General features: G+C 33.9%; 6 protein-coding genes across 9 annotated transcripts; 4 read left to right on the top strand and 2 right to left on the bottom strand.

Annotated features, from left to right (window-relative positions):
• The first annotated feature begins 39,108 nt into the window (after nt 1-39,108).
• LOC133313533 (anaphase-promoting complex subunit 2) lies at nt 39,109-57,855 on the top strand. Its single transcript, XM_061514922.1, has 17 exons — nt 39,109-39,346; nt 39,415-39,507; nt 39,617-39,839; nt 40,207-40,499; nt 40,654-40,725; nt 45,920-46,164; nt 46,493-46,909; nt 47,015-47,216; nt 47,557-47,671; nt 47,775-47,857; nt 52,674-52,793; nt 52,943-53,031; nt 53,104-53,185; nt 53,717-53,911; nt 54,393-54,461; nt 54,597-54,771; nt 57,683-57,855. Exons 1-16 carry the CDS (start codon nt 39,110-39,112, stop codon nt 54,717-54,719), a joined length of 2,658 nt encoding a protein of 885 aa, XP_061370906.1. The 5' UTR covers nt 39,109; the 3' UTR covers nt 54,720-54,771; nt 57,683-57,855.
• A 2,618-nt stretch (nt 57,856-60,473) lies between these two features.
• Nucleotides 60,474-62,087, top strand: LOC133313515 (methyltransferase FGSG_00040). The gene has a single exon (XM_061514897.1). It carries the CDS (start codon nt 60,474-60,476, stop codon nt 62,085-62,087), a length of 1,614 nt encoding a protein of 537 aa, XP_061370881.1.
• Nucleotides 62,088-69,249: 7,162 nt separating this feature from the next.
• On the top strand, nt 69,250-70,703 carry LOC133313504 (NAC domain-containing protein 2-like). The gene is made up of 3 exons (XM_061514888.1): nt 69,250-69,528; nt 69,634-69,914; nt 70,032-70,703. The coding sequence occupies exons 1-3, from the start codon at nt 69,363-69,365 to the stop codon at nt 70,464-70,466; spliced, it is 882 nt and encodes a 293-aa protein (XP_061370872.1). The 5' UTR covers nt 69,250-69,362; the 3' UTR covers nt 70,467-70,703.
• A 5,284-nt stretch (nt 70,704-75,987) lies between these two features.
• On the bottom strand, nt 75,988-77,583 carry LOC133313514 (CASP-like protein 2). The gene is made up of 3 exons (XM_061514896.1): nt 77,567-77,583; nt 76,920-77,028; nt 75,988-76,182 (listed from the first exon to the last, which is right to left on the bottom strand). The coding sequence occupies exons 1-3, from the start codon at nt 77,581-77,583 to the stop codon at nt 75,988-75,990; spliced, it is 321 nt and encodes a 106-aa protein (XP_061370880.1).
• A 32,772-nt stretch (nt 77,584-110,355) lies between these two features.
• LOC133313520 (expansin-A10-like) lies at nt 110,356-111,966 on the top strand. 2 transcript variants are annotated; one of them, XM_061514907.1, is made up of 4 exons: nt 110,356-110,384; nt 110,524-110,654; nt 110,800-111,112; nt 111,271-111,962. In XM_061514907.1, the coding sequence occupies exons 2-4, from the start codon at nt 110,528-110,530 to the stop codon at nt 111,575-111,577; spliced, it is 747 nt and encodes a 248-aa protein (XP_061370891.1). In that variant the 5' UTR covers nt 110,356-110,384; nt 110,524-110,527; the 3' UTR covers nt 111,578-111,962. The 2 variants fall into 2 exon arrangements, with proteins under 2 accessions (XP_061370891.1, XP_061370890.1); XM_061514906.1 differs by lacking the exon at nt 110,356-110,384 and having other exon boundaries at nt 110,527-110,633; nt 111,271-111,966.
• Nucleotides 111,967-113,266: 1,300 nt separating this feature from the next.
• On the bottom strand, nt 113,267-118,263 carry LOC133313529 (agamous-like MADS-box protein AGL30). 3 transcript variants are annotated; one of them, XM_061514919.1, is made up of 12 exons: nt 118,216-118,263; nt 117,318-117,503; nt 116,297-116,356; nt 116,189-116,207; nt 115,990-116,054; nt 115,854-115,869; nt 115,710-115,771; nt 115,493-115,589; nt 115,207-115,254; nt 114,985-115,109; nt 114,299-114,662; nt 113,267-113,641 (listed from the first exon to the last, which is right to left on the bottom strand). In XM_061514919.1, the coding sequence occupies exons 2-12, from the start codon at nt 117,500-117,502 to the stop codon at nt 113,630-113,632; spliced, it is 1,053 nt and encodes a 350-aa protein (XP_061370903.1). In that variant the 5' UTR covers nt 117,503; nt 118,216-118,263; the 3' UTR covers nt 113,267-113,629. The 3 variants fall into 3 exon arrangements, with proteins under 3 accessions (XP_061370903.1, XP_061370901.1, XP_061370902.1); XM_061514917.1 differs by lacking the exon at nt 113,267-113,641 and having other exon boundaries at nt 114,263-114,662; XM_061514918.1 differs by lacking the exons at nt 113,267-113,641; nt 118,216-118,263 and adding an exon at nt 118,079-118,181 and having other exon boundaries at nt 114,263-114,662.
• Between the last annotated feature and the right edge of the window lie 17,769 nt (nt 118,264-136,032).

The raw sequence follows: 136,032 nt of genomic DNA, 5'->3' as shown, positions 1-136,032 counted from the left end.
ATTACCAATTACACCCGTAATACCAACCGTCATGGCCGACATTTAATTGTGCAAAGCTTGAGGATAGATCATTGTCTGCAATCTGCATTACACAAACCTTTCACAGGATCCGAAAAGGAATATTTGATTTCTTCTAATAACTAATAAGTATGTAATGCCTAAGTCCAACTGCGGTTCACGGCAGTATAAAAATTTTGCCCAAAAAAAAGAGATTCTAATGCTAAAATTTAAAGGAAGGTTATACTTATTATTTTTTTTTATTATCAAATTTTAATTGTTAATTTTTATTAATTTAATGGTTATAATTTATTAGATCACATTTATTAATTAATTTTTAATTTTAAAAAATTATAATCGTTAGATTGACGGAAATCAACGATTAAAATTTAATAATAAGAAGTAATAAAAGAAATATAATAAGTATAACCTCTCCTAAAATTCTAATTATAAAGTTGAGATCAATAGATGTAAAATGTTTAGTATTAACATTTAATGTAGTCTAACAAGTATAAAATTTATACTTTTTATTACTATAGCAGCATGATATTTTTTCATAAATTTATAATTTGTAATATAAATACTAAAAAAGGATATTGAAGTTTTTTTAGTAATTAAAAATTATATCATTTATGAATCTGAGATTCACGGTGGTGGAAAATTTAGAAAAAAAAGAGAAATTTTAGTTATAAAATATGTATTAAAATGGTGATTAAAATTGAGATCAAATTACGTAAAGTGTGTTAGTATAAACATTCCATGCAGGATAAAAAAGTATAAACTTCATTTATTTTTTAGAGCGAGAGATACAACTTATATAATTTTATATCTTTAAATATGAAATTGTAATTTCTTTATGAGTATGAATTTTTTCATAAAAGGCTTATAAATTTTTTTTACAAAGTTAATTAAAAAATTACATACTGATAAAAAAATTGTAAACTTTATATTAAAAAGTACAAACTCATAAATAGTACTATATCGCCATATTACCAAAGTGGCTTTTTTAATTGGGAAAAGTTTAAATATTCCCTGTGGTTTATCTTTGAATCATTTATCTTTTTATATTTTTATTTATTTATTCCGCTGTGTTTTTTTTTTAATTCAAGTCCTTCCTTAATAATGTTAGAGTTTATAATTAATATTTTACGCTTCTTATGAAAATATACTTCAGCTATCTTGTGTCATTTTCTTTTCCAAGCTTTGCAAAGACATTTTACCACACAAAATTTCTGCAGTTTCAAATTAAATTTGTGAAGTTCCCATAATAAGGTAATGAGAACCAAAAACAAACAAATCATTAAAAGTTAAACCTATATAGTTGAGCCAGTATAAGACGTAGTTGAGCTATTATTTTTTGGCATAAAATTCTGCTTTAATAGCTTTCATTAATTGATAATTTTTAAATTCATTGACTGATAGTTTTACTAAGATATAGTACATATTTAAATTTTTACCATTCCTCCTTATCTGATGATTAAAGATATTTTTTTTCACTTTTTTTTATTGCACATATTCCCTTTTTTCGTAAAAAAAATCTTTAGAATTTTTTTCTTTTTATTGAATCTTTTACAAGCTATATTGAATAAAATCAAGCTCATCAATCTTTATATTGAGTCATTATAGGTGTAGTTGTGCCATTATTTTTTGGCACAAAATTCTGCTTTTAATAGCTTGAAATTTTATGCATAAAATATTTGCAGCTAAAGAAAAAACTTATTATGGGAACTTCACAAATTTTGTCTGAAATTGGAAAAAAAAAATTATATATATAGAATTGGAGAAAATTTATATGGTAAAACACTCTTGTAAAGTTAATTTGCGAAAGAAGATGACATAAGGTAGATGTAGTATATCTTTGTAAGAAAGGTAGAATAGTCATATTAATTAAGAACTCTAACATTTTTAAGGAAGTACTTATATAGAAAAAAAAGGACAGAAGGTAATAATAATAATTATAATAATAATAAGTAATTCAAAAACAAATCACATGAAGGTATTTGAATTTTTCCCTTTTTAATTTACAATTGTGTTAATAAAAAACATTGTAGAAAAATTAAGCTTAATAATCAGGGTGCCATAAATAGGCTCAGTTGTCAGGGTTTAATATATGTAACAGATCTCTAGTAATGATTATTAAATACAATCTGAAAACGCAAAACTTAGGTGCGGAACCATTATCTACAACCCCCGGTCATATATAGAACCAGAGTCCACAGGCAATCACGTGGATCACAATATACAGTGTTAACTGCGTAACAATTGTATTGAACTAATACAGTTAAGCAATTATATGCAACATTAATGTACTTGAAGTCGTATTTAATTACATAGATACATACATTAACAAAAAGTAGATGTGAATTTCACTGCCATGCATACTGCAGTTAATTAAAGGAAACAACCTCCAACGACTATGATGTTCTGACTTTTCTTCATTTACTTTTCATGTTTTCTCTTTGTAAGGTCACATTTCGTTATGTTAGAATATTTTCTTTGTAGAGTTCTTATTTAATCACTATGTAATTAAATGGGGACTGTATATAATTGGGTCGGCGGTAATGTAATTAAATAAATAATGCATACATTAAATTCTAAAAAAAAAACAATGAATATAAGTAAATAAAGTAAAATTGATAGAGCTATATCCTGATTGACATGCACGTTGACATTAACTACATTTCGATGTAGTATCTATTATTCATGATGTAAATTGTAAACTACAATTTCTTCTACTACTATTTTCATGTGGCATTTTTAATTTTTTTTTAATTCTTATTCTACCTTTTTTATTTTTCACTTCTTATTTCATTCATTTATACTTTTCTTGACTTTCTATCTTTCTAATCTTTTAATTTTCTTTAATTAGTAATCAAAATGTATTCATTTTTGATAAATTAAAAAAGGAAAAAGTTCAAATACTTCATGTGATTTGTCTTTGAATCACTTACTCCCTTATACTTTTTATTTATCATTTACTCCCATGTGCATTTTTTCATATAAATCCCAGCTTAATAGTATTAAAATTTCTAATTAATATGACTATTTTACCCTTCTTACAAAGATACACTTCAACTATATTGTATCATCTTCTTCCTCAAATTTTGCAATGGTGTCTTACCACACAAAATTTCTCTAGATTTCGACAAAATTTGTGAAATTGCTGTAATAAGGTAATAAATTTTCCTTTCTCGTTTGCTGCAAATATTTTATGCATAAAATTACAAGCTATTAAAGCAGAATTTTGTGCCAAAAAATAATGCTCAACTGCACACCTATAATGGATCAAGGTAAAGATTGAAGCTTTCAGATTGACAAGTTTGATTTTATTTATTAGAGCTTGTAAAAGATTTTGCCAAAAGTAAAATCTGCGAAATATTTTTTCCTTTATGAGAAAGGGGAAGATACGCGGGAAAAAAATAAAAATTGAAAAGAAATATAGTTAATCATCAGATAAGGAGGAACAGAGAAATGTAAATATGTACTGCATCTTAAAAAAATTTAAAAATTTATAGTTGCATCATCCAAAAAAAATGAAAATTATAGTTATATGTTGTAGAGTGCATGAGTTATACAGTTACCTGTATCTTTATGTGATTGGTTAGTATTTTATGGAGTAAACTAATGAATTTATAAACTATCAATCAATGAAAGTTATTAAAGCATAATTTTGTACCAAAATATAATGGCTCAATTACACCTATAATGGCTCAACTATATAGGTTTAACTTTTATTGGTTTGTTTGGATTTTTGTTCTTATTACCCAGCTACATAAACTTCATAAATTTTGTATGAAATTAGAAAAAATTTGTATGGTAAAACACCCTTGCAAAGTTTGGGAAAGAAGATGATACAATGTAGTTGAAGTTTATCTTTATAAGAAGGGTAAAATAATCATATTAATTAGAAACTCTAACACTGTTAAGGAGATACTTGGATGAAAAAAAGCATAGAGGGTAAATTAAAAAACAAAAGCATAGGGCGTAAGTGATTCAAAGGCAAACCACAAGGGGTATTTCAAGGTTTCCCTTAAAAGAATACAATAAAAACATGCATTAGTAAAATGTTTAAGTCTATTCTTTTATATTTATAAATTTTATATTCCTTTGATCTTAATTTTACAAGTTCTTGTGTAAGATATTTGAAAAGTTACAATGAGATAATTAAGTTGGTGATTTGTAAGCATGCAATAAATTATTTACTAAAATAATAAAAAATAAATTAAGTGGCTGGAGAAGGGCTTGGTCGTCTTCAATTGGTTGCCAGATGCTCCCATGTCGAACACTCTTCCCTTTTTATTAAACTTTTCACCTGCTTTCAAGAAGAGTTCATTATTGTTGACTTGAGAGGTGGGGGTGCCACCATTTGTCAGTGTCTGCGACTGGCTCTTCTCCCGAAGCCTATCATATGCATCCTATTGGATTATATTTAGAAAAAATAAAACAAATTATAAATAACGATAAGGTGAAATAAACACTAATAAATCAATCGAAAACATTGTAATCAATAACTCAGAGCTAATTCCCTGGCCGTGTTGTTAATCCAATCCCGAGACCCAGTTCCTGACTCCTGGGTGCGAGTCCTCTGAAAAGCAGCTAAAGAAAGCTGCTCTTCGGGCACCTCAAAATCTTGTTGCAAATTAAAATTAACATCATTAATTACTTGAAAGTGCATTATATAGGATACCGAAATAAAAGAGAATGTATACTTACAAGTATTTTCTTGTGCTCTAATATCGAGATGCAAGCTCCAGTATAAAAGGCTTCTGGTGCCTGTGCCCTATTTCGCTTGTTCCGCTCTTGTGCCTCCCTAAATTTGTCATCCGCCTCCCATTGTTCTATCAATTTTTGTTTAGTTTCAGCAATAATTCAAAAACCGCTGCCCAAGCCATTTCTCAAGCGGTGCATTCTATCGCTAAACCACTTGGAAGCCTTCTGTTTGAAAACTTTTTTCAAACTTGCCTCAAGCTCAGGTAACCAGTTAAATTCCTCTTGCAAATTTCCCAAAATACGAGTGATTAGTGCATAGTATTGCATATTACATTATTTTAAAACGCATGTTGAAAAGGATGGTTTAGTAACTCAAATATGGGCAAACTTACCAAGAATTGCTTACACCAACCCTTCCTGGTGTCGTCGAGAACATCTTTCCACCAGCCATATGGCTGGTTGAAATTGCGAAAAATCATATCTGTAATGAAATCATGGGTATCCTTCTGTGGGTCGAACCTGATAACAAGAATAAATCAAAATAGTATCAAACAAACACTAGTGTAAAAAATAAAAGAAATTATTACTTGATGGTGTAAGAAAAGAACTTACTCGGTTGTCCCCATCGGACAAATCTAGACATGGCTTGTGACCGGATCAACTGATCCCCACACTGGCCTCTAGTGAGAAGATCTATCTCCTACATCAGAGGACGGGGAGATCCTGCACAAGGCAAACATGTTATCCATTGAAAATCTTAGTAACGATATTTATAAACAAAATATTAATATTTATCTAATTCAAATTGGAGTTAGCTTTAAGCTGCTCTGGCACGCCTTAAAGTATAGACGAAATGGGAGATAGACCACCAGGACTAGTAACGAAGTCATTGGTAGCAGGGGAATATGACATAGATAGAGGAGGCAAGTCAGGAGAAACCCTATTGCATCATCTACTAGTGGGAATAGTCGTCGACGTCCCTCCTCGGCCGTTTCGACCACCCCCTCTGCTATAACAATCAACATCATTGCGATCCGGGGGATCTATATGAAAACCTTTACGAAAATAGTAAGCAAAAATATGCATAAAGAAATATGCAATGTCCAACCATAAAGTAGTCACTAATGTGTTTGGGAGCAAATATAAAATAAATGAAATGCAATGAATGAAATAATTATACCAATATAGTTTACAAGTCAAAGCAAATATTTCAATGTCTCTAGTACAACATTATGCAATAAAGAAAGAATATGAAGTGATCAGCGGAATAAAATAATGTTCTTCTACTGCTTCCTGCACACCTTCCTTTGGAGTCTCATATTCGTCCAATTTAGGTTCACTACTTGAATATGACTCTTGTTCCTCTTCATCTGATTCTTCATTCTCCACATGAATAGGAATTATGTCTAACTCCTCTCCAAAAACAAACAAATTGTTGGGCACATCATCCTCTTCAACACTTACGGGTAGTATATGTTCCACTTTAACCTGGAATGGTTCAGGTATTTCTTTTGATTGTGACTCTATGGACTTCGGGATAATATTTCGGGCTTTAATTTTGATAACTGTTATCCACCCTATTCGGGATATAAGGCATGATGTATAATAAACTTGTTCGGCCTACTGAGCAAGTATAAATTGATCATATTCCACTGCTTATCTCCTTACCTGATGAACCTAAACATTGCCATATTTATCCAATTTTGTCCTGCGTGGGGTGTTATCAAAATAGTCACACTTAAATAGAGTTACCGTCTTTTACCACCTGTAATCTAGTTGTATTATGTAAACTAATTTGCCGTAGTAGTCGCGTTCGACATCGTCGACCTGGCCACCTCGAACACATACACCATAATCGCAGCATGATGTATTTGCATTCGCTTCTACGGTTGCAAGCTTATACCCGTTGATGATATATTTTCTAAACCGCGTGACAAATCTTGCAGCTCCATCAGATAAACTCCAAACAACATCATGTGGAGCTGACGTGTTTACAACGAAGTGATCTCTAAGCCATTACGAAAACCAAGAGAAAATGAATAGATGAAGTTTAGAATCTGGCCATAAAGAATAATTGGATCTGGCCCATTTGGAGAACTATCTGTAACAAAAGATAAATTTGATCAGAACGTTGAACAACCCTTGAACCATACACATTCGTAACATTTGAAATCCTACTAGCAACAAATAAAACCTCACTCAATTACGGAGCAGCCTCTGATCAGTTATTTAGAATGTACCATTCTGCTACTTGTTTATCCCTTCCTTCAAGAATTGAGCTACTTTGTCTTCCCACGACTCAGCCTGGATAATTAAATATTGAAATCTAACCACTCGTATGACCGTCACCATCATTTCGAGGGTCTCGTCTCCATCTTGATATGTATTAGAGGGGATAATAGTACGATGCAAATTTCCTTGCCTCTTCGAGCAGATACTTTTCAGCGATAAAGCCTTTAACACGATTCATGTTGCCGATCTTATCCTTTAGTGTTTTTAAAAACCTACGAGCACAAGATTGGCTACCGTTGTAACCTAGAGCATTATGTTCCTCAATTAATAGTATGAAAAATATCCTTACCTCTCGAACGGATACATCCATTTATATTGTTGTGGACCTCCAACCCTTGCGTCTTAATAACTGATCTTTCCAATACGGTAGATCCCAAAAGATGTTGTGTTTGTTCCAATGGTGACATACGCCATACCCCTCTGGGACACTCAAACTGGGCCCCTCTTCAACACTTTGAATGTGCTTCACCTTCTCCCATATTTTATGGCCACTTAAAGGATGGATTACACCTGAGCTCTCGAATCTCCCTATCCTGTAGTCATTTCTATTTTTTCCTATAAAGATGATTGCATGGCAGAAATCACTGATGAGTGTCAAACCAAGATACCTTGCGACTGTTTCGCAAGCTAAAACTGACATTCCATTCCAAGCAAACCAGACATGTAAGCTTCCCTGATATCCCCCATCCGCTTAACATCTCATACACAGGAAAATCATTTATTGTCCACGTTAAGGCGACTCGCATAGTGAAATTCTGCCTCAATGATACATCATACGTCAAAATTCCTTCATTCCACAACATCTTCAACTCGTCTATCAGAGGCCTGAGGTATACATCTATCTTCTTCTTTGGGTTGAAAGGTCCAGGGATTAATGCAGTACAAAATAAAAACTCTCTTCGCATGCATATGGAAGGTGGGAGATTGTACGGAGTCACAATCATAGACCAACAAGAATAATTCCTACTCATTTGCTTGAAAGAATCAAACCCATCCGAACATAAACCAAGACGGACATTACGAGGGCCCGCTGCAAACAAAGGATTTATCTTGTTGAAATGAATCCAAGCTTCGACGTCGAATGGATGCTCACAAATTTGTCATCCTTATGATGCTCCCGGTGCCATTTCATGTGACCAGCTGTTTGTTTCGAAGAATACCACATCTTGTTAAACACTTGACAGGTGGTTTTCTTTTCGTTCCTTAGAACTTTGTACCTGTCATGTTCACAAAGCTTATAGTTGGTGCGATCAACATTTTCCTTGTAATATCCTTTTGGACACCAATGAATCTTTTCACATCCAAGCCCGAACCCTTTAACCTTTTTTTTTTGCTTGGTAAAAATCCTTTGCCAATTTATTGTTGTTGGGAACAACTCGACTCATGAACTGCATCCATCCATTGTAAGCAGACTCAGACATTCGATGATCACTCTTCAAGCTGATTGTTTCTAGGGTAGCAGATAACGTTGTGTGTTTGCTTGCTTCATAGTGTTCGCAACTACCCCATAACGAACATTGCGCATCTTGAAGCATTTTGTAGAACCTTACCGCTTCAGGATTAGGGTCCTCAGCCATCTGAGGAGCTTCAACATGAGTATCGGGATCAAAATGTTGCCTAATTGACGGTCCCACTGCATCCATAACCAATTATTGATATTCATTGAGGTTGTTCATTGACTATTTTTCCCATAATAATAACCATTTGGTGTCTGTTGAATCTCTCCATGGTAATGCCGACATTCATAACCCTTTATAAAGCCCTTCCTACACAGATGCACCCTCACGTGGTCCGTAGTTTGAAATTTCATACACTTACACTTCACACATGGACAACTAATTTTCGTAATTTTTGGTACTCTTCGCTCCCAAGCGAACTGGATAAACCTTTCCAAACCCTCAAGGAAGACTCGAGTTAATTATCCTCTATCATTTTTATGATTGTACATCTAATTCCTACCATTACTGCCTTCCATACTTCTGAGGTTGTTAAAAATTAACATACATAATGTATATCCTTAACAAAGACGTTATGCCACAAATATAAGCGACCAATGCAATTCTAGCATATAGGTAGGACAAAGAAAAAGGGGGATTGGGGTATGTCCCCATGGCATAAATATGGGGACAACCAATGTATTTGAAGATATTGGTTGAACGTCCCAACCAGTGCTTGGGATCCCAACATTGATCAGACTTTCCAAACTCTTTGTTGAGTGGTCGAGTTTGTTTCAATCTTATCAGCCCTTGGAACGTAAGCATTGATTAAGATGTTGCATCCCAATATATACTATGGGCACATACCTAGGCCACATTTTCTTTAGTGTGATGCTTTCAATTCATAAAGACATTAATCAAACAAACATCAAGCAATTGCCACTTAATCAAGTAAGTGGCAAACAAACACATGCATTCAATATGGTTCAATTCCAGCAAGCAACCAGATAATTAGGATAGTACACAAGAAGATGGGGACATGTATTTAGAGGGAACAACAAAAGAATGGGAAAGTACACAAGAGGATGGGGACATGCATTCAGAGGGAACAACCAAAGAATGGAAAAGTACAGAAGAATATGGGGACATATTATGGAACATGGGGATAACATATATAATATTATATCATAGTAATGCAAGCATGCAATTACATCAATACATAAGTAATTTGTTACCTGAAACGATACATAAAGATATGAAAGCAACACAGGGCTGAATCATACACGATATAATATGGCTCAAAAAATATCCAACTGGGTAAAATGATCCAATCATTAGCATTCATACTGATGTACCAACTTAAAAAACAAACTTGCAACTAGAGCTAAGGTTTGTGTTAGGGTTAGGCATTAGGGTTCTAATTTAGGGTTAATGTTTGTGTTGATGTTGGGTTTTGTGTAAGGGTTTATATTTTGTGTAAGGGTTTAGGGTTTATGTAAGGGATTAGTGTTTGTGTAAGGTTTAGGGTTAGAGTTAGGTAGAAGAATATGTAATTTTTATTTGTGCTTATATCCTGTTATGCCCCTAAACCAAATAGCCCTTTCGATTTCTTGTTTTGGTATAAGCTAAACAAGTTACCATCCTTTTGTCCTGAATTAAGAAGTTGAATTTGTTTGTTTTTAATACTAAGTTTATTTGTTATTCGCAAAAAGTTTTATACTCACAATTTCATCCTCTTCTCAATTTTGGAAAATGCCTTGATGGTTTCTATTTTGTGTTCTTGTTCTTATTATAGTATCAACAAGAGAACTAGGTAGTTTAAATAGATTGCAGCCCATTCAGTTAAATCAATGTGAATGTTTTATGCATTTTTTAATCTGTCTTTGGAAGTTAATCATTTTCAAATTTAAATACTATATAGTAATATGTCATTAATTGTAAATGTTCATACACAGATTCATGTAAATGGATGTCTGTTCAATGTTGTCCAAACTAGCTTTTGGAAGTGAAACCATATGGTGATTATGAAGGCCATTAAAAGTTGTTGTGCTTACATATATATATATATATATATATATATATATATATATATATATATATATATATTATTTGACATTGAAGACTTTTAATATATATATATATATATATATATACATATTAGTAGAAACCTTGCAGTATCAATAGCAAAACAACAGTACAATCTGAATATTTTATGGTCGATTTGGCCATCATATAACTCAAGCATCTGAGAGGAAAGGTTTACATCACACTTAGGCCTTATGCAGCCATGCACCAATTGTCATGGTTCAATGCAACCCCCTAGTGTAGGCATTTTATCTAGTTTAAATTAATTAAGCCAACAATTATGGAAGAAACAAACCCAGATATATCAAGCGATTTTTTTTTTTGTACATACTAGAGCCAGCAACAATACCCAGATATAAAAAAAGAGAATTTGAAGCAGTGCACTAGTTACCTTAGAAAAGTTGCAGAAGGTGAGGAAGAGATTGAGTGGGGTGTTCTTCCTGCCTTCACCGCAGCTGAATGCAAGGATGCGAAAAAAATTGAGACTTTGTCTCTGAAAAAAATCGAACAAGAAAACACCCAATAAAAAGGTACCTGATTTACCCGGTCACTAAAATAAAGTCGGTGAGGGAGTTGACACAGATGGAGAGGTCGCCGGCAGTACATATGAATTTCTTGACCGATGAGGTCAGTGATTATGGACGGAGATGGAGGTTTTCGGTGGTGGCTACTATTAGAGTTGGGTTGTCGACGATTATAAGGTTAATGGCATCCGATTTCTCGCGGGGAAGAGAGAGAAGACGTTGGGATGATTTTGGTGGTTTGGTTATTCGATGGCTTGGCTGGCGGTTTTCGGCGATGATGGGTGCTTCGATTAGCTGGAAAGGGTGGATAGCCGAGGGTGAGGGTTGTTAGTGGTGAGGGTTTTGTTTGCCAAAAATGGTCACTGGAGAGAAAGACATCAGTGGGTTTGGTGAGGGAGACAGAGAGGGATTCAGAAAGAGACGATGGGGGAGACGAAGAGACAGCTTAGTAACTTAGATTTTTTTTTAACTAAAATTGCATATTTGCGACGGTAACGTGTTGATGGGCGCTTCATTTCTAGCCAGAATACTACCACAACAACCGACACAAATTGCGAAGAATAAATATATCGTAGCAAAATAGTGATTAATAACCATAAATTTTACTAACCACTTTGATAACAGTTGTGTCGTTTAATATTACCGTCGCAATCGGCGACAACTTATTTTGTCGTCGTAAAAGTATTTTGGATTTTGAATTTTTGAATCAACCGCTATATTTTTTAACTTTTCAACGAAAAATGCCATCGCAAATTGTCGGTGAACATTTTCCTGCCAACGTAAATTACAATAGAGATTTCTTGCCATAGCAATTTACAAATTTTCATCGCAACTTCTGTCACAATCAGCGACAATATATTGTAACCTATCGCAAAAGTATAAACTTAATCCACTCTTAGAAGTGTTTCCCAAGGTACATAGGATCCAAGAAATACAATAATTCATGAGAATGTTATTCTTATCATGAAATCCTTGAAAAAGTTTCACTAAGAATCTGGATTTAGGTACAGATAACCCATTAAGTACGAAATTGATCCTGATGTTGATAATGAATATGTTATCAAATGTTTAGTCTTCGCAATATCATGACTTATCGAGGGCATTAGATGAAAGTTACACATCACGGTATCAACCATAATTATACTGGACCAACTTCAACCTCATATAAAACTCTATATCATGGATGTCATCACTTATATAGCATAATATCTGCACGTTCACTTAATATTTAGAATTCTAGATCATGAAAGCTTGATGTCTTCAAGTTATTTGTTGAAATAAAATCAACGACTATGCCATACTATGTACTACTACTACTGCACAGTTTCTTAAACTCCCTATGCCTTTTGCATTTTTAAGCCGACCAACACCTACGCTTCTACACATGAATTATCATAACCAAGGAAGTTGTCAGTTGTTTATATGTCTCATTTATATAAGATACATGTAAGATAATTATTTACAAACGATAATTTCATTTGTTGCCACTTCATTCTACTTTGATCAGTACAATTTACGCGAAAAATTGCATATGATCGATCATCTACTCTATGCAATTACTTTCATCCATTTTTTAATTGTATGTCATATTATGTTAGGGATCGACACTGGCACTTTGTGTATAAGAAAATGGATGTAGTTATATATCAATTTTTGCGACAAAGTTTTAGTACCGTCGCAAATTACAAAATTACACCGTTGCAAAGTCCCTCACAAAGCTTAACCACATATATCGTCACAACAAGCACTGCCAATTGCGATGGATAAAATTTAACAACCTCGCAAAATATACTCCCTAATTTTGCGAGGAATGTGCTCATCGTAAATCAATCAATCGCAAATAATCATCCCAAAATTTCCATTTTTGCAACGAGTTATATATTCGTCGCAATTTACGATGATTTTGTGACGGAATGTGCATCCGTTTTTTTGCGTCGAAAATATGGGCCCACTTCCGTGGCAAAACCAACTCCGACTCAAATTCTATCACACTGTGCGTGTAGTTTTTTTTGTCCCAAATATGCCATCATTATTTGCCTATTTTCTAGTAGTGTCACATATAATATTTGTGGCATAACCCATATTCAATATGCTCTCACAATGAAACAAAGGTTTGAGAATTAAATCATCCTTTTTGTTTTTTTTTTCTTTTACGTTGCAAGCTCTCTCCGGTGATAATTTTCACAGGAAGCCAGTTTAATAAATGATTTCTAACTTCTACGCAAGAGTACAATGATGTTCTCTAACTTAAGGCACAATTGAAATTTATTAGATAGAAAAGGGTGTGGGATCTTTTGATTTATCTATGGGATTAATGTTTCTCATTTCTTAGGAGATAATTTTATCTCCTACACACACATACAAGTGTGTGGCTCTATGTGGGGCCACGTGAATAGAAGAGAGAGAAAAATAAAATATGAGTCCGCATACTTTTATGTATGTGTAGGAGATAAAATTATCTCCTAATTTTATCTCCTACAATATGAGAAACATTAATCCCTTAATATATTTAGTTTAATTAAATTTTGAGTTACTTTAAACCCTTGATTTGAATTTGAATTTAATCTAATAGTGAAATAAATGTAGTAAGAAAAAAATGGTAGGCAATATAATCGACCTATATATATATACATGTGAGGGAGGATATATCTATAATCTCTTTTCGCTTACATCCTCTTAATTACAACCAAATCTCAACCGTTAATTTCTTCAATCTAACGATTATAATTTATTGAGTCACACTTATTAATTAATTATTAATTTTTAATAATTATAAATTTCATATTGGCGAAACGGTTAAGATTTGGTTATAAACGAAAAGAGATTATAAATATAACATTCTTATATATGTATATGAGAAAAAAGTATCTAATGTTACTTCAGGAAATTTTGTCTAATGTTTACTGAAATGACGTCATTTTGGGGTTAAAAAATTAAAAAATTATAATTATAAAGACTATTATAACCCTAAAATAAATTAAAATTACAAATACGTACCATGATTTCTGCCCCAAAACGACATCATTTCGATGAAAATTCGACAAAGTTGTCTAAAGTAGCTTTAGAAAAAATAAATCCTATATATATATATATATATATATATATATATATATATGGTACATGATATTCTTATATCGTTGTAAGAATAATAAGTCTTACACCAAATATTAATCGTTGATTTTCGTATATCTAATAGTTATGATTTATCATAAATTAATAATTAATTACTGTAACTCAATCACAACTGTTAGATTTACGAAGATCAATAGTTAAAATTTGGTGTAAGACTTATTATTCTTCCATCAGTATAAGTTGATCTGATTATATATATTATCGTGAAGGACGGGTTATCTAATTACCATTTTTGGATCACCCAAGATCTCCGCTATTTTCCCTCCCCTCCCCTGGTATTAGTCCTTTGTTTTAAGCTGATTATTCTGCTATTAGCAGAACACGTATTACGTTAGCTGTGTAATTTGTTTTCTTTGGGGCTTAGCCCCGCCACTAAAAAAAATATAACAAGCTAAATTGATTAAAAAAAAGTATATTGCGGAGGCTCTAGTGATCTAGATACGATTAAAGAATAGTTGGCAAGAGTTAGTTTAATATGATCTCTTTAAATTAATAGTTAAAAATTTAAGATTAATTTATCATACAAATTTCTGAATAAAATTAGTGAAAGTGGACTGCCCAACATTATGCTGTGTATTTGATGATTCAATTCCTATATTCCTCTATGCGCTTTGATATTACGAAAATCTAAAAGGGTCACCTATTTTAAGGAACGGTTATAGGTTGGATCGGGTTACGTCGAAGTTTTTTTTTTTTTTTGACATTACAAGGAATCGAACCGCACACCTAATACACCCTAAACACACCCAACACCACTAGGCTATCCCTAGTGGTGCTGTTACGTCAAAGTTAAGTTTAGAGTTAAACTTTTTTTTTTTTTAGTTAAACTTTTTTGTTTAACATATTTATTTTTTTAAAAAAATATTATATTGGTGGTTTTTTATCTTCTATCTTCTTCATAATATTCTCTCTTTGGAAGAGAGAGAATATAAAAAATTGATGGATGTACCTAAGGTGAACGTTTAGGATTCACTTGCATCCAATTATTTAATTCCTATTTCTTTATAATTCAGTGGCTATGTGAATAGCTTTACCAACTTTTGTAGTAATTAATGGTCATGAATTACCAATAATCTATTCCCCAATCAAATCCCTTATTTGGTCTATTGAGGAAGTTTGAAGGGACTAATTGACTAATTCATTTTGTGGAAAAGAAACAAATTTTGATGTGTATCGATTTTAAACACATATATTTCATAGATTTGCTAATTAATTGTGGATGATCAGCTATTAATCAATTAATTAACTCGCATCAATAGTGATCAAATCTTAGCATATAATTGATACAATAAAACAAACCAAATAAAGATAACCTCAAATCCTAACCATCAAAATGTAAGTGGTAGAGAGAAGCAAAACCTTTTACAAGTGGATGACACCTTTAATCTTCCACAGTCTTTTTCTCTCTTGTCATGAAATTCCAATGTAGTAATTTCATCTGAGAAGAGGTCCTACCCTTTTATAATAGAAACATGGGAAAAAGATATTTCTATTGTTCTAGCTAAGAGACACACAACTGGAAATCGCGCACAATATATAAATCGAAAAATGAAAAAGAGAAAGGGAACAAGAAAATTGATACATTGATTTATCCTAGTTCACTTAATGTAGGCTACGTTCTGCTTATCTATACTATATTCACTTCATCGCCACTCAGTTTACAAGGGAATATAAATAGGATTTAGAAAACTCTAACACCAATTATTCATGGGCCCAAGTCCAAATTACTAAAAAAATTTATAATAAATCAGAGACACACAACAATATCAAACTTCTATGATATACTGACTCCGCCAACAAAAATTCTTATCAATTTACAAAATATGAGGCAATCAATTTTTCACAATTCTAAGGGGACACAGTTATATCTCTTTTAGGCATGCATGGTCATGTATCCAAGTAAGTGGTCATTATCCAGTTAGATGTGTGATCATGTCCAAGTCCCGAGGAGTTCTTTTTAAGGTTAAGGCTTACGATTAGAGGTGTGCAAAAAAATTGGTTCACTTGTCCTGTTCTTAATCTGACTTTGACCTGATTCATAAATATCTTTTTTTTTTGAACTGGTTTAAATACTGACCCACTTTTATTTGGGTCAGTTTTATACCTGATTTGTTTTAACATTGACCCAAAACTTAACCCATACTCATTATGTGAAAAAAAAGAAAATCACAATTACATTAAAAGAAAAGTTTTAACGTAAAATAATTACGTCAAATTTTTTTAAGAAAAATATTTCCATAAAAAAATTTCGCAAAAATTTTTGACGAAAAATATTTTTATCAAAATTTGTGACTAAAAACATTTCTGTAAAAATGTTTGACGGAAAAAAAAAGTTTGTCAAATTTTTTTACGGAATCTAAATTTTGTCAAAATATTTCACAAAAAAAATTCATCAAAAATTTTGACGAAACACATTTCCATTGAAATTTTTTTACAGAAAAAAATTTCATCAAAAATCTTTACAGATTTCAAATTTCGGCGAAAATATTTTCGTTAAAATTTTTGACAAAAAAAAATTTCGTCGAAATTTTTAGCGAAACACATCATCGAAAATTTTCGACCAAATATTTTCGTCAAATTTTTTGATAAAAAATATTTACATCAAAATTTTCAACGGAACACATTTCTGTAAAAAAAATTCGTAAAAATTTTTGACAAAAAATATTTAGATAAAAAAATTTGACAAAAAAAATATTCTGTCAAAATTCTTTAGAGAATCTAAATTTCGTTAAAAGTTTCGGATGAAACATTTCCCTCAAAACAATTTCTGTCGAAATTTTCGTCAGAACACATTCCCATCAAAATTTTGAAGAAAAAAAAACATTCCGTCAAAATTTTTGATGGAATTCTTTTTTCGTTTAAAACATTTTATGGAGGAAATCATTTTCGTCAAAACTTTTGACGGAAAATAAATTTCGATAGAAAATTTATTTTTGTAAAAAATTTCATTAGAAAAAAGTTTCGTCTCTTTTCGACAAAAAGTATTCCGACAAAAAAATAATTTTGTGATGAAATTTTCGTCATTTGCAACGTAGAAATTTCGACGAAATTTTGTGACGAAACCAAGTCAAAAACAGGTCAGGTCAGATTTGAGCCACTTCAGAAACCAAGTCAGACCCCAACTCACAACCTCCTCCTCTTCGAAGTATGACTCATAGCTTCTCATTAGAATAGATGGTGCATTAAACCATTGTTATTGAAGAAGGAAAAATGGTTTCCCACTTGCCTTCAGAAAATTCCAAAAATTTATTTTAGCCAAAATTTAAATACCTAACCAAAACAAACTCTTGCGTACTCAGTTAACAAGTGAGCTACCATTGGAGTTAAATATCATCATTATTAATAATTCTTGTCGGCTGCAAATCTGGAATCAATTGTGTTCTCTTATTTTTATTTTTATTTTGGTACATATTGTGTCTCTTATTTTAATAAAAACAAGTTAGGTTGTGATCCACATAAACGTGCATTTTATATATAAGCTCGCTTAATTAATTGGTTTTTTTTTTAGGTTTTAATATTTATAACATTAATTAGTGCGGGCCGCAATATACTTAACCAATAAACGAGTCATGGGAAGGGAACTGACGTAAATATCTTTTTGTCCGGTCCCCTTTATTGTTTATCCTATACAGGAGAATATCTTTGGTGGTACTACGTATATGCACCGAAAATCATTACATTTTTTATTTATATTGTGATAGGTGTCTTACTTTATATTAAATTACTCACTCTTTCTTTTAATTTTAAAATAAATTATTTATTATTAATTTGACAATAATAATATACGTGTCACAATATGAATAAAAAATATACCAAATTTACGATACATGAGTAACACCAAAAAAAATTTCCCTATGGAGAGCTAAGAATAGGAAGTGGTATGTTCAAAATTTTCAGATCAAACACGACAATTCCTCGTGGTCACATAAATATCCATTGCCAATACACGCAAAAGGACTGCCCCTGACCAAGAGCAATCATTCAACGACGTCAAGGATTCATTGTTAATAATAAAAAGATTCCATGCCTTTATGCTATTAACATAGATATTGTAATGTTTTACAACATACAACTGCTATTTTAGTGGGATCAAATTGGATTCCATGAGCCTATCACGGTTAGTAACAGTGATTAAAATATTACTGTTTATTAATTTTTTTACCTAAATGTCACGTGAATAGTGTTATTTTTCAATCTATCACGGAAGCAAATTTGTTACCCGATGTAGCGAACTCGGTTTGCTGACGTGTCACTTTTCTAGTGGACACCAACTTAATTTTAACCAAGTTCGCCTCCATGGTAGGCGACCTTCATTTTTTTTATTATTATTTTTTTAAAAATTGATATTTATTATCTATTAAAAATGTGACACGTCACCAAACCGAGTTTGCTACACAGGGTAGCGAACTTGCCCCCGTGACATATTGAAAAATAACATTGTTGCATAGCATTTAGATAAAAAAGTTGATGAACAGTGACATTTTGGTCAGTGTTCCTCGCGGTGTCACCCATATGCGATAATTGTAAGTTGTAACCGTGACTCTGGATGCTAATCAAAAACAGCCATCAATCCATCTCGACTTTATGTCTTAAAACTTTCATTAATTCAAAAAAAAAAAAAGAGTTTAAAAAAATTGGTCTAGTAATAAAGGTTTGAATAGATTGTATTAAATTACGTGTTCAAGTTTTATTATTATATAAAAAAAAATAGATTTGCGCCAGGTATAGCCTGCATGCGCATGCATGCATGTGTCAGCCTCATAGCTGCGGTGAAGGATAGTTCAACGACTATGTCGTATTTTGAATAGCGTGGCACACAGAATAGAAATAAGAACGACAGCCTCCACAATGAAAATTTAAATGTTGCGGTACTTATATTAGTTAAAAACTCGTTTTAAAATTGCGCATTTGTATTTTTATGTTTTTTTTTATCAATATTCTAAATACTTTTTTTTATGATTTTTTTCATTACAATCTTACTTTTTACAATTTTTTGTCCCTTTTTATTTTTAGATAAAATCTCAATTTTAACTCTCTTAATGGTAGGGGTGTAAATCTATCATGCATCGACACCGACACAGGCCACGACACGACACGCCGACACGTTAATTCTAAAAATTATCATATTTTGACACGTTGGGACACGTTTTGATATTAAATAAAATTTGTAATATATATAATATAATTTATATTTAATACATATAACAGTCCATAATAAATCATATAACCAATCAAATATTCAAATTTCATAACATAAATATAAAAAAATATAATTTTTCGTACTTTGTTAATTTTTCATGTCAAATTTTATAACAGAAAAAAATTAATGTATAAATTATTTTTTATATTTAGTTAATAAAATAAAATTAAGACTAAAAAAAATACGTGTCGGAACGTTAACCGCGTGTCTGAAAAAATTGACTGCGTGTCGGAGAGTTGATCGCGTGTCGGAACGTGTCGGAGCGTGTCAGTGTCCGACACGCAAATTTTTTAAACAATCGCGTGTCCGTGCTTCTGAGGTGTAAATAGGCTAGCTAGGCTTTGACTTAAATAGGTTGTAAAAAATATTGGATATGGCATGGCCTATTAGCTTGTCTAGGCCCAAATTACAAGTCTAGTCTGACCTATATTTAAAAAATAAAAGCTTTGACCTAGACCTATTAACCTGTTTAAGCCTATTAAACATTCAACAATTAAAAGAATAACTAAAATAATATTATTTAATTATTCAAAATTATTAAGATAATAATTTTATTTATTATATTTTAAATAAATAATATGATATAGGTCGGCCTGTAAAATTATAGGCTCGACATGTATAAAAAGTCAATGACCTATTTTCTAAATAGATTTTTTTTTAAAAATCTAAATATGTTCTATTTTACTATTTATAATAGACTAAATCTGACCTAATATAAATTAGTACATAAATTTTTATAGATCGATCTAATTCATTTACGCCCCATTTTAATGGTACCAAATGAACGCACGCATCGAAATTATGATATAATATAACAAAGTATTTATGTACTACTAGTGGAGTGGCTGCCTCTGCTTCAAAGGTACACCCTAATTCATCAGTGTCAGTAACTTTTTTTCCCACAACTTAAATGTTTGTCAAATACTGGTAACAATGTCTGGCTCTATATAACAAGTACAGGTAAAAGCAATTCATCCATGTCAGTCACTTTTTCCTCTCTCTTTTTTTTGGTGACAGTCACTTTTTCCTCTTTATTTATGATAATCCTCTTTTTTATTTATCGAATCTAGTAAAAAATTCATGGACAACGAAAAAGTACTGATATCAACTAATTAGGATAACGGCTAAACGGCATGTTAGTATTTGCTGCGAAGCCTCAAAACAATACAATTTTGTTCAAAACAAAATTATGTCTGCTTTTTTTTAATTAATCGTGATTTATTCTCAGTAATAACTAGAAATAAGAAATATATATAAGTCTTCAATTGAGTTAAGAATTTTACATTATATTTTATTAGACATTCATACAAAACTTTAATCATAACTGGCTGCAGTACTTCAAGTTAACTTTTAATTAAATTAATTTTATAAAATTAAAATAATTTAAAATTAAATTTATAAACCTTCAAGATTCCATATTAAAAAAAAAAAAACAATCTACCAAGAAATGCAATGGCAGATGAGTAAAAGACTAATAAGAAAAATGAAGTATAAGAACTCAACACTTTCAAAATAGAGAGCAACCTTACTTAAACCTCTCATTCGTAAAACAATTTAATAAAGAACTTCCTACATCTATTTCACATAATTAGTTATCAAATCAAATGAGATTGATGTAATTTCAAAAGGCACATATAAAGTGAAACCGGCCTTGACTTCATAAATTTACTTTCAAAAACTTGAATAAAAAAAACAAAAAACAAATTGAAGTCTTATATATTAAGATTGAAAACTTGGCCAACTAACTTGTAGTTCAATTGATGCCGACCCAAGTCTTTAAATAAGATTTAAGTATAATGTTAATGTTAGAGGTTCAATCCTCCACTAAGCTATACTTTTTTTCTTTCTAAAAATGTTTGCATATTTTATTTTTGTAAACAAAGAGGGGCAAAAACCCCATAAAACACGAAAAATTAAGAAATAGTGGCCAAAGTCTTAAAGTTGGAAGAATCCTTTAAAAAGATATCCCTAAGATGAGGAGGGGGATAAGAAAAAAAAAAGAAATTCCTATCTCCTTCACGAAGATTAGTGGCAATCCAATGAGCACAAACATTATTCTCCCTGCTTGTATGCTTGCATCTGACAATCCAATCTTAGAGTAGTCATCTCTTTATGCGCTCAACAACCTGAGAATCTCTAGGATTTGGATCCAGATTTTGGATACAATTGATAGCTTCCGTTGAATCACACTCGATTGCTATTCTCCTAGCTCCTGCTCCCCAAGCCAATTCCAAACCTTCGATGATTTCCCACAACTCAGCATCTAGAGGGTTCATGTAGCCAAGCTAGAGTTTAAAACGAGGGTTCATATGTTTGCATATTTCTTATATTATAATAATAATATTAATAATAATAATAATAATAATAATAATAACTATTGAGTTAATACAAGGCTAGATCAACCCAAAAAGAACACACAAGAGAAAAATCAACATCCAAGAACTTTAGAAAAGACTATAATCGCACAAATTCTTAAAAAAAACCTGAATTAGTTAACCTATATATTGTAGGTAATTATGCTCTTATAATAATTAATATATTTCTAGAATACCATATTTACTTAAAAAGCAATACGTATTAAGGTTTTCTCTTTAGGAGCTATGTAAAGGAGCTTGCTCAATTGGGACGAGGAGGTTATAGGAGCTGGCAAAATTGGTTCGGTTCGGCGGCCAACCCGTCCCTCCCGCTAAATGGGGTGGGACGGGTTGAGTTTTTCAACTCATCTTAAAAGCGGGGCGGGGTGGCCTTATTTTATGGCGGGTTGATGGCCGGCATAAGCGGGTCGAGAAGATCAGTGTAAAATAGGTTCGGACTGACGGATCAACCCGTCCAATTCTCCAAACAGGATCGAGTGGACTGAGTTTTTTAACTTAATTTCAAAAGTGAAGCAGGGCAAGATGAACTAGCTCATTTTTTAACAAGTTAATGATGAGGTAAGACAGAACAAGACGGGCCGACCACTTTTGTCAAGTGTAGTTTTCATTATTATGGGGACAATACAATATTTAGTAACCTCTATTTTCTTTGGTAAGCATCTACTGACCTCTTGATACAATGAGCATTAAAGAATCCCTCTGGCTGCGGCACCGATTAAGGACTCGACAGCTTTATTGATGCTCAACTTATGATGCTTGGTGATGTTACGGCAACATTGCATTAAAATCCAAAATGAATAAGTTGGGCACAGTTCGGATTTACATTCATTTTGAAAATAAAAAAGTTTGGTAGTTCACTTATGATATGTGATGTTACAAGTTACAACATACACGGCCTCTTTGTTTTTGGGATGAATTAAAGAAGTAAGGACAACATTGTCATTTGTCAATATAGTATATGTAGATATGAAGAAAAGAAAAGAGAGAGAGAAAAAAAAAAAACTTAAGTGACACCAGTTAATAGCCCTGTTTGTTTTAGGCGTTTGAAACTTTTAAAATTAATTCCGTTGTAATTAAATTGTTTGGTTAAGTTTTTTTAGAAGTAATTCTTATTAGAAGAATCTACTCTATTATTAAGGGGATTCCCAGTTTTGGTTTCTACTTTTTATTTTTAAATTATCATCATTAATTACTCATTTAATGATTTAGAGATAAATATCTAAAAGATGAAGGTTAAATATGTAATTACTCTTTTAAATATTTTAACAATTAATACGATAAAATCATTTAAATATTTCTTAATTTTTAATTACAATTATATTTAAACATTTTTCTTTATATTTGAAAAACAATTATAAAGAAAATGGCACAGGAGTTACTTTCAGAAAAGAAAAATGATTTTGAGGCGGGCACGATTTTTCATAAAAATCCCAACAAAAGAGGTTGATTCACCCTTTGTCCTTGTTCTATAAAAAAACTTATCACTTTCTCAATCTTTTCAAACTTATCACTGTGTCCTGTTTAACAATATTGACCACAAGTTATTCCGTTAATTCAGGCATGGGTAACTCAAATTTGTATCCGTAATTTTTTTTATTCAAATCAAGTTGTAATATAAGGTATATATATAAATAGATTTGGGATTGATATTCACGAGTTCAAAATAATTGAGTACAATCTCTGTCGGAGCTCTTTATATTTGAAAATTGTGTAAATTTTGAAAGGGCATAACTTTTAACTCGATTATTAGTCAAAATTGAGTATTATTTTTGTTTTACGTAACTTTTCAATATCTATGCAATGACAAATTTGGTTATTTGTTTTTATCAATTTATATTTATTATTATATCATGCACACATATATTTGGACTTCGTATATGAGTTTAAGGGTTCAAAACAATTTCATCCAACCTTGTCGCACCCTAAACTAAATTTACTAAACTAAGTTTTATGCACATATTTATGTTTATGTTACATTGCTTTTAAAAATGTATGCCCATTTATTTTGTTATTCCCAAAACACATGAAGGAAGCATTTTTTTGAAGAAAAAAAATTGACCTGGGATTTGCCATCGTATAAATCTCCAAAAGTTACGCAAAATAAAAAAAAAAAACCCTATTCAGACAACCAAGTCAAAAGTTATGTCATCCCAAAGTTTACATAATTTTTGGATATAAAGAGCTAGGATGGAGATTGTCCTCGATTATTTTAGACTCGCAAACACTCATCCCAAGTCTATTTATATATGTACAAGACATTAGAACTTGATTTGGATAAAAAATATTCATATATCCAAATTTGAGTTGCACACCTACCTAAGTTACTCGAGTAACTGGACTAGTTACTCGAGTATGTCATTTACTCGAGTTCTAGTTACTCAAGTAACTTGTGGTCAATCTACTCAAATAAGGGTTAATTGATATATAATTTTGATAAAAAATTAAAATTAATATTTAAAAAAGAGGGCGAAGTGATAAATTTTTTAAATATAAGAGCACAATAGTCAGTCACCCCAACAAAAGATACTATAAAATTATTTTTAAAAGTGGAGTCCTTTTTGAAATATCCTTACAATTATGGCTATTTGACCCTTTTGCCCCTCATTAATTAATTAATAACCATTTTGTCCCTGATTCGAAACTATCTATCAATCTGCCCCTCTTTAATCGACTACTTTGCATGTTTAATCGACTAAATGGTTGTTGGAAGATTTAATCGACTAAATCTCCCTACTTAATCGATTAAAATCATACTGGCTACTTTTTTGTCAAATATGGAGATTTAGTCGACTAAATAGGGAGATTTAGTCGACTAAATCTCCCAACGGTCATTTTTTGTCTGTTTTGGCCATTTAGTCGATTAAAAATGCAATGTAGTCGATTAAAGAGGGGCAGATTGATAAATAGTTTCGAATCAGGGGCAAAATGGTTATTAATTAATTAATAAGGGGTAAAAGGGTGAAAAAGCCTTACAATTATACTTTAATAGTAAATTACACTTCATAACAAACAAATTCAAATTTTATAATTTTAATACTAATTCTTTTATTTCAAAGTTTCTTACCATATAATCGAAGCGGATATTAGTATTTAACAATTTGGTTGGTGTGAGTGGAAGTTAAATGTGATTCTATGCAAAATGGCTATGTGTAACGGGCTGCTCTACTACAAGGCCCAAAAGTTCCATCATTGGGCCTAAAATCATGAAAGAGTATAGGATCCGTTATACCAAGGCTCGTGAAACATAACATACAGGATCACATTGAATCAACCTTACTCATGTGCAGGACTTAAATTCAATTAGGGTTATTGTTGTGGATTCAGAAAATTTTCCTTATTATGTTATTTAGTTATTTTTCCTTATCTTATTATTGAACTGCAACACCTTCGTTTACTTTTATTTTTATTTTAGGTCGATACACCTTCGTTTATTTAAGGTTGTATCTAATGAATGAATAAAGTAGATGAATATTGTCAATTATCTTCCTCTCATCTTCTCTTTTATCTATCCCTTCTTCTTCCATCTATTAGCACCCTACTCTAAGGGTTTGAACCCTAGAATCGTCACTATGAAAAAAAACTATCTAATTATTACTTTCGACGCCAGAGATTAGTCTCATAATATAAATATGTTGTAAGGATATAACCCTGGTAAAAAATATATATGAAAGTATTATATGTAAGGAACAAAAGAAAAAAAAAAGTTGAAGGGATGTGTGGGTTTTAAGAAGTTTCACATTGGACAACTAATAAGATGTGAGAGAGTTTATAAGCTCTCACCTCACACTCCTAAATTGGCCTTTGGGGCACTACACTTTTGTGGAGGTGAGAAGAGCTAGGTGGCCTCTGGTCCACCACACACACGTATCGCAGTCTGACCGGCGTGTGAAATAAAAATAATTATTTTATTAATTTTTTGTCCAAATACTCCTGTCCCTATCCGTTGCTTTCTTCCAGATTCTTCAACCCAAATGTTTCTTCCTGTTTTGAACCGAACCGGTTCTTACCTTTCGGTTCAAACCTACACGTTATTTCATAATTGGACCGAACCGGTCACCGGTTGTATCCGTTCGCGGCCGTCAGTCACGGCAGATCATCGTGATCGGTCAGTGTCTATATATAGACCTTGACTCCTTCAGAAATTTCATTCGATTTTCTGCATTAACATTCTGCTGGATTTTTTCCTTCATCCGATTTTTGCATTCTCCTTTCATAATTCCGGTGTAATTCCTCTGACATCTTGTTGTATTCATCAGGCTGTTGACTGTAGTGCCATCACTCTTCAGACGTAATCCGATCTATCTTGGGAGACAAGTGTCCATCAGCCTTTGACATTAGTGAGGGGGCAAATTGTCTTAAGGAGACACTTTCTATAGGCTCAGATTTATTTCATTATTCTGCATACTGTGTCCATTCATTTTCTCCAATATCGTGAGTCTATTTTTAATTTTACTATTGCACTGTGTTTTGTGATTATTAATCTCATTTATTTTTCACACGGGTTCAAACCTCTTAGTGATTTCTAATATCACCCACTGTCTATTAAACAACATTATAATTTATTCAATATTAAAAATATATGTAAAGTAAGTGAAATGTAACACTCTAAATTCTAAAAATACTTTTGGATTTAAGTAAATATAATTTTACCTCAAAAAATATTTAAAATTAATTTAGAAATTTGTACATATTTCAATAAATTTGTATTGCATAATTTATCTGAAAATTAACTATAAGTTCTTATCATTTAGATAATAGTTATAAAATATTACATTAATATAAAATTGTAGTATACATAAAGTTCAATGTTATATAAATATTTTTTGGTAGGTAATGTTATATATATTTTAAAATATACAAAAATAAGAATTATCTAATTATATTCTTAATGTTGCTCATTTTTAATAAGATTTGACACAAAAAATCATGGAAATATATAGTTAAAACTCAACAGTTGGATTGATAAAAATCACATTCTATGTAAAAATGTTAAATGATGTAGGAATGTTAAGTCTTAGACCGATGCAAATCAATTCTTTATCATATACGAGGGATCCATTAAATCGGTGTAATTCACAATTGCTCGTACAACATTTAACAACTTTTCACAAGCAAATTATACCACAAAATCAACTGCTATATTGAAAGTTATTACCATGCAGATCATATTTATAAAGTGTTAAACTAATCCAAAATTATTTAATACTTTATTAATACAGGGCATATTATTCTTACATCAGTGTAAGAATAAGAAGTCTTACACCAAATCTTAGTCATTAATTTGCCTGCATCTAACTAGTCACATATTAAATAAATCAAAAATGTTAGATATAAATAGAATCAATTGTTACGATTGAGAATGTAACTTATACCGGTTTTACCGCTTTGTGTGCTGACCCGGGGCGAGGGATTAGTCTCATGGCTATCGGCTGTGAGGATACCCGGATGTAATCCAAAAAAATACTCCTAACCTTATTAATATACATAAGTTTAATGTAATATAAAAAAATTTGGTAAATACCAACCGATGTTTGCAACCTTAGTGGGCCTCATTAATCCAATTTTGGGATTGAACCTCACTATTTTTTTCCAGGAATTGCAACTCTCATGAATCGAAACTCATAACTCAGCTTTGGACAGATCAAATCATCAGGTCTAGCTTGAATTCCACTAGAGCAACAACTCTTAAATTAGTATAAATTTTTGAAATATACCAAAAAAAAAGAACCATTTAATTACATTCTTATTATTGTTCATATTTTACAAGATTCGATGCAAATAATTTCTTTCAATCGTTGGATGGATAAAAATCGTATTTTATTTAAAGTTATTAAATAATTTAAGATTGTTAAGCCATATGTAAGGATTATTGGGAAGCCAAATAAGTAGCTTCCAATGAAACTAATGTGTGGCTTTAAATGATATATCGGTCAATTACAGATTGAAGAAATGAAAAATTATTTACCATTATTATACAGAAATAAAGAAAGATCTTGCAGATATGACAAGTATATCGATTGTATAGGTAATAAAATGATAAGAAAGAGATTCAACCAAATAAAAAATGATAAGAAAGAGTGTTATTCTCAAGAGAATCAATATTTAATCACTAATTCATTATTTTGTTTAAGTTGAATGAATTTATATAATAAGAGTGTACGAATATTAATTAAAAGGAATTAAAGTAAAAAGCAAGAATTGATTCATTTAAAACAAAAATGCAAAGACTAAACCAAGAGTTATCGATAATGAATTATACGGTTTCGATTTCTCCCAATTTAGATTTCTCCCAATTTATATTTGTGAAACCTTATTTGATTTCGTAATGAAGGTTCCTTCTCTATATCTCTAATCAATTCAACTAAATTAGTTAAAACCCAATGTCTTGGCGCCTTAATCCTTTATTCAGAAATATCTACAGTACTACCGTAGTACCGAAGACTCGGTGCATCATCTACTCAATTTAAAAAATATAATATATATATATATTTTTACCATTTTATCCTTCTTTGTATGGTTATTTTCTCCAAAACCATCATCATTTTCTACTTTTAGTAAAGGAGTACATACTACAGTAGTACCAAAGATATGCTCCCTTTATTCCATTCCAAGATGTTAGGCAAGTGGCTTCTTCACAGGACGCTTACAGAACACCTAAAGGGCCTTATCTTGCCTTTTGCGCGTTTCTATATCTCTCTAGCTCTCTAGGAAATAATTTTGCAAGCCAAATCCTTTGTACCCTAGATAACAACATCTTATTTTGTAGGGATTTAGATATAAGATATACTTTGATGCTAACAAAGTGATATCAATAAAAAGAGAAAAGTTTTTATCAAAGGCAAAAACATCAACTATATATGGAGGTTGTAGATGCATGATAAAGGCAAGCAAGATGAGCTTTGACGACAATAAAGCAAGAACCACGAGATGAGATGATAAATGGAGAACAATAATAGGACAATGAAATGACAATAATAAAGATGAGCATTGAAGATAACAAATCAAGAGCAATAAATCAAGACATTAAGTTGACAATTCAAGAGCAACAAACATCAAACTTGGCCAATATTCAAGAAGAGATTTGAAAAGAAAAACCATAAAAAATAAGTCTATATTGAGGGACAACAAAATCATGGATAACTTACAAGCAGAATCTCACAATATAAGTCACAGTGAAATGAAAATCAAGTTCAAGCTTTTGTGTATGATAGTGCTTTTTTTTTTTGGAAATTACATATGATAGTGCTTTCAATCATGAGCTAAAGGTAGCAAATTGCTTTTTTCATCAAAGTTCAAAAGTCTCGGAAATTGAAAATTTTACATATTACATGTTTTTTTGTAAAGCTTAACATTTTTAAAGTACATGCTTCTCATATTATATATTTTTGTAACAAGAACTCTCAAACCTATTTTGAAAATGAATCAAATATGTCTTGAATGGTAAAAATTCTTTTCCAAGAGTTTAAAATATGTTTCTAAATGTTACAAATCAAGTTTAAGCGATAAAGTTTGAAAATGAGTGAAAGGGAATGCATTTTCAGGAAAATTTTTTATTTATTGTCATGATATATCTAGATATATGATCACATATATGTATATATGATGCAAATATTCGGATATATATCTGAATATGGCTTGAATATGTCTGGATATCTCTTGCTTATATACCTGTTACGATAATAAATGACCAGTTATAAATGGAAACTCTTTAAATACAATCCCAACAACACTAAACTTTTTTGGCATCATTTTTATGAATTCCAAGAGTAGAAAAAGATTCATAAACATTTTTTTGAGATTATATACACAAATCCATCAATCTTAAGATCATTCTTACAAATTCATCATACCAAATAAGAGTTTCAAATTGTATATTTGTTTTTTGAGAAAGTTATCATTCCTTCATCAATCTCTTACTGTAAAATCATATTTTAAACACTCATTAAGCATGGTGATAGAAAATTTTCTAAGCACCTGTGAAGCTTGTTGCGAAAACTTGTTGCGAAAAACTTGTTGCGAAATTGGCAATTATACCGTTCGTTTTAAGTAATAAAGTGACAAGTAAGATATCGTTCCCTCAAGGACTAATGCACCAAGTATTAATTCAACTATTCCCTTACGTTGGAAAAGGAAATTTGTTTGTGTTATGAAAGTAATTGATTTTGGAATTTCAAAACAGAATTTAAAAACAATTAAATTTAAAAATAGAAAATTTAAAAACAATTAAATTTGAATGCATGCAAGAGTATCAAGAACGTTAAGAAAATATTGGTGAAAATTTGTAAAAACAAAATTGTAGCCAGGATGCACTTCACCTCCGATCCTCCCTTATATTCCTATATTGTGTTTTATAATTAACTAATTGGTTTGTTCAGACAATTCATTATTTTCCTATAAAATAGTTAAACCCTAATGTCTTAGTGATTTTAACCCTTTAACCCAATTAGAATCCTAGTGTCCTAGTATTCTCTCTTGAATTAAGCATTAAGCAAATGAATTAAAAGTCTGCAATTTATGTAAGCCTATGTTTAGGTCATGCACAAATTGTTATTCTACCCTTGTCCAGACTAAAACTCAAATATGTCTATTGTGAGTCCTAACCCTCAAAGCCTTATAATTAGAGAGGCTAATTCTAATCAGGATATGGAAAAATTAACACAGTTAGAATAAAATAAACTAACTAATTAAATTATAAAAACAATATAGAAAATATAAAGGATTCACATCGGATCCGTGATCCTAACTACAAAAAGAAATTAGCCAGACATAGCTGGCTTAAACAAATTCAAATAATAAAAATTATTCATAAACGTAAAAGAAGAAGAAGAAGAAGAAGAAGAAAGAAGCTCAATGGTCTTCAGTCTTCAACTCCGGTGGAATCCTGATCTTCAGACCGAGTCTCCAAGAATTCTCTCAATTATCTGTTCTCACAATTCTCTCCAGCCAAAGATTCTTTGTCTCTGAGGTCTGAGTCTCTATTTATAGAGTTTATGCCTTGCTTAGAAATCTTGATCAAATCTTCATTGTGTATCTTGGATTCAATCTGCTTTGATACAGTTTGAATCAAGGTTTAAAAATCACCACGCACCTCCCGCACTACTAGTGCCAGTGTCGCGCTAATAGTGTGGGAGTATTGTTCTTGAATCAGTAGCTTGGCGCTACTAGCGTGAATCCCGCGCTACTAGCGCAGTTGGCAAAATTGGCTGGCGCTGATAGCGCCAGTTCCACGCTAGTAGCGTGGAGGTTTTGTCTTAAAAAGTTCTTCTGGCGCTAGTAGCGCCAGTGCCGCGCTAATAGCGCGGGGCTTCAGACTTGTACTTCAAATTTGGGCTTCTTTTTGTCCTGGTTTTTTACAAAATTAGAAGAAAATCAGTAACAAGATATCTGATTGAGATTTATCAATTCAATAACAATTATAGCCCTTTTTATCCAAGATTCTTTCTCTTTTTGGCTTTAAATCATATATATGCTGCAGGAATATCAATATATATCCAAATATGTCTGGATATCTCTTGCTTATATACCTGTTACGATAATAAATGACTAGTTATTAATGGAAACTCTTTAAATACAATCCCAACAACACTAAACTTTTTTGGCATCATTTTTATGAATTCTAAGAGTAGAAAAAGATTCATAAACATTTATTTGAGATTATATACACAAATCCATCAATCTTAAGATCATTCTTACAAATTCATCATACCAAATAAGAGTTTCAAATTGTATATTTGTTTTTTGAGAAAGTTATCATTTCTTCATCAATCTCTAACTGTAAAATCATATTTTAAACACTCATTAAGCAAGGTGATAGAAAAGTTTCTAAGCACCTGTGAAGCTTGGAGGTTGTAACGCTCCTAAGCACACATGAAACTTAGTGGATTGTAAGAATTATAAGAACCTATAAGCTTGGAGGTTCTAGTGGTTTATCAAGAACCCATTATGCTTGATAAATAATGGAATAAAGGTTTGAGTGCCTTGTAATTTAAATGTAAGTCCCAAGTAATGGTTGTTGAAACTTTATAAATAGGTTTATAATCTTCTTAACCCTTACTATTTATTTATAGCACCTTAAATTGCTTACTTGATATGTAATATGTGCTTATATATTGTATCATTGTGATATATTTTGTATTATTATTTGTTTGGATATATTGATAAGCCTTTTTAATTATCAAATCTGTAAGATAATGACAATAATTTTTTTTGGAGATATTCTAATCGGTTCATCGCTTTGAGACTAATCCGATTCGGGACGGGTCCCGGGATTAAGACTTTAAACCTATCCCAAAGACGATACTGGTAGGGACGTTCATCAACCGATCCAAACCGATTCAAACCGCGGTGATCGAAAATCAAAAACAAAAAAAAAACTGCATATTTTAATTGGATTGGATCAATTTCAGTTTGGTTGGTGAAAATCGATCCAATTCAAACTAATCGAATGCATTATGTATTTATTATTTTCGAAAGATAGTGACTTGAAATCTTGGATGTTATTGATAGCAAACTATCTTGTTTTAATTTTTTATTGTCTATTAATCTATTTTAACTCTTTAAGAGTTTTCAGACTTGTTTTGGTTTGAAGACTTAAATTTTCTAATGGTTTGTAGCTTTGAATGACTTTATTTTGATATAGCTAATGACTTGTATGACTGAAATTTTAGGTCTTTTGAAAAATCAAAAAATCCAAACCGAATAAAATTGGATTAGATTTTAGAAAAAATCGAAACCAAATGGATGATTAAATGATCAAACTGAAGGAATTGTATTAAATGATTTTTGCTTCAAAATTGATTCAATACAGACGGCAAACACTCCTAGATACGGGGAGGATCGAACACATGCTCTCATCCCACATGTTCAGTTTCTTGGCGCCAATTGAGTTACCATCATTTGATCGACAATAAGTTATTTTTGGTTTTTGAGAATCTGAAAAATTAATCTACAAATTAAAATAATAAGTCAAATAATAAAAATGAAACACTAAAAAAGAAGTTGACAAATGATGGAGGACTAGTTGGAGTTTACTTTCACTGAACCAATGTTACAACATCACTACCAGTGACGGACCCAATTTTTTTTTCATATTATTAAACTTTTCTATAATTGAATCTGTGCTAAAATTTAAAATAATTTCTTTTTCAATATATGTAATCAAAGAATCATCAAGAAATCGATATTCCATTCGATTTCGAACTCTGGTCTTGATTATCTTCATGGCAGAGAAAACTCTTTCAGTAGTTGTCATAGAAACTATGAGAGTGAGTACGAGTCTAATAGCTCTATCAATAAGAGGATAAATGATTGATCTTCCAGTTCTTACCAGGCCTTGACATAATTCAGATGTAGTTGATAAATTACTCAAATCTGGATGTTTAGGAATATCAAGCACAAAATGTTGTAACTGCATCTTCAAGTGCAATTTTTCCTGTTCTATGAAATCACTAGAATAAAATTTATCTACAAGCTTGCATATATCATCATTATTAAATGACTTGTACCCATTTATTAAATCTAAACTCATGCTCAAAGCAAGTAATTCAACAGTATTTTCATTGAATCTGTTATTCAATTCGTGCAATTGATAATCAATTGTAGCACAAAAGATATTCATCCTATGAAATAATTTTGTAAAAAAATCACCTTGTTCATTTTAAGCACAACCTCTCCTTCTTATATATTTTGTAGCCATATCTGGAATGTCAGTGTCATGTTTTATGCAAAACTCTCGAAATTGAACCAAGAAAACATCTCAACCCGTCTCTCTTAAGTTCTGAAGTAACTTTTTTTTGTAGTTGAAACCAAGTGTAAAGCATTTGAAATATCTTGGGACTCTCGCTGTAAAGCCTCACAAAGAACTTCAGTAATACTCATAATTTCCTTCATAAGGTGCATTATCATGACAAAATCAAAAGATGTCAGTGATAAGTATGCATTATCTGCACATCCACGTTGTGATGTTGTCTTTCCTTTATTAGAAATATTGTCAAGAACTTCACATGCGACTTTAAACATTTTAAATAAACTGCATATAGAATTGTAATGAGAACTCAACGAGTAGCTACAGCTCGATGCAAAGTACCAATCTGATTAAGATCAATTCCTGATTCGAGTTCATCAATAGCAATCATTCTTGCAACTTCACTTGTTTGGGAAGCCCTTAACTCATCATTACGCTTACAAGAAGAAGTAACAATATTAATTATGAAGTTTAATTTCTCGAAAAACTAATGAACATGTTTTACCTCATTAGATTCAGCAACCAAGGCAAGTTGAAGCCGATGAGCTAAACAATGAACATAATAAGCATATGGACACTTAGCGCAAATTAAAGCCTGCAATCCATTCCATTCACCTCGTATATTGCTAGCTTCATCATAGCCTTGTCCTCAGATATTTTGAATGTCAAGATTATGGTTACGTAGAATGTTGCATATTCCTTGTTTCAAAGTCTTAGCACTTGTATCTTCCACATGTACAAGACCAAAAAACCTTTCCCGTATAAAACCATCTTCATCTACGAATCTCAAAACAATAGCAATATGCTCTTATTTAGATACATCACTAGTTTTGTCAACAATAAGACAAAACTTAACATTGGTAATTTCTTCTCTTATTGTGACCTTTATCTTTTGAGAGAAAACATGAAGAATTGCCTTTTGAATTAGAGGGGAACTATATGAAGCATTTTGCGGAGCTTTTTCTAACACAACTGCTGCAACTTCTTGATTATAAGAAGCTAAAAACTCTATCATCTCTAGAAAATTGCTCTGATTAAGTGAATCTAAGTTTTCATCATGACCTCTAAAAGCACATCCTTGAAATGCAAGCCATCTTGTCACATCAACAGAAACTTGTACCCATAAACAATTAGTTGCAATCTGTTCAGAAGTAAGCCTTTCAACCAATGTCTCAATATGTTGATATTGGTTCATAAGATCACTACATGATCTCACAACATTTTTATGCACTGAGATAACATTTTTTCCAACATGACATAGAAAAGCACAATTTTCTCTATTATTAACCTTTTTCCAATTTTTGAAACCCTTAACAACAAATGTACTAAGTCCAAAACGTCCATTGCCACTTGGTTTGCAAAATAAATAACAAGGCAAAGAAAATGCAACATCTTTTGTTTGAGAATACTCTAGCCAAGATGAAAACAAATCAAACCAAGAAGAGCAAAAATGACGTTGATTCTTCTCTGGCCCAAAAAAAGGATAATTTCGAAGCTTGCACTAATATGGACCAAATTTAAGATAAGCACGACATATTTCATTTTGTTTATTGATAGGATATTTCCATATTGGAAGGCACAATTAGAGCCGGCAAAACGGGCTCGGCTCGGCTCGGCGGGCCAACCCGCTAAACGAGGTGGGGCAGACTCATTTTTTGGCAGGTTGATGGCGGGCCGAGGCGGGTCAGTGTAAAATAGGCTTGGACTGGAGGGCCAACCCGCCCAACCCGCCAAACGGGGTGGGGCGGGCTGAGTTTTTGAGCCCACTTTCAAAAGCGAGGCGGGGCGGGCTGACTCATTTTTTGGCAGGACGGGGCAGGCCGCCCACTTTGCAACCTCTAGGCACAATGCAGGATCTCTTCTTAATTACCTTTCTATTTTCAATTCTCAGAGACTTTGAAGGATGAATCTCAATATTTGACAACTTAACATTAAGAGTAGATGAGGACAAAAACTCAACATGTTTTTCTTAAAATAAGCATTAATTGTAGCGTTTTTCCCTGTAATAATAACTTACAAGGAGCAAGAATTATTTCATCTCTTCCCTATAATAATCACCTATATTATTTTAATATATAAAACGTTAAAATTAGCTGTAGGTTTTGAAATCTATATTTTCCTACAGCCTTATATTTTTTGTGGGAAGTGCACATATACATTATTTGAACTATAATGTAGAGATAAATTTTTCCTAAAATTTATCTCTTCAAACATTTTTTTTAAACCAAAGCATAAATTATAAAAACACGTTAACAACTAGCTATAAATTAAATAATAGAAAAAAATGGTTAAAATTTGTTTACCTTAACGCTAGTTGCCGCTACCAGAAAGAAATTGAAGCCATTAGTGATAAAAGAAATTCTTATCTATCAAAATTCCCTGTTGACCAGAATGCCATTACCAAAATCAAACCAAAGAAATTCATGTTAAGAGAGGGAAAAAAGAGAGAGGCTGCAATATGGTTAAAGTGATAAAAGACCCAATTCTCAAAATTTAAATACTAATTAAACTATTCTCTCTTAACCAATAATCTGCACCAAAGAATTTAACAATAAAAATGTTAATATAGATAAATGATTCTGCTCTACAAAAGAAAGCCTATGTTATATTGTACGACCCCTATGTATGTTTAATGAATGAGAGTCTCTCTCTCTTGTAGTCTTGTTAGAAAGTTCTTCTTCAAGAATCAAGCGTAGTTAAGGTCAAGAATGGGCTCTTTTCCTTTTCTTAATTTTTAGCTCAAAAAATTGGAATTCCTATTTGTGTTTTGTTGTTATCTTTTTTGACAATGATTTTGCCACCCTCTTGTTAATCAGTTGTGCTCGATTTCGAAATTTTTTCTTGGACCCTAAAAATTTGCTACTTCTTTTAGAAAAATGCGCAATTTCAATCTCTGAAGTTTTTGTGTTTGTTTGAGTTTTTTTGAAACTTTTAGCCTAATTATTTAATTTTTTTAGTCTAAATTTAAATTTTTTTAGCCAAAAATTGTGTATATATATATATATATATATATATATATATATATATTTATATAGTAAAAAAAAATCTAAAATCAGAGAGGGCGGTGGCCATCTCTTACCTCTCCCCTGGGTCCGCCTCATTCACTACGGGCATTGTATCACAGCAACAAATCCTTTACTCGGGCTACTATATTATAAGCCTAGATTCTTTCGGCAACTTAATTTAATTTCTTAGAATTCTCTTACACAGTCCGATGCAAGACCTAATTTTAAAAATTCATTATTAAAAAGATTAAACATTTCTGGAAATGGATCCTCTAATGTGTCAAAAAAACATGATATGGTCATGTGAGAAGATCATAATCATACAAAGATAAATTAACGGTTATGATTTCGTAACTACATATTTTATCATTTTTTTTCTCTTATCCTTTTTTACCATTGATCCACCTTTATATGGTTATGATTCCTCACATGACATGATCATGTGGATTTTCACATTAGAGATCCAGATCCAACATTTCTCCTATTACATATATTACATATTTATATTTCAAATAAGTACAATCCCCAAAAAAACATTATTTTAAAGTTTGTAAGAAAAAAATGGTTTTTAAAGAAAATATTATATTGCAAAATTCATAAAAAAAAGCACCATGTCCTGAATACGACATTAGTGGGAAACATCAAAGTCTAAGGGGGTGTTTGGTAGAATAATTTTTAAAAAAAATTCTTGGAAAGTGAGGTTGAGAATTTGATTTGCCTATGTTTGGTACGAGGATTGTAAATTTTTTCCAGAAAAAGTCGGATTCTCGGAATTCATGTTTATGAAGAAAAATTATATCTTAAAATACCACCAATTTAGTGGTATTTTGAGAATCTCATGTGATGAGAATATTTGATATTTTTTTGGGACATAATTAACCTCAATTCACATTTTCAATAATATTTTACAATCAACTAAACATAGCATCAAGAAAATTAACCTAACATTCCTGTGAATATTTTGGCCTATCAAACAATTTTTTGGCAACATTTCTGGAAAACTCACTTTTCTACCATATTTCTGGGATTCGTGATTCTCGGATAAAAAAAAACTTCCCATCTACCAAATGACCCCTTAGGGTGTGTATAACAACCTTCCCATAATTAGTTTTTTTTTTTAATTTTTGTTTCTGAGAACAGAAATAGATAGGAACAGTGTTTGACAAAATAATTTTTTTTTTTTCACGAGAATGAACCGACTCAATTTATGTGTTGGGGAACAAAAAAAAGAATCAATTTTTTTTTGTTTTTTTGTTCTCAGGCACAAAATGAGAAACACTTGTCTTTCTCAATCACTCTCCACCATTACCATCATCACCATCCCGACACGACCTTAGCCACCATCTTCGTCGTTGTCGTACCACCACTACCACCCACCACAATGCCACCGCCACCATCACTACCATCATGCCATCGCCACTACCACTACCACCACTACCACCCACCACAATGCCACTGCTACCACCGTCACCACCACTATTACCACCTCCACCGTCACCAATTACCACCACAATTGTCGCAGCCACTGCCCTAACCACCACCACCACTACCAACATCATGCCACCACCATCACCGCAGTCACTGTTGTCATCATCACTACTACTACCGCGACCACTACCACTATCATCACCACGTCATGGTCACCGCCACCGCCACTACCATCGCCGCAACCACTGCTGTCACCATCGCCCCCACTACCGCCGCCGCCGCCACCACCATCACACCATGCCACAACCACCACCACCACATCATATGAAAAGGAAAGTGAAGATCTGAAATCTTTTTATGCTTAATAAGAATGATTTTTGATTCTATTATTTGTTGTGTTATCAAATGCAATTCTCATTCTCGAAATAAAAATATATCATATTATGAAGGGATAAGTTATCTACCTACCATTTTTTCTGTCTACCTTTGCCTATCATCCTAAAACATCGTTAGATCAAAATCTCAAGAAGAGTGAGAAAGATAAATGTTAGTTATGATTCTGATCGAACGGTATTTTAGGGTGGTAGGCAAAAAAAATTATAGGTAGAATAACTTATCCCTATTATTAAGAAAACAGGGGAGGTTATACTTATTACCTCTTACTGCCAAATCTTAACTGGTGATTTTCGTCAATCTAATGATTATAATTTATTGGATCACATTTATTAATTAATTATTAAATTTCAATAAATTATAACCATTAGATTGACGGAAAGCAGTTAAGATTTGATAGTAGAGCCAACAAAATGGGTCAGTGTAAAATAGACTCGGGCTGGCGGGCCAACCCGCCAAACTGGGCAGGGCGGGCTGAGTTTTTCAGCCCACTTTCAAAAGCGGGGCGAGGCGGGTTGACTCATTTTTTGACGGATTGATGGCGAGGTGGGGCAGGACATGTCGGGCCACCCACTTTACCACCTCTAATTGATAGTAAGAGGTAATAAAAAAAATAGTAAATATAACTTTTCTCTATTAAATATATATTTTTTTCTCATAAAATTTTTTTTATTTCTTTTCGTAAAAAACATCAGATCATAAAATAGTTGTCATGGACACGCTTGATTAACAAATTTTGAAGTTTAATATCCCTCCTTTCTCACTCCTATGGCTAACTTGAACTCACCCATGGCCATTGAAGAATCCACCGCATCTTTCTTCAACCTAGGGATTTTGGATGCTCTTACCCAAGATTCTGTGAACGAAATCGTCGACAGCTACAGTGGCTTCTGCAACGCTACGCAATCCCTTCTCAGCGGTACCGGCGACCTCTCTTTTGGTGCTGAGTTCGTTTCTCACGTTCACGGCCTCTGCAAACACGGCCTCGACTCGCTCGTTCGAGACCACTTTCTCCGAGCCCTAGAGGTACCCAAAAATTCATTTGGCTAATAATGGTGGAAAGTTTGAATTTTTATGGATTCTTTTGGTCACAGGAAACATTTGAACGAAATGGGGCATCGAGATTTTGGCGGCACTTTGATCCTTATACTAATGTTGTGGGTTTGAACAAGAACGATGATCTCGATGTGAGTGTTTACGAACCTTAATTGACGTTCTTTTGGTCATAGTGATTGTTTAGTAGGTTGTGCTTGCTCCAAGAGTTGATGCTATGAACGCTTTAAACAGATTGATGAGGATGAGATTCAGAGCGTGTTATATAATGCTTTGGAAGGAATCACTTTAGAGAAACAGTATCAGGAGAAGTGCCTGTTAATGTTGGTCCATGCTTTACAATCTTACAATGATCAGATGTCAAAGGAAAGGCATAATTTTGAAGCAGGAAGAAATTACCTTACCTCTAAGTATCAATGGATTGTCTCTTCTGTACTTATGGCTACACTTCCTCGGAATTTCCCTGGTACATAAGCAGTTTATTGGTTTTTATGTTAATGAAGGCTTGTAATTTCATACTATAAGTAAATTGATTGTTTTTATTGTAGAATCTTGTTGACAAATCTCTTGGTTTTCACCATATGCCTGATTTTACATCAAAGTTTACTGTCATTCGCTCTGATGTAATATAGGTCAGTTCATAATGCAATATTTTCAGCTCTTGACGTCTTTTGACCTTTGTAAAAACATTTTAGTTGTTTGAAAGTATTGCTTGTTAGAAATATAGTTTCTGTAGTTCCTGTCATCATCAATCTTCTTCTCAGATATTTTTTCTTGATGAGCTTACCATTTCTTTTCTTTTTGTTTTTTTCCCTTCCGTTTGCTACCATTAGTTATAGTGCATTGGTATTTTAAAAGAAAACTGGAGGAGTTAAGTACAATCATGGATGGAGAGTTTAATGATGATGTATCTCAAAATAAGGATGGGATGGATTTAGATGAAAAAGTAAAAATATGCAACAAGGTTGGTGACATGGATGTTGATGAGTGCTATAGCGATAATAGGTTCTCAGAAAACAGTAGACTGGTGAAGAACATTGGAAAAGTTGTTCTTGATCTTAGAAGTCTTGGATTTACTTCTATGGCCGAAGACGCTTATGCTTCTGCTATATTTTTACTTCTAAAGGTGAGCATGTTTCTGAAATTCAAAGTCTGGCTTTTCTAGTTTCCTCAATCTCTTTTTGCCAACTTTGGTTTCACCCTTTTGTTGCACTTATTATGTGCCTGTATGTGAGTCTAATCTTTGGATGACATTTGTTTTTCACTTGTCTGAATGACAGGCAAAAGTATATAATGTAGCTGGCGATGATTTTAGGAGTTCTGTTTTACCATCTATTCAGAACTGGATACAGGTTTGTAGTGCATATATGTTTGTGTATGTATATTCATTGTGCGTGCCTGCATGCAAAGAAAGATAAAGGTAATATGCAGTACGAAATCCGTAATATCTGACATTAGACCACATTAATCCTTTATTTAGTGGTGATCCTTCATTCACAAATTAACAACATTATTACCCTAGAACTACATCTCACTGTGGCATGAAGTTTGTTAGAATATTAGATATGATATGATTAGATATGATTGGATTCCGTCTTATCCGTAAATATTCTGACTGTATTCTGACTGTATTAAGATTAGGTTTGGGCCTTTCACTTAAGCCCATTAGGGTCTCTATATATTGTAACTCTGACACAGATCAATACACAACATATTATTCTTCTATTATTTTATATTCAAGTTGGTATCAGAGCTCTTTCGTTCTGGGAACCCTCGCTTCCGCTTAGAAACCTTGTTTTTTGCTTTGAAACCTAAGCCCACTGCTTAGGAGTCCTCTTTCTTGCTGTGCGTCCTTCCGGCAAGCCTTCTAGGACTGTAAACAGCCTCTGAGTGATTTTTCCAAACGCGTCAGCACCTTCGACGGCCACCGGAACCACCGCCCACCGTCAGAATCACTGTTCAGGCAACCAGAGACTTTTTCCGGCGACTTTTCTGACCAAACTTCACGCGATCAGGACCCTCTCTTCCCGGCGACCAGGTCTGTGGTGGTCCGGTCAGCAACGCATCTCCCACGCGCCGTCACGCGCCACCTGTCTTCTCTGCGCGTGGGCTTCATGCGCCACCTTCTGCCGGCGCGTGAGCACTATTCCGGCGGCTTTTTCCGGCCGGTCTTGGACAGAGAAGCTCGCCTTCTCCTCCCCTTTCTGGATCTGTGATTGTTTCTCTGTGGGTCTGACCTTAGACGCGTGGTTCTTCTTGATTGGATATCGTTTGTCTTCGTTTGCAGTTTTTATATTTTATCTTTAAATGGCAGCAGCATCTCCTGATCTCTCGGAGGTTAACTCTCCTTCTATTGTTGCAAATATAGCTCAGTCAGACAATGCATCATTTGGTTCAGGTTCGGACTATGCTGCACTCCAAACCCCTCTCAGGAAGGCTTCTCCTCAGTCTCAGCCTTATACTGGTAATCCTGTTGCTTGTGTTTCTCATTCTACATCACTTGGCACTTGGATATTTGACTCCGGTGCTACCGATCATCTCTGTGGTAATAAAGAACTCTTTACATCTCTTACTTATTCTGATCATTTACCGTCTTTTACCCTTGCGGATGGAACCAAAGCCCCAGTTCGTGGGATTGGACAAGCTCGTCCGACCTCTACCTTGGCCCTGACATCTGTCTATTACATTCCTGGCATCCCTTATAACTTAATTTCTATTAGTAAGTTGATCCACTCCCTCACTTGCACCATTACTTTCTCTAACCATTCTGTTTCTGTGCAGGATCCGGGTACGGGGAAAATGATTGGAGTGGGTCGTGAGTCACGAGGGCTTTATTATCTGGATGTGCCTCGTCCTTCAGTAGCATGCTCTCTCACAGAATCTCCACAATTTATCCACAGTCGCTTTGGTCATCCAAGTCTTTCAAAGTTGCAGAAAATGGTTCCTCTTTTGTCCGGTCTTCAGTCTTTAGATTGTGTGTTATGTCAACAAGGGAAGCATACACGCTCCTCTTTTGCCAGTCGAGTCAATAAACGAGCTGATGCCCCTTTCTCTCTTGTTCATTCAGATATCTGGGGTCCAAGTCGTACCTTGTCTGTCTTAGGTTTTCGGTATTTCGTTACCTTTATTGATGATTTTTCCCGTTGCACTTGGACCTATTTAATGAAAAATCGTTCCGAGCTATTTTCCATTTATAAAAAGTTTTCTACTGAGATCCATACTCAATTTGGTGTTTCTATTCGTATTCTACGTAGTGATAATGCTAAGGAATATGTTTCTATTGATTTTTCTAATTTCTTGGCCACACAAGGTACTTTACATCAAACTACTTGTCCTCACACTCCACAACAAAATGGGGTGGCTGAACGTAAAAACAGACATCTCATTGAAACTGCCCGTACCCTTCTTATTCATATGCAGGTTCCCCTTCACTTCTGGGCAGATGTTGTACTCATCTCTTGTTTTCTCATCAATCGCATGCCTTCATCTGTGCTCCACAATGACATTCCTCATAATCTATTGCTTCCAGATGTTCCTCTTTATCCTCTAACTCCACATGTCTTTGGTTGTACTTGTTTTGTTCATGATCTCACTCCTGGTAAGGATAAGTTAACATCCAAAGCCTTTCAGTGTATCTTTCTTGGTTATTCTCGTCTTCAAAAGGGTTATCGTTGTTATTCTCCCGACCTTAAGCGTTACTTAGTTTCCGCTGATGTCACTTTTCTTGATCAACAACCCTTTAATTCTATCCCATCTCAGATGTCACAGGTTGATCATGTACTTCCTGTCCCTTTTCTTGACTTGTCTTTGCCAGCTGCAGGTGCTTCTATTCCAGATGAGCAACCTATTGCTTCTATACCTGAGGACCGTCCACTTCTCACCTATCAGCGTCGCAAAACTGTGCCTCCTGTCGACTCGACTCTTGCTGACTCATCGCCCACTGCTGTTGCTTCTTCCCCTCCGGATCCTTCATCAGAGACTCTTCCCATTGCTCAAAGAAAAGGTACACGTACTACTCGTAACCCTTATCCTCTTTATACCTTTTTGAGTTATGACCGTCTTTCTTCACCTCATTTCACCTTTGTTTCTAGTCTTTCTTCTATTTCTATTCCTAAGACCACAGGTGAAGCACTTTCCCATCCAGGGTGGCGCCAAGCAATGCTTGATGAGATGACTGCACTTCATTCCAATGGCACTTGGGACCTTGTTTCTGCTCCTCCAGAGAAGTCTATAGTTGGTTGTCGCTGGGTTTTTACTGTGAAAGTTGGACCTGATGGCCATATTGATCGTCTCAAGGCACGTTTAGTTGCCAAGGGTTTTACTCAAATCTTTGGCCTTGATTATAGCGATACATTTTCTCCGGTCGCTAAGATGGCGTCAGTCCGCCTCTTTCTTGCCCTTGCTGCTGTTCGTCACTGGCCACTCCTTCAACTTGACATCAAAAATGCCTTTCTTCATGGTGATTTACAAGAAGAAGTTTACATGGAGCAACCACCTGGTTTTGTTGCTCAGGGGGAGTCTGGAAAGGTGTGTCGTCTTCGGAAATCCTTATATGGTCTCAAGCAGTCTCCTCGAGCATGGTTCAGTCGCTTCAGTTCTGCTGTTCAGGCGTTTGGCTTAATCCGCAGTAAAGTTGACCATTCTGTGTTTTATAGGATTACATCTCCTGATAAGTGTATCTATTTGTTAGTCTATGTTGACGACATCATTCTCACCGGAAGTGATCAAGACGAAATTCGTCGTTAAAACAGCATTTGTTTAGTACATTTCAAACAAAGGACCTTGGGAAGCTGTGTTACTTCTTGGGAATTGAGGTGGCGCAATCCAGACAGGGCATTTCTATCTGTCAAAGGAAATATGCCCTGGATATCCTAGAAGAAACTGGTATGTTGGGGAGTAAACCAGTTGATACACCTATGGATCCTAATGTCAAGTTATTGCCCGGACAGGGGGAGCCGTTATCTGATCCTGGACGTTATCGGAGGCTAATTGGGAAGCTCAACTATCTTACTGTGACTAGGCCAGATATTTCTTTCGCTGTTAGTACGGCTAGTCAGTTTCTTGATTCCCCTTGTGATTCACATTGGGATGCTGCTGTGAGGATCCTCCGATACATCAAAGGAGCACCAGGAAAAGGTTTGTTGTATTCAGATCAGGGAAATACAGAAATTTGTGGTTATTCAGATGCTGATTGGGCAGGATCACCCTCGGACAGGCGCTCTACTTCTGGCTATTGTGTCTTCTTTGGAGGAAACTTAATTTCGTGGAAGAGCAAGAAACAACCTGTTGTTGCTCGATCTAGTGCAGAAGCTGAGTATCGTGCAATGGCAAATGCTACCTGTGAGTTAGTCTGGTTAAAGCAGTTGATTCAGGAGCTTCATCTTTGTGAACAGAAACAACCCATGACACTCATTTGTGATAATCAAGCTGCGCTACATATATCCTCTAATCCTGTCTTTCATGAGAGGACCAAACATATAGAGATTGATTGTCACTTCATTCGAGAAAAGATTTAGTCAGGAGAAATCAAGACTGCTTTCGTCAACTCCTCTGATCAACTAGCGGATGTTTTCACTAAAGCTCTTAGAGGTCCTCGGGTTGAATACATTTGTAACAAGCTTGGTGCTCATAATATATACGCACCAGCTTGAGGGGGAGTGTTAGAATATTAGATATGATATGATTAGATATGATTAGATATGATTGGATTTCGTCTTATCCGTAAATATTCTGACTGTATTCTGACTGTATTAGGATTAGGTTTGGGCCTTTCACTTAAGCCCATTAGGGTCTCTATATATTGTAACTCTGACACAGATCAATACACAATATATTATTCTTCTATTATTTTATATTCAAGTAAGTTAAATTAACTATATTAATTTTTTCTTTCGCCTGTCCTTTTATTTTTAAATTTCAAGTACTATTTGATCATAATTTTGACTCATTGACAAATGTGAATTTGTCTCAGATTCCAATAAGTTAATTTTTTGGTACTTCTTGCCATTCAGGTGACAATCTGTCAGTTTTAGAAGTTGGGATTTGATAAAAGAGACTGGTTGATCAAATGATGACTAAACCCCAAAGCATTTCCAAATATCCAATCACATACAACTAGTTTCCCTCAACATTTTATTATTAGTATTTTTTACTTCATTAGTCCTATGCATCTTAAATTCTTACAAAAACTATGATTTTCTTTTTGAGATATAATAAATTCATTTACATCTATTGTATCGAATTCCTTTAGATAATTTTTTTATGATGCTTTCATTTGGCCAATTGACTTTTTTCACATTTTTTATAAAATGCCTGGGCTTAAATTACATGTTGTATCAAAATATCAATGATCATATGTACCAAGTCTTGTGGGTAGAAGTATCTGCATACAACTTTGAAAGTTGCTAATGGGAAGAACTTATTTGTAGTTTTTATATACTTCTGAAAATTGGACAGTCACTGTGCATTCTATGTAAAGTATAATACCTGCTTAAGTAAATGCCTTCACAATTCTAACATATAATACTTGTGATTGGATTCATTCAGGCTGTTCCCCTCCAGTTTCTGCATGCCCTTCTTCTCTATCTTGGTGACTCAGTTAGTTATGAGAGTACTTCATCAGGTCTCAAATCACCTCTAGCACTAAAACCATCTTCATTCTGTCCTGGAATTGATACTCCCTCTGAAGGGCTTGTTAGATGGAAGTTGCGGCTGGAATATTTTGCTTATGAAACACTACAAGATTTAAGAATAGCCAAGTTATTTGAGATAATTGTTGATTATCCCGAGAGGTAGTTTGTTGATTATAATTCTTTGCTTTCCTTCTGGGTTTTCTATTAGAAAATTAATTAGCCTCTTTTATGTCTTAGTTAATTGAATGGCAAGGTCAACAGCATTGACTGAAACATGTTTAGTGGTTATAGCTTCCTGTCATAGCAGAGGAGAATAATGATTGTCCTAGGCTTTGACATGTTCTTCATGTCTTCTGACTTTTGAGCATTTGTTTTCCATTTGGCCTGTCACAACAAATTAATTCTTTGCAAGATCATAGCTCACTTGTTTATGTCGTGTCTTCTGACTTCTGAGCATTTGTTTTCCTTTCTCGGCCAATGTTTGAAGCTCTCCTGCAATTGAAGACTTAAAATTGTGTCTTGAATACACTGGGCAACATTCAAAGCTAGTGGAGTCATTTATTTCAGCACTGCGTTATCGCTTGCTTACTGCTGGCGCATCAACCAATGATATATTACACCAATATGTTTCAACTATTAAAGCCCTGAGGACAATAGACCCTGCCGGGGTTTTCCTTGAGGCAGTCGGTGAGCCAATAAGGGATTATTTAAGAGGAAGGAGAGATACCATAAAATGCATAGTGACCATGCTGACGGATGGGACTGGTGCAAATTCAAGTGCCTCTGGAAATCCTGGAGATAGTCTTCTTGAAGAGTTAAACAGAGATGAAGAAATTCTAGAGAATGTTGGTGTTGATGATGATTTTAACACCGATGATAGGCAAGCATGGATCAATGCCTCACGGTATATTTGTATTCTGGATCAGCTGTTTATCATTGTTCTTTCTGATGTGGTCTACCTTCTATATTGTAAAACTGATGTATCTTTTAAATGGGCTTTTCCAAGCAGGTGGCAACCTGACCCTGTGGAAGCAGATCCTTTAAAAGGAAGCAGAAGCCAAAGGAAGGTTGACATACTTGGGATGATTGTTGGCCTACTTGGTTCAAAAGATCAATTAGTTCATGAATATCGAACTATGCTTGCTGAGAAACTTCTAAATAAATCTGATTATGATATTGACTCAGAGATACGTACTCTAGAACTCCTTAAGGTACTTATTCAAACAAAAACCCATCATGCCTGTTTATTTGACTGGGTATGGAGTTTATATTTTATTATTATTATTTTGTATGTATTCATTTTTATTTTTTTTATTTTAGTATTCCTATCTAAAGGGGGTGAACCGGAGTAGTGGTAAAACTGTTTTTTCATGACTGAAAGGTCATGAGTTCGAATCCAGGAAACAGCCTCTTTGCAATTATGCAAGGGTAAGGCTGCGTACAAGGATTTCCTCCACCCCACACTCGCTAGTCGGGTTTTACGGAGAGTGATTTTTTTTTTTTTTTTGAGTATTCCTATCTACACATTTATTCGATGCTCTGTTTCTGCAGATACACTTTGGAGAGAGCAGCCTACAAAAATGTGAGATTATGCTCAATGATCTAATTGGCTCAAAGAGAATCAACACTAACATTAAAGCTACCATAAATCAGCCATCTCAGACAAGTAATTTCCAAGTTCACATTTTCCATGTTTGTGATCATTGCCAAAGACAATTTTAACTATTATTTGTCTTTAAGTCCTTTAACAAAAACTTGGTGACTCTCAGGTGTTGAGGTGGGAGACAATGAAATATCCATGGATATAATTGCTGCCACTATCATATCTTCTAATTTCTGGCCTCCAATACAGGTTTGCAGACAAAATTCTTTTATTGGTGTTAGAATAGGAAATATTAGATATGGTTAAATTTGATTAGATTTGAATAGATTACTTCCTATCTGTAAATATTTTGGGCTTCTCACTTAAGCCCATTAGGGTTTCTATATATTGTAACTCTTTGTATTAAATTAACACACAATTGAATACAATATACCTTCTCACTTTTAAGTTGGTACCAGAGCTAATATTCTGGGAAACCTTGCTTCCGCATAAAACCCCTATCTCGCCGTGCATCATACCGGCAACCATTTTTTCGCCCTAACCCTTAATTAATCACAAAATACTTATCCTCAACCTTGAATAGTCAGAAACCAGCCTCCTCAACCTTGAATAGGACGACATCAGCCTCCGTTTGCCACTGGAACCGCCGTCTGCTACTGTTCACGGTCACCGGAAAACTTTTCCGGCGACGGTTTCAACTGGAACACCTGCGATCAGGCTCCCCTTCCTCTGGCGACCATCTCTGTGGAAGTCCCATCACCGGCGGCGCGTGGGGCGCGCCCACACGCGCAGCTGCTCTATCTGCGCGTGGTGCTCACGTGCCTCCTTTCACCGGCGCGTGAGCACTGTTCCGGTCACCTTTTCCGGCCATTCCAGGACAGACAAACTCGCCTTCCTCCCCTCCTTCCAGATCTGTCCTCCATTCATTGTGGGTCTTGTCCGTTCAGAATACATCAGTGATTTACGTTGTTCTGTGGTCTCGTTCGTTTGTTGTTTTCATTCGTATTCTGATTTCTTGCAATTCTTTATTCTGGTTTTATATTCTGGTCATCTTGGTTTTTTTTTTTTTCTGTGATGGAGAGTTTAGGTAGTTCATCCAAAAATATTACTGGTACTACCCCATCTATTACAACGATGAAACTGACCGGATCTGCTACTTACAAGACCTGGTCTACCTCAGTCAAGATCTGGTTTACTGGTCTGGGATACGGTCAACATCTCACAACTAAGTCTCCCACGGGTTAGACATCTGAATGGGAAAAGATTGATGCTCAACTCCTAAGTATCCTTTGGCAGTCCATTGATTCGACACCTATAGACATTTTTATCTCCTTTGAGACCTGCTATGGTATGGGAGGAAGCTAAAAACATTTACACCAATGACATTCAACAGCTTTATTCAATTGTGTCTCAGATAATGGAATTGCGCAAATCTCCGTAGTCTCGAATGGAAACTTATATTGGTAAGATTCGTTCTTTGTTGGTACAAGAAGCAGGTGGAGCGCTTCTTTATGGTTGTAACCCACTCCGGTCTCTCCGAAGAGTTAGAAAGTGTTCGTGAGAATATTCTAACCAGTGCTGAGACTCCTAGCCTGTCACACACTTTCCAGCGCCTTATGAATCTCAAGGATAAATCAACAGCTCCCACACATGTGCCAGCTACCGATTCCACTGCATTCTTTTCTCGTTCCAATGATTCCAATTGGAACAGTGGACGCGGTCGCGGACGTGTCCGTGGACTGGGTGGCCGCGGACAGAGGCCTTGTTGCAATTATTGCCAGAATCTTGGACATTTTGAAGAACGCTGCTACAGGAAGTACCCTCACTTGAAACCACCGACTGCCAACTTTGCTCAGACTGATGCTACACCACCTTCTACTGGATCAGTAACTCTTTCAAGTGCCGACTATGAGGCACTTCTCAAGAAGGTTTCTTCTCAGCATCCTACTCCAGACACTGGTAATCATGTTGCTTGCCTTTCTCAATCATCTATTGGGCCCTGGATAATAGACTCAGGTGCTACTCATCACCTTTGTGGTAATAAGGATCTTTTCGCTTCACTTTCTTATTCTAGTAACTTACCCTCTGTTACTCTTGCTGATAGCACTAAGGCTCCTGCTCGTGGAATTGGGGAAGCCAACCTAACTCCTTTTTTAACCTTGACCTCTGTTTATTATATACCTGGCATTCCTTTTAATTTAATCTCTGTTATCCAGTTGATTCATTCTCTTTCATGTACTGTTACCTTCTCTAAACAATCCTTTTCTATGCAGGATTCGGGTACGGGGAAGACGATTGGAGCGGGCATTGAGTCACGAGGTCTCTACTATCTGATTGCACCACCTTCTCCAGTAGCGTGTTCTCTCACAGAGTCTCCTGAGCTAATTCACAGTTGTCTGGGTCATCCAAGCCTCTCCAAGCTTCAGCATATGGTTCCTTTTTTATCCAGTCTTAAGTCTTTAAATTGTCAGTCTTGTCAGCATGGAAAGCACACTCGCTCTTCCTTTGCTAATCGAGTCAATAAAAGAGCTGATGCTCCATTTTCTATTGTTCATTCGGACATTTGGGGTCCGAGTCGAACAATGTCTGTTTTGGGTTTCAGTATTTTGTTACCTTTATTGATGATTTCTCTCGTTGTACTTAGGTTTATTTAATGAAAAATCGTTCTGAATTATTTTCAATTTATCAAAAACTGTGCTGAAATAAATACTCAATTTGGTGTTTTTCAAATTTTGCGTAGTGATAATGCAAAAGAATACATGTCTCTTGAATTTTCTAATTTTTTGGAGAAACGTGGGACGTTACACCAGACCACTTGCCCACACACTCCACAACAAAATGGAGTGGCTGAACGTAAAAATAGACATCTGGTTGAAACTGCACGTACCCTACTAATTCATATGAACGTTCCACTCCGTTTTTGGGCAGATGCTATAATCACTTCTTGCTTTCTCATCAATCGTATGCCCTCTTCCGTACTCAATAATGAAGTTCCACATAGTGTTTTATTTCCAGGAGCACCTTCCTATCCTCTACCTCCACATGTATTTGGATGTACCTGCTTTGGTCATGACCTTACTCCAGGAAAAGATAAGTTAACATCCAAAGCTTTCAAGTGTGTTTTCCTTGGATACACTCGTTTTCAAAAGGGGTATCGTTGCTACTCTCCTGATCTCAAGCGTTATATTGTTTCGGCTGATGTCACTTTCCTTGATCAACAACCTTTTCATTCTATCCCATATCAGATAACACAAGTTGATCATGTTCTTCCTGTTCCTTGTCTTGATTTGTCTTTACCAGTTGCAGGTGACTCTATCTCGGAGGAACTACCCCTTGCCTCCATCCCTGAGGACCGTCCTCTTCTCACCTGTTAGTGTCGTCAGCCTGCGCCTCCAGCGGATTTGACCCTTATTGACTCCCCGCCTCCTTCGATCGAATCTTCCCCTCCGGATCCTCCATCAAAGATTACTCCCATTGCCCTTCGCAAAGGTATTCGATCCACTCGCCACCCTCATCCACTTTATAGTTTCTTGAGTTATGATAGACTTTCTTCACCACATTTTACTTTTGTTTCTAGTATTTCCTCTGTCTCTATTCCTAAAACCACAGGTAAAACACTATCTCATCCAGGTTGGCGTCAGGTGATGATTGATGAAATGCAAGCACTTCACTCTAATGGCACATGGGATCTTGTTCATGTTCCTCCCGGAAAGTCAGTAGTCGGTTGTCGATGGGTTTTCACTCTCAAAGTTGGTCTTGATGGCACTGTTGATCGCCTCAAAGCTCGTTTGGTGGCCAAGGGATACACTCAAATATTTGATCTTGAATACAATATACCTTCTTACTTTTAAGTATTGGTTATTTAGAATTTTAGACAATGAGGAAAAAAACCAATTTATATATGTTATTATACAAAATCTTGTGCTCACTACTCAGCTTGTGTGTATATATTTAGGTTCAGCATTACAACTTCTTTGAAGAAAGTATCAATAAATATTCTTCAATTAGATTATTATTATTATTATTTATTTATTTATTTATTTTACTATTTTATGTACTCTTCACCGTCTAGCAGTACCTAACTATGCACTTCTTTCTGATAATTTTTGTTTGATAAGAATCACTTCTATATGAGAGGAAAGTATTATAATTGATCTCCTTTCTCTTTTTATTCTCTAATTTTAGCGTTTTCATGTTCCTGAATACTGTAGTTTGTAAATCCAAATCGATTTAGCTGATTCATCCTCACCATATCTTAAGCAAATCTAATCCAAAATTTGAGCAAACTTTCTTTTTACTGTCCCCATTTTCTCACTGTTATTACTCATATCTCATTGTTGTCATCAATATGTTGAGGCGAATTTATTTTTTCCAAAATGTAAATGTACTGCTCTCTATGCATATGCAAAAAGGTGAATGTTGAAAAATATATGAACTTTTCTTTCAAAAAGGAAAAGTAAAATGTAAAATCACTTCAAATCAAATGAGCCAATCAGGTTGTAAATTTTGCTTGTGTCTTTTCTAGCGTCTTAAACAATTTCAAAGTTACTTGATATTCTCTTTCAGCGTTATTTCATGTAAACTCGTGGAGAATTTCTTCAAACTAGTAAAGTGATGTTCAATTTAGTATTTGCAAGATCAGTTCGCTTTTCTCATCTCTTTTATTTTGAGTCTTTCTCAACTTGAAGCATAATGCCAAGAACAATATCATAATATAGTCTAGCCTTTTCAATATAATAAAGGGTTGTGTTTTTTTGTCAAGAATAAAATCATCTATCGCAACCCCTAAACGACGTAGTTTTGGGGTTTAGAGAGTAAAAGTGTAGGGTGTTTTGAGAAAATTCATATTGCTAAAGAGAAAGTAAAATCCTCAAAACATCTTTTATTTTTTTCCCCAAACCCTAAAATAATGTCATTTTAGATTGCAGGAGATAATTTTATCTCATATGATAGGAGAAACACTATTCTGTATAATAAATTGTTTGACCAAAATAGTTTGTTAACAATCTCTTGCCGTCCTGCAAAATTATCTGTGTTCTCTGGTTGACTTTGAAGTGAAATACAGGATGAGCCGTTTAACCTGCCTGAACCTGTTGATCAGCTCTTCTCTGATTATGCAAAGAGGTTTAATGAAATCAAAACCCCCCGTAAGCTGCAGTGGAAAAAAAGTCTTGGGACTGTTAAGGTTAGTTGCTCTATGTTTTATTGGAATCTCTCCTTGTCCGGAGATATTTAGAGAGCTTTTTGAACTTGATATGAGTAATATTGTCCCTTTCCCACCTTTTACAGTTTTACCTCTATTTTCTCCTAACGTTATCATGTCCAATGGTTTAGCTGGAGTTGCAGTTTGAAGATAGGGTAGTGCAATTCACAGTAGCTCCTGTTCATGCATCTATCATTATGAAATTTCAAGATCAAACGAGGTATCCTCAGCAATCTGTGCATAAATCTATCTGTTGTTTGATTTTATAATAATATTGTATTTCTGCTTTCAGTTGGACATCTAAAAACCTTGCAGATGCTCTTGGGATGCCTGTGGATGTATTGAATCGAAGAATCAATTTCTGGATAAGCAAGGTTGGTCTGATAGGCCACTTCTACAGATTTTCTTGGTGCTTTTTTAGGTTTCAGTAAACACATATTTTGTAGCATGATAATATTTAGTTTGTGTAGTCAAATATTATTATCTCTTTCATTGAGTTAGCAAACATCATAAAAATTCCAATTATTTTACTTTAGCATTGATGTTCATTTATATATAATCATTCTAATGTTTTAAAGGCATGTATTGCTCTTCAATTGAGAACAAATTTCATAGCTGTGAATTTTCTTGTTTATAATCGTAAAAGTCTTAAGTGGGCCAACCGGAGCAGTGGTAAAGCTGTTCTTTCATGACTAAAAGGTTATGGGTTCGAATCTAGGAAACAACTTCTTTGCAATTATGTCAGGGTAAGGCTGCGTACAAGGATTGCCTCCTCCCCGCATTCGCTAGTCGGGTTAAACGGGGAGTGGTGTGGTGTTTTGTTTATAACCGTAAAAGTCTTAAAAGTTTAGAAATGATTAATGAAGATGGAACTAACTACTCATGGCTGTCCTTTTTGTACACAGGGGATCATTGCAGAGTCGTTGCCAGGTGCAGATTCCTCTGACCATGTATACACCATTATGGAAAACATGGTTGATACAAGTAAGAACGGAGGAACTAGTGTTAGTACTCAGGAACTTATAGGAGGCGATGAGGAGGAAGAGAGATCTGTGGCCTCTGTGGAAAATCAACTTCGTAAGGAGATGACTGTATATGAGGTATGTGAGATAAACTGATTAAGTTCTTTATTATGTTTGAATTTTAGTAATGATTAGTTGATTTCTGTGACTTGCTTTCATATTTTTAATCAGTAAACAATCAATAATAAAAAAAAATTAACTACCTAGACTTGAGAATCCTTGTAATGTACGTGACTTAATTTTGGTGGGTAATATATGCTGTAGCAATTCTGAATGGACCTCTGACAACAAAAAGTGCTTCTTTCATTCACCATGGGCAGGGAAAACTATCGAATGAAGGAACACCAGAATAGAATAGAAGTTCCCTAAATAAATAAAACCAGTCTTTTATCATCATCAGCATGCTATTCCTAGTTTTGCCAGTACTCAATAAATTTTTGTCTATGATGATGGTTTGGGCTGTACAAGTTTCTGATTTATTCTTATTGAAGTATTTAAACATAAGGAAATATGCAATGCATCAGAGTAAAGATATCGAACTGGTATTGTTTTATGGCAGAAATTTATCCTGGGGATGCTCACAAACTTTGGTAGCATGGCATTAGATCGAATTCACAATACTCTGAAGGTAAGGATGGTTTTACACTTATACTCCAACTAAAAAAATATATAAAAAAAAATGAGAATGGTTTTACACATTGGCAAATGTTTGGAAACAGATAGCATGATCAGTTAGATTAATTACGTGATTTTATTACCGCAGATGTTTTGCATTGCCGATCCCCCATATGACAAGTCACTCCAACAACTGCAAAGCTTCTTATCTGGTCTAGTCTCTGAGGAGAAGTTAGAACTTCGGGATGGAATGTACTTTCTAAAGAAGTAGTGGGCCTAAGACGTTGAAATCATCCTTTAGATCATAAGTTTTGCACAAAAAGGTGAAATTTCGATATGTTTTCTGCAACCTGAATTTCTTGAAATTATTACATTTTTTTTTTCTTAGTCCTTAAGAACAAATTTCTTTCATAGCATTTGATCATGACTATTGTTGATCTTTTATGAGAAAAACAAACATCAGAAACAATATTGTGCAACAGCTTATTTTATTCTGACTAATGAACTTGTTTTTAAATACAAAACTGAGCTCATGTGGTTGCCACTAACCAGCTGATTTTGTTGGTCCACAAAATCAGCAACAAACTAACAAAGCAATAACAGTAAAATGCAGTAAACAAACTCCTAAACAAAAGACTAATCAATTTAAAAAAAAACAACTAATTAACTCCTAAAAAATAGGACATCAACAGCAGCCTTGAAACACCAACATTCTCCTCCTGGATCAAGTGCTGCACACTCCTAGCTTCTCCCTGAGAAATTCAAATCGACTAACATGAAATGACTTGGTGAATATATCTGCAATTTGGTTTTCTGAACTGCAGTACATTAGCTTCACTTCTCCAGCCTTCTGCACTTCTCTCAAAAAATAATACTTGATCTTAAAATGCTTTGTTCTTCCATGAAATACTGGATTCTGTGAAATAGCTAGAGCAGCTTGATTATCCACAATTACTTCTATGCCTTCTTTTTGCTCCAAATGCAGGTCATCCATCAGCTTCTTCAACCATAATGCTTGGTTTACAGCTGCAGTAGCTGCAATGAACTCAGCTTCTGCAGTTGATTGGGCCACTATTTCCAGCTTCTTTGAACACCAAGAAAAACAAGCTGACCTAAATGTAAAACAATAACCCGAAGTACTTTTCATATCATCCACTGATCCAGCCCAGTCACTGTCAGAATACCCTTGCAACTTAAACTTCTGAATTCTGCAGAATTTGATTCCATATGAAAGAGTACCTTTCAAGTACCTTAACACCCTTTTTGCAGCTACCATATGCAGTTCACTTGGACAAAGATCTGTATGAGTTAGTTGTAGCTTCTTTGTAGCTCTCCAGGTGGATTCTTTGAAAGGAAGTCTTGTCTGTTTGCCCAAAAAACAAGCTTTGCACCTTGTGATCTGCTCCTCCAGGATTGGTAACCCAGTTGCCATTTCATTCTTCTGCATGAATAGTAAGCCTTTGTAATGAAAATGCCCCAACCTTTTGTGCCATATTTCTGAATCACTAGCCTGACACTTGAATGCCGCTTGCTCCTTCTCAAGGGGATTTAGAGAAAAACTCTTCTGTTGCATCTTTATTCTAAACAGCTCCTGACCATTTGAGTCAAAGATCAAACACTTCCCTTCTTCAAATATCACTTTAAATCCCTTTTCTACCAACTGCCCCACACTCAGCAAATTCTGATCAATATCAGGCACGTACATCACACCAGAAACCAGCTTAGTTCCAGCATAGCTCTCTATTGCTACAGTCCCTTTACCTTTCACTTCTAGATACTCTCCATTTCCAATTCTCACTCTTGACTGCAATGACTTGTCAAGGTCTCTAAATAGCTTTTCATCACTTGTCATGTGATTTGTGCAACCACTATCAACAAGCCAACTATCACATGGAGCACTAGAGGAGAAACAAGAGGCAGCAAATAATTGATCTGCCTCATGCTGGTCTGCAACATGTGCCTCACCTTGCTGCTGATCTCCTTTTTCTTTGCAGAACCTTTCAATGTGTCCAAGCCTATGACACTTTCTGCACTTCACATCTGGCCTCTTCCAACATCTGAAGTGTGGGTGATTCTGCTTTCCACAATGCTTACATGAGGAATGCCCGCCCCAATTGTTCTTAGAGTTGATTGCATTGTTCTCTCCTGCAGCAGCTTCTGAACCACTACTGTCATCTCCTTTCTTCCATCTTACATTATGCTGTTCTTTAGCCTGCAAAGCTCCTTCTGTACTTCCTTCAAGCCTCATTAACCTTCTCTGCTCTTGTGCTTGCAGAGCACTTAGCAATTCTGCCAACTTGATTTGAGACAAATCCTTGGTATTCTCCAAAGATGCAATGGTTGCTTCAAACCTTTCGGGCAAGGAGACAAGAACCTTTTGCACTAGCCTATTATCAGAGAGGTCAGTGCCTAGAGCTCTTGCTTGATTTGCAATATTTACCAACTTATCAGAATACTCCTTAATTGTTTCAGACTCCTTCATCTGCAATCTCTCAAATTGTGTGATTAGATTCAACCCCTTCATGCTTCTAATCCTCTCATCTCCTTTATACTCATCTTTGAGGAAGTCCCAAATAGCTTGAGCTGATTCACAAGCCATAATTCTGCTGAAAATGGCAGGTGAGACAGCAGCATATAAACAAAACTTTGCCTTTGCTTTTCTTGTTATCCTCTCCTTATGAAACTTGATCTGATTGATGGTTGAATTATCAGGAAGGGGAGCAACTTCATAATCTTGTTCTACAGCTTCCCAAAAATCGCAACCCTCTAGATAGGCTTGTATTCTCACTGCCCATGCTTGATAATTTTCTCCATCGAATATTGGTGGAGCCATTGCTGAAAAACCACTCGATCCTCCCTCCATTAATTTCTCAAGTCACTCACAGCCCCTTAAGATCAAGAAGGCTCTGATACCAATGTTGATCTTTTATGAGAAAAACAAACATCAGAAACAATATTGTGCAACAGCTTATTTTATTCTGACTAATGAACTTGTTTTTAAATACAAAACTAAGCTCATGTGGTTGCTACTAACCAGCTGATTTTGTTGGTCCACAAAATCAACAACAAACTAACAAAGCAATAACAGTAAAATGCAGTAAACAAACTCCTAAACAAAAGACTAATCAATTTAAAAAAAACAACTAATTAACTCCTAAAAAATAGGACATCAACAGCAACCTTGAAACACCAACAACTATCCATGCTTTTACTGACGTATTTATTATCATGCAGAAAGTTCACTGGATAGCTTTTACCTGTTTTGCAATTAACTGAACAGTTCCGGACAAAATGTAGATAAACTTTTTAAGGTAGTCAGTAGCTTGAGCTCCACTTTTTGTTGGCATCTTTATGTTGTTCTTCTATAAGGATTTCTTCATCCTTAACGTCGCAAGTCGGGGTATAATATGGGAAGTTGTTCTATCTTTGTGTTGTCTCTTCGCAAGTCATTCATTTCATTTGATTTTGGTTATGCAATGGTAGTTACAATGCTAAGCTTTCATGAAGTTGATGAGATAACATGGCTCAAGATAGGCTTCGGCTTGTTCCACTCTATGGGATAGTGATGGATTTGAAGACATTATTGGTTTCCTGTCATCGTGTGCTTCTGGTTTGCCAACCATTTTGCAAAGCTACCTTGTTTCTGATATTTTCTACACTCCACGTGTCACCTGTCCGTAAATTTGTACTTCTAATTTCGTGTATTGGATAAATTGAATCGAATAGGAAAAATCATCTTATATATAGTCTCATATAATGTTTAGCGTACATATCTAGTTGTAGTTAATAATTCTAATGGTTTTTTTAGGGGATAAGTTATTTTACTTTTTTTTTTTTCTGCCTATTTTTTGTTATCATTCTCCAATATCATTTGGATCAGGAGAGAGAAATAATAAAGGTTAGTTGAAATCTTGATCTAATAGTGTTGGAGAATAATAGATAAAGGTTGGTAGAATAATCTATCTATAGGGGTGATGATATTAGTTTTTTTTTTTAAATTAAATTAAAAGTTTATACTAGAGAAAGACACGCCTATTTGTTTGAATCACAAAATTTATGTGTAATTTGTTGGTCAGTTCTCGTATCAGGGACTTTTGGGAATTGATTTGGCTTATGAAATATATACTTAAAAATTAATTAAAAATGCACGTTAAGAAACTTATGGGGTAATTATTGGGGTTATATGACAATAGCGATGTATTTTTTCAAAAAAATAATCAAATTTATTATATTTTCGCTTTAGATTTATGTTTTTTTCTCTCTCTCTTCTTATATGGCCTACGTGAGTTTCATATATTTTTTGTGTATAGAAATAAAATTGATCTTTATAATATAAGAAATATTAATTACAAACTTTATTCCACTTAAAGTAAGATATAGGATAAAATTCGATCACCATTATCATCGAGCTCATCCCTTTTTGTTACTTTGTCATCGCTCTTAGAATACCACGCAAAAAATTGATTATTAACGCTTAGAGTTTTAACTTTTAATAGAAGAATAACATTTATAACTAAATAGTCAGGGCTTTTTTTAATTGTGTTTTCAAAAATAATTTTTTGATTTTTAGAACAAAATAAATAAATAAATCTATGTGATAAGACATGTTTTATAAAAATAATTCTAAAATTTATAACTGTTTTTTAATGTTTAGAATCAAATTTAAAGAACATGTTTAATTTTTTTTTTTGTCTTTTGATTTTTAATTTTCAAAACACAAAAAATACAGAAAAATACCTATTTCATTAACTATTTTATAAAATAATTTTAAGAAAAAAAAATAAACACAATCATAGATGCCCTTATACTTCCGCTTTAAAGTATTAATCATTTGAGATGGTTTTTCAAAAATAATGAAAGTTATTAAATACATTTAATTAATAAAAATATAATTTAATTGTCTTAATTATTCTTGATTTAAGTAGGTAAAATTTTATAACGTAATAATTAATACTCTCTTATTATATTTGGTAACGACAATCTATGTAGCACCGATACTGACACGGGACACGGGACACGTGACACGATACGACACGACACTCCGACACGTTAATTCTAAATTTTTTTAGATTTTGACACGTTAGGACACGTTTTAATATTAAATAATATTTTAATTTATGTAGTGTATATTATATTTAATATTCAATAATTTAACAAAAAAATGAAACTAAACTTATAATATTCATTAATTTTGCAAAGAAACATAACATATCACAAATATTTATATTAAACTCAATAAAATGATAATCATAATCCAATGAATCTAATAGTTAGAACTAAAAACTCAACGCAATGCAACCTTTGAACTGTTTTTTGAATTTCTATAACGCGTGTTGGAGTGTCGGGGAGTGTCGGACACGACACGTCAGAATTTTTGAAGTGTCGGTGCTTCATAGACGACAATATGAGATAAAGTTTGAAAAAATTAATTAATATATATTTTTTAAAGCAGTGCATAAAGTAAAATAAAAATCATTCTTCAAAATAATTAAAATTTTAAAATGGGAAAAAAATTTCTTTGCCTTATTAATTATTTATTCAACAATATTTTATGAATATGGTTATATTTACAAATTTTTTATTTACAAATTACACTATGTGCTATGACAGTGCGTACTCAAATTTTTTTATAAATATAAACTACACCATATATTATCTTATCCCTATCTTATATTTTATTCCCTCGAGTTATTTTTTATCATTATCCTCTCGGAACACAAGCTTAGCAATATATTATTTGTTCCATTTAAATAATAGAATTATTAAATTAGAGTTGGTGAAATTGCTTAGGTCACATCCATTAGGTTAGCAAAGACCAAAGACAAAGACAAAGCTAGATTGATTTCAAAAATAATTAAATGAATTAAAAACCTATTTATTATTCGACCCTAACCGGACGCATTGTTGTGTTCCTTAAAACTCACAGAGAGGCAACGGATATGATAAAGTTTAATCAATTTGACCGTTAGAGTATGAAAATTTGAAATCTGAAGCTCCATTTGAAAACAGGGCAAGAGTGGTGGCAATGGACACAAAGCCACAGCAAGAAATGGCAGAAGAAGAAGAGTTTATGCAACAGCTTAGATCCAAAGCAACAGAGCTTTTCATCAGAGAAGAATGGAAGGACTCCATTGATGCATATTCTCAATTCATCACCCTCTGCACCCACCAAATCTCTCGTACCCATATACACACTGACCCAAATCACCTCCAAAAGCTTCGCAGATCATTCTGCATAGCTCTCTGCAACCGTGCTGAAGCAAGGTCAAGGTTGAGGCTTTTCCACTGCGCCTTGCAAGATTGTGATCATGCTTTGGAAGTGGATGCCACCCATTTCAAGACCCTTGTGTGCAAAGGTAAGGTCTTGCTTAGCCTCAATAGGTACTCCATGGCTATGGAGTGCTTCAGAATCGCAATGCTTGACCCTCAAGCTGGTGGAAACTCGGAATGCCTTGATGGGTACTTGGAGAAATGCAAAAAGTTTGATTTTTTGTCAAGGACAGGGTCTTTGGATCTCTCAGACTGGGTTGCAAATGGGTTCCGAGGAAAGGCACCGGAACTTGCTGAGTACATTGGTGCAGTGCAGATAAGAAAATCTGAGATCAGTGGGCGTGGACTGTTTGCAACTAAGAACATTGATGCAGGGTCATTGATCTTGGTCACCAAGGCAATAGCCATGGAGAGGAGTATATTGGCAGGGAAAGATTTGACTGAGGATGCCCAGTTAGTGATGTGGAAGAATTTCATTGATAAAGTTGTGGACTTTGCTAGAAAATGTCATAAAACAAGGGATTTGGTTGGTAAATTGTCAAGTGGGGAAAATGAGGATGGACTTGAGGTGCCTGATATAGATCTCTTTAGGCCTGAGAATATGGAGAACATGGAGTTAAGCGAGGAGATTGATATGAATAAGTTACTGGCCATATTGGATGTTAATTCTCTTACTGAGGATGCAGTTTCAGCCAATGTGTTGAGGAAGAATAATGATTGTTATGGTGTTGGGTTGTGGTTGCTCCCTTCCTTCATCAACCATTCTTGTTGTCCCAATGCAAGGCGCTTGCATGTAGGGGACTACTTGATAGTTCATGCTTCTAAAGATTTGAAGGCTGGTGAAGAGATCACATTTGCATATTTTGACCCTTTGTTTGTGTTGAACAAGAGAAAGGAGGATTCATTGACATGGGGGATTCATTGCAAGTGTAAGAGATGCAAGTTTGAGGGGGAAATCTTCTCCAAACAAGAGATAAAAGAGATTGAGATTGGTCTTGAAAGAGGTATGGATGTGGGTGGTGTGGTGTATAAATTAGAGGAGCAGATGAAGAGATGGAAGGTGAGGGGGAAAGAGAAAGCCTATTTGAGGGCATCATTTTGGTCTGCATATTCAGAGGCTTATAAGTCAGATAGGTCAATGAAGAGGTGGGGAAGGAGGATTCCTGCATTGGATGCTGTGGTTGATAGCATCATAGATGTAGTGGGAGGTGATCACAGGTTACTTAAGATCTTGATGGAGGAGTTGAAGAAAAATGGTGGTGGCCTTGTGAAGATGGAGAAAGCTTTCAAGTTGGCAAGAGAGGTGTATGGCAAGGTGGTGAAAAAGCAAGCAATGAGGACACTTCTTGAGCTATGCATTGGTGATTGAATATGAATACAAAGTTCATTATCAGATCCTATTTACTTTATCTTTCTATAGTCTTTTTTTTCTCCCACTCGTTTGGTGTCTTCTTAGTTACTGTTAAACTTAGTTTCAGCCAGGTCAACTCAAGTTGTGTCATGGCAAACATAAATCCTATGAATTTCAATTTTATTGAAAGATCTTCTTTATTAATAAAATTGCATGTTTCTTCTACTTCAGTGCAAAATTCATTTTTCGTTATGTCAAGTTATCTAATGCGAATAATCCAAATTCAGTATCCTGAAAAATTCTTTTAACTCTGTAATTAAACAGGGTTTATGTGTGTGTGGGCGTGTGTACCAGGGAAATAGATACTTTCACATCATCTCTGTGTGAATGTTTTGTTTCTGAATCTTTCTTTCATGAATATTAATAAATTTTAATTGGACCTGTCTAGTCTATTTAAGAGAAAAGGGATATATGGAATTTTAATACGTGAGAATCTACTGCCGAATATTATAAATCGGAACCATTACCGAAAGAAGTTAGATCATAAAGCGATAAAGTAGGCGCAATAGCGGTAGCAGCGTGCAAGCATGACTATGAAATTGATAGATATTATGCATAAATATAATTTAAAAGAGCACCTGCACTTTGAAATGCAGAGTAAAGAACTACTGATGTAATCAAATGTTTAATATTGATGAAGGACTTTGTTAAGGGTAAGCAGAAAGCTAATTGACTATAGTTTATATTGGATGAATCAGGATAAATTATTATATCGATTTCTCTATTATTTTTTTTCTCGATCTGTGTGTATTGGCAGAACCGGGATTTAATATTAGCCAGGATGAAAAAGTTTGACATATTAAATTATCAAAATATTTATTATAATTACACAAATCTATTAGGAAATTTTTTTACCATTAATTCTTTTTTTTGGAAATATTCCATCGGTTTATCGCTTTGCGATTAGTCCGATTCGGGGCAGGTCCAGGATTAAGGCTTTAAACCCCTCCCAAAGGTGGTACTGGAGAAGTTCGAACACATGCACTCACTCCCACTTGCTCAGCTCCTATGCGCCAACTGAGCTACCATCATTTGGTAATTTTTTTTTTTTTACCATTAATTCTAACATACTTATTTAAATTATTTACTAAATAATGTCACATAATATTGAAAATTCAAATAAACAATAGCCAATGATTATATATAAAAGCAAAAATATAAAAAGGCATTAACCTTTACGGTAAGCATTCCAAACAAAAGAATCTCATTTTTCTCTCACAACATAATAAGTAATGCACTAAGTACTTGTCCTAAGGATATGAATACACACAAATATAATAATTGTGTGTATAATAACATTTGATAAACAATTTAAAATATAATCAAAAAATTGCATACCTAAAATTGTAAACGAAACTCTTTTAAATTGACGAAATTATCAAGGATAGAATCTGTAGTAAAAGTTTCAGCAATCTCTCTTTCAATATACACAACCAAATTATTTGCAAGAAAGTCATACTCCATTTTGTTCGAAACCTTGTTTTCACAATTTTCATTGCTAAAAATGCATGTTGACTACTTACTGTTGAAACAAGTAGTGTTAAGATAAGATGAATTAACCTATCAACCAAATGATAGGAATTTGACTTTCTTATCTTAGCTAATCATTGGCACAACTCAGAATAAATTAAAAATCAAAACTTTAGTAGATATCTACACAAACAGGTGAAAGGGGTTAAGGAGAGTAACCGCAACAGTGAATGTCAGTGGCGTTGGTAACGAACGTGTGAAGAAAACACAACATTGAAAAGAAGAAAAGCTAGAAAACAATAAGGGTACCCAAGAATGGACCTTAAATGATTATTATGGCTTAATGGTCGAGCAGTTTCACTTTCCTTTCTTTCACTAATGGTCTTTGTAGCAATAATTGTTGTGTAGTGTATTGAGGGCTGTTAAAATATACGTTTTCAATCAGTAAAAGGCCATGTATTGTGGGTTGTTACATTTACGTTTTCAATGATTAAAAGGTTCATAATAATTCATCTTCAATATATCTTAATCTTTAGATAGGGCCAAGACTCCACCTAGCTAGGGCCAAGGTCCATAATAATCCATCTTCGATAATAATCTATCAATAATAAGTAAAAAAATTTAGCTAGGGTCTAGGCCTCACCTGTCACCTCTGAAGCACGGACTCGGCAGTTTTTTAAAAAAATACGTGTCCGACACGTGTCGGACATGGACACGCTTCGACACACTCCGACACGCGATCAATATTTCAGGACACGTTGACTATTTGGACACGCGAATTTGACCGAATCAGACACGGTCAAAGGGCAAAAATGTAATTTTTTTGAAATTTTTATAAAATTAAAATAATTCTAAAAAAAAACAGACAGACACAAACACAGCTCCGTCTCCATAGCCGTCTGCTTCAACCTTCTTCCTCCCGTTGTTCTTCGTCGTTCTTGTTGAAGAGGGTGGTGGTTTTTTGCTAGCTTCTAAACCCATTAACTCAAGATATGTGGTGGCTAGAGTCCATTTAGTGTGATTGAGAAGAGAAATGAGAAGGGTGGATATGAGTATGACTATGAAAGAGAGAGAAGTTTTTCAACAAAGAAAATGGCAGAGTGAAAGAGTAACTCAGTAAAGTGGAAGACAAAGGAGAGATTTGAGCTGGGCTATACGTGTAGCTTCTATCTCTGTGTCTAAAACCAAAAAAATTGGATATTAAAATAATAGAGGTAAAATGTCAGCCACAAGAAAGATTGGGATATTAAAAAAAAACAAAAAATAATGAAGGTGAAATGTCAGCCACGAGAGAGATTGTTCCACTTTTATGTTTTTATACTTTCTTGTGTATTTGATGAGTGTATTATATAAAAAACTATATCACATATATTAAAATTATTATTTAATATCAAAACGTGTCCTAACGTGTCGAAAATTAACATTTTTTTAAATTAACGTGTCGACGTGTCGTATCGTGTCGTGTCCCGTGTCAGTGTCCGTGCATCATAGCCTGTCACTAAGGTGGCTACACCACTATGTCGATTTCCAACAGTTTAGATTTTTTTTACACACAAAAGCATGATAACAAATTAAAGGTATATGAAACTTGAATTTCTTAAGTAATAGGAAGGGTGATGGAGGTGAAATAGATGAATATACTAAGAAAGTGATGCAATAATATGAAATACAATTTGGTGGAGATACGAGATAATTTAGAAATCACAATAATATGGAGAACAATGGTGAAGAAAACCCTCCCTTAGAAGAGGAGATATTTATAGTGTGAGAAAAGATTCCTAGACGTGAGAATGATAATGTCATAATCATTTTTAACTCTGTGTCCCACCAGACGAGTGAGACTGTATGACCCGTCATAAGGAGAATAAGGTGTAAACGAACCTTTCATCTTCAAGTGAATATGGACTAGACATGCCATGCGACTAAATGGGGAGTCCAAGTTGCTGTTTCAAACTAAATCTACTCTCCATTTTGTGATTTTGTTCATTAAATTTATTAGGAAAAAATTCAAAAAACCCTCTTTGATTTGATCCAAAATCATTTATTGTATTTTTTTTATCACTTATCTCCTTCGTGATTTTTTATCCTTCCAAATCTATCTTTAACGTCGTTAAATATTGGGCTAATGTATCAATTTTGCCCTTACGAATAATAAAAAATATGGGGGAGGTAAGTGATTAAAGAAGAGAAATATAAAAGGGATAATCGATAAAATATTAAACCATAGGTTTTTGAACTTTACCCTTCCAATGATTAAAAAAATAAAAAGAAAAAAATTTGATGTGAGAAACAATATGTAACTAAACAAGTTACTGAGGGATATGACCATTGAAAATAATGATATTTGATTCAAATGTCTTCCACATACCTCTTTTATGTTTGTCATTTACACGTGTCTTTTATGTTTGTCGATTTGTATTTAAATATATCATTGTTATACATATAGATGATTGATAAAGAAAAAATTATTGTTATCCTAATAATTTATTTATTTTTATTTTTGTTTGAGTCTACAGAATAAATTAATAATTAAAATATAAAAAAATAAAATATTAAAATAATAGAAATAGAGTACCAATGACAAATCTTTTTATATTTAAAAAATATTTAAGTAAATTGCAAGAGTGTCAAAAAATATAACGATAATCATCTCAGTTTTAATTTTTTTCACAGCGAGGCATTAAAACATTTTTCTTGGATAACACATGGTAACGAATCTTGAAATATTGGTCATATACCCTGTTAGTTTGTTCAGTTTCATATTGTTCTTTACTTCAAGTTTTTTCTTTTCTTTTTCTTTTAATTGTTACATGGAAAAAGTTCAAAATACCCTATATGGTTTAATATTTTATCACTTATCCCTTGCACTTCTTTTTTTAATTACTTAACTGCTCTAATTTTTTTTTTTTATTTGCATGGGCAAAATTATCATATTAGCTCAATATTTAACTGTATTGAAAGTGAACTTGAATGAAAAAAATTGCAGAAAAAATAAGTAATCAACAAAAATACAAGGGTTAAATTATTTTGTTGCAAATCGCATGAATGAACTTTTCTCAATTCACTTTATTTACTATAATCTGAAAATTTTACATATAGATATTTACTAGATTCTTAAAATTTTACATATAGAACGGTCCCCGTGAGTAAAAATCTAGAGTTCAGAATGATGGTGGTCTTTATTGAGTGTATGCTATGAATCTACTTGTCGGTAGTTTTGACTATGATCAAACAAACGTCGCAGCAAGAATGATCTTGTGAGAAGTTGATGAAAATAGACTTTTAGTAAATCCTGAAAATGGACTTCGTGTGAATGAACTGACTAATTCATATTGTAATCATAGTTATTTGGAAAGTTATGAATAGCTCGAAGGCTTATTACATAGTGTTCTAAGGTGATAATATTATGGGTCGGTGAGTTTATAGGTGGAAGAAAATTATGTTTACATATGGGGTTTATGTGAAAAAAATTATACATATGGATAGGTTTATTGACAGTTTTTGTTGATGATGAACAAATTTCAAATTAAATATGGATTTTTTTCATCTTAATATTGTGAATTTTGGTTTTTGTTTTTTTTTGTTTGTTTAATGTACACATTAATATCTTAATTAAGTATTTACGTAAGATGCTTATCCTCCACTCAAGAAGATAATGACAAATTTCTAATTAAAATATAATGAAAAAAATATGAAAAACAATTCTTTTTTAAATAACTCATTCTTATTAATTTAAATCTAAACGGTTATACCTAAACAATAGAAATATATTTATGCTTTTAAAAAATGTGAAAGTGTGGTCCTTGATATACGTTTATATCCTTTTACCTATAATTATATATTTCAAAAAATACATAATTATAATATAATTTTTTTTCTCTCTTTAATTTTTTTTTTTTAGAAATTTGTCGTTGACATAGAAAAACAAAAATTTTATATTATAACTATGTACTAAATAAATAGTTATAAAAAATGAAAAGACATAAACTTATATATTTTTTTTAAAACAAACACTAAACCCTTATAAAATAATGAAATTTGCATCTATTATGTCACGTGACACAAAAAAGTTTCCTACACACACAACATTTTGTGGGACTTGCATTTTTTGAAGCAAAATAAAATAAAATTAAGGCACGTAAAACGAATCTCTATTACATTACACAATCAATTTTTCTACAACATAACTCTTATAAAACTCTAAAATAATATTACAGATAAATAAAATATGAATCAAAATAAGATAAAAGAGAATATACTTTGAAAAAGTGGATGCTGACTCCAATTAGTCACATGTGATGAATGACTTGTCCAGTTACAAACCACAAGCATCTTATTTTGTTTTTATTTTATGATTGTTTCTATTTTCTATAAGGTAGTGCTTATCCCTTGTCCAAAGTCGCAGCCAACCCCTTTTAGAAAGGACAGACGCCACTCCCAAGTGCGGCTGCTTGTAGCTATCCTTTGCTCCTTCATTATCCCTTACTCGTAAATCAGGAATTCCACATGACGTAGCCTCGAAGTGGTAAATTAAATAAGTTCCTGGCATGTGATATAAACATCCACATTAAATAATTTGATAAAATATATGAGTTAGTACACTTTGTTTAAAAATAAAATAAAATAAATTAGTGCACTTTAACATTTTTTATTTCACAAATTTAAAAGGGAAATGATCTACTATTACTCAGTAATTTTACTTATCTCTAACTATTATAATTTATAAATAATGTGTGTCATTATTAATCATTTGAATTGTAAGATATAATCAGATTAATATCATAGTTAAGTATTAAACATTCTTATTTTTAGAATTTCTATAACAGTAAAGAACAAAATTCGCAGTTGCATCCGAGAAAGCTTGCAAATTCGCAATTCCTTTTTATTGTGGCCATTCAGACTCACTACTTTCCCCCATCGTTACTGCCAAACCAGGTTTTTCTTAAATTCTAAGGTGGTGAAGCTGTAGAAGACACATGTTCCATCTTCCAACCATATTTTTGCAAAGGAGTAAGGAGTTGCGTGCTGAACTCATCTATCATTGCATATACAGCCCATTATATTTTTGGTAATATTCAAGGTATGGTAAGAATGAGTAAAACTTAATTTTAATAACAATTTTCATTTCAAACCACATGAATTCTTAATGTCCGAAAAATAAAATTATTAAAATAAATATGACCACTTCTAACCACACGCTTACAACTGCAAAAAAAATAAGCAAAAAAAAAAAAAAAAACAATTTTCTACTCTTTTTTCATGGACCAAACAATGATGCATTAGTTTGTTGAAAACATTCTCAATAACAATTCAAAGGATCAAAGAATTCAGAAATTGGTTGCTGACTGCACAATTATGTGGAACTATATATATGCAATATGCTAATAATATTCCTATGGAGAATTGAATGTAACCCAACCTAGATAAAGTTGGTTCAAATAATCTTGGACAAAAGTCAGTAACAGATATGTATGAGAAATAGTTAATATCCCCATCGGTGCATGGCGTGCCAGGTGACGCATGTACTAGGTATTGGAAAGTCATCCTAAGATCCAATCAAAGCCATGCAACACCACACAAACGACAATAACCCTCAAAGATAAAAGACTCACCAATCTCCCTTCAAACATTTCAAACACCTTGGTTTCTCTCGAAGCCTCTCAAATTTTCTTTACTTCCTTCTCCTTCACTTGTTCCACATTAGCACAAGAAGCCATCAAAAAACTATTCTATAGTTCCAAACCAGACTTGTCTTTTGGCTCAATGGAAGGCAGAACAAGCTCTGAACTCCCCCCTGGCTTTAGGTTTCATCCAACCGATGAGGAACTAATCGTTTATTACCTTTGTAACCAAGCCACATCAAAGCCATGCCCTTCATCTATCATCCTAGAAATGGATATCTATAAATTTGATCCATGGGAATTACCTGGTATATAGTAACATCACTTGCCAAAGCTTTTTTATTATGCATAAATTTGTATGTCTTGCACATGCTTCATTCATTATAATACTAACATATTATAATGGAATGCAGATAAATCAGAGTTTGGAGAGAATGAATGGTATTTCTTTAGCCCCCGAGAAAGGAAGTACCCAAATGGGGTAAGGCCTAATCGAGCAACAGTGTCAGGGTATTGGAAGGCTACTGGCACAGACAAGGCAATCTATAGTGGATCTAAGCATATTGGGGTGAAGAAATCTTTGGTCTTTTACAAGGGTAAGCCACCAAAGGGGTTCAAGACTGATTGGATTATGCATGAGTATCGATTGGTTGAATCAAAAATGCAAACTAGTAGGAAAATTGGGTCCATGAGGGTATGCCTTTTTTTAAGCCTTGGCCTCATTGTTATTTTCTCAATTTTGACATTTATAGTTTGCTATTCAATGTTTCTTTATAATTGACCTCTCACTTGTGGTTGGATGTGTCATCAGCTGGATGACTGGGTCTTGTGCAGGATCTATAAGAAGAAGAACATTGGAAAAGCATTGGAGCAAAAAGTTGAGTACCCAATAGTCCAAACTACTAATCTCACTGCTGCAAATAATGATGGTGAACAGAAAATGATGAACCTTCCAAGGACTTGTTCCCTCACTTATCTTTTGGATATGGATTACTCAGGTCCAATTTTATCTGATGGATCCTACTACTCAACCTTTGATTTTCAAATTAACACTGCCAATATTGGAGTAGACCCTTTTGTGAAACCTCAGCCAGTTGAAATGACTAACCATTATGCAGCAGATTCAGAAAAGTACCAAGTGAAACAGAGTAGCACCATCAACCAGCCCATGCTTGTGAAGCAAGTGCATGATCTGCTAGGATATGAGTATGACCAACAAGAAACAACAAGAGCTTGGATTGTCTAGACATGACATGAGCGTCATTCATATAATAATCCTGAGGATTCTTTCCTGAAGTGTGTCAAATATCTGCTATATCCCAAAATGGATTTTCAATGTATCATTAAATCTTTTTCACTAATTGTACAAAAGGACAAGTGTGTTGGCTCTTAATTAAAGTTCACACGTCTGGAATTACCTTCGTTATTTTTGATACGGTTCAAGCTTTGAATGCATTTGAAGCTAAACTTGGTCACTCACTTATTGGACATAATACAATGAATTTATTATACATTGGGCAAATTCTGTACTACAAGTCAATAATTAGAGGCCAAAGAGGTATTCAAAGTTAATATGATTATTTGTTTGCACCTTGTCTTACTCAACAAAGAGATGACGAAAGTATTGATTGAAAAAAACAAAGGTCACTGAACAGTTTGGAAAGCAAATAAAAGCGCGTTTGAGATTGGACTAAATAATAAGGAGGCTGAGGATGATACATTTCATACTTTAATTTAATACTAATCCTTGTAATTGAGCTGTCAGGGAATTGAAAGTGAATAAGTAGAATTTAAAATAAAATCACTTGAATGAGTCAAATTTCATATTAATGTGTTGTAATGTAATTTGGTCTAGCATTCTTGGGAATGTTAGGTCTAGGACACGAAGCAGATCAGGTCAAGCATTTCTTATACTAATAAATTCATAAGCGCCTAAAGATTGCCAGAGAGCCAGAGAGCTATAGCTAATACATAAATAAAATATTAACTATACCAGCTATTGACAATAGCAGCCTTGTCTCCAATAATTAATATAAGAAACTGAATTACTGAAGCTTTCATTCTCTTACGAATCGATTACTCGTGTAAAATACATAAACTCTGCATTACTATTTATTTCTTAATTGCTCTCTTAATTTTGGATTGTTGCCAAAATTATATTCGTATACATATCTCAGTTGTGTGAATCACTTATCCTTTGCAGATTGATAAAGAAAAGTGGAAAACTGCATTCTGCATACACACCGTTCCCACAGCAAGCTCCCAAAGCACTGAACTATCAAATCGCAATTCAGGTTAATTTTTAAATCGTGAATTATAAATCGTATTGAATCAGATTCAAAGACATAATTAAAAATAACTTAAAATATATCATATAAATAATATATGGGAAAAACATTTATCCGACAACTTGAGATAAATTTATCTACGGCCACCTCAAAACTACGTCGTTTTGTTTATTTATTTTCTCATATTAATTGATTCACTCTTGAAGGAGGGTTATGATTCACTTTTTCTCTCTCTTCCTTCATTACCATTGATCCATCTTTATACGATTATGATTTAGTAGCCGGAGATAAAATTATCTCCAACAGCTTGAGAAACGATAAGCCCATAATATATTGGCTTTAATGTTTGTAAATGTACATAAGTTATCTACATTTTTGAGTTGAAAAATTAAAAAATTATAATGAAAAAGACTATTATAACTCTAAGACAAATTATAACTATAAAAATACATTGATTTCCGTCTCAAAATGATGTCGTTTTAAACTCAATGTAAATAAATTATCTACATTGACTATAGAAAAAGTGAACCCTAATATATAATGTTCGATGTAATGATTTTAAGTTAAGAACTAAGTTAGAGGTTTAGGAAATGTAAAAAATGATTTTGGGAGAATTACCGTCTACAATAAGTATGATAATATTTGAACCAGACTAGTTAGGTGGATTTAGATATTTTTATGTGAAAAATAGTTATGTGATCATGTTATTTAATCATAACCACTCATTTAAAAATTATACATTTTTCTCTCTCTTATCTCATCATCATCAGTAAGTGATTGTGATCAAATAATATTATCACCTTTTCACATGAGAAAGGATCCAAATCCCTAGTTAGGTAATCAATAAGCACCGGTGGATATATAAAAAAATTAAAAATTAAGAATTAACAAAACGACATAGTAATAAGTGTAACAGAACAAAATCATAAGTGATAATACCTTTTTTTGAGTTTTATAAGAGTTATGTTGTAGGAAAAGTGATTATGTAATGTTATTGAGATTCATTTTGTGTGCCTTAATTTTTTTAATTTTTTTTTTGCTTTAAAAAATGTGGACCTCACAAAATATTGTGAGTGTAGAAATTTTTTTGATGTCATGTGACACAATAAATGCAAATCTCTATCTTTTTCACATAAAGTGAATGCATGAAACTTATGTTTCATAAAAACGAAAGCAGAACAATGTTACAACCAAATAAAGTGCATATCAAGTGTGCGAGTGACTTGTGTAAAACAATGTTGTTAAAATTAAGATCTTAAATAAAATTGAAAGAGAATTAAAAAATCGTAAAACATAAAATTATAATTTAAAATAATTGTAAAAAACGTAAAAATATTTGAAATATTAGTAAAATTATTTTGAAAAAAAAAATATCATAAAAATATAAAATTATAGTGATAAATCAAGATTTTAACAACAATAGTGTAAATTTGTTTCAAAAGAATTAAAAACTTATCAATGAAAGAGCCGCGTAGTACGCAATGAGTAAGTGACGGCAATGCAATAATTAAGTAGGGTTTATAGCTCGTCTAGATCCTTTTCATCTAACCATTTAAAATTATTTGACTTTTTAATTTCTTTTTTCAAAATCGATGAAATAAAAACAAAAAAGAAAAGAAAATAAATTTTTTTTTTATAAACCACAAGTATCCTTCATGGTAAATAATTATGTTCGAGTCGAAAATATTTATATCATGGAAAAAAATAGCTCTCTTAAGGACAACTTTTTGCATTCACAAAAACTTAGGGTGTGCATGACAACCATTCCATTCCCTAGCACTGTTTCTGAAAAGAAACAATTTTTTTCTATTTCTGTTCCTTGGAATAATTTCTGAGGAAAAAAATGTGTTTGATAATATGTTCTATTTTTATTCCGAGAATGAGAATTACGTTTGATAACATAACAAATAATATAATAAAAAATAATTCCTATTAAATGTAAAAAAAATTTGGATTATCCCTTTCCTTTCCATATGATGTGGTTGTGGTGGTGGCGACGGCGAGGAGTGGCATGGTGGTGGTGGCGGCGGCGGCGGTGGTACGGCGGTGGTGGCGTGGTGATGATAGTGGTGGTGGTTGTTGTGATGACAGTGGCTGTGGCAATGGCGGTGGTAATGGTGGCGACGACGGTGGTAGTAGTGGGGATGGTGGTGGTGGAGGTGACGACCGTGGCTGCGACAATGGTGGTGGGGATTGTGGTTGATGGCATAGGTGGCGGTGACAATGGTAGCAGTGGCATGGTAGTGGTGGTTGTGATGACATCATGGAGGTGGTGGCAGTGGCTGCGGCGGTGGTGGTAAGTGATAATGGTGGTGGTGGTGGTGTAATGGTAGCGATGGTGGTGGTGGTGACGGTAGTGACTGTGACGATGGTGGTGGTGGTGACGGTAGTGGCTGTGACGATGGTGGTGGTGGTTGGTGGCGGTGGCGGTGGTGGCTGCAGCAATGATAGTGGTGGTGATGGTAGCGGCGGCATTGTGGTGGTGGTAGTGGTGGCGATGGTGGTGGTGGTAGTCGTGTGGTGATGACGATGGTGGCGGTGGCGGCAATGATTGCGATGATGGTGGTGGTGGTTGATGGCGGTAGTGGTGATGGTGGTTGCAGCCGTGGTAGTTGTGGTGGTGGTGATGGTGATGGTGGCATGGTGGTAGTGATGGGTGAAGGTGGTGGTGATGTGGCGGTGGCATCGTAGTGGTGGGGGGTGGTCACGACAGCACTAATGGTGCGACGGCGGCAGCAACGATGATGGCAGTGGTCGTGTTGGGAAGATGGTGGTGGTGATGGTGATGGAATAGATGGAGAGTAATTAAGAGAGATAAAGGTTTCTCATTTTGTGCCTGAGAACAAAAAAGCAGAAATTTTTTGATTCTTTTTTCTGTTCCCAGCACAAAAATTAATCCGGTTCATCCCGGGAACAAAAAAATAAACCGGTTTTACTAAACGAGTTTTCTATCCATTTCTGTTCCTGGGAACAGAAATTCAAAAAAAAAAATTATTCCGGGAAGGTTGTCATGCGCACCCTTAAACTCAAGATCTTACTTAAGTAGAAATCAACATGTATCATTTGAACCAATCTCTCTTATTATTTAACATGACTTTATAACTTAACCATGAATCAACAAATCAATGATGATAATTTTACCAATATTTTTTCTTTCTTTTCCCTTCTCATCATTAATTCATTCATGGTATTGGTGATATGAAATCGCACCAATTCATCTTTATAACTCACAATTTACAAATATCTCCAATTCATCACATGATATAAATTGGGCATTTGGTACAACAAATGTAACAAATCAATTCAACCTAAAAGTTTAAACTGATGAGTGAGGGTCTTTTAATGATTTATATTATTTCCTAACACATTCCCTCACAAGAGAGTCTATTGGGCTTGAAAGCTGGATGATGCATTAGGCTCAACCTATCTGTACTAATAAATTCCACAAAGAAAATGGAGGCGATGATAATCGAACCCGGGATATCAAAACTCTGATATCATATAAAGAATCAATTCAACTCAAAAACTTAAATTAATGAATAAAAGTTTTTTAATAATTTATAATATTCTCTAACAAGAAATATGCTAACAAAGTTATATTTTAAGAGCATTTGCAATGCTCTAGCACTGAAAAAAATCTTAGAGCAAGAAATTTCAGAGTCCTAAACGGGGAGCCAGCTACAGACAAGTTAAAATTACAACATTTTGATTAAAAATAAAAGCTAAATATTTACATCACAGGAAGACAAGTGACATGTAAATGTCATGGTTCACGTGATATGTCTTTATCATTATTCATTTGGCCCTCATTAAATTTTTGGGAAAAATATTTATTTTTTTAAAAATAATTATTTTAATTATAATTAATATTTTTATTTAAAATTTAAATTAAAAAAAATCTCTCATTTTTTCTCTCCGCAATTTTTATTATATTTTTTCTCTCACTTAAAATAATTAAATTTTATGTCATTATTATTTGCATCGCTTTAATTCTTGCATATAGACCGAGTTTCAGCAGATGAGAATCAAATGCGACGCCCAACACAGCAACCAATCACTGTGCAACATTTTTTTTTTTTTTTGGTAATAATCTCTATGCAACCTCTTAATGTAAAAGTAAAATAAAATGCATAAATTATTTTCCTTACACCTTCAAGAGCAATGAGGTCGTGACTCTTGAATTCTACATCAAAATGAATATTGAACGAAGAAGAACAAAAAGCTTCAAATACAGTCTATTTTTTATTGAAAGCTCGTAATTATTTTAACAGATATTAATTCCACTCAGATTTTTGGACTGCTTATATTGAAAGCTTGAAGTTATAGACAAAGCCTGCAGAGAAGGCTAGACAAAACATTCATATTCAGGGCAATGCACACCACTACATTTCCATGTCCACCATCTTTTTTTACCAAAACCAAAGTAAACTTAAAAAAAATTAAGACGTATAATACATGGATATAATACTAGGTAACATATCAATGCCTGCTTATTGATATTGATGACATGAGAATAAGAATCATGAACAGAACTACTGCAATGAAAGAGCCAATCAGTGAACCAGAAATACGTTCATAGAAGTTGTTGTATTGTCCACAGAAAGGAAACCAATTGGCATTTGGGTTGTCACAGTGCGCAACATAAATGAATAAATCTTTGGTGCTATTGTTACACTAAGATTCAGTGCATTTCACTAATGGAAACATTACACATTACAAGAGAGAAAAAAAATTTGACATAAAAAAAAAACTTTAATTAACATGTAATATTTTTATTGGTGGAATGTACTGAATCTTTGGTGCAACTGTAGCACTAAAGATTTATTCAACGTAAACAATAGTTGCTGCTGCCGAGGCTACAGTTGTCAAAAAAGACCACAAACATAACCTTCACAAGTTCAATCTAACAAATAACACCTTCGTTAGAAAATTTTGGCTAACATGAAAATAAGTTCAATGTACTGTAGCCTAGTTTTCGTAGGCAATTTCCCCCCATTCCCCCCCTCTCAGAACAGCTTTTAATCCAATTTAAACTTAGTAACAAATAGTGGAATGAAAAATAGTAACATGGTAATTTAAAAGAATAAATTTAACATGAGATTCATGTTTTTCCTATAATATGTGATAAAGTTAACTCGTGTAACCTCAAAACAATATTGAAATACACAATATGCATTTTTCCCCCTAAATTTCAAAACAATATTATTTTCGGTTACACGAGATAACTTCCTATTGCAGGATAAATACTTTTCCATTTAACATACAGAAATGGACAAGAAAGAGGAGAAAAAGTTAAAACATTCAATAGACCCTTTCCCAGTAACCAAACTGGTGCCTAAATTTGGAATTACATTCTATGGTTACAAAATTGACGAAGAATCAGTTTGTTTATCGTGTCAAGAATTAAAGACCAGGAGAATCCTACTTTTCACTGCAGAAGTCCTTACTATGTGGAAGAATGACAGGGCAAGTAAAAGAACTAGGTAGCCACATACAATAGAATTGGAGGTCACAAAAAACCTGGAATTACATATTCAAATCCTCATTATTGTCAACTCTTCTTTTGCTTACAATATCATAGTAAAAGTTAATAATTTTATGCCTGTTCGGAGCACTTGATAAAGAAATTAGGATAGGATAACTTATCATATCCTACTTTTATCTCTTGTTTAGTGGATCAATAGAATATGATTAGTTTATCTTATTGTCTCATTTTATCCTATCTAATATATAAATTCTTATCCTATCGGAAGAGTTGGGTTATGATTCTCAACAGGATAGGATATCAATATTTAGTACCCAATATACTCCACGCTACTCAATATATCCTCACGCTACTCAATATACTTGTATTTATTGCATTATATTTTATTTTTTTCTTTCTCTTTTCTCCTTCTACATAATCTTATCAGATTACTAATTAGGTGTTCATCAAACACAGAACATGATATAAGCTTATCAGCTCCATATCATATCCTATCTTTATCCGCCTTATATCATATCTTATTCTTATCCGCCTCATATTATATCCTATCTTTTATGAACCCAGCTCACGTACCGCTTGAATGGGCGCATATCCTACCCTTATCCTATTCTCCCCAGCAAACGAACCCTACCTATACATACAAGACTACACTTGAAATCATTGGCGGTAAAGACAACACTTAAAAGTTAATAATTTTAAGGTATACATACAACTCTTCTATAAACATATTTCTTTTTCAGTAAAGACTACACTTGCGGTTGGACACTACAATATAGTTTCCTTGTGTGAAAAACAAAACTACTTTAATTATATAAACTTTAATAATTTATTTTATTAAATCATTGGCTCAGTAAATTTGATTTATAATGCCAAAAAACTATTTTTCAGATCCTTTCATCACATATGTTTATAAAGAGACATTGATGTTTATTGGCTTATTGCAATGGACAACTGTATTTTGACTAAGAAAATAGTTGATATCAATGGCTGGAAGATAAAATTTTAAATCAGACTAATTCTTTGTTTGGTTGGTAGATAATTTTTGAAAGCATTCATTGTTTGATTAACATGACCCGTTTTTTTTTAAATGGTCTTCTATCCTCTCTGCTGCCTTTTTTTTTTTTGGCGAACCCTCTGCCTTTTTTTAAGCCTCAACTTTCTGATGAGATCCATCAAAATGGTGGCCCTAGTTTTTCAGGGTTGTACGCAGATTTGAAAGGATTATGGGCTTTATGGCCCATATTTAATAATGCATACTCTGGTTTGGGTTCTCAATCTGGAGGCCTTAAATGATCTGGGAAAATCGATTTGTGTTCTTTTCTTTATTTTATTTTGTTGTCATATAAATAAAGGTTTAATATTTCTTATATTGTATGAGATAAATTTTTTTCCTACATATACATAAAGGGGAAAATATTTATCTTTTTAAAGGATATAACTTTGTGTCATTTAAGATTTTAATCGTTGATTTCCGTTAATTAATGGCTATAATTTATTGTGAATTACTAAATAATTAATAAGTTTGACCCAATAAATTATAATCGTGGATTGACGGAAATCAACTGTTAGAATTTAAATTGATGCAAAATTATATTCTTTCAAAGGACAAATATTTTACCTATATATAAAAGTGTGTAAAATTCATTTTTTTTTCTCTTCTTTACACTGGCCCCACATGGGGCCTACACAGTAGGAGATGAAATTTTATCTCCTACAATATTAGCAACATGAAACCCTATAAATAATTATGATTTCAAAGAAAAAATTTGAGTTACAATTTCGCCCGCCTTAAAAAGTTAACCGACTCAACCATTGTATAGTATATTTTTGCAACAATTTATGCGTTGCGCTCTAGTATATAGGTATTCACTAGAGGTAGCAAAGTCTTGCCATCAACCCGCCAAAAAATGAGTCAGCCCGCTTCGTCTCGCTTTTGAAAGTGAGCTGAAAAACTCGGCTCGTCCTGCCCCATTTGGCTGGTTGGGCAGGTTGACCTGCCAGCCCGAGCCTATTTTACATTGATTCGTCTCGGCCCGCCTATACCTGCCAAAAAACTGCCCCCCACACCCTGCTTTTGAGATGAGTTAAAAAACTCAACCCGTCCAGCCTTATTTAACGAGTTGCCCCGCCGAGCCAAACCCAATTTGCAGGCTCTAGTATTCACCATCGTACTTCTTCAATTGGACCCCATGGCACCATTCAACGATTTTTTATTTTTTATTTTTTGAGACTGATGGAGCGTTCAATTTTCAATGGCTACTAGAAGGGACCATTCTTCAACCTTTTTCATGTTCAGTGCTCACAATTGCTACGACAATTGCACGTTGTGTACACCCAAACATGATGCACAAGTAGGAACCCTTGAATTGCCTGGTGTTTTTGCTACGTCCATTCATGACCACACACTGTTAATACCGCTTGTGAAACGGTTTTCTTACCCACTAGCCATGTTCTAGCCAATGTCATTTTCCATCAATTTGCCATAACTTGACATTCAAACCCTACCCAAAACATGATAATATTGAGACAGAGACCCCCCTCATACACTAAAGGTATGACGATTTTCAATTTTCCTAGTGACTTTGTCCCTTTTGCTGCCATTCGATTCTAAGGAAGTGTTATGTCAGTGTGTGCCAGGAAAAAATCAAATTGTGACAAAAATCAAGAAAAGAGCACAAAAAACAAAACAACAATGAAGTCTGAGGCGGAGCAAGGCTAATTGGAATGCGCATGTCCTATTATTCTATACATCACATCATATTATCTTTTCACCAGCCATTATCTATAACCTCATCATCTGGCTATAAACGTAACTATCCAATTCATCAGTTCAAGCTTCACCATCTTGCATGCTATGGTGTATGTTGATTTGGCTGACTTGCTAGCTAATTCTATTAGCACTTCTAAATTTGGTCTTAATACTCCCCCAAATTAAATGTTGTATGAGTCCTTAAAAACAAAGTAAAAAAGGACAGAGTTGAACAATGACATAGAAAATTGCATATGAAATCCATGGTTCCATAAAATCAAAATCAAAATTCGCCTTGGGTCATCTCCTTCACTATGGTTATATTTAAGGGAGTGCATGTGAGGTACATGTGATGGCGAGGGTCCTTTATCATAAGTTTCATTGATGGCTATATCGAAAGCCACTTTGGCTTAAACATGTTTGCGCTTACAAGTGGTAATCGTTCAAAGGCAATTATTGTTAAGTTGTTTCTCTAGCAAGAAACGTATGATTTCCTTCAATGACCATAGCTCCTAGGCTTGGAATGCCTTAAAAGTTTAGACTTCAAAACTCATGAAAAGTGTTTCATTAAGTTGTCAAAGTAAGTGGGGTTCTGTTTTTGTTAGTGCTTAGCTTTCATACATTCATGTAGTTTCACATCTCCCTTCGTTCTTTAGTCCTTATCGTCATTTATGGATAATGCGGTTGTTGCCTTGTTGGTGCTGATCCTATTGTGGTTCGAAGTTGTATCCAGTTAACCACGAAAAGTACTATTTTTTCATATCTCAATTTTTGCATGCCTTATCCATTGTCTCTTTCTTTCTCTCTCTATGAATGTCGCAGTGCTTGCTCATGTTGACGTTTGATTTGTTATCAAGCTTAAGCAGCGATTTGTCATTTTGATGAAGATAATCTTTTGGGTATATACCAGAGATACAATATTAATACTATACGTAACCAACATTTGAAGCTGCTTAATTATAGTAGAGAAACACATGCTAGAAGATAATTATTTATACATAATGTCATCTGATCTTTTTAAATAATGTCCTTGTTCTTAATATTATGTCACATGTGGGGTGTTAAAAAGATATAATATAAATTTATTAACGTCACATCACTTATTATTAGCATTAAGAGCCCGTTTGTTTCGCTTTCTTAAAAAAAGTAATTTTTATCTCTTTCTTATGCCAATGATATTAATGTAGAATTTTTTATGGGTTTCAAGTTTTTCTTGTTTTATAAAATGGGTTAAGTCATCATCCATATGGGGTGTAGTATAAAATCTGTTTAATTAAGTGAATCTTTTGTTTCAGCTTAGATATCTGCAAATTGATTAATATGGGTAACAGTATAGACCTAACTCATAGGCTCATGACAGAAAGGGGACTAGGGTTAATGAATTTAACTAGGTCTCCACTCCCCTCGCCTTCACGGTATGTTGAAAAGTCGTCACTCCATAACTTGTCTCATCAACAGTTGGAATCATGGAGTGGTGTAAATTATAGAGGAAGATCATAGTCTTTTCAACCTTGCAGGAGCATCAGAGCAAATAAGAAGTAAGAAAGCCTTCAAGAAATCAAGAATATATCTTCAACAAGTAAGTCTAAATTTGTTGGTGTTCTAATTTTATATAGTACTATCTTGAAATTAACTTACAATTAAAACTTCCATTTTGTCATAAGAAAACTTTTGAAGATTTATACTAATTTTTCTAAAATTATATGTGTCAATCCAAATCATCACTGCTAAGTTATAAATTAGAGTTTTTCAAAATGATTATGATAAAAAAGCTATAATTAAATATAATTTTGTTCTTATGTAGATAATACTCTAAATGGAGTGTTTTGATAAGAGGAATTTTTTGAGATTCTCGAGAAAGTGACAGTGGTAATTTTATTTACTCACATGGTACAAAGTTTCCGGAAAACATTTCGGGAATCTATTTTTCTAGGATTTTTTTTTATGTTCAATTTTTTTTTAAGAATATCATCAGTGGGCCAGGTATTGAGAAAATATTACATTTTTTTTTGAACAAAATTCTAATAATACTTTATTCTACCAAATAATTTTTTAATAATATTTTCGAAAAAATAATTTTTCCACCGTATTCTTGAAAATATTCCCAGAGATAAAAGAATTAATCCTTTATCAAACGCCTATAAGTCTCTAATACAAAATTTACATGTAGAAAAATAAGTTACCTACTGAAGACAATTATTTCTTTAAAAAAAGAGAAATACTAATATCACGCTATAAAATATTAATATCTCACGTCATAGACATAAAATATATAGGGTTCAGTTTTTTAAAATAAATAAAGGGTTTATTTTTTCTAAAGTTACTTTAGATAACTTTATCTAATGTTCATCGAAACGACATCATTTTGGAACGGAAATCATGGTGTTTTTGTAATTTTAATTTATTTCAGAGTTATAATAGTTTTATTATTCTAATTTTTTTTTCAACCCAAAACGACATCGTTTCAATGAACATTAAAAAAAATTGTCTAAAGTAACATTAGATACTTTTTTCCCATAAATAAATACATGTCACATACATGAGATAACTAATCTCTTATAACATAAAAATAGTATTCCCTCTAAAAAATGGTTAGATTACGCGCAATAGCATATGGGCCGAGAGCTCCACAAATTATGCATTTTCGTTGGCATTAAAAGAGCTTCATCTTCATCTGTATCCAAACAAAAAAAAGAAATGGACATATTTTGCTGCTCCAAATTCTACAGAAGTTAGTAACCATCAAATCGATTTGGTCCTTTACTTTGAAAATTGTAAAAAATTGTGTGGTTGAGTAGTTTCTGCAGACATAGCAAAGAAAAAATGATTAGGTTGTGAATCGTAGTTGCGAGGAGGGTGACTGTATTTAATGCTAAGTACTTTCATCTCATTAAAGCATACGCATGTCACCATTGAATTGTTCTCAGTCTTATTGAAAAAGTATTCTCATATTTAAAAATAATATAACATGATTATGTGAAATAACTATAATCATATAAAGATAAATTAATAATTATAATTTAATAATTATCTATTTTGTTGGGTTAAATTTTAATGAGATAAAAATAGAAAATAGAAATGTGAAGAGTTTTCTGGTGAAGAGTCATGTCCTTAGGTTTGTGTAAGTGGACATTAATGAGTTTGAAGTTATGTCAGTTAGAATATTAATGAGTCAGTTACGTCAGTTAGAATATTAATGAGTCAGTTATGTTAATGAAGGTGTAATGTGTGGAGTTATGTTGATCAGTTTATAGCTTATAATATGAAATGTAGATCAAGAGATCAAGAGAAAAAGAGAAAGAGCAAGAAAGCAAGAATAGAAAAAAAAAAAATTTTGTAGATACACATGAGGTCCATCAAAATAGTGGCCCTAGTTTTTCAGGGTTGTATGCAGATTTGAAAGGATTATCGGCTTTGTGGCCCATATTGAATAATGCGTACTCTAGTTTGGGTTCTCAATCTGGTGGCCTTAAATGATCTGACTGGCAAAACGGATTTGTGTTTTTTTCTTTATTTTATTTATTTATTTGAATTATTTTTTTGTCATATAAATAAGATTTATATTTATTTTATGTTGCATAAGAGAAGCAAATTTTTTACACACACAAAAGAAGATGAGTGAGTCCTATATCTATTTTTTCTCTCTTCTCTTACCTGTGGGTTCTACTTGTAATTTTTTTCTACTACATGAAATAACTATTTTCCTACAATATAAGAAAATTCTTTCCTTATAAATATTTATGATTTCAAAGAAAAAATTTAAGTTACAATTTCGCCCACCTAAAAAAATTTGCGGGCTCAACCACTGTGTAGTATACTTCTGCACCAATTTATGCGCTGCTAGAAGGTATTCACCATCATACTTCTTCAATAGGACCCCATAGCACCATTCAATGATATTTTTATTTTTTATTTTTTGAAAGTGATGGAGCGTTCAATTTTCAATGGCTACTAGAAGGGACCATTCTTCTAGCTTTTTCATGTGCTATGCTCACAATTTCTACGACAATTGCACGTTGTGTACACCCAAACATGATCAACAAGTTGGAACCCTTGATTTGCCTGGTGTTTTTGCTACGTCCATTCATGATCACATATTATTATTAGGAAAAAATATTTTTGTTTTTGCTAAAGAAAAATATTTTCTGTTACATTCATATAAAAATGAGTGAGCTCCACTAATCATTCCTCTCTTTTCTCTTTATAATGGAACTCACTCACTTCTATGTAAATGTGGCAAAAAAAAAAAATTGCAGCAAAAGTAAAAACATTAAACACTTATTATTAATACCGCTTGTGAAAGGGTTTCCTTACCCACTAGCCATGTTCTAGCTAATGTCATTTTCTATCAATTTTCCATAAGTTGACATTCAAACCTTACCCAAAACATGATGTTATTGAGACAGAGACCCCCATCATTCACTAAGGTAAAACGATTTTCAATTCTCCTAGTGATTTTGTCTCTTTTGCTGCCATTCGATTCTAAGAAAGTGTTACATATTAGTGTGCGCCTGAAAAAAAATCAAATTGTGACAAAAAATAAGAAAAGAGCACAAAAAACAAAATAACAAATTAACAATGGAGTCCGAGGCGGAGCAAGGCTAATCGGAACGAGCATGTCCTATACATCATTCATATTATCTTTTCACCTACTATTATCTATAACCTCGTCATCTGGCTAACGTAACAGTCCAATTCATCAGTTCAAGCTTCACCATCTTGCATGCTATGGTGAAATGTTGATTTGGCTGACTTGCTAGTTCTATTAGACTTCTAAATTTGGCCTTAATCCTCCGCCAAATTAAATGTGGTATGAGTCCTAAAAAACAAAATAAGTAAAAAGGGACAGAGTTGAACTATGACATTGAAATTTGCATATGAAATCCATGGTTCCATAAAATAAAAATTGAAAATTCGCCTAGGGTCATCTCCTGCACTATGGTTATATTTAAGGGAGTGCATATATCGAAAGCCACTTGGCTTAAACATGTCTGCCTTACATGTGGTACTTGCTCAATGGCAATTATTATGAAGTTGTTTCTCTAGCAAGAAACGTAATTTCCTTCAATGACCATAGCTCCTAGGCTTGGGATGCCTTAAAGTTTAGACTTCAAATTAAAACTCATGAAAAGTGTTTCATTAAGTTGTCAAAGTTAAGTGGGGTTGTGTTTTTGTTAGTGCTTAGCTTTCATACTTTCATGTAGCTAGTTTCACATCTCCCTTCCGTCTTTAGTCCTTATTGTCATTTATGGATAATGTGGTTGTTGCCTTGTTGGTGACTGATCCTACTGTGGTTCGAAGTTGTTTCCAGTTAACCATGAAAAGTGTGTTTTCCTATCTCAATTTTAGCATGCCTTAATTATCCATTGTCTCTTTCTTTCTCTCTCTATGAATGTCGTAGTGCTTGCTCATGTTGGCGTGCGATTTGTCATCAAGCTTAAGCAGCGATTTGTCATTTTGATGAAGATAATCTTTTGGGTATATACTAGAGATACAATATTAATGCTATACGTAACCAACATTTGAAGCTGCTTAATTATAGTAGAGGAACACATGCAATATTTATAAAGGAAAACTTTTTTTGTGCGATCTAAGTTGCCTCCTTTTAATTTTTTTTATTCTATCTATGCATTTTTGGTAGTATATTGTTATAACATGAAAAATTATTTTTTTTCTCCCTTCTCAATCACATTAGCTAACGTGAAAAGTGAAAAAAAAAATTATGTTATAACTATGTACTATCGGAAGTATATAGAGTAAAAACTAAAATAACACAACTTACATCCTTTAAAATAACACACACTATGTTATCAAAAAAAAAAAATAACACGCACTAAATCTTATTTATAAATAGAAGATAATTAATTATACGTAATCCCATTTGATCGTTTTAAATAAAAATGTCCTTGTTCTGGATATTATGTCACATCTTCTGGTGCTTTTATGTGTAGCAAAGGTAAAAGTAAAAAATAAAAAAATAACTGCACGGAACTTGCCTTTCTTACTATTAGTTCTGTGTTACTCTCTAAATATTATTTTATTTTTCTTTCAATTGTTCAGAGTTATGGAATATTGATCCAGTAAACAATGACCCAAATAGTGTAATTTGCTCGCTAATTAATTTGCCAATGATATTAAAAGTTCCATTCTATCATAAGAAAACTTTTGAAGATTTATACTATTGTTGTTAAAGTTATATGTGCCAATCCAAATCATCACTGCTAAGTTATAAATTTGAGTTTTTCAAAATGATTGTGATAATAAATTAAAATTTATAATAAAAGATAATTTTGTTCTTCTAATCTGACACAAAATTTACATGTAGCAAAAAATATGTTACCTACCGGAGACAATTATTTCTTTAAAAAAATGGTTAGATTACACGCCATTAGCGTATGGGCTGAGAGCTCCACAAATTGTGAATTTATCCTTTAGAATTCATTTTCGTTGCCATTAAAAGAGCTTCATCCTCATAAAAAAAATAAGAAAAGAAAAGAAAAAGAGCTTCCCAGCCCAAAGAATTGGACATTGTTTGCTGCTCTAAATTCTAAAAAGTTAGTAACGATCAAAATCGATCTGGTCCTTTTTACTTTAAAAATTGCGCGAAAATTTGGTGGTTGAGTGGTTTATGCAGACGTCGTAAAAGAAAAATATTATTAGCTTCTGAACATGGATGCTAAACGAGACAGGGGACTTTGGCTCAGCTCGTGAAGGCTTGAGTTTTTATGTCTAAAATTGATTGTTGGAATAAGACTTGGATTTGTATAAAAGCTCGTTTAATAAAAAGGCATCAGACTCCAATTTAAAAGCTCGGCCTTAGAGCCTCTCAGGCTAGCCTAATATATTAATTTTTATTTTATATTTTTTATACTCCTTGTGATAGTCATCTCTCTCTCCTCAATCCATTTCATCCCATTTTATTAATTAAATAGACTTTTGAATGATTTTATTTTATATTATGCTGTTTGGATATACATTAAATTTATAAATATTTATGGAATTACTGATATTGTTGACTGTATATTTTATTTAGATAAATTTTTGATGTCTTATTTTGTTTTAAACAGACTAAGAGGCTAAACAAGGCCAGCTTTTATTTTTTGTAAATAAGACAAGCCACGGGTTGAAATTATATTCATAACAGGTAACAGGTTTGGTCAGGCTGACACATTTTAACACAAACTTAATCTTTTAAGACCAAAGCTCGGCTCGGCTCGGCCCGTTAGCACCCCTAATTTTGAATCGTAGTTGCCAGGAGGATGACTCCATTTAATGCTAAGTACTTTCATCTCATTAATGTATATGCAAGTTCTTAAAAGTTAGTGTAAAAATGTAAAACGTATGTTTGTACATTTTTATTAGGGAAATACATCTATTATGTAACACGATGTAAACTTCTTTTCCTACCCAAACAAATAGATGCGGGGTCCACAATTTTTTATTTTCTCTTTCCTCAACTCATTTTCTCTCTCTTCTTTTATGTTTGTGTAGGATCAAATAGTGTTTTTTATGTAACATTATATAAGTATAACCCTTTTTATTAAGGTGATACATTTAAAATGCATGTAAAAATTTTCCTGGTAAAAATTATGTGTAAAACGTAAAAACGGTAGAAACTCCAATTTTTACATTTTTACTTAAACCAAAAAATTAAACCAAGTCAACTTTTAACCCATTATTGATTTTATTTTTATATTTTTAATAAAATAAAATTAAAAAAGCCCTATTTCCATTTTCCCAAATCAAATGCACATTATCTTCTTCTACCTATTTGAAAAAAAAATGTCACACGAGTCCGCTATATTTCTTTTTAAGAGTTGTTAAACTTCATTCTTTTGATGTTGTGAAACTCGGTTATATGCGTTGTTAAACTCTTTTAGTGTTTTTGGACTTATGTTATATAGTTATGTGACTTATATCGTTTAAATATTAAGTTGTTTATTGAATTTTGAGTAGTGACTTATGTGATTTTTTTTTATATGCATATATATATATATATATATATATATATATATATATATATATAATTTTGTATCTTGACCTTAAGTAGTAAAAACTTTACGTTTCATGTCATTTTTACGATTTACATTTCTACCATTCCCTTCTGTTTCTACGTAGAAACTCAATTTTGACAACATTGCATGTCACCATTGAATTGTTGGGAAAGTAATATTGAGGATTTTTGTATGCTAAACGAACAAGGGGTGTTTTTTTGGTCTTGTGAAATTGGTTATTGGAATTAGGTTTGGATTTATATAAAAGCTCTATTTAATAAAAAGATTTTAGGCTCCAATTCAAAAGTCCAATCTTAGAGTTTTAATTTTATATTTTTTATACTACTTATAATAGCAATCTCTCTCTTCTCAACCCATTTCATCCCATTTTATTGGTTAAACATAATTTTTGAATAATTTTGTTCTATATTATGTTGTTTGAATATACATTGAATTTATAAATCTTTATAGAATTATTCCTGTTGTGATCGTATATTTCGTTTGGATTAATTTTTGTTGTCTTATCTTTTTTAACTGTTAACAAGTTAAACCAGACTTTTATTTTTTTGTAAATAAATCAGGCCACATGCCGATAATTATATTTATAACATGTAACATGTTAGGTCAAACTAACAAATTTAAATACAAATTTAACTTTTTAAGATCAAAGTTTGCCCCGACGTGACCCGTTAACACCTTTAGTATCAAGCTATGAAGCACCGACACTTCAAAAACCTTGACGTGTCGTGTCCGACACTTCCTGACACTCTCGGACACTCCGACACTCTCCGACACTCCAACACACGTTATTGAAATTCAAAAAACGGTTCAAAGGTTAAATTGCGTTGAGTTTTTAGTTCCAACTGTTAGATTACGATTACCATTTTATTGAGTTTAATATAAATATTTGGAATATCTTATGTTTCTTTACAAAATTTATGAATATTATAAGTTTTAGATACATTTTTTTGTTAAATTATTGAATATTAAAGATAATATATACTACATAAATTAAATATATTATTTAATATCAAAACGTGTCCTAACGTGTCAAAATTTAATATTTTTTAGAATTAACGTGTCGGAGTGTCGTGTCGTATCGTGTCACGTATCCCATATCAGTGTCGGTGCTACCTAGGTATCAAGCATAGTATTATACTATATTCGGCATAGTCTAAAATGAGATGTACATTTTATAAAATACCAAATTATGAGGAAAATTAAATGAGTAACCCATTACATATGCATACAAGTATTTCTTCAGAATTAAATTGAAATGTCCAGTTGTTAAGCAGCATTAACTTTTGTTTCTAATTAAATGCTAATTCTTAAAAAGTGAATTAAATATTTTAAAATTTATACAAATTTATATAGAAATATAAATTTCATGTACATGGATTTTTAAAATAGCGGACTTTATGTCTTTATACCATGTGAATTAATGATTTAAAATAATCACGTGTTATCTTTTTTTTTCCCTTAATATCTTGTATTTTTTAAGGATATGGAGGCTCTAATGTGAAAAAGAAATATGACACAATCATGTGAGAAATCATAATCATACAAGGGTGGATCAATGGTAATAAATGAAGAAAGAGAGAAAATATTGAAATAGGGGTTAAGAACCAATTCAATCCAAAATCTTAAGGTGATAGGTGATGGTCTTTTTAATACTTTATATTTTATTCTCTAACACACCTCCTCACGCAAGAGTTCTTTGGACTTGAAGCGTGGATATGACACAAGCTTATTTCAACCCAAAACCTTAAGGTGATAGGTAATAATCTTTTTAATACTTTATATTTTATTCTCTAACAATAAGTAATTACAAAATCATAATCGTTGATTCACCGATTACCATCTTTCCAATTGAAAGTCAACATCATCAAATTCCATATCGTGGAAATGAGAACAACGTAGATTAGAGTGACACGTTGGACGTTATAAAAGTTTGAAGCAAGTGATCAAAGCAATAAGAATTCAATAACTGAAACCAATGTAATAATTTCTTAGTCGGTATTTATCATTCATAATATAAATGTTATTTTACACAAAATTTACCTTTATGTGGCATACACTAAGTTGAAAGAGTGTTTTTATTATTGTATTTGTTATAAAGGAAAAGTTTAAAATTCTAACATGTGATTTACTCTTTTACCACTTATATTTATGTGTTTTTTTTTCTTAATCAATTACTTCTTTTTTAATTATGGATGTGTATGGTTCGGTTCAATTCAATTTTTTATTATTTTATGTGGCATGAACTAAGTTGAAAGAGTTGTTTTGTTATTTTATTTGTTATAAAGGAAAAGTTTAACATGTGATTTACTATTTTTCCACTTATATTAATGTGTTTTCTTCTTAGTCACTTACTTCTCCTATAATTAGGAATGTGTACGATTTGATTCGATTTTCTGTATCAAACCTAACAGAACAAAAAAGCGGTTCAGTTCAGACAAACAGAAGTGACTTTAAAAAGTGATTTAGTTCTTGAACTAGTTCAAAGAAAATGATAAATTGATACCAAAAAATATGATGCGGCTTAGTTCATGATTCGGTTCGTCTCATTTGATTTTTTTTTCATACTCTTAAAATTAGATATAGTTCGATTTTTAGCTTGAACCAAACTGTATTGGTAAAATGATTTGGTTCTTAAACAGAATCAGTTTTGAAAAAAAGTTGATTTCTTAAATATTCGGTTCCAAGAAAATGATTTGATTCTTAAATCAGTTAAAAAAATGTGATTCTTTTAGTGCAGTTTGGATCAATTCACAATTTAGTTTGGTTTATTTGATTTTTTTCACACTCATACATATGATTTTGTTGTTGTTGTTCACAATGACATGATGGGCTTATTAGCCCAATTTTCAATCGTGTTAAAAATAAAAATGGATAATAAAATCACAAAGAATGTAAGTGATAAAAACATACCCACACAAGATAAGTGATAAAAGAATAAACAAGTGAATTTTTGAACATTTCGAAAGAAAAAAAACTAATAGTTAAAAGATAAGTTTTTTATTTTGTTTTCTTCTAATTATTGCCTAATGAATCTTGCTTCGTGATAGATTCGGTGTTACGCATTCCAAATAAATTATTCTAAAACGTGTTTTAGACGGAGTAAGTAAGATTTGTAAGCCATTTTGGTTGATCCCAGACTTTTGGCTAAACCAATTAAAATTTAAAATCAAGATCCAATGCTAAATTTATGTGACTTTACAGAATCCTTTTTTGGATTTATAATTGGAAAGATCCATAAGTACAGGAAACCAAAGAGATCTATGAAATCCATTTACCACTAGGGAAGTGTCGGCAACATACCTTCGTAATTGATTACTTTTATGTTCTTCGAAATCGTAAAAGAGTGTGTAAATAATCACAAACCACAACATACTCATCACTTGGATGGAGCTCAACATTAATGCTTTGCGATTCTTTTCCACACTACCCACCAAACCTAAAGTTTAATTTCTCCATAATTATTTGTTCTTAACAACATAAATCAGTAAATATAATAATGACCCAACTTTTTTTTTTTTTTTTGACATAATGAGCCAATTTAAAAAGACGTCCATGAGCAATATAAATGCAATTTCAATTTCAATATTAAACTGCAATTATTACAATTGGGGAATCAAGGGCACATTTATGGCAGCTTCTAAAACCTTTACCAAATTAAAATCAAAGATAATATTTTTCTTATCTTAGGGAAGAAAAATATTAATCCTACACTTATATTTTTCCAACGGATTCCACAAAAAAAAAAATTTCTATAACTCTTTTCTCTCTCCTATTTATTGTTTAGGTAGGAGATAATATTTTTCTACATAATATAAAAAAAAGTATTACTCAAAAACCAAATACCAAAAAGGTCGAGCCATACTGCTGATGAAGTCATGGGTTTGATTTCTACGAGAAACACTTTGAGGCCGGTGATAAAAATTATTACACTTCAATTCACGAAGAGATTAGTCTCATCGGGATGAGAACACTTAATTTATTAAAAAAAAAAAATTCTTTTTCCCACCAAATCCAATATGGGTAGTTGGACCTTAGTACAGTGTGTTTATAGCAGTTTTTAGCATTTTCAATGCACAATGCTAGAAAAGCATCCAGGAGAAGTAAATGGTTAGGTACGTGGATGTAATTAGTTAGGTTAGCTAAGTCGAAAGACAGTTAATGACAGAGAATCTACGAAAGATATAGCTTCCCCTCCTTTTCTAAGCAAATCCTCACTTGACCATGGGCTATATATATTTTATAATCACATATTTTATTGTGTTTCACTTGCTTTCAAGTAGAGTGGCACGTGCTCTCCCGTAATGTAGGAAAAATAAAGGTAATTAGTACAACTTGGTGATTGTGTTTGGTACTATTTGTTATTCACGCGCACTTAGCAGGGTAAGATTTAAAATGTTGGCGTGTTTTGGCTCTGCATGCTAACGCCTTTTTGTGAATTGCGTGGAGGGGTATATAGCTTTTCTTTCGTAAAGAAATGTCCCGAAACTTTGTCACTCTGTGTGATGCTAAAAACTCAGTTTTGTGGTGGGTGCAGAATTCAAAGAGTCTCACTCAATGGGATGTTCTACGGTGGTTATTCTTTAATTTGAATTCTAAAAGCATAGGATCAATTTTGAGGAAATCAAATTGTGGGGAAGGCTTTTGGTCCTCTTAGTGCTCTGGTCTCCATAGAGTCATCAAAAGATATGATTATGTGATTATCTCTTTTAGCAACATCCCACATGGGGTTGGAAAAACACGGGGCTGCTGAGATATTTAGCTTATGAGCTATCACCTACTGATGTTAAATCGTCCTTGCTATTTCTACAAATTTCATTAATGCTATAATAAAATAATGTTAAACATATTCCATCTTGTAACAGCCCCAAACCTTGTAGCATGATATTGTCCGCTTTATCAATAACGTACCTGTCCCATGTAACATCCCAAGAGCTGGCAAGGGCAGGGAGTGATCGCCGGTGCGAAAGGGCACGGACAATGAGCGGCTCATGCCAAATCTTGCAGCTTAGGGGTTCATGAATGAATTGAATCAACACCCGAAAGAGATAGATTCCAGAGACTGTGCTGGTATGGGACGGTACAGTTAAGAATGACTTATAAGAATTAATTGGTACTACCTATACTAACAAGATGCATCTACTTTTCGGTAGCCCGGATCAGAAGAACTCCACAGTTAAGCGTGCTTGACTTGGAGCAATTCTGGGATGGGTGACCTCCTGGGAAGTTTTCCCAGGAAGTGTGCGAGTGAGGACAAAGCACACTGAAAAGTCTCGTGTTAGTGTGTGAGGATAGTCATTGATTCTTGCAAGTGGCTGGGCGTTACAAGTGGTATCAAAGCAGGGCCTCTCTTCTAGTACGGTGTGGTTCGAGGACGAACCAGGCGGAAGCTGGGGGGCATGTAACATCCCAAGAGCTGGCAAGGGCAGGGAGTGATCGCCGGTGCGAAAGGGCACGGACAATGAGCGGCTCATGCCAAATCTTGCAGCTTGAGGGTTCATGAATGAATTGAATCAACACCCGAAAGAGAGGGATTCCAGAGAGGGATTCCAGAGACTGTACTGGTATGGGACGGTACAGTTAGGAATGACTTATAAGAATTAATTGGTACTACCTATACTAACAAGATGCATCTACTTTTCGGTAGCCCGGATCGGAAGAACTCCACAGTTAAGCGTGCTTGACTTGGAGCAATTCTGGGATGGGTGACCTCCTGAGAAGTTTTCCCATGAAGTATGCGAGTGAGGACAAAGCACACTGAAAAATCTCGTGTTAGTGTGTGAGGATAGTCATTGATTCTTGCAAGTGGCTGGGCGTTACACATCTTATTAGCTCAGATGAGAAAAAGTTAGGAATATGCAATAAGAATAACGAATTGAATCCCACAAATACTCTTTACCTTAATTTTTTTTTCTTATCTCGACTTTTTCTTTTAGTCTTATTCGGAGGCTTTGACTACGAGGCATATGGTTAATACCATTATGAATCTTTTTCAAATTAAGACATTTTCTTTGAAAATGAAACTTCTAACGAAAACTCTTTTGAATAATTTTCTTTTTTAACTATAACTGTTTTCAAATATAATGCCAACCTGATTCCAAAAGAAAAAATAAAATAATCAAGAAAACCTGAACTTCTATAAAGAAAAATGCTTAATTGATGCACAACACTAAGTTCACGTCATCGCATATAAAGGGTAAGTGGCAAAATCAAAATATATCGATGTGTGAAAAAATAAAATGAGACCAATTATAATTAAATAGTAAAAAATATATGAATATAAAATAACGTGTATTTTTTTTTATTTCTCAGGCAGTTCATCGATTAATTGACTAATCTAATTGAATCGGGTTTAAAGACAACAAAATTCTTCCTACTAAATTTTTTTAGCACAGTTGCATATTCAAGATCAGAAATTGAGATTATTAATTAAGTTAAAATAACCTCATATAAGTTTATTTACATGTTTGGTGGTAAAATAATGTGTATATAAGTGTATGCTTATAATATTATTCTCCTGTGAGTAACATAGGATCCCTAATATCACAACCAATTGTTGAGCTGGAATGCACAATGAAATATGAATATTTGCATTTTATCTTCATGCCAATTAATGTTGGACTAGTTTTAAATTTGAATTCGATGAGATAAAAGCATTATATTTTCTTTCACGTGTAGATGTTAAAAGTTGCGTAATTGGCCACTTTACGGGAAGTTTGAAAACTATTGTTCATCACAATAGTGCTGTTTTAAAATTAACTTTTAATTTGGGATAGTTTTGCTACGTTGGCAAGAGTTGTTTCTTATTGTTTTTAACTAGGTAGGCCTAATTACACGGTGTTACCTCTAACATCCTATATATATTTGGTAATGTTATCATACTATCGTATTAAGCTGCGCTTAATTAAAAATTGCGAAATATCTTCTTCTTTTCAATTATGATGTCATTTATCATTCCCAACTTGATTACTTAATCATTTTCAAAACATCGCCTGTATGCAATTGCAATAAAACAGTTAACTGAAATACCTCATTAATTAAAATAACATAATATATGTCTCTAGTCACGGAACTACAACACGTAGACCGGACCAACTAGCAGTTTATACAACTCGACTCAAAAGTACTATCAACATAGTGGCATAGACAACTCTCATGCTCACCCAAATAAGGCAACAAAACCCAACATAAGTCTCAACTCAAAACATAAAGAGCAGAAAACATAAACAACATCCAATCCAGTCATGTCAGCAATACAACATAAATATCATAATCAGCTAAGCTCTGGCCTCCTGCCGCCAGAGGCATCAGTCACCATACTACCTGAACCTGAAATAAGCATTCTCCAAACGTGGGGTGAGATCTCTAAACCAGAAATCTCAGTAAGACAAGGGGTCCTCAAGGATCTTCCACCCCAAGCTCACTTACATGTGAAAAATGAGTTTAAAAGCAGTTCATCAATATCATTTCTAAAACAGTGCAATGCAGCAGATAATCATGTCATGTGTGTCAATATTATTCTACTGGCCAGAGAAATGCAGGATTTATATACGTCTAATACCCACAAATAGTGCAAGAAGCTACTTGCATCCACCCCGGATCACCGTTTTGTATGACGCTACATACTCAGGCTTACCATCAAGATGGAACAACACATGCATATTAAAAGCCATTAACACATAAAGCTCAACAGCATTTCATATATCAAAAGCATGTAACACAGCATGCATATAACCATACCCTCATGGGACATGGTGGAACCACAACATGGCTAAACCGAGGACATGAAAGCTTACCTTGCAAGCTAACACCCAAAGCCAAGAGTCCACAGCTCAAAGTCCAAACACAGCAGATTCACAATCTGTTATGGACCAATAATATATTAATAAACATGCACCGCAAGCATACAATATTAAGACAATGTCTTTCCATTACGTTTTACGTCTTAAGGCTTCACACAAGCCATAAGCCCTTAATCATATGATTCTGACTTACATTAATTACAGAAGTTCAATTTCCTCAAACTAGGGTCCACAAACCCCTAGATCAGTTCTGGATGAACAGTACGCTATTGTTCCTCGCAAACCCTGAATATCCGAATATTCCTCGGGGGCATATCCGGATATCCAATATCCGGATATCTCACTGTACATATCCCCATATCCAGATATCAATATCCGGATATTTCTCGATCAGATATCTGGATATTTCACGACAGAATGTAGTTTCTGCATTTCGTGAAGATATCCTTCCAAGGTTCCATTTTTAACATTTTCAGAAGCTTAAACATGCATCTTAAGGTCCATTTATGTTCATATGACCGTTGGTTACTTGTTTAATCCATTAAACATGCCAAGACTTCATCTTTAAGCAACAACACTCAAGACCAAGGTTGGTACAACTTACCACAGCTTAAACTCAACAAGATGGGTGCTCTTGGAGCTCACACAACAGCTCCAAGGTACTGACTTCAAGGGTGCACGAAAATGCTACCAAAGCTTGGCCCTTTCCTCACAAAGGAAGCTTCTTGGAGCCTCCACGCACAAGACAAAGGCCCCAACCTCACAACTCAGAAGACTCAACACCTTAACCTCACAAGGCAGCTCGCCCAACTCAGAAAAGAAGGCTAAACATTCATCCCAAGACCCAACCACACTCAACCAAGGTGTTTAGATGAAGAAATCATGAAGAAAGGTGATGTCTTTGGAGGTTTCTAAGTAAAAACGAAAATGACCAAGAGAGGGGAAGGTGGCAGCAGCCAACTCACGCATACAAGGCTGGAGGATCAGCCTAGGGTTGTGTGCAACCCTCTATATAAAGCCACTTAAGCAATAAACACACAATATTAACTTTAATTGCTATGCTTAGCATTTTAATCCCTATCTTTGGATTCTTAACTTACTAATTTTACAAGAATTATCATATTTTTCTTATAATTTTCGGAGCACCTTTCCGATACTCGCTTTTCATAGCCAGTACCAGTTTCTGGCATCAGTTCTTATTATTTTGACTTGAAACTCATTTTAGAAGTCTTACATATTATTCTAGTAATTATTATGCACTTATTATAATTTTCCAGGATACTTTTTCGGTACGCATTTATACCGACTAGCAGAACCGGTATTTGCACTTTTCTTCCAAAAAGAGACTTTCAACATTCTTACTCACTTACTATAATTATTAGAGCCTCATAATAATTATTATGGTCAATTATGGAATTATTTCCTAATTTCACATAATTAATTAATTAACTTCCTTAATTAACGGTGCAGGTTCTTATATAGTTATATTACCTAAGAATCAAAGTAAACTCGCTTAACCGCGAGGGTAGTTTAGTTGGCCTCAAGGTCTGCTTTAGTCAGGTTCAAACCTTTGTCAAAGCGAATTCTTGAATTCTTTTAGGATCAAAGAAAAATCGTATCTCCATCGAATGAAGATTAGTCTCACTCTTTCTCTAATGATAATAGTCTAACTATTTCAATAAAGAGCTAGCTTTAGGAGTCATATTCCGAGATCAAGATAACTGAAAGAAGTTGTATGAGAATACTTCTAGGTTATCTAAAAAAAAAGGTAAACTCGCCTAACATAAATATATAACAATGTTCTGTAGGAACCTTTTATGCGACTACACCATGCGGCCATAGCTTCTATATAAACCCACCGCTCCTTTGGTAAATGAATCTATTTTAGATTGATATTATGATTTCGTAGAAAGAAAGGGTATCATGTTATAGGTAGACATTTTTTTTTCAGGTAAACTATAGGTAGACATTTCTAAAACCCTAATCTCTCTTATTATTTTTGTGCACACACATCACTCTTATTGGCTTCAAGCCTTTTTTGTATGCAGAGAAATTTGTCACCTTTTATTCATATTAATTGACCAAATCGTACAAAAATTTAAATATGCAAATTAAAGCAAACACAAACAATTTGAGATAATTTATTAATGAAAAGAATTAAAATAAAATAAAGATTTAGTTGGATTCATATTTCTAACTACAAAGAAAATTAGTCAAACATATACTTAAACAAAATAATAAAATAAATCAAAATAGAAGAAGTCACGGAGTAGGTGTTAGTTGATCTCCACGATGATGCTTCGATCTCCCTCCACTTTCGTCCTTGATCTTCGCAAACTTTGAATTCTCTGATCTCTGCTTTCTTCCTTCATGCGTGCAGTGGTAAACCCAGAAAGTTTTGTTTATGTCTGCACATTTAGTTGCGGGTTCAGGGGTAGCGCCCCCGAAATTATTTTTTTTGTAAAGAAAATTTAAATCAACCTTTATATACAAGGTTATGAACCCGCTCAGAATCTAGTTGCTTCCATAACAAGCTGCAAACAATAGTTTGACCAATCATTTACCCCTCCCTCCCACCAAAAAAAATCTTACCAATTCTCCAAAACAAATATGAGAATATATTCTTGTACATCCATACATTATCGTTCTATTTATAATGGTGAATAAAAAAAGTCAACACTACCTATACAGAAGGTAAGCAAAATCACAGTGAAGGCCTTCATCTCTGGAGATTAACTCATTTGAGAATGCCAAACCTAGTATAAATCCTCTTTTTTTAAGCTAGAATAAGGCACAAAAGCTATAAGCAAATCCCAAAAAACATGCCCGGTCGATGATGCGAGGAAAAGTACGAGAACTGGAGAAGGAATATTTTCATCTTTATTTCACCTTTACCTATTGAGTAAAGCCCATTTTGGATCTGTAACAAAAAATACGGTCTCCACTTTAGTTCCTAATAAAAAAAATTAATATCGTGGTCTTTATAGAATTTAAAGTGGACCCATTTTAGCCCTTTTGAGGAACTAATGTGCGTCTTTTTGAATTTGTGAGGGACCACGATTTCAACTAAATGGATCCACTTTGAATTTTTAAGAACCTCAGGACTTTTTTTTTGTAAGGGACGAATAGGGGAATCGTATTTTTTATTAACGACCCAAAAAAAAGTTTTACTCTTACCTAATTATCCCTTTTGTAAAAAAAAAAAAAAAAAATTATTTGAAAGTTCATGTCTGCACGTGCAGACTGCGACAACAAAGCAAATCTGCCACTGTATGCATGAATGAATTGATCCCCCTGAAACCTCCTTTTTATAATTAAAGAAACATATATTTTATTTTTGTTTAAAATCATTAATTAGATCTTCATAATTATTTTATTTAACATGCTCTTGACTTGAGCCAAGTCAACAAATTATACCATGCCTGTAATTCAAATGAATTAAGGATTTCATTTTGGAATTTGATTTTAAAAGCACTGTATTTACTTTTAGAAATTATATATTTAATGCTAAGTATTATAAATTGAGCAATGAAAATGTTATATTCCTAAAATTATAAATTCACTAAAATTTTAAATCAAGATATTACTCAACATGTGACTTTTATTTTTGATTTTATAAAAATACAGTATTCTCTTAAAAAAATTAAAAAAAAAAGTGATGAAAGCGGACGTTTGATTTTGATGAGTAGGAGTGGTTGCGTGCTGCTACTGAGAGGAGGGGGAGAACATCGAAATCAAAAAGCAGGACAATAAATATGAATAATCCTCGGCAAAAGTGAAAAAGTAACATAAAAAGATGGAAAAGTCCAGCACGGAATCTGCACGTGATCTCAGACACAAGTTTGATGGACGGTTCAGATTAGTTGTATCTCCGAAAAATTTGCGAGTTTGATAGAAAAAACCAATCAAACATTTAATTGGTTAATTATGTTTAAATAAAATATTAAATTTGAGTTATGAATATAAAAATGGAAAAGGTTAGAGTTATAAATTTTGAAAAAAATGTTTGTTAAATGACACAACTTATGTCATTTCACTCTCACAAAGAGGTGAAATCCACAGTTTTACATTTTTATATTTTTTTGTCTACTCTTTTTCCTCCTTTATCTATCTATTTCTCTCACTTAAAATGACACAACTTTAGATCCTTTGAAATAATACACATTTTTCCCATAAATTTTTGGTTTATAAATTATTACAAATTATATTATGTTTGACCGATCATACTTCAATCACGAAAAATAATGCATGAGAGGATCATATTTATATCCTTATCTATGAGTAATTGTGATTAAATAACATGATCACATAATCACTTTTTCACATGAAAAGATCTATCTACTAGTGAATTTATGATATGAATATTCTCCACGGGAAGGATGATAAGGAGGAAGTTTATGACCGTTAAATTCTATCGCATTCTCGTTTACATCACTGGTCAACTTATTACCACCACTCTGCTTTGTTTTTCGAGCATATTTCCTATTTCCCAGAATAGCCTTTTTATCGGTCTTTGACTAGCATATTTTCTTGTTCATTGACAGAATTAAACCTTCACGTATTACTATAATACTTAAGACAGTTAGACTAGTTAGGACCTAGGAAGTTGCTAAGCTATTCATGATTCAAAAGATATATACACGAGGTGAGTTATTTGATTATTTAATTTAATAAATTAAAAATAATTGACAACTCATGGTACTTGAAAAAAATAACATGTGAATATTAAAGTAATTAAATAGTTATATGCGTTTAAATATACGTATGCATAACTGGTTGAAGTTCAAACGACAAAACTTAGTTGACCATTTATTGTGATTTAATCTTTTTTCTTGTTAAATAGTATCGAAAAAGCCAATTAAAAAAGAATGCATGTTTAGATTGAGATTTAATACAATCCAGCCTAGGTTTAATTGACAATCATGCTGATGAACTTGACTCAAATTAAAAGGTGAAAACAAATATTCCTTTTCCCTTAAAATTTTAGTTATGAACCAAAAATATTAGATGAGGAATTAGAAGGTTTTTTAAAAATAAAAAATAAAATTGGTCATTTGTGGAAAAGATTCAACTTGAGGGAATGACAAAGAAAATTACCCATCATATGAAGATATATATAGCAAGTCTCTGCGATTTCTCTTTGATCTGACAGGATATCTGATTTGGTTTTTGAATTCTCTAATTTGTTTGTTGTGTATCTTTCCTCTGGACATTTACCATATGGTTGCTTTGCTTGGTGAAATCTGTCCCACAAGAAAATTTCAAAAAAAAAAATCATTTTAATCCAACTTGTTTGAAGTAGCCAAGGAAAAAGCCAAAGCTGCACATGCAGCCGTACGTTAGCGCGTTAAAGGATTCACAAATCGCTTTCAACAGGCAAATGGCACATACCTTGATTCGTGTAAGTCTTGGTACAACTACTACAGGCATGTATCATATATATTCTGTCATTACTAAACGATGGTAGTTCAGTTATTGTCAATAAACTTAGTAGATGGAGATGAGAGCATGTGTTCGATTCTATCCAGTACCGTCTTTGAAAGTGATTTAGAACCTTAATCCCGAAATTCGCTCCAAATCAAAATAGTCGCAAAGCGAGGAACCTGTTGGAATATATATATATTCCGCCAGTAAAAGACTTGCATGACTTTGAATTTCTTGAATAATTTTTCTTTCCTTTAACGAACCATCTAATCCTTGTTCATATGTGGAGCTAATAAATAAAGACAAATTCACATAACCTCTGAAAACATTTTTTTTTCCCTTTTTTTCTGTTGGGTATTCAATTTGCTTTTTGTCATGATCCGTTTTATTCTTGTGATATAAGCTAATTAAGCTAAACAAAATTCCTAAATTTGTGACCATGGAAGAGTATACAATAAATGCTTCAACAGTAAAATGTAACACCACTTGGTGATGGATTCCTGTTGTATTTAACATCTTGATCCTGTTTTAAGCTCATGTGTTTTTTAGTCGCAGATGTTGTTTAGGATTTGTGTGCCTTTATTAGTTTTCTAGTTATTGATGTAAGCAACTTGCCTTTTTGTTATGCTTTAAGTGCAAGTTGCCAAAGAGAGGAATAATGGTGATAAATGGGTTGATATGTGTTTAGGTTACCCATCCAGCACTTATTACGCTTAGCCATGGCAGCTTTTATATCCTGGCAGTGTAGATTCTAACCTCAAATCTCACTTTCATGTCGTAGTTTCTAATTTATTTTCTATTTTTCTTCTGTCACGAGCTTAGTGATATATGTTGCTCTATTTAACTATTTTTTAAGTTAGTTTTTAAATCATGGGAATTTGAAATGTCTAACTTTTCTGTTGTACTGCCATAACAATTTAATACATTTTATGTTAACAAAAAAAAAAAAAGCTACGTGATGGATGCACTTGGGGTCCACAATTCAAGATAGGCCTAAATTTGACTGGATCCTTGAAATCAAGTTTATAAGCAAGATTTATCACTTTGTCATGAGCCCTAATATTTTTTGTGTTTTTAGAGTTGTTTCAATTGAGTTTTTTTTCTTAAAGTATAATTTTGTAATTTTTATTATTTTTATTTTTGCTGCTTATTTAAGGATCATATGAACCCTCATTTACCTACTCCTTTTATTTTGAGAGTTGCGGCTACTTTATCTTAATTCACTCTTCTCTTTTCTCACACGTTTAGGGTTCATTTAAGTGATGGATCCAAAAAAATTAACGATGAGGCGAGAAAACTAAAAGGAGGAGTTAACTAATATAAGTACTTTTGAGCGAGGTGATAACTATAAGGATTGATAGTTTATTATTATTAAAAATATCATTATATAATAATAATAATAATAATAATAATAAACATCAAAGTTTAGGGAACTACAACCGCCAACGCTTACCCCTCCCTGGATCTACCACCGATTCATTTGAATAACCACCAGTGAGATCTTGATTATATATGTTTTCCATCATGATATCAGATCAAATTCCTTTTTTGTAGAAAATTGCATTGGATCCATTGCACAATCAAGTTCCCAATCCAACATGGTTAGCTTTAATCATTACATTCTAATAAGTTAGATAAAAATAATTAGAGGTTGTAATATTCAATACAACTCGAACACGAAACATATTTACCCCACTTTTTTTTTTTGGTAAACATATTTACCCCACTTTAACTTATTAATTTGATATTGTTTAAGTAATTATTTTTTTAAAAGATAAAATTAACAGGTTATTCATGTCATGTCGTGTGAAATTGTGTAGTAAATGAGTGTTGTTTATGCTGATAGTATTTATGTTCATTGATAAACTTTAAATTCATAGTATTTTGAATGCAAAATGAAGCCTTAAAAATCCTAAATTAAGGACCAAAATATGAATTTAATGTCTTAAATTGTTAATATTAAAGTTATTAGATGAATTTTTATTAAGTTATCTTTTTGCATGTTTAATTAAGTTCATTTTTATGTTTTTTGGTGTTAAAGATGATTGGGAAGATATGAATCTACAAATATCATGATTAATGCAAAAAATAGATGAAATCTCATTCAGAAGATTTGGCACCTGAGCACCCAACAAAGAAAAAACCAATTCTAATTCATAGGCACTGATGTCTTTATAAATACTACCTTCATGACTTTTTAAATAAGCATTTCACTAAATGAGTGACAACTAGGATTATTGGAGAGAGCACAACTAAACGTTTCTAATGGAGTTTTTCTTTAATCTTTCATCTCTTGTTCTTTTCTTCACGACTTTCTAATTTTCTTATATAGTTAAGCTAAGACGAAAACCAATTGAATCTTTATGTCTTGAGTTAGTCTTTTAATATAATCTTTCTTTTTTATATGAATAAATGTGTCTTTACTTAATGTCTTCTATTAGTTGTTCTTGTAGATTGAATTAGGATTTGTATATGACAAAAATGATGTTGGTATATGATTTTGGTTTGGCTCATTTATCATTAATTTGATGATTCTAAGAATAGACATATGCTGTTTTTATCATTTTTGATCTCAATGCTCAAATCCTCTTGAGAAACACCAAGTAATTACGATTCTCTTAAGGGGGTGAAGGGTTAGAATACCAAGGGATTGAATTTCAACTAATTTAGGAAAATAGATGGGCAATATAAAAAAAGGAGATTAATTAAGTTTTTAATTCTTAACATAAAAGAGAGATTAAGGAAAATTGAATCCCTAACAACATTTTTCTTGATTGCTTGAATATTTCATTTTGCGTTCTTGTTTGAATTTCTATTTTAATTATGATTTATTTTTTAATTAAATTCCTCATTCGAATTGTCCAACTTAAGTAAAAATAGTGAATTAATGCTTGAAACTCTAATCCATTGGAGAACGATACTATTCTCACTTCTTTATGACATATACGACCGATATACTTGCCGAGATCACAACATTCATGTTAGCTTAAACACGATCCACCAAACCAAATTGCTACCCCTAAAAATAATCACTTAATATGGGATTAAAAAGTTTTACCATCCCCTTTGGTTATAATTTGTGTAACACAACATGTGCACCCGATATATTAACTCAATTATGGTACTAAGTGCACCTCAAATTAGTTCTTAATCATTTAGTTTATCCTAAACAACTCCCTTAGTAAAAATATTGTAAAACAAAGGGTAATTATGGCGAAAAATGTGAATAACCTTTTTTTCTTTTTCACAAAGTTCATCCCATACTCATTAATGTCTAAATTATTAGTTATAAAAAATAATTTAGCTAGGAAGGTCCTATACAAGCTTACAAACTCATACCAAGTGGCACTCGCATGATTAGAGGTGTAAAAGATGGAAAAGCAACACTAGTCTAATGTGTTAAAACCTCCTATAATGCGTTTTAACACGTGGAACAATTATTTGCTCGCTAAAATAGCATTTTTAAGTGTGCTCCCCATAAACCTCTAGCACGTTAAAGCATGTTACCTGGGCGTTAAAATGTGCTAAATCAAAAGTTTTAGGGGGGTTTTCTGCTATAACACGTTAAAATATCAATTCAGCATATTTTAACACACTAAGGCAATAACAAAGGGCCCTTTTTTGTGTATTAGCCCCAATCTTTGAGCATTTATACTACTTTTATCACCTAATAGACTATGTCTAAATTTATAGATATAAAATCAATCATCAACATACATGTTCATAAAAGATCATTATACACATTTAGTGTCTTTGACTTCAAGCCGTAAAGGCATCACATTGACATTAACCAAGACAAACTTAGTACTAAATATCATTTCCTTACAACACTTGGCTTATCATATATAGATAAACAAGCTGGGACTATATATACAACACATACATACTCATTTTCAATTACATATTTCAAAAGTGGTCCTATAATGTTTGTCATCACCAAAATATGTAAAGTCAAAAAAAGGATTTCTTATGGACTACATGGTCTCATTTCCCTTGGAAATACTAGCTCCTCCTCCTGCAGCACCCGAAACTTATACCCAAACAGGTAAGATATAAATCTTAGTAAACTAAGGGTTCTTGAAGGATCACTTATCCCTTAAGTTCACTTGTCTGCATGAAAGGTTATAATACACATGGCATAACATAACATCATATATATACATTGAGATTTTACCTAGAATTGATTGATCCGTACACCCAGTACACTAGAACCAGCCGATTAGCTGTCACTCAAAGTCGTTTCCACATGGAACTTTTAAGAGTTGGACTTCTTAGGATGAAACCCCAAAACGAAGCCTATGTCATGTTCTTTTGGCCACTGAATTTATTCAAGCATTAATGTTTTCTGTGTACCTAGTACACTAGGACCATTCAAATGAGTTGTACGTCAAGTGAATGTCTATATAGAACTCCTTAGAACTAAGTTCCATCGGAAAGATCCCTCAAAAGGAAGTCCATACCAAATTCTCTTGGCCAATGAACTTTAACCAATAAACTCATGATTCCTTGGCTATATGCGTAAGCATATCATATCAGACATCCAATTGCATACTAGTCCCTACACTAATCATGTAATCCAACCTATAATGCTTGTTCTTTGGCCTGTACACCAATAAATAATGACTCTCTATATGAATGCATATTACACCAAACTCTAACAATCCAATCAATCATCCAATACAATAACCATTACTCCAAAAGAGCATGATGGAACAATAAGTGAGACTAATCCCGAGGTCCAAGAGTTTACCTCTCCAATGTTTGATTCCATAGCTTTCAACCTTTATGTTCCAACTTCCAACAACACAAATTCATCAACAATCACCTATTATAAGCAATCAACCCAATCAACAACTCATTTTACACATGAATCCATTACTCAATTCATCAATTACAAAGGAAAAAGTACTTACTCGTAAATCCTAAAGAGTTTAATAATGGAACCCTAACCTAAAAAGGGTTCCGATGGTGGTTCCAATTCAACCCTACCATTTGAATCAATGTTCCTACATTAAATACACATAAAGCAATCATTAATTGCAACACTTAAGCCATATATTAAAACCCCTGAATCCCATGAAACCCTAACATCATAAAACCCTTAAGAAACTAAACTGGCTATATATTCTTACATTTATTACTTAAAGCATAAAAAGATGAAGCTCCAAGCCCAACATTGGAGAAGTCATCCTCCTCTCTCAAGCTTCAAGATAGCACACCAATGGGTCAAGGAAGGAGTGGATTTTCTCACTTCCTAGTTTCATGGTTGTTTCAAGGATGAAAGTGAGTGGGTACTGGTCTCACTTGGACTTTTGAGTTTGGAAGGATAAGCAATAAAGTATTTTCTTTTTTGGAGAGAAAGTCACGAAAATGAAGAAGAGGATGACAGGTGGAATCGATGGAGAGAAAAGAATAAATAGATAGAGAGGGTTCTTGACAAGTTTTACCAAAATATCTTGAGTGGGAAAAATATTATTTTGCCCCTCTCATTTCCTTCTCTCATATTTCATGATCTAAACCACTTAAGTTTCAATTTCTTTGGCCTGTTTTGGTTTAGATAAAGTGTGTAACACTTTGTTTATTTTTGGGTCTTATTAACTTTGCATAATGACACTTTTGCCCCAAAACTTTTAATATTTGCACTTTTACCCCATAAGGTGACTTAATCATAAACTTAGATTTTCATCTATTTAAACCTTTAATTACATATAAATTCTCAATTACCTAAATTAATTATTCGGATTATTATAATTTGCACAATGTAAGAAATGACATAGTCAAAAAAAATTATAAATGAGATAAAGTGTTATTCGGTCAGAAAGAGCCCACGGCAGGAAGACTATCACCAATGGGTTAAGCGACAATTCAACATAATGACTTGATTCAACATTATGTCTCAACCTAAGACCTTAAGGCTTTGAGTCCATAGATCTTTCCACTTATATGATCCTCACTTAATCAATTCCAAACCAATGTAGATCTTCATCACTCATACTTGAATTCCAACTTTCTCCGACTTAAGTGTGAGTTTCAACATATGTCCACTCCACCTCAAGCGAAAGCTTCTTTAAGTATTTATTTGGTTATTAACCAAGTCTTGGCTACACTTATCAAGTCTTGCTTGACTATACAACTTGGGCTTGGAAAAACAATAAACTCGAACTGCACAAATCACCCCCAAATACTTAGCTCAACAAACTATGTGGTCTGCCCATTCAAATCATTAACTCTAATATTATCACTGCTTGAACAATGGGAGCCCATAGCATTGAGATCATTGTTAATGGGCTAAGCGACGATAAATCATAATAAGTAAGTTCAACAACTCTATTTCAGTTTTTACAAGATATGTCAATTCATGTAACAACTTTTGTATGAATACCGAAAAATAATGTTATTAGTCCGGGAGCAATCATCAAGTCGGTTGGGATTCTAAATTATTAGCTTATTGGTTTTGACCCAGATTTATATAATAATAAACATATAATTATGGTATAGTGGTTAATGATGCATGTATTTTTCATTAAGACATAGATTAATTCCATCTACATATGGAATTGCCTTTAAAAAATTTGGAAGGCTATTAGAAGAATTCTAAGATATTTGAATGGTTCTGTAACACATTGGACAAGTTCTCTAACCAAGCCATTTGTTTGGCCTTTTAAAAAAAAAAAGTAGCTTTTATAACTTGCTTATTTTAGAAGGACTTTTTACAAAAATTAAAATTATTTAAATTTTAAAAAAAATATTTAATTTTTGAAAAAGTATTTAGCTTTTGACTTCTGTTTTTTTATAAGCTAAAATTTCTAGCTTTAATAAAAAAATAGGCTTTTAGTTTTTTTTTGTAATTTAAACTTTTTTTTAAAGCAGACATCCAAATAAATTTATAGTGAGAATTGCTTTTTTTTATTAAAAAAAAATAGCTTTTGGAGATAAATAAAATCCATCCAAACAGACTCTCTTTCTTGATTGCATATTGTAACAAGGGTACATTGATCTTGATCCTTGATGATAAAAGCTTAACTTTCAGTTCCTGTTCTAAATTCTAATCTAGGTGGAAATTTGCTCTCCTGCATGTCGAGAAACAACATGTGGTTGCTAAATCCAACATTATTTCAATAAAATTGTTTTCTCATAAACTTGTAGGTTAAAATATTTGTTGAATACAATAATTTAAAATGTGCACAAGGTTTCTCCTTGACTAGTAGTTGTGCAGGCCGTGAAACACAATAAGTCTTCAATTGTAATTATAAAAAAAACACTAATGCCGAGAATCGCGGTTTACATATCACTTCCTCGTAAACTTCAAATCAAGTTGATCGTTTTCCATGCAGATCTTATCTACAAAGATTCATGATTTGTGCACTCAATAATCAACGTTAAATTATTTATTGCAAAGTTGAAAAACATACACAAATATACAAACAACCAGATGGGCACATATAGTGTTGGTCAGGGGTTGCATAAATGCAGAGGAAGATCTTATTCTCTTCTCTGATTTTAGATAGCTCTTTTCAACGTACAAAATTGGAAATTAATAAATGAATATTAAAAAAAAAAAGGAAAGAAGCTAGAAACTTCAACTAAATGGGTTTTCTTCAACTGGCTCAAAATGTCATAAACTTTGTGATGGGTAGCTTTGGTTGCATTAATTTTTCTGCTGTGTACTTTGGTATAAGAGTCATTAACTGTAACAGAACATGTTCAGATTCATATCTACCCTCCATTAATATAGAGGAGACAGGAAACCCGGTGGTAGGGGCTATAGTGTTTAATAGCCGCGAACCTACGATATTTATTATCTGGGGTTAAAATTGAGTAGAGTTATTATTTTTCATATTATAACAAATTTACTGTTATTTTGTTTTTATTCTTGATAGCTTAAATAGTGTTACTACGAACATTTACAATTTTAATCCATTATTACATTTGTGTATAATTAACTATTTATTGAATGTTCCCATCTCCACAAAAAATGGATTAATGTTTCTCTTATTGAAAGAAATAAAATTATTATATATATATATATATAAAAATATGTGAGGTCTATGTAAAAAGAAAAATGAGAAAAATAAAATATGAGTCTCATACTTTTATATGTGTTGGGGATAATTTTATCTTCTATAATATGAGAGACATTAAATGTCAACAAAAAAATATTGAATTTTAGAGAAATTTCAAATCTTATAAAAAATTCCTTAAAAACTAAAAAATATACATAGTTCAAAAATTAAAACTGAATTTATCTTCAGCATTTATGGAAGTCAAAAATGAAAAGTAATTGGCTTGCAGAAAGGAATTTGTGTATTAAATCTACCAACCTCTTGGCCGTATTCTTAGCAGCTCTGAATTGTGGTTCTACCTGTGTCTGTCTAAAAAAGCTAGAGAGAGAAAATCAGAAAAGCAGTGAAGAGTGAAGAGTGAAGGAGAGAGTTTTGAAAATGACAACACAAACACCACCAATACTATTTTTATATTTTTTAACATATATATTTTTTGATGACTTAATAGTAAAAATATATGTTTAAAACAAGAGTCAAAAATTACATTGTTAGGATAATAATAGAAAAAAATTATTCTTATATTACATGTGATAAATTTCTCTTTTACACACTCTTCAATAACTATAACTGTGCCACTTTTTTTTTTCTTTTTATTTATTAAATAATTGAGCTCACAAATTTATTTATATGACATAAAATAACTTATGAGATTAATAAAATTCATAATAATAAAAGTAAGGATATTCTGACTACCAAAAATTCTTACTACTAACTTACTACCAATCACATCACCATTGGATCAAAGAGAGAGAATGTTAAAAAAAAATTGAAGAGAGAGAAAATATTAATCTAATGATAATTAAATAAGTACTAAGTTAGCAGTGAAAATTTTTGACAGAGTGAGAATATCCCTCCTCTAATAATAATAATAATAGTAATGATAATAGGAGTAAGAAAAGCAGAGAGAAGGTGGAACCAAAGTTGAAAAGGAAAAAGGGTATTTGCGGCAAATGGTTGATACTTCATACTTGCATGTGCATCTGAAAGCTGGCTAGTCATCAGAGCCAAAACCGCTATGCCCCACATGGATTTTGGAGATTTTCCCGCTCAGAAGCCTCCTGAACCACACGATTTCAAGCCACAAAAACAGCCTTTGCAACATAAAGAATGGAACCCTTGATAACTTTCACTGTTTTAAGGCATTAATAATACCCTCAGCGGTTTTTGGTCGTAACAGTTCTAAAGAGTTAGTTAAAGTTGTGACTGTGGCCCCATACTACCTAAGTACCTATCCATCAACCCCTCAAGGTTCTATAAATTAGGTGGCACTCCCTCTTACTTTCTTCACTCATCTGCTTCACATTGCCTTGTCTCTGTATCTTTTGACTCATCATTATCAAAGTAATTGCCTTTTTCATATCTTCCTGATATTGCTTCATCATTTGAAGGCTAACGAGTACATCTTCTGCTAAATAAATGTTGTAAGATGGAAATATCTGATTTTTCTTTTTTTGTTTTGTTTTGTGTTGTATATGCTCAGGAGAATGGCTCTTGTTGGGTTGATCTTGATGGGTTTTCTCACAATGTTCTCATCTGCTAAGGCCAATGGTGGAGGGTGGATTGATGCTCATGCTACCTTCTATGGAGGGAGTGATGCATCAGGGACAATGGGTATGCATATGCACTATGTCTAATGTAGCAATTAAAGCACTATTTGAAAAAAAAATCCATTTTTTTTTTCTCTGTAAAATGCAGATCTTGAAGCATCTTAGAGCATTCAATTGGACTGATTTGTTGGTTGATGGAATTTGTGCAGGTGGGGCTTGTGGATATGGGAACCTCTACAGTCAGGGGTATGGAACAAACACTGCTGCTCTGAGCACTGCTTTGTTCAACAATGGGTTGAGCTGTGGATCTTGTTATGAGATTAGGTGTGCGAATGACCATAGGTGGTGCCTCCCTGGCTCCATCATGGTCACTGCCACCAACTTCTGTCCACCAAACAATGCCTTGCCCAACAATGCAGGGGGTTGGTGTAACCCTCCTCTTCAACATTTTGATCTCTCTCAACCTGTTTTCCAGCGTATTGCCCAATATAGAGCTGGGATCGTGCCTGTGTCCTATAGAAGGTAGTTAGTTTGCTTGATATAATTTTGGGGGTTCTTATCTCACATCTTCATATAATTTTCATATAAATATGTAACTTTCCTACAATATTAATATATTGTATTAGTAACAAACTAAGTTGTGTGCTTATTTTTAACTCTTTTTTGGTTGGTTTGTGTAGGGTGCCCTGCAGGAGAAGGGGAGGTATCCGATTCACTATAAATGGACATTCCTACTTCAACCTAGTCCTGGTAACAAATGTTGGTGGTGCTGGGGATGTACATGCTGTGGCTGTTAAAGGGTCCAGAACTGGTTGGATGCCAATGTCAAGGAACTGGGGTCAGAACTGGCAGAGCAACAACTATCTTAATGGTCAAAGCCTGTCCTTTAAGGTGGTCACCAGTGATGGCCGTAGTGTGGTCTCCTATAATGTTGCACCAGCTGGCTGGTCCTTTGGCCAAACCTACGCTGGTGCTCAATTCCTTTAGACTATGTCAAGTGTTTACAAATACTATACATATATAGTATGTACTAAATCTTCAGTTCAAGTATTAGTATGACTCAATAGTGTACTAGGGTATTAGATGGTATGCTACTAAGTATGGGGTCAGTTTTGGAATTCTAAGGGTCAGCGAAGGGCTAATTTTAAAATTGCCCTTCATTTTAATTCGATTGTGTTACCGGGTAGGACCTATTTTTAGGGCCCTATTTATTAGGGGGTTGTTTTCGTTTTTCACTTTTCAAAAGTTTTTTTGAACCTTCTGCTGCTAGAAGAGTAGTACTTTTTGTGCTTTTGTGGGTGAAATACTAAATTGGAAGAGGTGGATTGTGATACCACCCGCCACTAATAGTATTGGGGTAGTGTCTTTTTTCATCATCTTGGGAGTGTTATAAGCATCGTTTGCTTGCTAATCCTTTGTAATCAGCCTTGGCTGAGTTTGTCCTTGTCTTGTATTAAGGACTGTAAGTGTAAATTTTCCTGATGGAAAGTTTAAGTAATTTACTAGTACTACCCCGTGTTTGGTTCATTTCTTATTGGCAAGAGTTACATTCATTATTAGTATTCCATCTGTACTGTTTGGAGAAATAATGAAAAAATGAAGTGATCCTTTTTTTTTTTTTTTTTTTTGGCTGAAAAGAGAAGCAAATTAAAACTCTGTAAGATTGGTTAGGAGAATGGTTCTCAAGGCTTAACTTGGGGTCACACATGAAGTTGAAAGACAATTTTAGGCTCACGTTTTGGATCTGACTAAGGAAATACAGATTGAGACAGCGTATCCGAATTGGCACATACATTATTAGTACAAAACCCGAACCCTGTAAAAGATAGGTCTAAGAATTGAAGCTCTCAACATTTAACCAGTAGTAGACCTTTGAAAAAATGAACACCCCCCCCCCCCCCCCCCCCCCCCCCCCCTTCTCTTATTTTTTGCCCGCTAAATCATAACGTGTCATTTTTGTATAAATACTACCAAATTTTTTATGTTAAAGGCTATATAGTCTACAAGAATCTTAACTGTGCACCTACCTGTTGGCATAAAACAAAACTTCGATTTGCATTTTTTCAATTAAAGAAAGCCAAATGTTTTTGGCCTTTGTTACAATGAAACGACTATCTTCATTTCGTCCAGAAAATAAAAAAAGGATTATCTTCACTCTTAATCCTTAGTTAAGAACTTTAATTTAGTCTTGAAATAAATCCAATTGTGAAGAAAAAGGATTTATTAGTGGCTCACTTCCGATTTAATCCAACAATTTTACAAAATGCTGGAGAGAAAAGAACTTGAAAGAATGTGCTGTGGTAAATCACTCACCATGTGTAATAGGTTAGATTATTCAATTAACTTGTCTATTGGGAATTTTGGGTTTTGTAAGAAAGTAGTATTGAAATCAAAGCCCACCCAAAAACACAAATTTATCCAAAACCTTCTATTCGAACTCTACCCACTGGAGTGATTTGATTCCTTACATAAAATGTTACAATCACAAGAAAATTGGATATCTGATAAGTTATGTTTTTTATTTCAAAATACAGTAAAGTCCATTGCAAGTGACACTATTTATAGACACGTAAACAAACTGAAAACGCATTATTTACAAGCAGATACAGAATGAGTTTTGGACAAAAAGGCAATCCATTTGACTCTGAATTTCTACTGTGCTGTATGTGATCTTACATACAACTATAAACCATGTAAGGAAGAAGAAATGTAGCATGCTTTCTGGCGGTAACCTTCACACCCGAGACAAGGTGGAAGCAGAAACAACCCCAAAGAACCTATTAATGGTAATTATTAAGAAGATCTAATGTAACATTCCTCTGCCTCATCCTTAACTCAGCTCAATCAGTGAATGAACGGCATCAAGGGAGGCTTAGCTGCTGTACTGAAGTCACATAAAAAATTGGCTGGTTACTTCCTATATTTGCATATAAAACACATCCACTGTGGTAAAATTCACCGAGAATGTTAAGTTTCTCAAGTGTGACTGAAGTTCTCTAGCAACCTCATTAGTAGATGGATGGCGAAAACCATAGTGAACTAGTTTGGCTGCTGCATTCAGAAAATAGAAATTTATAAGAAAAGTGAAGTTTCAAGTACTTGAGGCATAGTTGAATTACAAGTTGGTAGTATCAGACATGAGAATAGGGGTGGGGGAGGATTGGTACATAAGTTATTTGCAGGGTTCTAGAAGAAATTTTTTTGCATTGCATATTATCAATGGAGGTCAAAAAATCACATGCAGAAGATAAGAGCTAACTGCTGCAACATTCTATATTTAGAAATTCATTGAACAAAACAACAGAAAGTTTAAATACTATTCAATTTAAATATTTAAAAAATTAGAACCAACAAATTGATATCAGGTGATATCATCAGTGAAAACTGTCTAGAATAACTTGATATATTATGGTGACTTTGGTTTAGCCATATTCAAAATTCTTTGGTCACTCCTATACACACAACACATGGAAGCTCTAGACTGAAAATATATGAAGCTCGTGGGCTAAAAGAAAGAAAGAAAGAAAGCATTTTTCTTGATGAGCATTACACTTTCTGTCTCTCTTGTAAGTTACTAATGTTTCTAGTAAGCTATCAAAAGGTGCAACTATTCACAAGGAAGTCATGCAACAAGAAAGCCAGAAAAAATAAATATATTAGAGAAAGGTGTTACTATGTGACGCCAAAGTGCGCTTTGGTGAAACTTGCCTGGGCATACAAATGCTCATCAAACATAGTAACAGCACAAGGTCCTGATGTGGAAGCCCATCCATGGTGGTTAGAGTCATAACCCGGCCTAGGGGCTTCAAAGCTTCCATTAATATGATAATCTACAGGGTTTTCATGTGGGTTGATCTCTGCAGCTGGTTGGAACTTCAAATTATTCATTAAGTTAAAATTGTATGGCATGTATGGAAACTGCCCGTTGAATTGAAGTCTCATAGGAGCAGTACTGCTCAAGTCACTAAGGACACCATTTTCTTGCCCGGAGTTAGAAATATCGGTTTTGCTACTTGAGCCAAGATAACTAGCGTAACTCCCAAAAGATGAACTTGCTGATCCCTCTACATCTCTGAAAAATAGGCAAATAATTGGTGTTACAAATATTAAACCCAAAAGAATATCTACAAAACATCATCATCACCTACTGTGTGTCATTTGTACGAAATCAAACATAGAAGAGCACATGTAAATGTAATTGATCATTTCAGTTAAAACATTGTTCTGATTAAACAATTGAGTTTGATACCACAATATATTCACCTTACATCCTTGCAATAAAATATTTCTCACAATAACTATGTGAGTAGGTTAAGCAACTCGGAAGATTGTGGAAGAACGAGTATTGAAGCATTAAATATATTTACTTTGAAAAAAAAAAAAAAAAACCTCACTTGTGGAGAAATATGTTTGAGTCCTCAGGTAAAACTATATTTTGGCTGTCACCATTAGCAATCCATGCTAGAGGTTGCAGATGCTGCTCTGCACTCATTCTGAAGGGAATATTCATTTCATTGAACTGGAAGGTAAAGATATTTTAATCATGTCTCCAATGTCTATACTATGCAAAACAATTTTAGAAAAGAATATTAATTACCACCTAATCAATTCTTTACCTGGTTATTGCATTGCAGCGAAACAAGTTGTTGCTTTTTTGTATTTTCCTGCCACATAAGACAGAGATTTTAGTATTCGTGATTTATATCAAATCCTTTCAATGAATTTATTCACTTAGACAGGATAAGAGCCAAATAAAACAAATATATTTCTTAGTATTCGTCAACAAGAAATCATAAACAAAATCATCAACTACCTTCAGAACCGTGATGCTAAACTGAACCATAAATAATTAAATATATCCTTTGCAAAGAAGATCAAGGAACAGGATAAAAAGCTGCATACCTTACGGGTTCGAATTTCATTAATTGACTCCCTTAGTGAATTTTCCATCTGTCCCAATTGCTCCACACTGCTTATTTTATCAAACTCGGCCCAATGACTGCATAATCCAACAATAAATTAAATTTGTAAAGAATAGCTTGCAGCCACAGGAGATTCACTAGTTTATGAATATATAGCTAAAGAAAACAAAGGTTGGGAAAAGAAAAAAGTGATCCACCTTAATCTTTCATGGATTTCAGAAATTTGAGTCCGTAATAGCCTAGCTTGATTACTAAGGTCCTGCATAAAGCATATAAGTGATTTATATCAATGACAGAACAAATGAGTCAAGTAACTGAGATTGTTTAACTGCAGGGCGTACCTCAATAGTTTGACTACTGTAAAAAAAAAAAAAAGGAATAAGAAGAAGAATGTTTCAGTATCTCAACTTAGTTACATAGATGATTAAATCTATTAAAGGAACGAACAATCACTAAATTAGTGTCAGCATGGCATACCTCGTACCCAGAAATTCTTGTATATTCACATCGTGATCTAACTTCTTAAATGTTTTCTTTAGTGCCTAAATTCTCAAATGGAAACAATTCATTAATAAGAATAATGGTAATCATAACAATAACTGCTTTCAAAAAGAGATAAAGAAAAAAGTATATTTTAGTTCGGACTATGGTGACTGAGTTGTAAGAAATGACTTACCTCAAGACTTTCCAACTTCCTGTTGCAATTCATTGGAAAACATTTTGTTAAAATATTGTATTACTAGGAATGATGCATTATATATATATGAAAGGATTTTAACTGCACCTTTTTGCCCTTTCCTGTGGAGTTAGTTGAGCAAACTTTGCAATAACCTCCTCGAAGTTACTACATCCACCAAAGAGGGGCAGTGAATAATCAGACAAATAGCAATATTTTAAAATAACAACATATAATTTTCCAATTATAGCTTGTAAAATAAGGACAACAGAAAAGGAAAAGTTTAAGCAATCATGTGTCAGTATCTAGCTCTACATACATACAAGTTGACTCAACGAACACATTATTTGGAGGCCTTTAGAAGAATTGTAGGAAAAAAAAACCCTGCTTCATATTGGTCTACGTACATCTATTATTTTAGTTAAAGAAGTTTGGTAGTTGTTATCAAAAAAAAAAAAAAAAAGAAGTTTGGTAGTTTCTGTAATGAAAGAAGTAAATGAGGAACATGACATGTTTAATTGGATCTCAGATTTTAATAAAGCCAACCCCCACCCTATGGTTTCTAACCTAGGATTTCAAAGTTTCAAAATCCTTATACAACTATTGGGACAATTTGGGAAGAATTGAAAGAACTAGCATAAATAATGTTTAACAGAACAGAACATACCTTATCAAATCAAATCATCCATACAAAACTAAAATACAACTCTTAATGAATGATTCTAAATCTTCCTAATGATCCTGCTAAATACTAGATAAAGAGAGTATTGAATGCATTTATATTTTCAAGATATTAAAACGTATTTATTTTATATATTTTTTGAGAATTTTCTTATTGACCAAATTTCCACCAGCCAGATAGTTCAAGAGGGCCAGAAAGTAGAAACAGGCAATAAATAATTTCCACCACTAATATCATGGACTTCAGATGTCCACATAATTTTGTCCATCTTAACTATTCTTGTTGATTTATTCAGTCATATCCTTGACTGCTCTAATAATAACTAAGAAAGTAATTATGATGAACAAAAATTTGGTGTATTAAACCCATTTGAATGGTAGGTTATGCAGATTCTAAAGTAAAAATATAATTATCTAGACACACACACACACACACACAAAAGGGTACCTGCGCCTCCCCCTGCATAATGAAGGCTTTCCAGTTGGTGAGAACATGAGAAGTATAATATCTATATCGCAAAGTATAGATAACTCAGTAGCTTTTTTCATGATTCCATTCTTCCTTTTAGCATATGTTGCCTGGCGGCCATTGGTATTCTCCAGCCTCTTTATCTTTAGCTTTACCCTGCCCATCCTGCACATTACATAGTTAACCACAATGCCCTTCAATTATCTCTCTCATTGTTTACAAAAAAGATTAATTCCAAAAATAAAACCACCAAAAAAAAAAAAAAACACTTTTGTTCCTTGTTTGTATCAATTTCAATCCACCCATCTTGTGTAATTTATATTCATTTTGACACTACCACCGTCCACAATTGACAAGGAAATGGAAGAGCACATAGATAGAAATTGATCCGCTCACATCTCATGACCCAATGAAGAAATGTGATTATAACAATAAATGAAACAAATTGACCAACAACAACAACATGCAGTTCCAAGATTCATACCCTTTATCAACAACGTTTGAGTGTTGAAAAGGAGAAAGACAGAGAATGTGAAAATTTCAGGAAGAGCTGGCAAAGGGAAAAGAAAAATAATGATAATAATAATAATAAAAGAGGGAAGAATAGAAAGTTGGAAACTCACCCAAAAGATGAAGCCCAATATGTAACTAAAAAGGTTCACAAGCTAAAGGTGTAGAATGATGGAATGACAGGTTGTTTGGCAATGGCAGATTCAGAGAGAGAGAGAGAGAGAGCTTACAAATAGCTTACGTTAACACGACCGGGTGACCGGAAAAATCGGTCATTGAGGCATGCGGGAGAATCGGGAGCTGAAGAGCGTTAGAGATTTCATTTCATTTCCCACACCAACAATTACAAAAACAAAACAACTATTACCATTTTCCTTCACTTTGTGACTTGTGTTGTTCCCTCTCAACCTCGACCTTCACGAACCATGCGAGGCACTTTACAATTTTACGTCGTACCAGCCGAAAGCCATTGATTTTTTGCCCTTTTGTTTTTCCTTATTAACTAAATAACTTCTAACAAAATACTCAATATACTTGAATAAAAGTAATTGGTTGTAATTGTATCCAAAAAAAAAAAAAAAAAATTGGTTGTACACTTTCATCCGATTTGGATTTTTGTTCATGACATTTTATTTTTATTTTTTTAAATCCTCCCCTTTATTTACACTACCTTGCTATGATCATACTTGACTCTTGAAATATCTTACCTTCTGAATACCATTTAGTTTTAGCTGAGGTGGCTAACAAATCCTATTTGGCAATATGTGTTTGATTTAATATTTTTTTTATCCACCTAACATAATATCATTTTTGTACAATAATAATCTCCTTAATTTTTATGATAAGATAACCCTCCATGTTGGTAGTGTAGTTCCTACCCACTTCCCTTTCTGCATTCGAGTTGTTAATCTGGTTTCCTTAACATTTAGAGATGACAAAGCAAGTCGTCCGTCCCGCCTCACTATCAATCCACTAAAAAATAAGTTAATCTGTCTCGTCCCGCCTTATTTATTTTCTAGAATGGATTGAAAAACTCAACCTCTCAAACCAAACATATTTTACATTAAAAGAAAACAAAAAACTTGAGTTAGACAGATTAACGAGTTGTAAAACTTGGCCTGACACCCATTTTGTCTACCCTAGTAACACTCTTCATTTATTTATCTTTATGCAAGGTACAGGTCCTTGGAACAAGGCCCCAAAATCACTTACCCAACACAAAATTAATGAGGGGACTGATGAGCTAGCACTAGAGGTTGGAGGTTTTGCAACAAAAACTAGAGTTGAAAATGAGGTTAGGAAGATAAAATTTAGAAATATTGACTCATATAAAGATAGTTTGATCTGAAAGCTCTGTGCATAGATGATGTGCAACATATCCACTTCAAGGTAAAAAGAATGGGGATTGCTTTGATAAAAAATTTATTAGACGTTAATGAAAATAAAGTGTTCTAATTTGAGATAGAGCTTTTGAGATGGGTCTATAGTCATTCTATAGTCATTATTTCGGGCTAGTAAGGCTCTGAGTCCAATCAATATTAGAACAGTGAAGTTTCTCATCACTTCTAACTTCAGCCAAAGAAAAAAGGGCATACCCCTTGGATCCATAAGCTCATTAATTATACAAACGACACAAAGTATTGTAAAATGGATTGCCACATAGACAAGCACATTTTCGCATTTCTTACTAAATGTGGTTCATTTTCGAAGGAGATGAATGGGGTTTCTCCGTTTATAGCTGAATCGAAAAGGTTTACACATTATTTTTCATATGTAATTTTTTTGAGGGAAAGATAAAGGAGAAAAATTAGATAAAAAGTTATGTTGTTGTTCTCTAGTAAAAATATAACTTGGATAATATGTTTTACACTTCAATTGTGAGAACTCAAAAACAAAACTGAGATAATTTAAAAATAGTACACATTACATTACTAAAAAAAAGTAATAGTAGTTAAAATTTTGATTTATCACTAAATTTTTACGATCTTTTTCATTAAAATATTTTTACCAATATTCTAAGCGCTTTTACATTTTACAAACTTTTTACGTTACGATTTTACGTTTTACAATTTTTTATCTCCTTTTTTTTTTTACTTAAAATCTCATTTTTAACTACCTTGCACGTTATGAATTTTTCTTTCTTTCAAGAATAGCACTATTAGCCCACTTACCAAACTTTGAAGTTTATGTCCGATAATTAAGCGGATATTAATTGACTTGAGAATTGTTCTTGCTTCCCTTTGCAAGATTAGTGATGGCTATCAAAGCCTTGTCAGTTGTTATTGATGTTGTATATCTATTTATGTGATTATTCTCTATCCACTTTGTGTGTTTGTTTCGTTTTTTTTCTTAATAATAGGGAAACAAAATACTAAGACAAATTACATAACCTTGGGCTACAAGTGCCTATCCAATCCCTCGTTAGAAAGTCCTTGCACTCACTAGGAGGCATATTGCAAACATGCAGATCCCGATCCGTTAACTCACTCCCTAGAGAGGCAAGGGTATCAACAGCCATGTTTCCTTCACGAAGAGTATGCCATAACTTGGTCGTCCAAGGTCCACGAAGCATTCTCTGGATTTAGTGAACAAGTAGAGCAAGAGGATGATGTTTTTCACATTGGCCAGTAACTAAACAAAATGCCAATTGAGAGTCCACTTGTTGAGATATATAGTCCCACATTGATTGGATGAGCAACTAATATGGCCTTTATAAGGCCTTGGGCACTCCCACCCCTTGAGCTAGCTTTTGGGGTGGTGACCTCAAGGTTCTTAACATGGTATCAGAGCTAAATCTGATCCATGGACTCAAATCGTGCTGTGCAAAGCTCTGTTCATACTTTCTCCAATCCAGTTTCCTTCAAGTTGGATGAAGATAATTTCCTACCATGGAAACAGCAAGCGTTAGCTACAATCAAAGGTTATGGTTTAATCAAATTCATCACTCAAGAAGTTCAAGATCCAATACCTGTTGCAAGAACCGTTACTGAAGAAGGTGTAGAAAGTGTTGGCAACAATGCAACTCAAACTCCTCAAGTCACAAATACACAAACGACTGTTACTGCTCAACAAGATCAGTTGATACTTTCTTGGCTGCTGTCATCCATGTCTGAATCAATGTACATGCGTGTTGTTGGCTGTTCCAATTCATTCCAAGTTTGGAAGAAACTTGAAGAATTTTTCATGTCTCAAACGAGAGCAAAGGTTAAACAATTGAAAGTGCAATTGAAGAATATAAAGAAAGAAGGTGATGTGTCAAAATACCTTCTCACAATCAAGAAAACAGTGGACTCTTTGGCTGCATGTGGTTCAGCTGTTAGTTGTGAAGATCACATAGATGCGATATTAGATGGCCTAAATGAAGATTATGATGGTTTTGTCACATCAGTTATTTCACGCACAGATCCTTATACTGTTGGTGAAATAGAAGCTCTATTGATGGCTCAAGAACAAAGGTTGGAGAAGCATAGAAGAAATCTTTCATCAAGCCTTCAAGCCAATATGGCTCAACTTCAGGTCAGTAACACTGCAAACAGAGGAAGAGGAGGTTTCAACTCCAATTTTAATAGAGGAGGTTTTAATTCGAACAGAGGAAGATTCCAAACAAATACAAATAGAGGAAATTATCAACCTTACAGAGGAAGAGGAGGAAGGTACCATGGCAGTGGAGGCTATAATAGACCTCAATGCCAAGTTTGTGGTAGATATGGCCACTTGGCTCTTGATTGTCATCATAGGTTTAATCAGAGTTACCAAAGCTCAATAAAACATAATAACTTCTCCAACATGCAAGCAAATATGGCAGTGACCAGCCACACTGCTGCAAAACAACAGGATGATGAAGCCTCTGATTATTTCTCTCTCACTGATTCAAGCTGGTATCCAGACTCTGGAGCCACAAATCACTTCACACCAGAATCCTCCAACCTGTTGCAGAAAACCACTTACAATGGTCAGGATGCTGTTCAAGTAGGTAATGGATCTAACCTAAAAATCAAACACATAGGTCACTCATTTCTATACTCTCCTTTTAGCTCAAAAACTCTTACAACTGTCCAATCTTCTGCATGTTCCTGGTTTGTCCAAAAATTTGTTGAGTGTTTCACAATTTGCAAAGGAAAATCAAGTATTTTTTGAATTCCATTCTAATATTTGCTATGTCAAATCTCAGGCTACCAAGGAGATCCTTCTCCAAGGCAACCTTAAAAATGGTCTCTATGCGTTTGATGGAGTACAAAAACCTCCAAAGTTTGTTGTTGCTGCTGCATCTACTTCAAAATTGCATCAACCTCGTATACCCACAATTTCTGCTGCTAAATCTTCCTTAGCTTGTAATAATACTTCTAAAGTTTCCACTTTAGATCTATGGCATTCAAGATTAGCTCATGCCTCTTTTCCTATTGTCAAGTTGGTTCTTAAACATTGTAACATACCATATGCAAATAAAACTGATTCACAATTGTGCTGTGCTTGTTGTATGGCAAAAATGCACCAACTGCACTTACCTAATACTACTACAGTTTACTCTAATCCCTTAGAACTTGTTCTTACTGACATTTGGGGTCCAGCACCTATTGCAAGTTCCTCAGGTGCTCACTACTACATTTTATTTGTAGATGCCTTTTCCAAATACACTTGGCTTTATCCTATGACAAACAAATCACAAGCTTACAATATATTCATTCAGTTTAAAACCATGGTTGAATTACAACTTAATGCTAAAATCAAATCCCTCCAAACTGATAATGGCAAAGAATACCTCAAACTTACTCCCTATTTGCAACAACATGGCATTATTCATCGCCTCACATGTCCCTACACTCATCAACAAAATGGCCAACCCGAAAGAAAACATAGGCATGTTGTTGAAACTGGCCTAGCTCTTCTAGCTCAATCCCACTTACCAACCAAGTATTGGACTGATGCCTTTATTTCTGCCACCCATGTTATAAATCGCTTACCTACTCCCACCCTAGACAACAAGTCTCCCTTTGAAACCTTATTTCACAAGACACCTGATTACTCTTTTCTCAAGACTTATGGATGTGCATGTTATCCCTACCTAAGACCCTACAACAGGCACAAAATCAATTTTAGATCAGAAAAATGCACCTTTATTGGCTACTGTACAAATCAAAAAGGTTACAAATGTTTAAAACCAACTGGTCAAGTCATTTTTGCAAGACATGTTCTCTTTGATGAATCTGATTTTCCTTTTCTCAAATCCTCAGTTTCTACTTCTTCTTCAACCAGTGAGTCATCTACCTATCCCTCTACTCCTGTCATTCCTGTATTATCTCCCAGCATTACCTCAAGAACTGTCCCTGTTCCATCCCCTGTCCCAATATTAGCTCCTATTCCATCTCCTGTTGTTTCTCCTAATCTCTCAATGGGTGACTCTATTAATGATTTTTCTGTTAGTTCCTCTAACACTGCTTGCATGTTCCCTATTTTTTCTGACAACAGTTGCAGGTCTAATTCCACTCTACCAGTTCCTGTGGTTCCTCCAACTCATCCTATGGTTACTAGAGCTAAAGCTGGTATCTTTAAACCTAAAGCCTATTTGACCTCTTTGGAACCTACTTCTGTCTCTCAGGCTCTAGCACAACCACACTGGCATGCAGCTATGCAAGAAGAGTATGCTGCTTTACTCAAAAATAATACGTGGAAGTTGGTTCCTATGCCTTCAAACAGGTCTCCTATAGGCTGTAAATGGGTATTTCGCACCAAATTTCATCCTGATGGCAGCATTCTCAAGTATAAAGCCAGGCTAGTGGCCAAGGGGTTTCACCAACAGGAAGGTTTTGACTACCAGGAAACCTTTAGTCCTGTGGTTAAACCTGCTACCATTCGGATCGTCCTTACAGCTGCTCTCTCTAGAAGCTGGCCTGTTCACCAGCTGGATGTGAACAATGCCTTCCTGAATGGTGATCTTCAGGAAGATGTATACATGCAACAACCTCCAGGTTTTATTCATGAAGATAAAACCCTGGTGTGCAAGCTCACTAAGGCTCTCTATGGCCTCAAACAGGCTCCACGCGCCTGGTTTGACAAACTCAGTGGCACTCTTCACAAACTGGGTTTTGTCACTGCTAAATGTGACTCTTCCCTCTTTATCTCCATTACACCTACTGCTACTCTATATGTCCTAGTCTATGTCGATGATATACTTGTTACTGGATCTTCTTCCTCTGCTATTCAGACTCTCATCCACTCCCTCAATGATGCCTTTCCTCTCAAGGACCTTGGTCATCTGCACTACTTTCTGGGCATTGAGGTGACCAAATCAGCCTCTGGTGGTCTTCATCTCCATCAATCCAAGTATATTCAGGATCTCCTCAAAAAGGCCAACATGGAAAACTGCAAGTCCATGCCAACTCCTATGATGTCCAGTGTCAAGCTTTCTTCTCGTGATGGATCTCCACATCCTGATCCGTCTCAGTATAGATCCATTGTTGGTGCCCTTCAGTATGCCACAATTACTCGTCCTGACATCACATTCAGTGTAAACAAGGTCTGTCAATTTATGCATGTACCTTTAGATACACATTGGAAGGCTGTTAAAAGGATACTCCGTTACCTGAGTGGGACGATCTCTCATGGGTTAACCATCAACCCATCTCCCAATTTCCATTTGGCTGCTTACTGTGACTCCGATTGGGGTTCGGATCTTGACGACCGCCGTTCCACCAGTGGGTTCTGTATCTTCCTTGGATCGAATCTTGTCACCTGGTCCTCCAAGAAGCAGCATGTGGTCAGCCGCTCGAGTACTGAGGCGGAATATCGTTGTCTTGCTGCTACCGTCGCTGAGCTGACCTGGATCCAGTCCCTTCTCTCCGAACTTCGCATCAGTATCCCCAGATCTCCAGTTATCTACTGTGACAACCTCTCCGCTGTGCTCCTTACCGCTAATCCCATCTTTCATTCCAGGACCAAGCACTTTGAGCTCGATCTCCATTTTGTTAGGGAGAAGGTGCTCAGTAAGGCTGTGTCGGTGCACCATGTCCCAGCCATTGACCAACTTGCTGATGGTCTTACCAAAGCTGTCTCCCAAGTCTCCTTCCTTGATTTCAAGACCAAGCTTCACGTGGTGGACTCCAAGTCCAACCCCTCTTCAGCTTGCGGGGGAATAAAGGATGTATGGGCCAAGCCCAATAACAGAAGCCCAACATCAGAAGTTAGATAGTCTGTTTTAAAGTCAGTTAGTTTGTTTAGCTGATCTGTTATTATTGAAAGGTTGAGATCATTCAGTTATTTATGAATGGCTGAGATTCATCTAAGACTAGGAGTATATAATTTAGAGTTACACAGCTAAATGTAAGAATCACTTCATTTTCTCAATATCAAAATTTCAGTTTATTTCTTTCTTCTCTCTCTCATCTGATACCTTTCATGGTATCAGAGCCTCACCGTCCCCCACTTTAAAAAGGTGGAATTAAAATAAAATAAAATAAAGTACAAAAAGGTAAACCAAAAATGGGCCTGTGCAATTTCCACGCTTCTAGCCTAAAGGGCTCTTGCGTGAGGGGGCGTGTTGAGATATATAGTCCCACATTGATTGGATGAGCAACTAATATGGCCTTTATAAGGCCTTGGGCACTCCCACCCCTTGAGTTAGCTTTTGGGGTGGTGACCTCAAGGTTCTTAACACCACTCTATCCCGACCTTTCTCACCCCTAAGTTCCATGTGATTTGAATTTCGTTGAGCAAACCGCGGACCTCCGCCCTTAACTATGAACCACGTCCCAGATTTATGAAAAAACCTACGACCCATCTTCCCATTGCATCTCGAATAACTCCTCTGCAACTTTATCTATCACCCCTACCGCTACTCGACCCGTCCACATTAAGTTTCACTCAACCTTCAAGCGGAAACTTGCATCAAACAAGTCCCACTTCCTTAACATTCCTCCGCAACCCTTGAGTTCCATGCATCAAACATGCATTTTTAAAAATTGTGACATAAACTTTCACTCTCCTAATCATCGAATCTTGGATAGTCAGGTTATTTTCGAAAACTAACTCGTTTCTAGCTTTCCAAATAAACCAGCACATGACCCCAAAGATTTGACTCCACGCCCAGTACACCAACATTCTCTCTGACTGGAGATTCAAAGCCAGCAACTCCTAAAGGTTCGATTCAAAGAACGAAGAGGAATGTTATCAGCTAAAAGCATCATCCGTATACCTTTACTCCATCCACAGTCCCTCACACAATGTAAAGTATCCCCCGGCTGTGCATTCCATCTTAGACATAAGGCACAAGATTCATATGCTTATGGAGTCATGTTAATATTTGTGAGAAGCATATTGCCTTGGGTCTTCTAGAAGAACAATTGAATGTGTCTCGATCCTACCCAACTCGAGGGAATGCAAGCTGTTCTGTTTGCTTGTAAGTGGGAGCTATCCTCGACAAGTTGATAAGCGATCTTACAGAAAAAATTCCATCACTCGTATTTGCCCAAGTCACCAGGTCTTCACCATTATGAATGGACGAAGGCATGATGTTAGCTATCATGGCACATGACTGATCCGAGACAAATTACTTAATCAGGGCCCAGTTCCACCCCTTATCCCTATTAACCAATCTGTCCACAGTCCAATGCATAGCTTCCTCGGGAATTATGGTTGACACTTTCATTTCAAGAGTCCCATTATTTAAGAGCCACCTATCATTCCAAACCCTGGTGCTTGTACCATCCCCAATTGGATCCTTGAACCTTCCTCCTCTTTCTCCTCCAAAGAGTTGCTCTCCTTGCTCCACAAGAAGTCTCTGGCCGCAGATAATTGTCCCAGAATTATTGAAAATAACCCTAGATATCCCTTTTTAATGAAAAAGGTCCATGGGCCTTCTTCTTTCGAACTGGTCGCAAAATGCTCGCTATAATGAGTTATTTCTAGCGAGATAAATGCCACTTCTCGCTAACTGCTCGCTTAGCGAGTTAATGTTTCTTTGTGCGCTAGATTTGTATTTTCGACATAACTTGGGCTATACTTATTCAATTGATGTGATTTTAGTCTGGTTGAAAGGATAAAAGAGAGATATACAACTTCTACGAAGAACACGAGACCCAAATCCATCATCTTGGATGCTAAAAAATGGTCGGAAGATAACTTTAGGAATATTTTCACTAAATGACTGCTTCATTCTTGAAATATCATTTCTTCATCTCTTCCTTGGCTTGAGTATTGACTTCTCTAGGCTTCCTTGACCCATCAATGTTGTGATTTAGTATTTTAAACCTATAACCAATATGATTTGAAGTCAGAATCGTATCCACACATTAAAACCCTAAAGTCTTTTGCATTTGTTAATGTACACTAAGTTCTATATCATGTTCATATTATTTAATCTATTTTTGATCTAGATACATAGTGTCTTTGATACTTATTAATGAACTATCATTGTTCTCTTCAACCCCTGCGTGTTCCTCATCCGGGACCTTGGTCCTGCATCTCGCCGTCCATGGTTATGTCATTTGGAGTTCCCAGCCCTTTCGGCTTTTTCACACTATGGGCAAGGGCATCCTCCTCCTCCGTTGTGAGTTTCTCTCCAACACTCTCCCAGCTTTCTCACCAGGCTTCTCTCTCCATTTTTCTTTCTTTTGCCACTTTCTGGTTCAGAATATCGTGTTAATGTCAGCTCACACTGTTATTTATTTTTTGTAGACAAATATGACGCTGCATTTGTATTTGACCTGTGTACATATCATGTTTTATTCTTTTTTTTAGCAGAAAATGAAAGAAATTTGTAAGTTGCATTTGATTCATGTATATTAAGAGAAACTTCAAATAGAACAACATAGAACAAATATTCGAGACACGTAACAATTTTATTTTATTTTATTGTTGGCTGTTTCGATTCATTTTGGAATAATGCAAAATTTATTATAATATCATTTTTGTGTTATGCATTATTTTATATGCAATTGTGTTGAGATAATGAAACGATAGGAGTTATTGTTTTTTTTTAATGTGGATCATATTTAACCTAGTTTAGTGATTAATAAAAATTTAGAGCTTTGTATTTTTTCTTGAGATACTTCTTATCTTGTACTTATATTATTTGAACAACAAACAAGCTTCAATTTTTGTGCTGTTATGCCTTAATCTTGAGCAAATCAAACGCACCCTTAAGTACTACATGGAGGCATTCTTCTTACTTTGTTACGTTAACATTAAACATTTTAAAGTGAAAGACAATATTAACGCACGTAATTAATGCGACACATACTAGAAGTTGGGTCTATCGAGCGGTGTCGCTTATATTGGGTTGGGTCTATAAAGATGGCCCAAGAATATGTTGTCATAAAAATTCGAGCATATGATAGGTTTTTATATTGTAGTTCATGGAAGCAAGCATATATCTTGGTAACGAGTTGATGAACATAGTTCATTGAGTAATGTTAGTCCCTAAGTTTCAACAGATATTAATACGATAATTCTCAGTTAGATGAACTTAAAGTGAGACAATGTTAAAAGTATAGGAGTTATAATTTTCTCACAATAAATTGCATTATCAATTGTACCAAAAAAAAAAAAAAAATACATTACCAAAGTCTCTGAATGCTTGAATTTGTGTCATTTCAGAGACCGTGATGGGAATTTTTGTGGATTGTGCAATGCCATGTTTGACTGGGAACATGGAGAAACATTGAAGTAGGGTCTACGTACATTGCTATTGGTTGTTGTCCTGATCTATATGTTCTTACAAACCAAGCATTTGATGAAACTTGACATTAGCTAGTGGGAGAGAACCCACAATTCCACTTCACAACGAACTGTCACATCATGTACGCTGAATACTGTTTGTGAAAGTTGTGAAGCAATTACTGTTTCATTTGGTGCAGCTGGAATCACTAGCCTTTAGACGTACTAGGATTGTTTCTTTTCTGTTCCTACAACTTCAGCTAGGAACCTTTCTATGGTGCATCAGTATTGGGTACCAGAACTCCAAAGTACTCCACATTATTTTGTGAAATAGAACAAAGCTCAATAGTGAGTCATTTGTTACATTGCGTAGGATACAATGCTTTATTTGGGCCTCTCATGTGTACCAACGGAAAGTTTAGGAATGAGATAGATAACAGAAAAAAGAAAACATAACCATTAAGGCAACCATTTCCCTTATTGCTAAAAAGGCTTTTTAAAAATCATAGGGTTCTCAAATGGATCCTTGTCAATTTCATATCATAATGCATTACAATAATAATAATAACATGCTCCTATGGTACGATGGCAGAAGGACCTTCAACCGTTGGGCCTGCTTTGTTTCTTTGGAACAGTACATTAGGGGTCTACGCACGTGGACTAGTACAAATATCTCAGAAGAAGAAAAAAGAGAGAGAGAGAGAGAAACTCCACAGCTTGAAGAGAAGAATAAGGGGAAAAAGAAAATCAATTATTGCGTGAAAGAAAAACAATGTACTTATACACATTTTATTTTTTCTAAATCTTTTTACACAATTCTCATACAAGTTATAAAATAATACATTTTCTTTATAAAAATAAATTAATATTAACACATTGATGTTAATGGATATTCTGCGGAATGATCCAAATAAACTCATCTTTCAATATAGGTATTCATGGAAATAAAATACGTACCCTATTGTACGGAACTTCAAATGTACTATATTAAAAAAAAAAAAAACTAAATTGAGAGTCAGACAATTACTCTATGATAGTAAAGAAGAGTCTCATCTGCAAGCAATCAATAAAAGAAAATCTCATACAATATCAATTGCCTGTCCTCTCTCTATGTGGTCATCGTATGCAATTATATATTTCTCAGTTCTTACTAACCCCGATAAATACTGTAGAAAAAACAACAGTAAAAAATGCTAACCATACCCAAAGTCCTTGTCTTTCTTCTCATCACTGTGCCTCTGATATTTCCACTTGGTAGTTACAGAGTACTATTCAGTCAGATCAAAGAGGGAGAGAGACAGAGCATAGTCCAAATTATGAAAAGTATATTGAGCATCAAACCTTTTTACAGTCCCTCTTAAAACAACCATTTGCTATGAGTTGTTAACATCGGGAAATCATAGGAAAGTGTGGGGAAACCAATCTAGACTTACAGATAATGAATTTGCAATGAGGTCATCTTTTCTTTTGGGCCTTTTGTGGGATTTCTGTCTTAGTCCTTTCACTTTTTCTTTTATGAATCAGTGTGTGTTACTGACTGTTAGAGCTTATGAAAGTCTAAAACCCCCTATCTTTATCTTTATTATCTATATGTGGCATTATAAGCCTTTTGTATCCATTCTTTGTTTGGATAAATATTCAGTTATTCACAAAAGTCAGTAACCAACCATGTTATATTCCACAGACCCCTATACATAATTATGAAAGCTAGGAAAGGAATATATATATCGATTCGCTCTCAGCCCTGCACTCTAGTGAGATCTTAGCTGTAGAATTTCAAATTCTGGCTGTCAATATTGAATTGACTATTTTGTATTGTATTTGTGTTTGTAGATTGTCCTTTGACTATGTTGTTTTCATGTGGCATGCATGGATGAACATATATGAAATATGGAAGTAAATCTTATCGTGTGTTAATTAATATGACTATGTTATGTGTTGTAAATAGTAATTATGTAGTCATTTATTAGTAATTATGTAGTCATTTATTTGTATTTATTTAGTCTGTTACTTGTATATTGGGCCAAGCCCATTAGGTCAAAATTAGGTTAAGAAGTCTCTATAAATAGAGACCCCTATGTACAGATTCAAATACGATTCAATAATATTTCAAATACCCTTTTATTTCAAGTTGGTATCAGAGCTCTCGATCCTGAGGGCTCTGCTTCCGCGCCTATTGTCTTTAGAACAAGAACCTTTTATTCTTTTTGTCTCTCGCTGCCATCAGCCGCCACTGGATTTTTTTTCCGGTGACCTCTTGGACCGAGAAGATCTCTGTTATACTGGATCTCTGTTACTGTTCATCGTCTCCATTTTTCTTCATCACAAGACAGCATCTGTTCATCACAATTGGACCCTTTCCCGGTGGTTTTTCAACTCCGAACAGACCTAGAAAGAACCGCGCTCACCGGACGACGTTGCTCCAGAAATTTCAGACCGGACGGCCACCGCACGCGCCCACACGCGCCGCCCCTTCAACCGCGAGTGAAGCCCACGCGCAGCCAATCTCACCGGCGCGTGCCGGCGCGTGAGATCATTTTTCCGGATCGGACCACCGCGATCTTGATCTTCCCTTCATCCTCTTTCTGGATCTGTGCTCCTCTATTTGATCGGACATCGTTTGGTATTTATTTGTGATTTTTTGGCTTCTTGGAGCTTTTATTTGACCATTTTCTGTGCAGTATGGCCTCTTCTCAAAGGAGTTCTTTTTCAAAATTTTATGATGGTACCTCTTCTAGACCTAAGAGAGATGATCGATGGTGTTCTTATTGTAAAAGAACAGGTCATATCAAGGATTTATGCTTTCGCCTTTATGGAAAGCAATCTGTCTTAGAAAAGATGGCAAAGTTGCGTGGTCAAGCACATTTTACTTCCTCTGAAATAACTCCTACACCTAATAAGACCCAACCTGCATTTCGTCCAGATGAGTTAGAACGGCTCCGAACCATTCTTGATTCTATGAGTAAGCCATCTGATACTAGTGCTTTGACTATGACTGGTATGAGCTCCAAAACTTATTTTTTTCTTTCTTCATGTAATGATTTTAAACATTCTTGGGTTGTTGATTCTGGTGCTACTGATCATATGGCTTGTTGTGCTGACTCCTTTACCTCTTATCATCCTACCATTGGAACTCATACAATAGTCGTAGCTAATGGCTCTCATACATCAGTTGCGGGATCTGGTGACATAAACTTACAGCAGTCCTTACATCTTAAGGATGTTCTTCATGTTCCTAAACTCTCCACGAATCTTCTTTCTATTCATAAAATTACAAAAGATTTGAATTGTACTGTAGCCTTCTATCCTACCTATTGTGTTTTTCAGGATCTTGCCACGGGGAAGACGATTGGTAGTTCTAAAGAGCAAGGTGGGCTGTACTATCTGGTGTCACAATCTCCTGCAAATAAAGTAACAAATCACATCTTGATGTCTCATGGTCAATCAACTGCTGATTCTTTGATTTGGCTTCATCATAAGCGCCTAGGTCATCCTCCATTTAGTTTACTCAAATCTTTATTTCCGTCATTGTTTTTGTCTAAATCTGTTGAGTCTTTTCATTGTGATGTTTGTGAATTTGCTAAGCATCATCGTGTGTCTTTTCCTTCTAGTATTACTAAGAGTGTTGAACCTTTTGATCTTATTCATTCTGATGTTTGGGGTCCCTCTAAAGTCCCTCATGGTTCTGGAAATAGATGGTTTGTTTCTTTTATTGATGATTGCACTCGTGTAACTTGGGTGTACTTAATGCGTGAAAAGTCTGAGGTACCACAACTGTTCTTTCAATTTTATAAAATGATTGAGACACAATTTGGTAAAAAACTCAAGAGACTAAGAACAGATAATGGTACTGAATATGTTAATCATAGCTTTTCCCAATTTATAAGAAATACGGTATGATTCATGAACTTACTTGTGTTGACACCCCCCAACAGAATGAGGTTGCTGAAAGAAAAAATCGTCACCTTCTTGAAGTGGCTCGTGCATTAATGTTTCAGACACATGTACCCAAATACTATTGGGGAGATGTTATTCTTAGTGCAGCATTCTTGATCAACCGTTTACCCACTCGGGTACTTGACCATGTAAGTCCTATTCACTCTATGACTTCTTTTTTCCCTTTTATTCCAACTATAATGAGTCTTCCTCCACGAGTGTTTTGGTGTGTTGCTTTTGTTCATGTTCATAAACATCATCGCAGTAAGTTGGACCCTAGGGCTATTAAATGTGTTTTTCTTGGTTATGTTCCTGATAAGAAGGGCTACAAGTGCTATCACCCTAGTAGTAGGAATTTTTTTGTTTCTATGGATGTTACATTTCAGGAATCTGAGTCCTTTTTCCAAGGTCCTCATCTTCAGGGGGAGAATCCTTCACCAGAAATCTCATCACCTCCCTTCTTTGAGTTTGAATCATCAGTGTCTACTCCTTTACCTATGTCAGTGTATCCTCCACCTGGTCCTATTCTTCCTGTGTCTGTTTCTCCTTTGTCTGTTTCTCCTTTGTCTGTTCCTCCTGTGTCTGATCCTCTTGTGAGTAATCCTCCTGTGACTGATTCTCCTGTGATTGATACATCAAGTACACCAGAGATACGAAAGATTATGACACCTGAAAGAAGGAAACAACCCACATTGTCTCAGCAGCAACCTCAATCGTCTGAACCACTGGTAAGTCCTGAATCTCATATTTCTGATCATGATGTTAATACTTCTGATGACTTACCCATTACTACTGATTCTGATGATTTACCCATTGCTCTTAGAAAAGGAAAAAGAGCTTGTCCCAAGAAATCTTGTCCCTCCTGTCCCTCTTGTACTCAATACCCTATCTCCCAATTTGTTTCCTCTGCTAATCTTTCTGTGCAGCACAAAAGCTTTGTTTCAGCACTAGACTCTATTGCAATCCCAAAATCAGTACATGAAGCCTTGAAAGATAGGAATTGGGCTCAAGCCATGCAAGAGGAGATGAATGCATTGGAGAAAAATAAAACATGGGAGGTTATTGATAGACCTACTGGAAAGAAAGCAGTAGGGTGCAGATGGGTTTATGCCCTGAAATATAATTCTGATAGAACTCTTGAGAGATACAAAGCTCGATTAGTTGCCAAAGATTACTCTCAAACCTATGGCATTGATTATGAAGAAACATTTGCTCCAGTTGCAAAGATGAATACGGTGAGAGTTTTGTTATCCCTTGCTGCTCATTACAATTGGGATATAAACCAATTTGATGTGAAGAATGCTTTCCTCAATGGTTAGTTAGAAGAAGAAGTCTACATGGAAATTCCGCCTGGTTTTGATTTTGTGAAGGGAGAAAATAAAGTTTGTAAATTAAAAAAGGTCTTGTATGGATTGAAGCAGTCACCTCGTGCCTGGTTTGGAAAGTTTACTAAGGTTATGATGACCTTAGGATATAAACAAAGTCAAGGAGATCACACTCTTTTTTTCAAGCACTCCCAAAATGGGAAGCTTACTGTGCTCCTTGTATATGTTGATGATATTATTATCACAGGTGATGATTTTGTGGAGAAACAGATTCTGCAAACACGGCTTGCCTCTGAGTTTGAAGTCAAAGACCTTGGGAAACTGAGATATTTCCTAGGGATAGAAGTAGCTCATTCGAGCAAAGGAATCTTTATCAGCCAGAGGAAATATGTTCTTGATCTTCTCAAAGAAGCAGGAAAGCTCGGGTGTAAACCCTCTAATACTCCTATTGAGCAGAATCACAAGATGGACTATGAAGAGGAGAGTCCTCCAGTTGATAAAGGACAATATCAACGGCTAGTTGGAAAATTGATATATTTGGCCCATACTAGACCAGACTTAGCTTATGTTGTTAGTGTTGTCAGTCAGTTTATGCACGATCCAAAGGAGAAACATATGCAGGCAGTAGAGAGAATTCTTCAGTATCTGAAAGGTACTCCTGGTAAAGGGTTGTTATTCCGACGTGAGGGCAATCTATCTTTAGAAGTCTACACAGATGCTGATTATGCTGGATCCGTGACTGACCGTCGTTCTACCACTGGTTATTGCATGTTTCTTTGTGGTAACTTGGTGACATGGAGAAGTAAGAAACAAGATGTGGTCGCCAGATCAAGTGCAGAAGCTGAATTTCGAGCTATGGCTCAAGGCATTTGTGAGTTATTGTGGCTGAAAATTGTACTTGATGATCTAAAAATAAAATGTGAGGGACCTATGAAGCTGCTATGTGACAATAAGTCCGCTATTTGTATAGCTCATAATCCAGTTCAACATGATCGGACTAAACATATTGAGGTCGACCGCTATTTCATCAAAGAGAAACTTGATAGCGGGTTGATTACCACTCCATACATTCCCACTGGGCGTCAATTAGCTGATCTATTGACAAAGGGGCTTCCTTCAGATAGATTTCAAGAACTTGCTAGCAAGCTAGGAATGATAAATATCTATTCCTCAGCTTGAAGGGGAGTGTTGTAAATAGTAATTATGTAGTCATTTATTAGTAATTATGTAGTCATTTATTAGTAATTATGTAGTCATTTATTTGTATTTATTTAGTCCGTTACTTGTATATTGGGCCAAGCCCATTAGGTCAAAATTAAGTTAAGAAGTCTCTATAAATAGAGACCCCTATGTACAGATTCAAATACGATTCAATAATATTTCAAATATCCTTTTATTTCAAGTTTATGTGAAATAATTATAATCATATAAGAGTGAATCAATAATTATAAAAAAGAGAAAAAAAATACAAGGATAAAAAATTATAAAATTATTACCATTAATTTAATAATTAATGGTTAATATCCTTTTAATATGATATAATTATGTTAAATAAAACATACAAGAATTCATTTTGGTGGAATTAAAATCATCAACATGATGTATCCAAAATTAAAATAAAAAAATCATCAACATGCAACGCTACATGAGATGTTATATTATTGTAGTACCTAAAGGTTTTTCATTTCTAGTAACAGTTTTATTTGTCCGGTAAGTTGATGTTACCATAGTGTAAAACTTTTTATATTTGTGAGTTGATTAAAATTAAACTTTAATTTTTTTTCTCCACATCCAAGACTGTGTTTGTCCTTTGCAGTAAAACTTGTTGCAGCCTTATAAGAAGTTAGAATGGCAATACCATTTGTATTAAGTTGTTAAAAGAACTATAGTACTATTTCTAAATGCATACTCCTATGGTTAATGCATTTGGTCCACAGCAGACCAGAGCTTATTAAAATGATTCCTACACTCCAAACTAAAATGGCTTTGGCAGACTCACTGCAATTGATTTTCCTTTCAGGGATGGGAAGATGCAATTACCCTCTGCACCTGCAGGTATCCGTCCTTCAGCATTAAGACGTGGGTCTAGCAATGCCTCTCTACCTGTGCTCTAGACTTTTTAGCCTTGGACTACAGTGGAAGGGGTTTGACTATGTCCTTTGCTTTTGTTTGAGTCTTTGAGAGGATAAAACCTTGGTCCTCCTGCTATATTTATGTCAAAAAAAAAAAGTTTTTTTTAGTAGGGTATTTATGATTTGGATTGAATCGATTTT

Source organism: Gastrolobium bilobum, unplaced genomic scaffold (assembly GCF_033153095.1).
Source record: "Gastrolobium bilobum isolate Gb01-03AN ecotype WA unplaced genomic scaffold, APGP_CSIRO_Gbil_v1 utg20048, whole genome shotgun sequence".
Classification (NCBI taxonomy): domain Eukaryota; kingdom Viridiplantae; phylum Streptophyta; class Magnoliopsida; order Fabales; family Fabaceae; genus Gastrolobium; species Gastrolobium bilobum.
The sequence above is the reverse complement of the archived record's forward strand: the minus strand, read 5'-3'. Positions and strand labels throughout refer to the sequence as shown.

Excerpts from the sequence above, each read along its gene's own strand:
- LOC133313533 (XM_061514922.1), top strand. The coding sequence starts at position 39,110 with ATGGCCATTGAAGAATCCACCGCATCTTTCTTCAACCTAGGGATTTTG. Across the intron at positions 52,794-52,942 it reads AAAGTCTTGGGACTGTTAAG|CTGGAGTTGCAGTTTGAAGA; the intron begins GTTAGTTGCTCT and ends CCAATGGTTTAG. Across the intron at positions 53,186-53,716 it reads TCAATTTCTGGATAAGCAAG|GGGATCATTGCAGAGTCGTT; the intron begins GTTGGTCTGATA and ends TTTTGTACACAG.
- LOC133313515 (XM_061514897.1), top strand. The coding sequence starts at position 60,474 with ATGGACACAAAGCCACAGCAAGAAATGGCAGAAGAAGAAGAGTTTATG.
- LOC133313504 (XM_061514888.1), top strand. The coding sequence starts at position 69,363 with ATGGAAGGCAGAACAAGCTCTGAACTCCCCCCTGGCTTTAGGTTTCAT. Across the intron at positions 69,529-69,633 it reads TGATCCATGGGAATTACCTG|ATAAATCAGAGTTTGGAGAG; the intron begins GTATATAGTAAC and ends AATGGAATGCAG. Across the intron at positions 69,915-70,031 it reads GGAAAATTGGGTCCATGAGG|CTGGATGACTGGGTCTTGTG; the intron begins GTATGCCTTTTT and ends ATGTGTCATCAG.
- LOC133313514 (XM_061514896.1), bottom strand. Across the intron at positions 76,183-76,919 it reads TGAAAAGTAGGATTCTCCTG|TGTAACAATAGCACCAAAGA; the intron begins GTCTTTAATTCT and ends ACTGAATCTTAG.
- LOC133313520 (XM_061514907.1), top strand. The coding sequence starts at position 110,528 with ATGGCTCTTGTTGGGTTGATCTTGATGGGTTTTCTCACAATGTTCTCA. Across the intron at positions 110,655-110,799 it reads TGATGCATCAGGGACAATGG|GTGGGGCTTGTGGATATGGG; the intron begins GTATGCATATGC and ends GAATTTGTGCAG. Across the intron at positions 111,113-111,270 it reads GTGCCTGTGTCCTATAGAAG|GGTGCCCTGCAGGAGAAGGG; the intron begins GTAGTTAGTTTG and ends TGGTTTGTGTAG.
- LOC133313529 (XM_061514917.1), bottom strand. The coding sequence starts at position 117,502 with ATGGGCAGGGTAAAGCTAAAGATAAAGAGGCTGGAGAATACCAATGGC. Across the intron at positions 115,110-115,206 it reads CGCTGCAATGCAATAACCAG|TTCAATGAAATGAATATTCC; the intron begins GTAAAGAATTGA and ends TTTACCTTCCAG. Across the intron at positions 114,663-114,984 it reads TCAAACATATTTCTCCACAA|AGATGTAGAGGGATCAGCAA; the intron begins GTGAGGTTTTTT and ends CCTATTTTTCAG.